The following is a 117,536-nucleotide window of genomic DNA, read 5'->3' on the forward strand; positions in this document are numbered from 1 at the left end:
CTTTGGTTCTTCAAAGACTGTGTATTTCATCCAGAATGACGTTTTGACTTGTATGAGGCAATAGCAACTCTTGGGCTAAATTTGCACAAGCAAGAAAAAAGAAGAATTTAGTTCCAGTTTGATTAAATTTCACGTGTGGGACCTCCCAGAAATACGTTCCACATTTCGAATCGCAAAAATCGGATATGACATTTCACTGAGACACAAGAAAGGATTTTTTCAGGAGGTTAACATTTGGAAACCTGTTATAAAAATATGGTGCAAAGAGAGTTGTGCACAGTGGTTTATTTACACAGGGCAGCAGTGCTGTTGCCTGTAGGGCCAATTGACCTGCGGTGCTCTGGGGCTGTGCAGGACTGACTCTTTGAACTTGTGTAGTGTTTTTCATACAGCTCTGCTCCAGCGGCTGGGTAAGGAAGTTCTGGGGGAAATTGGCTTTTACCCGTGGGGACTGTCTGAAGCCCCTGAGGTTCATGACACTACACAGCCAAAATCTGGTTTTAAAACACACACCATGGCACCAAATTAAGACAAGAGGTGATGGCTGGTCAACACATGAATGAAAGCACCATTATGACAAGCTTAAAGGTTGAACCTCTGATCGAACTACACAAAAAAACATGCAACACCACACCATTTTTCTTAACCTAACATCTGCATTTTTGCATTTGAACCCTATGGAATGTCTTTTGTTTAAATAATATTGTGCAAAGTACAATTCAAAACTAACAACCACACACCATCCAACTAACTATGCGCCAATAAAAAGCAACCTGTAGCCAATTTTAAATTAAATCTTTTTAATTCCATAACATGTACTGAGTGAACAAAATTTATTGACATTTCCACACATTAATTTAGGATAACAGCGCTGCCACTGGAACGCTGTATCTTGTACTGTCCAGTGGGGTCTGGTTCTGGCCAGAAGAATGGAGTTGATGGACATGATGATCTTTAGAGGACAGCAATTGGCCCATTTCACCAGTTCCAGAAAAACATACGGCTGCCGTGTTTGGATGGCTGAAGCTTGGCCTCAATAGGAGGGTTGGGCTCAGGTCTTGGTCTTGAATGGTAGGGGTTTTCAGGCAGAGGCCGAGATGTTGCCACCTTGGTCACCTGTGAGACAGAGGAACCGTGTGAGGTGCATGATGTGGATGGAAACCAAGAAATATGTGCTGCTCTTAAAATACTTCTTTTTACAAATATGATGTTGAATCGCAGATTTCACGTAACAGTGTGTGTAAACTGAAGACATATAGGCAACATCTTATATTAAAAAGCATGCTCTATATGTGCTCTGCTTGCATTTCTAACTCTTTAAGTGGATTCCACAGTAAACCTAGAGTAAAGGAACTTATTCTCTTTGCATTCAAACTGAACCTGGACATAAAAGTGGATTTTGGTTTCCTTAAGCTGAAATTTTTCCAATGCAGTCAGTTAAATATGTTATTGTGAAATTAATTTTTTTTATTGTATTATTTATTTTGATATTATTTCTATTACTTATGAGATATTTTTGATAAGAGACGCTTCAGGTGTGAGAAGCTCACAACAGTTATACATTTAGAATCTATCACCACCTCCTCTTCTGGGCCACAGTGTACGTTATTAAATTTGTATGACTTTAAAAGGGCCAAAATACAGTGAACATGGAACAATCTCTATTTACAAAATACTTATTATAAGTAGATGAACCATTCAAAAAACACTTTGAGCCAAACGCCTGCTCTGTGTGTGAATTGCCAAATACAGCTGCTGGATAAAATTAAGAGACCACTCCAGTTTTGCCACGAATTTGCATTTCTGCATGTATTTTGGCAATTCCAGTCAAGTGTTGAATGCAAAGAATCTTCCTTATTTCATCATATATTCATCTAAGAATGGATCCTACAATGTATGTAGAAACATTAGTATTTTTGATTTTAAATGAATACGAGCTTGTTTTCTTTGCCAGCCAATTCCTTTGATTTGATTGGATTTGAGCAGACCTAGTGGAAACAGAGATGATATGATAAATCTGTAGACTCACTTTGGACAGATCTCCTAATGCAGGCCTCTCCCAGCCCAGTTTATCCAGTACACAGCTATCAAACGCATTCTGCTGTTTACGACAGTGACGCAGCTCAGCCAGGTTTGAGTAATCCAGACAGGTCCAGTACTCTGTGAAAGACTCCGCACAGTTCCCCTTTATCTGCCTGTGGAAACAACAGCACGTTAGCTCAGTTAGAATTTTTTTTAGTCCAGGTTTGGAGAGAATTCTCATTTTTGGAGGAACTAGGAACTTTAATCTACTGCTTGTTCTAATTCATACTGACCCTTATATTTTGTCATTCTAGTTGTGAGAACATATATACATTGTAGGTTAAATACTTTTTCCCTATGAACAGTTTCTGATTTTTTTTTATAAAACTACAAACATTACATTTACGTTCATGCATTTGACAGACGCTTTTATCGAAAGTGACTTACATTGCATTATGTGAAACATTTGTATCAGAATATGTGCCCCTAAGATCGAACACATGACCTTGGCGTTGCTAGGCCATGCTCTAAACACTGAGCTACACTGAGCTGTCTAGTTTACCACAGACACTTGTCAAAGTTCAGACGAATGACAATATATAAAAAAAACATGGCACGGAATAGGTGCTCAAAATCAGCGAGTAGCAATAATTTATCCCCAACATTCATAATTTACTCTACCTCAGGCCATCCCACATGTATACTACTCTTATTCAGTCGTTTACAAACCATTGTTGTTGTTTGGATGCATGTGCTGTTTTAATTTTCTACAAGCTGGGACCTTCATATAAATACAGAGTGACAGATATGTAGTCTGATTTAGTCTGGGATGACATGAGGGTGAGTAAATTGTGAGAGAATATCATTTTTTTGCTTGAAACACGATGATAAAAAGTGTGATAAGTGTGTAAAGAGTAACACAAACAGCAAGACAAATACAATTTGGATACCTGAAGAAGTTTACTGCACATTCATTGACTTTCCTCCCTTCATTCAGACACTTTCTGGGGTCCTTCTCTTCCCAGCGACATAGCATGAACTCCTTATTAGGCTTGTCACACTGAGACCCATAGTGATGGGCAGCCGCCTTCAATACAGCTGATGACACATTAACCTGTGCAGAATAACAACACTGAATCAGCTTCTATATACTCTAATGTTAAAATATTTTTCTATGCTTTTACTGAGCGCATCCCCAAAAGGACTACATGTATGACTACATGTATGACATTTAAAAGCCCTCTTTACTTCATATGGAAATCCAAAACGTGTGATCTTTACATTTAGAAGACGTGACTTACATTGCTTTATCCTATACATTTTACATAGGTATTTGCGATCCCCTGGGACCGAACCCACAACCTTGCGTTGTTAACGCAATGCTCTTACCACTGAGCTAAATGAAGCTTTAGTTTATTCATTGTAATGGATACTGTCATGATGCCCAAAGAATATGGGTTACAAGGCATGCGATATAACCCTAATGTGTATCTTTAATATGTATGCTAAACAAACGGCATGGGGGTCAGTTTAATGTGTTACCCATTATATTGCATTTATGACTCAATGAAACACTTAAAAGATGTAACGTTACATGCCAAGTTCCACAAATAATATTGAAAAAGAACGCATCACGCCAATAAAAAGAACATTAGAAATATTTTCACATTCATGCTAAAGTCTTGCGTCCTATACATACAGTGCACAAGTTTATCACATTACTGGTTGACGTTAGCTATAGCACTCCAGCGGCAGTCAGCAGCTTCAGGCAACCATCTGCTTGCATTTTTCCATTATTCAGACTTACTTCTTCGACGTTAAGGTCCTGAAACGGCGGAATCTCAACCACACCAGACATGGTGTGACTTTTACCGCACCAAAACTAGCCTCAATTTATTTGACAGTTCACAACACACTTCAAGGTCCCCGTCTGCAGTGAGACGAGGCCGAACGAAGAAGGTCAGTTAACTGCGCATGCGGGAGGGGACACTTGCGGGCGCATGTCGATGGCGTCATCCGCGCAGAAACTGGGGAACCAAACCGCCATCTTGGCTCTAAACAAAAAGCAAAGTTATAAAACAAGCGTTCTCTGTAATTTATTCGGTAAAACTGTTGAATGTTATTTATAAGGATACTAACGAGTCCCACGTGAATGTATCGATCTTTGAGGATATTTCATAATAAATGTTTGTTTCCATGGTAACATTGTCACGCTGCTGTTCAACATGGAGTTTATGGGTAGCAGTTATAATGGAGATTACAAAAATGGAAGGTAAATCAAATGATCTCGATGTCCAAGCTTTTATATCTGAATTTGCAAATATGTAACGTTAGTATCTTATACATGTAATGTATTTTTGTTGGTAAAATCGGAATTTAATGTCCTTTGAATTGAGATACCTATAACAGGATCGGGAATAAATGGAAGAAGTAGGCTATCTTTAAATTAAATTAAATTACAAATCATATAAAATGAAGCAAAAAGTTATAACGTCTTCTGATGTAAACATCATTATTGGTGGAATTGGATTGTTGTTATTGTGGGGTCATAGCTCAGCAAATAATGTGATCTATATTAGATTGAAAAGTTAATCCAACATTTTATTAATTGATGTAGCTTTTAACACTGTATTAATTAATTATGTTGTGTGTTTATGCATTATTTATTTTGACTGTACATTTGTGGTGTGTGATTACATTAGTCCATGTGTTCACTGTCGAATCGAATACACAACCTTTGCATAATTGTAAGCTTCTTCTAGTTTATCTAGTAACATGTTGACACGTAATGATTAAGACTTCAAGCTTTTTTCCTTCGGATCACATTAACAATTGCAGCCTATGTTATATTGTGCAGACAGGACTATTTCTTAGAGTATGTATTGGGAAGCTAAGTGAGAAGCTAATGAAATCTCATCTCATGTTGTCCTTCACAGGATGGAGGGGATGGGGGAGTATACAATTCCCACACAGACTAGATATGTTGGAGAGATGAAAGACGGCATGTTTCATGGAAAAGGAGTGCTACATTTTCCCAATGGAAGCAAATATGAAGGAGTTTGGGAGAAAGGAATATCCAAACAGGTCTTTAACACCCTCTTAATACAGATCTAACTGATCTAACAGAAATGGTATAGCATACACATACAACAACGACAACTTCATATTGTACTTTTGCATACAAAATGAACATGAAATGTAAATTTAATGATTTTGCTGCTTCTAGGGAAAGTACACATTTTCAGATGGTCTGGAGTACGAAGAGAGCAACTGGGATTACTGTGTTGGCAAAGATAGACGGTTCTTCTCTGAGAGGTGTAAGGGCCTGAAACCAGCAGGTACGGTCTCTTACTAAAATTATTGGTTTGTGGCCAAGTATAGCTTGAATGAACAACAATGCAATGCTTTTTTTAAAGGCGAATCCCAGTGTACTGATCGGGACCCCCCGCGGGTCATCCCTGATGGTTGCTATGACAGCGGTGATGGCTTTTATGATCCTAACACCAGAGTTGTCAAGGACTACGACAGTAATTTTCTCAGGAACACAGGTAAGAGAATGCTTTACCCAACACAATGAGTTTTGCTGTACAACAAAAAAAAATTGTATTTTCTTTTTTTTTGTGATTTATGTATGTAAAGTAGTCTCACAGTGCTTAGCCTGAAACCTTTTGCTATATTTTTTAAACATGTTTTTTAATTTTTATGCTTGTCTAAAATGGCAAAATCTATTTCAGATAAGTCCACCCCTGAATAACACTGAAACATGGGGTTTCTTTCTATGATGTGTTATATAGTCTACAGTCTAAGTGTGCAGTTCTTGTCTAGAATATGCCACATTGTAAACCAGACACTATGACATTTAGTCAAAGGTTTGGCTAAGTAAGTCTAACAATAACCCACCTAACCCCAACTCATTTCTTACACCATCAATTTCCCACACAATAATTCCCATGAAATCACGATGTATTTCTTAATCCAGTCCTTCTTCCAGTCCATGATGTGCACTGCGTTTTCCCAACGATTTTGCCCTTAGTCCTGCCACCTGGAACATATAAGAACACAAGAGCATTAGAGTGGCATAAATGGATTAGCTAAATGCGTGTAGATAGTGTAGAGACTGAAGATTGAGCAGTGAGATCGTAAGATAACTATTCTGTAGGTCTTTTCTCTCAGCCAGACATGCCTCTACGCTGTAGTCACTTGAATTGTTTTCAAGGAAAATGTAAAACACATTTTCCAGTGCCCGATGTAGTATCTGTGATTTGAGGTGAATTCTGTGTGTCAGTCTGTATAGATGGGAATTCCAGTTCCCATGCCCGTTTCACCTATCATTAGAATACTGTCCAATGTCATTCATAAAAAAAGATTGTGGAATTAATACCTACTTTGTCAAAGTTCGAATTGGGATGTAAGGAAACCTTAATCCAGAGATGGTTTTGGTTTTATATGAGAAAACTACCAAAAACCCCTAATAGACACACACACAAAAACAGAAAGCAGTATAACCTTTGATAAACCACTATGTCAGTATATCACAAATAAACATTTTGGATCTTTGGATGCTGGATTTGATATAACAGGTGCACTGATAAAGCATTACTGTTGTGCTGTTTTTAATAACATGAATTAGTGCATTGAACATAGAAATAACATTATATTTATTGTAGTGCTGTCAAGTCATGATCAACCGATTCCAAAATAAATGTCTGTGTTTATGTAATATATCGGACCCTGGACCACAAAACCAGTTATAAATGGCACGGGTATATTTGTATTAATAGCCAAAAATACTTCGTAAATGATTGATTTTACTTTTATGGCAAAAACCATTAGAATATTAAGAAAAGATCATGTTCCATGAAGACATTTTGTAAATTGTAAATTATACTGTAAACATATCAAAACTATATTTTTGTGAGTGGATGCAGCAAAATCGTGAACAAAAATGTCCATAAACACGTCTACAAATATCACTCGCTTCTGCCCACTGTTTTGGAATAACCCACTCGAGTTTGGTATCCAAGCTTAGAATTTCTCCACAACGACTTTACAGCAGTAAGCCAATAGAGAGCATTAAAACAATTCCCATCACTTTAAGGATGATTTTCTCAATATTTCGATTTTTGGCACCCTCAGATTCCAGAGTTTCAAATATTTTGGCCAAATATTGTCCTATCATAACAAACCATACATCAATGAAAAGATTATTTATTCAGCTTTGTATTAATCTCAATTTCAAACAATTGACCCATCCGACTGGTTTTGTTACCAGGGTCACATTTGTGTGTGGTGTGTTTATTTATATTTATTTTTAACATATATACATATATGTATACATATATAACAAATATTTACATAAATATGTATACATTTATATTGAAATATAATTCAAAATATGAATAATATATGTATGTAGTATTTTACTCACATTTCTAATATACATGTAAACAAGTATGTTTGTGTATTTATACATTTATATAAAAAAATATAGATTTTATAAAGCAAACATTTATTTTGAAAACAATTAATCATAATTAATTATTATGACAGCACTATTTTGTAGCAGAAATATTTATCCATTGTGATTTAACTCCCGTGAAAAACTTTTTTATAATACCTTATATGATGTGACTGACTACAATAATCATGTAATATGTATACAAATACTATCAACAGGATTTCTTTATTTTACGGGCTTAGATATTCTCTCTCCGGTAGAAGAAATACATAAGGCTCAGTATACCTGCTCCTATTTGGAAAGTCACTTATGACTTGGCACCTTGCTGCATTTTCCAGTTTTGCAAGATGCATGATTCGCAACTACATGCAACACGATATGCAGGCCCATTTTCGTCACAGTCTGATTTCGAGCATGTACGTCACCCATACCATCATTCATCTATTTCATATCATTACATTCATCTATAGTCACTATAACAGAGGAAGACAGCTATATCCTGAACAGATGTCAGAAGACTGAGCCTGGGGTAAGAGTGTCTGCTGCCTTTCTTGTAGAGAAGCTGAATTGTATTGATATTATAAAGGAGCAGAGTTGTTGTCTGGTGAAGTACTAGTTGCAATATAAAACAATCTAATAACATTTGACATGTTATTTTTATGCTTCAGACCCACACAGAATCTCTGCTGGCAATCCTTTGCAAAAAAAGTAGAGTGTAACTTCCCTCGTCATCAAATATGTGTTTGTTTAGTAAAGAACTCTTGAATTAAGAATAAGAGTTTTTTTCTGTATCTTAGATGTCTCTAAATGACCATCTATTTGGGCAATATATACATTCGATAATATTGTGTCAGTCACTTCATGGCTCTACTACTCAAAGTCAACAAATGCGTCAGATCATTTCCAGCCTCGCACCACACTTGTACTACATGTGACTGGACCATTGAGGAAAACGTCAGACTGAGATTTATGCAAGAGCACAGACCTGTCAAATTAAACCGCATCCTCTACACAAATCCACATCCCAGACATCATTTGTTTTCATATTTCTCTTGATTTTTGGTGAACAATAGCAACTATTCAGCAGTCCAATGCAGAAAAAGACTGCATGCTACAGAGATGTCTCGCTCCCCAGCTTAACAATTGTTATTGAGCTCGCTTTACAACTTATATAGGAGACCACCTTGGACAACGCCCCATGGAGCAGGGAAAGTGAGATGTTGCTGTGGAAATACATCTGGCCTTCAAATCAGAAGCAACTTCAACATGGAGTTGTATTATAAAGGAATGTGGTGGATCCTATAGATTTATTTTTATCGCTCAGAGGTGACGGCACATTTGTCAAAATGGGTGTGAAGATAGAATTTATTGCCAGTAGCTTCCCTTCAGGATGGGGGATCACAGGGTGCACAGACGCTGAAGAAGCAAACGAAGAGGAACAACTTCCCTGCAGGAGGATGTTTTTGGGAGAAGAGGAAAGAGGGACAAGTCCAACTACAGCTGTGGGGCAGAGAAACAGTGGGATCCAGGAGACGGGGATGACAGGGGGTGGCAAACCCACGCGGCGGCAGCCCAGGCTGGACAGGAAGGCATGCGGAAATGCCCAGGCCGTGGGCCAACTATGAAGTTGGTTGGAGAGCACTAGAAAAGCAGATGGGAGGAAGCCCTGAGGAATCTCTTCACGTTGGTCATTTGAAAACAGGGAGGGTGGGGTATTACAAGAAGCAGTTGATGGCATGCCAAAGAATGGGATGGGCACAAGTGCTTCTTCACATACCCTCTTGCAGTACTACGATAGCTCCTGGTCTTTGTCGGCAAGCACACCATAGGCAGAGTATACTGTACACTCCAAGCATCAGAATCTCGCTACATTCATACATGATACTTCAAATTGCAGGACATGATGGCATACGCGGGCCGACAGCATGGTTTAAATTTATGTGAATGATTGGAAAATGGCACAATCTGAGCTGTGTTTTTGTTGTCTGTGTCAGGTTTCATGATAATGGAGATGGAATGTAGATGTAACCTCTAACATTAGCTTGCTATATGTTGATGTCTTGTAAAAATTGCCCATAGGGTTTTCTTCTCGTTCAGGCACTTGCATGGCTGATAGTTCCTATTATGCTGGGTTAGACCCTAATTTAAAAGGAGTTTCTGAAAAAACATAGTTTTCAGTTCCTGCATTCTTAAAAATAAAGGTGCATACAAGGTATTTCCCAGCAATGCCATAGAATACCAATTTTTGGTTCCACACAGAACCATTCAGTCAAAGGTTTTTCAAAGAACCATCTCTTTCTTACTTTTTTATAATCTGAAGAACCTTTTTTCGACACAAAGAACCTTTTGTGAAACAGAAAGGTTCTTCAGATTTTAATAGTTCTTTTTGGAACCAAAAGGTTTTTCTATGGCATCAAAGAACCTTTTGAAGCACCCCTTTTTGTATGAGTGTGGTGCGAACACACGCCCAAAGACAGGCACTTCCGTCAATAGCTTATAAAGGAACTAAGCGTTCCTCCAGTTCCCCTATCAGCTATTTGAAAGTGGGTCCTTTGACTTGGCAACCATTCACAACCATCTAAAATTATAGAAATTGTTCACACAGCAAGACATCACTCGGTTTCTTCCGAAATGTAAAACATGTCAAAATTATCCCGCCACAACGAGACATCTACTGCCACATCATTACACCAGTCTCCTTTAAAGTCATTCCTGGAGAGCAGGGGAGGACAATGTTTGCTTGATGCAAGAACATGGGATGATTCTCCTTGTGCCTTCCTGGAAACTGGAAATGCTTTGAAACGTGAGCGGAAGCATTTCCAAAGCATGTCATTACTCAGAGCATTTGTAATGAGCCCTGCAGAGATTGCTGGATTAGAGGCTTTTAGGGAATATAAAGTGTTCCTGTATGCTTTAGTAAACTACCTGGAGTCAAACAGGCAGTGGGATACTTGCATTCTTTTTTCAGTAAGACTGGAAATCCTGTTTACAAGCAGCTTCAATTATTGAAACACAGTTAAGAAATGAGCTAGGGAGGTTAGTTCTGTGCATTTGATGCTCTCCAACCAAAACTGACAAAACATGATGAACGGTGCATGAACGGTCAGGTTCATGCAAATGATAGCTGATTTTATACAGCTACCATCTTTATGAAAGGTTAATAAAGTTTATTTAAATTCACTAAAATGGGATTTTGCCTGTCTAAAGCACAAGGAGAAATGGTATAAGTTATGTGCAGAATAAAATTATGGTGTTGAAAACAAAACAAATAAAATTAAACAACAACAGTAAAATGTATTATATTTTTGATTCAAGTTTTTTTTATATTACACAATGTAAAAAAAAATTGTACGTTTCTTTATGAAGTTTAACATGATGAATAAAAGTTTTTACCATCAATGCTCACAAAAAAACGAAAAAATATTTTCATACATTTTGGTATTGTCACTCGTACACAGAAATTACAACTGGCATAACACTGAGCTCAAAATATCAGTTAAACGTAACAGTTACTAAAAATAAATCGTCCAAAATTTCATTTAATCACATAAATTTAATCTCTTTGTCTTTTATGACTAACACTGTCCTCAGGATCCAAGTTCCACCCATAATCGCTTCATCCCACTTTCCCTGTGCTACAGAATTTTCTGACAGTGACAATTGGAAAGTCATTTTTAAAATATGTGAAAAATTGTATAGCTTTGTTTATTTGCAATATACCAAGATATCATAATTTAAGATAGAAGCACAAAATTGGCTTGATCATATCTTACTTGATACAAAATTAGCACCACAGAATTGTACAAGAACTAACAAAAGGTAAAGCAAAGCAATTTGTTACACTCTGTTATTAAATCATACAACTAATGGTCTTTTTTTAAAATCCATTCCTTGGTAACATAATGCAAATACTGTCGATGGCGTTACTGCAGTGGTTTCCTTCTGTAAAAATGTCTCTGTGCCAATGAAAATAGCCCGGGCCTAAACACCGAGCTTCTATTTTGAGATAATGTCAGACCTTTTCAGGAGATGATCTACAACCTGTTGAGGACGCTCACGTCTCAATGGTACTTTCTGCGCCATTGAAATACATTCAAACAATAAGCAGAGATCCTGAAGACGTTAATGGAATGTGCAGCTCTGTTTGGAAGGAAACACTTCTCCATTTGATTGTGTTCGAGTGATTAAGATAAACGCAACCTGTTCTGATAAACACCTCGTAACTAGGTGCTATTACAACTGTTGGCTATTACGGTTTTCCTTGTGACTCCTAGACTTTGATGTGGTTGACAGTGTATTAGATTTATTACACCATCTGCATGAGGACTAGAAAATGGAAAAGGAAATAAATGGAAATAAAACAAGAGTCAACTAAAGGGTGGACGAAACAGAAAGCATTACTAGTAAAATGCACAATTGTTGCATGTAAGATACAGTACACTTTTACAAATAATGGTTCTTGAAAGGTTCTTTGTTGTGCTAAATGGTTCGATGGGGAACCCGTTTAAAATGGTTCTTTTACATGGGATTTCTGCAAAGAACCGTTTTACCACTTTTATTTGCAAAAGTGTACAGGCTTATGGAAGTGCTGAAAAAAAATCTGTAATTCTTGTACAGAATACTTTCTTGTGCATAGAAAATAAATCATACTATTCATATACAGACGAAAGAAAAAAGAAATATACAGATGTAATGCAATTAGTTATCTAAATGGACTTAAAGGGGATTTTACACTTTTTATGCCCACAATTTGTCTAAATATAATGTCTAACCCCATTCAATGAAATATTTAATAACCACATAAGCTAATTCCTCCTAATAGATAACATTTAGATATATTTTGCAGTCTACTTGTTTGACACCTTTCGTCACGTGTGGTGTTCTTTGTCTTTGTAATCTTCCTTTTACCGATTTGCAGACTTACCTAAATTATATTTAAGGCTGCATTGTCATGCAAAACGCATTTGTCAGACCTTTTAGCCCTCGATATCGAGTATCTATTTGCAGTAGACTTGACGTGAGTGACACGTGTGCTCTGAAATAGGATCGTATTAGCCTATGAATTTGGCAAGTGCATGAATGCCAAGGAAACAATAAGTATTGAGGTGGTAATTTCGCGCAAATATAAACGTGCGAATTCTCTCCATTTATCATAGCCGTTGACAGAAACGTAATTGTAGACCGACCCTGTCCATCAGCCATTGGTCGATGCGCCCACGGAGGTATTAATTGGTTTAAAATAGTGATGAAATGTCCCTCTCGAGTGTGACCTCCATGTGGAGAGCGTGAGGTGCGTGAAGCGGGATGAAGTGAGACTTTAGCATGCAGCTGTCGCAGAATGGACCGTCGCGTGCTGGAAAAGTCTCAATTGCCGCGCGCGGGAGCCAGGTAGAAGTGGCGGGAGGCGCGTGGAGAGGCCGTTTAGGGCCATCGCGTGCAATTACCGACAATCAGAGGAGAGCTTAAGACCTGTTCTCGACAATGGGCCCGGTTCGCCACGTTCATGGGGGTGAGCGCTCAAGTGCGTGCAGCTGCGTGCTCACATTCAGCACCAGCCGCAGAACTACCTCTCGCTCCGCAATTAGCAACTCCTTTCAGTTTTAACCGTTTAAAAAACAAGTATATTATCCACTGTTTTTAGTTGCGGAATCATCTCTGGGTAGCGAAAGAGAGAAAAAAAGGGAGCGATTGATTGTCGCGTGAAGTAGGGCGCTGAGAGCGAATTTTCATAATTGTTGTCTTAATCCCGCACGTAAAAAATGTAAATTGCCTTTAAGCGCATATGAATGAGTTTGACACATGCCGTTTGGAGCTCGATTTTTGACCGAACAATCACGAGAAGGAAAAATTCGACTTTTTGCGTTCATGAAGCGTTCTGGGCGCGAGGAGACCTGCTGCTTTAAATGCTACTTTAATGCAAATAAATACATAAGTGAAATGTGTATTATCTGAAACTTTACAGATGACCGAGAGCACGAGTGGATTGTGAGGACCTGCAGGAAGGGCTGGGATGAGTGCATTGGCCATTATCCAAGAAACAGCACACTGGAAGACAAGTGAGAATACTCGTACACAAGGAGGCCATTGTGAATGTGTGTGATCTGAATGAGATATCAGTGCAGCCTTGTCACACTATTTCGTTTTTTTATTCTTTTTAATTAAATGAAACGTTTATAAATACAAAATCAATTTAAATATATTACAAAAATCGATTCGGATGTTCATGTTAAATGTGTATTTCTATTATGCACTATACTGTATGTCATGCAAATACTGTTTTAACGAATCTTTTCAGGTGTTATTGTTTTAAATCATCTGTGATTCATTTGTGTTATTTAAATAAACCAGAAAAACTAACATACTGTAAACTACTAATGAATCAAATCAACAGATTAATTAATTTAGTTTTTACATTTTACACAAAATTATGTTCCTCACGTTTGTATTGGTGTTTGGGTAAACTCATACAACGGGAGTAAAAAGATTGTTACATCAATGCCTGTCTATGCAGATACTACATTAAACGACTGAAAACACCACACATTTCCATTGAAGTGAATGAGCCAGATTGTTGCTCAGTTCACAAAAATGACATGCAAAGACTTTCGCTTAAAAAAAACGTGTGTTTGTGAGACAGAAGAGTGTGGGATATAGGAAAAGATTATGTCCTATTGGGTCCTTTGAAACAGAACACGGGAGACAGGATAAATCCTGTGATGTGGCCTGACAGGGAATTCCTGATGCCGATGGAATCAGTGATGGAGTGATTACTGCACACATTGACCCGTGAAGGGTCTGCCAATTCCTCCATCAAGCCCGTGATTGCTTCCTGCTACACGTTTAGGGTGCAGACTCGTACACACACACACTCAGACCCAATACGGCCCATGCAGTAGGACTACATGCCTCTTTTAGACAGATACAGTATATACATTCGGCATGTATTGTAAAACCTTAAACAATTATAGAAAATATAATGTATAGTCTATTTTACTCGTTTAAAAGTGACCTTTTTTGCACAATGCATTTTGGAACATTTATAAATATTGTGCACATTCCATCTCAAGTGCAGGATGCTATTAGGGCAAATGTTGGACATATCAAACACAAAGAAATTATTGTAAAATAATTTAATCTAAAAAATAAATAATGAGAGAATGAAATGGGATTACATTTCAATAGCTCATATACGTATACTGTGTAGATATGATGTTTTTCAGACAAGGAAATATATTCCAAAGTATATAAAATGATTCACGATGCACAGCCAAAGAAATTGTTATTTGTTTTATTTCTCTTTTATTTTTAATATTTTTTCTTTTTTATATAAAACAGACAAGTAAGTGGGGAAAAGTGCTTACAGGTTACCTGTCTTAATAAATACAAGAATGTAAAGGCCTGATCCCCCATTCAGAACACAAGAGCGTATTTCTCAGATTTAAGTTACAATTTTAGACTTTTCCCCTGGTCTCAGACCTGTACACAGCTCTGATCTGTTAGTATACAACGTGTCTGCAGCAAGTATACAACACTCTCGCTTTCTGGTCACGGCTGAGGCATATACGGCACACATGTATTATTAAAACAATGAAACACGGACACGCGTAAAAAATACATGTACATTTTCTTTACATGTAGCTATCTTTTCATTTTTCTGAAGTGCTTTTTAACCTTATACTAGAAAACCGTTTTCTTTTTCAGAATTTCTTTTTTCCACAAAATGTAGTTTGTCATTGATAATCCCTTCTTGATCCTCATATGGTCAATATTGTCTTTCTCTGTTTTGTAAAAGCATTTGGAGCATGATTTGAAATAATCTCACCCTAACATCAGTGCTATTTGGTTTATTATTACTCTAAACCAAAGAATCGCTACGGCAACAGTAATTGTGATGGATTTTCGAAAATAATAATAATAATAGTTAAAGTTGCAATTTCTTTACGGAAGATTTTAAAGACTTTGATGCCTTCAGGGTCTTTGAAAACTCAAAGCTTTTCAGGTAAAACTAAATATATGAATCATCACTTATATTTTAACAACTTTACAAACATTAACATTTCAAAACAGAATGTCAATTTTAAATTTCCTTGTTAGGGTTATTTCCTAATCCCCTTTCTCAAAAATCAATGAAACATATTAAATCAATTAAATAACGGACATAAAGTTACATTATTATTTTGTACTCGGGTCTGTTTTGGATCAATAAAACTTGCCATCTTTTTACGCCTCAGACGCAAGCATAGCATTTCATGCCATACGAACTGTGGTAATTTGGGAAGTTAGGAAAAAGATTGTGAGAAAAAGCATGATCAATTTAATCCATTAGTCTGGGAACAACATGCATGTTCACTCATGTCACTTGCATGGGCAAGACATGTTTTGCATGTTTCAGAAAGGAAAAGGGATAAAATATGTCTTACCACCTTGTTTTTTTCCACATCCCAGTGCTCTTGTGCTTTTTCAACCTATTTCTTTAACACTGATGCAGGTAACTGTACATTCCTTTTGTTTGCTTTCAAAGTCATCTCCGAACAAGAGCTGAGATGAGAGAGGGATCAACCAAGAGCACTTCTGTTACAGTGTTTTTGTCCACAAGTCCAGAGTTTCGGCAACAAGTCTTAAATTCACAGGTCACAAATATGTATTTTCCGTAAATGAGCGTCATGCAGGAGTAAAATCCTGTCCAATGAAGCCAGAGAGGAAACAGTCTCTCTCCTTGGGAGTTCAAAGGTCAAGAGCAAGTGGGACTGTGACCCTCTCCTTGAGCCCGATCCGACCTCGAAGGTCCGTGGTGGAGTAGACGGAAGTTTGGAGCAGGAGGTCAGGGTGAGGGGCCAGGGGTCACACTGGGGTGGGGCGTTAGCGGCTGAGAGGGAGCTGGGGTAACGTCATGGCTTGATGAGGAAGGCTCTGGGCAGTAAGCATTGAAAACGGATGACCTGCAAAACCAAAAGGAACAATGTTAGTTTGTACTGCAGATGAATCATTTCTCAATCATTCAATGTTCTTTGTATCTCATCTTAAAGTGATAACCAAAATTTTACATTTGATAATCATTTATTCACCCTTTTGCCATTTCAAACCTGTTCAACTTTCTTCTGCATAACAGAAAAGAAGATATTTATGCCCCTATTGACTTCCATTATATGGATACATAACCACAAGTAATTTCTTACAATATCTTCTTTTGTGATCCATGGAATAAAGTCTAACAGATTTTGAAAGACATGAGATTGAATAAATGGTGACATCATTTTTTTTTTTGGGTGAACTCTCCCCTTAAAATGTGGAGACAAATCTAAGGCATTTGTAGGTGTATAACGTGTCAACAATGGCTTTGTGCATATCACTAAGTAAATGATAATAAAATCCATGACTCAAGTGGCCATGTTGGAAACACTCACTTTCGATGTAGCCGTGCAGAGCCACCATGCGCGCTCTCTCAGGACTGCCGAAAGGAGAATAATGCAGTTCATCTGGCAGTGAAGGGGGCATGCGGGCCTGCGGGTGACCTTGAGGTGGGCCGCTGTGCTGTGGAGTATGCTTTTTATGTCTCGCTCTGCAGTTTTGAAACCAAACCTATAAAAACAATCACAAAATGATGAAGCTCTCTCTCTTTACTGAATGCTATTCTATAAATAACCAACAGAGAGAGGAAGATAATGTTTCCTTGCCTGTATGACTCGTCTACTCAACCCGGTCATGTCTGCCAGCTTCTGAAGGGTCTGGGCATCAGGATTGTTGTCCTGGGCAAACTGTGCCTGCATTACCTGTACATGCAACATTATGTAAATGAAGGCATTTTTTATTTCATAGAATTTAGATATTAAAGCAAAAGCAAAAAAAAAAAGATATACTGGAAAAGCCTCCCAAAAATATGCATGTATCCGGGGAAATAAAACTAACAGCATAAAAATAAAATGTATGTTATGGAATATGACTTCAAAGCATTTGTGAATAATTTGAAATAACATTGACCACCATTGACACCAGCAGATTATGTTTCAGTGCAAAAATTTGTATATTAAGAATAGGTAATACATACGTGAGACTCTTATTTAGCAAATGTAAAGAAAGAAAAAAAAATATTTAACTACCTATTTGCCGCCCTAACAGTTTAATAATATTACCTGCAGTTGTTCCGCAGTAAATGATGTTCGTGCTCGTTTGGCCGGTTTTGGTTGACTGTCCTGTTCCGAGGGCACTGCCCCTTCAAGAGTAAGTCCACTTCCTGTGCAAAAAACAGGCAAAATACTTATATTAGACTTACTTAATCTAACGCAAAAGAGAGTAGTTCTTCACGTGTGACATATCTCCACACACGTACCAGTCTCAGCGGCCCGCTTCAGGTTCTCCACCATGGTGTCATAATGGATCCGACAGAGAACTTTCTCTTCCACCAGTCCAAACTCTTCGCCTGTAGAAAGCTGACGTTTGCAGGAGAAACATGCGAAGCAGGCCAGATGGTAGGCGTTGCCCCTGGCTCGCCGCACCCAGTCGCTGGCATAGATCTGGCGGCCACAGCGGGCACACTTTGTACCAAACCTACTGTGAGACAGAGAAAGGCTTGGGCATCAATATTACTATTACACTGTAGTGAACAATAAAACATTAATATAGGATCATTTTATACTTGCTGTTGTTACTAAAGCTTATGACCTAAAATGGCATTACAGAGCTCAGCAATAAGACGGCCCAGGGTCAAGGTATAGAGCTAATACTTTCTGTATTGGTCCAGTGTTGCATTGTAATGTAAACATATATAAATATATGCATTTGTATTACATTTCAATTTTATTTTTCACATGCTTGTGTGTGTGGTACAAATCGAAACTGCTTGTCCAGTAAAAGCTTTTAGTTGAGTTTTGTAATGCAAACAAGCTAAATTGTTTACCATCGAAACATATGCCTGTTGTTGACAAACAATCATTTTGGCTTTGAATGCATTATATATATGGCTATAGAAACAAACCTATTTAGCTGCATTAACTGAATCATTTCATCACAAAGAATGTAAAATAATGTTTTTTCTTTCTCCACAGAAAGAGCTCACTGGCAAAAGACAGAATACAGATAAACTGAACCCTGTCCAGTTAGATAACCACTAAACTTGTCCGACACGGTTGTAAAACATTTAGCACAAACAAACTACTAGTAATTCTATGAGCCGTAAGGTTTGGAGGAAAAAAACTGAGCTGATAGGATCCACAAACCTCGCCACGTACCTCTAGACGTTTTAAATCATCTGCAAATTTCAATTGTTATGTATTCGCAATACCAAATAAATAGTTACTTTTTGCCAAATGTCATTGAATATAGATAAAATGTATTTCAAAATGTTTGGAATTCAAATTATACACTCAGTATCGCGCAAGTTATGCACTCAATGTCACGTAATCTATCATATTTATATACATTAAAGTTAATGAAAAAGGACAAAATGTTTAAATGTGTACAAAGACAAAATATATACTGTGTAATTTGAATCATAACCATAATGTTAACCAATCGCATTGTTGTCAGTGTAATATTCGCATGAAGAATTGTCACATCACATTTTTACTACACAACAATCATGGTCAAAATAATTCACAATAACTATAATATTGTGATATTTATTGAAATCAATTGGAAGAGTTTGGTTCCAAAATGAGATAACTCTGCTTTTAAAACTGTTCAAAAATCATGTATTTTTTGTGCATTCCAATTAATATCAATCAAACTGCAGTTGGTTTATTTTGATAATAACTTAAAAAATACAGCTAATGGCTTGAATACACTCCAAGACTTTTAAAATCTGAACCGATTTTTTTTTAAACTAGACATCATTCACTTGCAGACGTTTTGAAAGTTTAGATATAAACTCACTAACTGATCAAATCTGCAAACTGTCACAGACTTTCTGCAACAAGTCCAGACTGAAAGTCTGAGCAAAAGTATTGTAGTGTATTTTAGCCTTAGCCTTAAGGAACGCAATAAAAACATGATAACATAAAATAATTTTTTGAAAAATTGTTTTGAACTAAGTTATCTCATTTTGGAACCAAACTCTTCATTTATTGCTTATTGAAATAAGTAATGCTATCAGTGAAATTCATCTTCATTTTGGTTTATGTTGACCAATGATTTCAATGTGAATTAAAATAATGCATCATAATATGAGTGTTGGGAGGCAGAGAGAGAACAAGCTTGTAACCATTGTTGCTCTTAAGGCAAACTTTAAACGAGGACTAAATTATTCAAAATATTTTCATATGTATAATTCTATTAACACAATATCAATCATTGTTGTATATATCATGTAGAGTTGGAAGGCTTGATTGGTTGTTATTATCTCCGAAAAACTGGGATTTGTACACAAGCCCTTTATTTTCAGGATCCTGATCACGTAGTACAGTAGTTTATAGCACCTCCTTTTTGTGCCCAAGATGACTTAATAAACAATACTGCGGTGAAACAAACCAACACAAGCATAAGCTGTTAATTTGTCTGGTCAGGGCTGGCCGTGCTGCTCTTTGACCCAGACATCACATTTAGGTGACCACAGAGGGTTCCTGCGCTCCACTGTGGAGCAGACCGACGTGCCTCTGATACAGACTCAGACTAATGCGCTGCAGATGGCCAGTCGTGGCCCCTTTTTTGCCCTCAATCTGAGCCCCCCATGCACCCCCCACCACCACGCCTCTGTCATTGGGAGCTCTTGTGTAAACAACGTGTCGTACACAACCCCCACCGACTGCAAAGAAACATGGGATATCAAGATATCAAGTCAGTTTGGCCATGTTTCACCCGTCTACACTACTGAAGAATGATGACACTGACCCAGAGTGCTGAAATCCCTGCAGCGGGGCCCCCGCGGCCATCCAATGAAAATGACATCATAGCCGCCAGGAAACACGATGGGGCTCAGGGAAAAAAATCAACATGATTCTTACATTTGCCTCTTTGATCAGGAAATGGGAGAAGGTTACATTTTAAAGTAACACTACATTATCAGTTTTCCAAAAATATGTCCGAATAGTAAGTGTTTTTGATTTAATTTAATTTAGTTTGTTACAAATACTGCAACATATACAGTACATGCCAACATAAGCTTTCATTTATTCACATTATTTTGAAGTTTTTAATAAAATTGCATAACCCAATTTATCTTTTGCAACATTTAGGTTTTATTGCATTTGTCAATAAATAATAACCATTAAAAGTAACATTACAGACATCACTCTATATAAAAGTAACAGATAACGCGTTTCTTAAAGTAATCTGATGTGAATCTCTATGTATGTTTGTAGAATTTGCCACCACTTAAAAGGGATAAGGCAGCCGAGAATCAAAACCAAACACGAATCGAGCACATTAAGAAATATTTACCTTCCTCTTATGCACAAAATATAAGTCACAAAGCACATCTCATGTGTCGATGCCTGCACCAAGTATTCAAAGGGCTTTCTGTGTACATTGCACACTATATTCTGACAGCATAATTCCAGACAAAGAATACAATGTTTGAGTAATGATGCATCTCAGACATGTGTTTAGAAGAGAAACATTGCGGAACTTCTCATGGCACTTCATCCAACGCGGTACATTTCAGAAAAGCCATAAAAATCTTAAGGGGGATTTTTGCTGTGTTGTTCAGATCCGCACCATGTCTGATGGTGCGTCATTCTGCTTATTCTGGATTTATTTTTTGTCCTGCACGTGTAACAGCCTTGTCCTCAGAATCAAGAAATTCACCATTTGCTTGTAGAGCAACCGTTTCTATAGAATAAATTTGATATACTCGTGGAGAATTAGAATCTGAGTAGCGCTTTCTCTCTTCGGGGGAGGGTTATTATGGAAAATGTGCTGAAACTTGACAATGTGTTGAACTGTTGAAAGTTTTAGTGTTGTAGGACACCTAAAGGATTTTGTCAAATCTATGTATCAAATTTGTCCTGCGCTGTTCTTGCTAAGGACACAAATTAAATTCTAAATCACATGATTTCTCAAAGGCACGTGTGCTACAATCAGACTGGGGAATGATCAATTAAAATTGGGCAGAACTCCTTAGTAACCACCCAGAGCACCCTAGCAACCACCTGAAAATTTACAGAGTTTTAATAAACAGCACCATATTCCTGAAATTTAACTGGATATCCAGTCCAGAAAAAATATTGCTGTCATATCATGCGCTCCCAAATTGAATTTCACATACTCCTCACACAAGGAGTCTTGTGTGTCCATATGGGACATTAGAGAGTCGCCTCCTCCAAATCTACCAGTCTCAGCTCCACACGAACCCACCGGGGTTACTGCTTTACTCCATCACCCTGTCTTTTGCTTCCTCTGATTAACAGCCTCTGCTGACATCCTGTGTGGCCTCATGCTCCTTTTTCGTGTGTAGGTACAGTCTCCGCTCTGACCCTTACCGCCAGATCTCCGGCCATTCCTCGCGCCCACCCCTCACACACAGGCTGAGCCCACTTTGATTTCCTGCAATTACACTCTATTAGAGAAGCTGTCACTCTTGCCTAGATGAGAAGCTAGCATAAATGAAACATATCTCCTCATGTTTTTTCTTTCGCGAGAAATGAATGGAAATCCTTTCCTGTCAGGCATATATGATGACTCGCAAGTAATGGCAGCAAAACAGTCCGGGAACAATCACATCAGTCTGTGCTATTGATACACAGACATACGCTCAACATATACCTGGATCTTTCCTGTAATCATGCCCCGTTACGTAAAATGATAAAATGTCATATGGAATATCATCTTTGTTTATTTTGATTGTTTGTTTTTCTTTGCATATTTCATTAACATAGGAATTAAATTAAGAAATGTGCAATCCTTTGGTTTAAGCATATGTCAACATTTTTATATGGCTTCAAAATAAAAAAAATATTTAAAAAATGTTGTAATGGATTTCTTTCCTTATCAGAATTTTTAAACAATTTAGTTAATTTCTTGTATCCTATTTCTGAACTCCAATAGAGATATTTCTGACAATCTGTATTAACGTTTTTTTAAACACTTTTAAATAAAACTACAACACAAACATAATCATTATATTTATAGTTTTAAAGTCACAAAGGTAAAAAACATGAATCCTCTGCTTATTATAATAATGGGCCACCTTAGTGGCTAGGCTAAGCCTCTAAGTGTCAGCCACAGTCAAAACCCATCTTCTCTATGAAAGTGAATACTAATAATTATTCTCAAGTGAAAAACTGAGCTCACAAAAATAGAAAGACAGGTCACAGCACTGTGCTAAACATCACCCTATCACCATAACTGCAGATCACTGTACAGTCCCTTTCAAAAACACTCATCGTCCTCTTTCTACCCTCATGGAAAGTTCATTCTTGGCTTCAGCTGTTTCAATGACACACTACACAGTATGCAGAGGACTTTACAAGAGAGATGTTTCAGTGCCTCCATAGAAGAAAACACACGTTCACATGATCATTCAACTTAACTCCACAAGCTTGGAGCTATTACTGCATGTTTTAAAGAGTCAACAGGCACATATCTTATAGTCAGTAACAATTCTGCTGCTGTTCTTGTGATTGCACTTAAATAAACGAAAATACAAAATAACTCAAAATAATGAGAAAATTATATCATAAATCCCTGTGGTTGCTTTTTGAAACACAAAGCATAAGAGGAACGTGAAATGAAACAAAATACTCCTTAAGGGCAAGGCTTTCGATTCTGTTTTCCCTAGATGTAAAATTAGGTTTTTATCTTTACTCTTTTAGAACTGAAACTCCAGTGAATAATTAAAAAAATAAACATACAAATCACTTTAAGGCAAACATCAGCATTAAGGTCAATTAAAATACAAATGAGCACTGTTAGTATAATAATGATAATAATAATAATACACGTTTGACCAAAATATTATACGTTCAACAGAAAAAAAAAACATTTAACTGGGACTAATAAAGGTTTCTCAGTGCAGCCGCATTAATTTCATCATTGCAGAATTAATGTACTTGATACAGAATCATATAGCAACCGACCATCTTGAGAATGTGTTCTCTCTGCAAATAGATATAAACTAACCAATAAATTAAACCCCCAATAATTGTTCAAGGCATTTTAGTTCAAAGTCGCCTGTTATAATTTCTCAGACATAAACAGCCATCAGCCACTGACAGATCTTAACCTAGGCAGTATTGCTCAGTGAAGATCAGGGTATTGATGTACCATCTTGTGGAGCATCTCTTCAGATTATTGGTCTTAACATAGAAAACAAATGCTCTCTTGCAACACAACATTGACTTTAAAGGGGCCAGTCATTCACATTGACAGGCAATAAGCAGGGAAGGCTGGCCAATATCATAGCATTCATTCACAGGCCCTGCTGAGTGCTCTGCAATCATGGCATATCTCAATCCTTGTACACTCAATACAATTTCACAGCTTTTCCTGGTTGGATCTCCCTCACTCAGTGCCTCCCTATGAGTATATTACAGGGCCTTTACCAGAGGTTAACACTTTGTAGATCGAATTAACTTGTTTTGTACTGTTAATGCGACAGCAAACGAGAGAAAAGTGGCTCAGTGCGTTAAACAATCAAACAATCAAAGCATTTATTTAGGCCTCATTAAAATCCTATTAGCAGTATCTTCATTTTTGGTATGGCCTAAAGGAATTTTTTATTAGATAAGTTATTTTAATGTGTTCCATTTAAATAAGCGACAATTTCGTTGGTTATTTTTTATTATTATTTTAAGCGCTGGAGCTCCATAAAACAGCCAAACTATGACATCTTAATTTTAAATTAACTTTTATCTTAATTTTGTAAAATATTGCAAACAAATATTGTAAATTCGCGTATGCTTTTAAATTGGACAAATATATTCAATATACAAATAATTATATTTCTGAAAATCACAATCGTTTAAACAAGCTGCGTCGTACAGTTTTACAGAAATGTATGGAAACTCAGACCCCTCACTTGTCCTCACACACCTCAATACGCATAACCACTCGTGAACAAAAAATGATGTAATATTTCGTTAATATACATAGATATTATTTCGGAGGACAGGAAGTGAAAAACTTACCCTACCTGAAATAATCCATTTTACAGAAGATTTCCTTGTTTTTAATATAGCAGCTGCTGTGTTGACGTAATGAGGTTCTGCAAACTGAACACTCCAGACATCTCACGTGCCAAATCAGATTATTAACCTGTAATAAACAGAACAGGGAATTTAATAATAATATCAACAACAAATAATAATAATTGTAAAAACTGTGTCGTTGCTTTTCATTATCTTAACCCTATTAAAATATAGGAACATTTCGTAAAATTAGTCGTTTTAAGGTTGACATATTGTAAAAAAAAAATTAACCGCAATATATTTTATTATAAAATATATTATAAAGTAATATTGAGAAATGCTCAGAACTTACATTTAAATTAAATTAGTGACACAGCCTATAAAGCGAAAATATTTTTTTTCAGGAAGTTAATTAATGAAAACATAAATCTAATAAATTGTGTCTAAAAAAGCACATTTTATGGTTTCTTCAATATAATAATAAATTAGCAAACGTTCATCATAGACCAGTAAATTTTATAAGTAAGCCTTTTGATATATGTTCATTTTTCAAATAATTTGCCTGAGCTAGTAATTCAAGGCGTTGCACGAGAGAAGGAAAATCTTCATTGTTGTTCCTGGCTGAATTTTTAAAAGGGTCTAAACTCACACGCATGGTTTTATTAGTTTCCGCAAAAAAGCAAAGACACGGATCGCGAGCTGCTGATCCTAACATGCACTTCCTGATAAACAAGCAGCACGCGAACACACGCGTGCACGAGGACAGTGTACTGTTTCAACAATTTTAGAAGAAACGAAATGTGGCCTAAAATGCATTATAATAGTTTTCGGCGAAAACTGAAAGAAAAACTGAAAAAATACATGACTTAATTTTAATTAGCAATTATTATCATGATTTGTTGGTAAGTAATGTTTTTTTATGTTTGAGGTTGGAACAAACCCATGATGTGGCCACGCATAAAATAACTAATAAACATCTTATGTCCCTTTAAATCGTTTTAATATGTCAGTTTAATCTAATAACATTATGCGTTAACTATTTAAATTCTTCAAAGCCATTTGATTCTTAAAAATAATGTAAAAAATACAACAACAAAACTACACCTGGCAGAAGTGTATTTTTACGTCAGTCAAAGAATTGTTTGTAGATATTTTATACCTGGTTTGAAAAAAACAAAAACAGGAAGTCCATTAAATTTTTAATGTCAGACAATTAAATGGGGTCATTCATTTAAAATTGTGTTTATACTTCGTTCTTATAAATGAGGAAACTTCTTCAATCTTAATGTCAATTAATAAGTCAAAATGTTCAGTATTTTCTCCAAGCTATAGCACTGAAATTGGAGTAGCTTCTGACCCCAAACAAAACCCGAGGTTTTTAATAAATCATATTAAACTACAAATGATAAAGAACAATACTTCGAATATTAAATCACTTAACAACATAATAAAAGCTTTTACAAAAGTCGGGCTCTTGGTCAAAACACCAATTTTATATAACACTTGTCAAAAGACTGGTCACATGAGACGAGATGACACAAACACACACACGCCTTCGTACCTTCAGTAGATATCTGTCCAATATCTCGAGGCCACAGCTCGCGCACACGTTCTTCCCGGTGGACGGCACGGAAGAGACGGTGGAGGTGGGCGAGCAGATGGACGGAGTTGAAGGCGGACTGGGCGAAGAGCGCGTATCGTCTTTCTCCATATTAGATCTGTGCGATTCTCCGTCAGAGTGTGACTACAACGATGACATTAAATAAATAACGCGAAAAATACGTTCAAATAACAGATTTTGTGCGCTGCGTACAGCATTTATAAAATGTCCTCCAAAATGTTGCTTCGTCCTAAAGGTTGTCAAATCTGTTCACTTAAATCTGTTTCTTTAATCTGTAGCACTATTACAAATCCAAGTTAATGTGTTCTAATGCAAAATATTAATGCATTATATAGCCTATGAGTACATGCTGCGTTTTGAAGGGCCTTTTTGGAAAGGCAAAACGCACCACTATATAGTAGAGACACAAAAATGAAGGCTTCACAAAGCTTCACACACTCACCATAGCGTGTCCGTGTTGGTTGTCCACGCAGCGTGATGCTCCCGGTGTGCTCTGTGAATCTGGCGAGATCACCTACAAAACAGAAGTCACAGTCAACCCACGGGGCTCCATCTCTGGCATCTCATCTCTCCGAGACATCGCTGCCTGCTCTATATATGTGCCCAAAAACAATAAAAAGCGCTTTTAACTGTGCATTGAGAGCCTCGAAACAAAAACACCCTGTTTTAATGAAGCGCTTTCAATTTGGATTGATTTTTCCCCACACTTAACCCGTGCCTCTTTCCATAATCGTATTTCCACGCAATCCAGGGAGCTGAAAAAAAGAAACTACCTGCAATTACAAATAGCTTGAAATGCTCGCGATAAGAGGACCCCAGAGTGTCAATTTCAACTGCCAATCAGAGAAAGCAACGGGCCACCCAAAGAATTGCAAATTTGATTTTTAATGGCAGTAATTAAAATCTAATTTTTCCTCTGCAGACTTGGCGCGTGAAGAGGATGGACCGCAAATCGCACTATTCATAATAGATCCTGATTCTCATGACATCACTTTAAGGTGAAGATGTTACAGGCTCTGGGGGATGATAAAGAGAGGACGTTGTCAACGAGATTTCACACTGAGCAACATGTTGGCATTGTCACAAAGGCATTGGAGGAAAATCATTTCATTTGTGTTACCAGCTTGATTTCTTTTCATAGAAGTAAATGCAATACACCGAACATGTGATGCACATTTGAAACAAACAAAGTCTTACCTGTTTTGCGGGAATTCCTTCGGATAGAAATTGATTTCCCTCTGATAGAGGAGCCAAAGTCTCATTTTTCCAATACATGAAAAAGTCCAAAAACCAAGACACCTTTTTAAGTTAACCTTCTCTTTACGTATCCTCAGGATGCAACAAAACTTTTGGTGTGTTTTTATCCCATGCGCCCTGGCCCCTGATGCGCGGTCGATTTTGGTCTAAGATCGACCACGTTCGCCTTTTCTTTTCAAATAGTCGATATTATCAATAACGTCAGCGCTTTTAAAAATCTCTGTGAATTTAAAAGCAACCCTTCACATTCGTAAAATGAGCAAACCGGATCAGAAGCGGTCGAGCTCAAGCAGCTCGTCAGGACGCCTTATTTAGAACTGTTTGCAGGATATTTCCTACGACTTTTCCCCTCTTTTGGGATGCATTTGTTTGAGTACAGGAAGTGGAGAAAATTAAGGGGCTGGCAGGATTTGCTCCTGCTCTCCTCATAGGCAGTCAGAGCACAGCCTACCTTCTGAAAGTTTGCAGATCAGAGGGGAGGGAATGAGATCTGCATAGGGGAGTTTGTGAGAATGCTGTGTGTATCGACATTGGGATCTTGTGTCATTCATTGTGCTTTTTAATTTGGCCGAAACAAAAAAAAGATTTGGCTAATATATTAAGTCACTATTAAATTAATTCACTGTTATACCGTATAGTGCAACCGTTTGTAGAAAACGTGGTAATGCGTTTTGTTGCCTTTCATAACATGATAACATTGAAATGTGACTTGCACAATACTTAAACATAAAATATGTTACAAAAAATATCCAAACATTATCTTCCACTTTAAAGGCCTTTGTTATGCTATCTATTATGATCAGTATCCTGTTTATTTCTCCCGCATACATTCACGATCCCCTCTTATATAATACGTTTATTTATGAATCGCTTCTAATCATCATAAAGATTTGCTACATTTCATCTTGGCTACATGATTCAGAAACAATAAGAACACCCTCTGTTTGCATTGTATATAATGAAAATGTATCCATTCAAAGATTGTAGTCTATGATTCATCAACGGGATCATGTCTCTTGCACGAGGCGCAATTTGCCTTTTTTTTTACCGCGTAATGCAAATGTTAAAAAGCAAATCATTTTTTTATTTATTTTATTTGCAAAGACGTGCAACTGGTCAAACTACATTTTAATGATGTTAATGTGCGTATGAACTATACACCATTTACAAGAGTATATATCATTTGTATATTTTTAAGCAAATAACTTAAATCTGTTACAAACTATAACTCTTCGACCCTAAAAAGGTTTAAAATGGCCATGAAAGAAAAAAACACTTCACAATTTATCAGCAAATCTGAATGTAGCATGCTATTATTGCGTATAGGAGAAACAGTGAGGAAGGAAAAGCTAAACTACTTAAAATATTCTGGTAAAGTAAGCGACGTTATGTTTATCCCTGTGAAACTGTTGCGTAAAGTCGGTTAAAATAATTGTGTGCTGGGCCTTTAATTTAATGCGTGCATAATTTAGTCTGAGAATAGATTAAAAGGACGTTATGTGTAAAGGAGATTATACAGGAAATGTTCAGATCTGTTAGGAAGAGCACTTATATAATGTGACTAGGCCCTACAATTCTTTTTTCTTATAAAAATCGTATGGAAGTGGATTGAAATTGACGGTCTGTTAGGATATAAATCATATTGACAAGCAGTATTTTCTTTATTTCTCTCATAATTGTATATGTTTAGTTCCATAATCAAACTGGTATACTCATATTAATAGGAATGATAACGCGTAAAAATAAATGAAAGGATTGGAAGTAAATATAACAGAATAAGCGGGTTCGTTGAGCGGGAAACTAAAATATCCGAATATATAGAAAGAGTTATATTTTACATTATTTAAAGCTTACACACTGGAATATTAAAATGCAGCCCAAAACGTACTAGTTAAAAATGCACAGTATTTTTATATGAAAATAATAAACTCACGAACCAACTGGACCAAACGAATAAAAAGTCAGGGTGGAGCCACTATTACAGCTCATTTGCGCGTTTATACTCCGTTCAATACAATGCACATATAACTGCAGACCGAGTTCAACTGTTTTAAATTCGCAGATATTAAATTCAAGACAAGATGCAGTTTGATCACTTTATATGAGGTACGTTTGATTTATTTCCTACTCGGCATGATGAGCAAAATCTATCAAAATACCTGAATATTTACACTTCTTCCAAACATACACTTTGTGTCGCCTTGTGCAGACCTGATAAGCCCTTTTCATTCAGACATAAAAAGGCAAATTAAAGTAAGATATTATTAGCTAAAGAACTGTAGCAAAATGTAACTATTGAATTAGAGGGTTTTTTTCTCACACACTACACACAACAACATTTCCACAAGCAGCACAGCATGAAACCACATGGGGCAGTTGAATACAAAAACAATCAACACAAACAACAGGAGCTGCGTTCTGGAGAATATCAAGAGAGTGTGTGTGAAACATGTTTGAAAATGCAAAAAGATCCAAAAGTTCGATGTTATTACCCCAGGAAAAACTGAAATGACTCACATCAATATTTATAAAAGATAACATGTCATCAGAATGTTTGTTGCTAGATCCTGCTTACACGAGTCAAATGTCAGTCACGGTAACAGCACCATTGTGGCCTGGAAACAGCACAACACTACAAACAGTGTTACACTTTTTCATAATACATAACAGTCTCACACTGCAAGAGATTGGACCAGCTCATCTCCATACATCTCTGTCCACAATGTGCACACCAGTGTTGGTCCATTCAGTGCGAGGACCACCGGTCAGTTTTGGAGAGATCATCTCCTGAATTTGCGGTGCTGTTTGTGGTACGGTTGAGACCTCTTGTCCCTCTTTTCAGGAGGTTTGTTGTAGATATATGCTGAGGGTCCAGAATAATCATCTGGGTTCTCTTCCATCATCTGCAGCTTGGCTTCAATGGCGCGTATCTTTGCGTTAACACTTAAATAGTGCAAAGAGATCAAAGAGAAAAGAATAAAGTACAAAACCACCTACTTTTGATCATGAGTATCATTGACAATTTTATAAGTTATAAATAAATCACATTTTACGGACACATTTATAAAAAAACTCAATAACTATTAGACAAGTAATGCACCCGTTTGTTAATGTGTTGCCCATCTCAAAACATGCATGACTGTATTCTGTCGAACGCAAGAGAAGATATTTTGAGAAATGTCACGGTGTAAATGTGTCGAAAGAATGACAGTCAATGGGGGCCAGTGTTGTTTGGTTACCAATGTTCTTTAGAAATATCTTCTTTTGTTTTCAGTACAAGAAAGTCATACAGGTTTGAAATATCATGAGAGGGAATAAATTATGAAAGAATTTTACATTTTTTGAGAGAACTAACCAATTTGTGTGCTTAAGGTTGTGAAACAAGGCTCTAATTAAATTAAGAATATAATGCTGACATTTTTACCCATTTCCACTTTTCAATTATAATTTGTTCTTTTGTATTATACAAACCATAACTGAAAAATGATTTAAAGGGTTGATTTAAACAAATCATGGCACAATGTGCTAAAATCACTTCTTAAAAAGGAATCTGATTTCATCTTTTTTAAATCACCTCTTTTAAAGAGAAACTAATTGTGTTTACACATAACCCTGAGACAAACGTCATTCTGCATGATTAAATAAATCAATAAAATAATATTCTATTTTAACAATACATTTCATAACAAAAAGTTAAAATTGACATCAGCTATTCATTGTTAGAAAACAAATGGCAACTGTTGTGTGAAAATGAGCCTTGTATTAGTAGACCGAAAAGAAAAGAGGGGAGAGGGAAATATTGAAACAATGAAAGAAAATCAAGATGATGAGTTGTAGCTCAGAGCTGTAATGTCCCAAACCTCAGTGTGGTTGGCAGATCCTCTGTTTCACTCGATGAAGGCTCTAAACTAGCAGGCAGATTCTTGTCTCCTTTAAAGGGTTCAAATCTCTGGAAGAGAGCAAACAAGCAGACCAAAATAGACAAAAGAAATACAAGTGAGTTACACATTTATAAAGAATTTTGTGGCTTTTTGTTTTTTGCACTACATTTTTCTGTCCGATCAAATGCTATTAGAATGAGAATGTCCCCCTTCCTAGAACTGCAAGTCTAGCAAGTAGCAATATGATAGGAATCTGTCATCACAACGCAGGTTTTAAGAGGTCACATGCAAAAACAATGTTTATGGATAATGAGCGGTCACTCTCCTCTCACAAAGCTGAAAACCTGAGGTCCGGTTGATCTTGTTTAGTCCAATCAAGTAGCACACAATAGCTGCTTATTAGGGATGAAATCTTTGTTCTGTGTGACAGTGCTGCAATAAAACATCTGTTGTGCACATAATACGACAGCAAAATTACGTTCTCTCTTTAAAGATAGGGCTCATGATCACGACAACACTGGTTGACTGCTTAATTTGATTTGTTTAAACTCAATCTGCCTTTTTGTCTTTTGCTGTGAAACTTCAAGGGAGACTTTGCTAGTTCCCACACCAACAATAAAATCACTTTTTGTGTCGCACTTACAAAAGAAAGAAATTATGTAAAATTCTGATTGACGTTTTGTGGGTCAATGGAGAACCGATTAAGAAAAGATCGCAATGCATAAATGAAACAAGGTTTCTTCCTCCGCTACTGCTCACATTCTCGCCCTAGAGCATTGTGGGAAAAGCTGGATTGAACAGTAATGGCATGCACATTCATTCCACTCAAAAGTGCCAATCAAACAATCCTTACGACCTTCAGCACAGTGACAGCCAAGTGTTTTATGAGATCCTGTGGGAAATAAAAACAAAAAATGATTAAAAAATGCTTTAAAATGAATGCACATACTTAGTACTTAAAAGGGTGGAAAAAGTAAATGAACAATAAAAAACAAAATATAGTATATATAGTAAAAGTATAAAACCGAATACTCGGCAGCGGAAATAAGACAAAGAGTATCTCTATCTATAAGGATTTGGGCGATAAACATGGGTTTGGAAAAAATCATAATTTAAGAGTTGGAACATCCCACAAAAAGAATAGGAATTAAAATTGTAATGAGAAAGAGAGGAATTTAAAAAAATGAAACTATACGGCAAAATAAAAAAAGTGCAAGATCAGATAGCTATCATTTTGTGTTTTTGCTACATCCTAACTCAAATTGTTCAATGTTTAGTTTAAATTGAATTACATTTAAATACAAACACATGGGGCATTACTTATTACATTTATATTACTTATTACTATAACATGTATGATTTTCAAACTTCCTTCCAATTCGGTTTCCGAATTCAACAGTTTAACAGCCATTAAAAGAACGTTTTAAATGAAATACATACTAATGTAAACCCCTAGTTATGACATTGTTGGTTAATATTATGGGAACATTAGCATTATTTTCTTCCAGTGAATGAATGTTTTTACATTTTGATGTCAAACATGAAAAACGCATTTCTTTAAAATCACAGGCACCAATGACTCAAACCCAATTACAAAAAAAACAGTTTTTAGAGAAGAAAATTGGATTTAGATTTTGTCAACTTTAGACTCTCTTGTGAAACCGTATCTGTTGTTTTCTTCCTTCGAATACAGAAAACCATTCCAACAACCCGTCACTCATCCTCTACATTACATTAGGCTACACCGAGTTCAACATATTCCTTGTGTTTATTTTCCTTTACATTGCTACACTCCACCCAAACAACTTTTCGGTAATGCAGAAAGTGCAAAGCATTTTTTTTAAATACACCATCAGACAGCTCCACTGAACAGCCTTCAAAGCAAACGACTGATATAAACATATCACTGAAGTATACACCGATCTGCAGGCTGTTGTTAAGGAGACGACCAAACCAACCCACATATTCTCACCAACATCACACACAATTGTGCACAATGTTGGGTGGAGGGTGGTCAAGCGGACCTGGAACCAGACCTGTGTGCTGCTACTTGTTGTCAACAACTCTGCACTGTTGACCGTGACCCCAGCCTGATGTCCCTTTCCCTTCAGACGAGGAGGGGCAGGGGGTGCACAGGAGGGGCCTGATTCTCAACCATACAGGATTTCCTCACTCTCAGCGGCAGCTGCCTATTGTTAAACACCAGGGCTCCCTGAAGGGTCCATTTCTGTATTTCAGTCGTACCAACTGCGATACTGAGCCATTACCACTGGTACAAGGGGTAAGCCGGTTGTTCAAAATTTTGTCTGGTAGTCGTATTTAATGGTATATCATAATCATTGATTCATTTCCAAAATGTCTGATATATTTAACAATATAATACATTTATAAATTATACCATTATAACACTGTTAAATCTATTTTTCAATTATCTGTCAACTATTACAGTGACTTCGTGCAAATGTATTTTATAAGCCTGTAGGATTCAACCTAAATAATACAGCATTCATTTATTATTAATACAGGTTTTGTTAACAATTAGTTAATGCATTAGCCAAGATGAATTAACAATATTTCTACAGAATTTATTAATAATTTAAAATCAAAAATTGGTTCTGTTAACATTAGTTAATCCATCGTGAACAAACAGGAACGATTTTATTGGCATTAACTAACATTAATAAATGCTGAAATATATTGTCCATGTTGGCTAATCTGTTTACTAATGTTAACAAATAAAACCTTATTGTAATTCTTTACCCATATTTCTTTATAACAAATCTATAAAATGTCTGGCATCGATACAAAAGCGTTACATCTACGTAACGTGTATCAGTGCAAATTTTGTTCAATCATACAAAAATGTTGCAAGCTGCATCTTTCCTTTGTGACATCAGAAGACCTTCAGTCACACTGTGCCTACACTGGACACATCAACTAAATCACTCCCATTTCCAACCTAACTGCATATGCTGAAAGCGACTGACTGCGTGGTTTCGCCAAACTCAGATATCTCATGAAGTTTCAACCAAAGCATTAAGGACATATGGTAAGACAGGCAGACATTATGCGATACCCACCTTTACCTGTGCATGAGCCCAGCGTACAACTAACTTCTTGGAAAGTGCCAGCTTTCCATTCAGACGTTGAATGGCCCGTTCAGCCTCCTGTGATGCACAATAAACAACACTTATTGCAAACATCAAAATTAGACTTTAGGATCTTACAATGTTACATAGTTACATGTGTCTATATACATTTCTCACTACCCTTTCCCCCAGAGAATTGGACACTAAAAGCAAATTCACTAAACAGTTCAGCTGTCAACCGTTTTTTTTTCAGTATTTCAGCATAAACCTTTGTCCTGCTGCTAAAACAACACCAACAGCAGCACATGGTGAACAAACACTCATCAAGTATCATTTCCATATCAGAAAGATAAGAGTTGATGTGGATGAGGAGAAAGCACAGAACCTCTTTTGTCTGGAAGTTGACAAAGCAGTATCCTCTTGGCTGACCTTCCAGAGGACCCGACTTGTGGAACAGAAAGTCAAACTGCTTCACTTTACCAAACTTCTCTAGGAGCTTCACTAGGTGGTACCTGCAGGAAGAAAAATTGAGATGTTATAATAGCTGACAAGTTGTGTATTTGCTTAAATGTCTATGGCTCAGGTGTCCTTTAATGTATGGTTAAGGGATTTTTTCACCTGCTTTAGTGCCTGACAGGTGAACCTTGTAAATGACATTTTTAAGAATGAGCATGTTATCATTCATGTGAGGATCACAAAGGATAGCGGCTTGCCGCTATAACAATGGTTCCCTTCGCAAGCATCACTAACATATATATGGAGCAAAAATGATTAACAACCGTTATTAAAGCCGCAAGGGAATAATGCATGACATGTAATCGTAATGCAAAAAGGGCTTGATCAGAATGACAGGCCTCTTTACACCTTTTTAGCTGTTGTAAATATTTTATTAACACAATACAAAGGATACAGCAGGGGGACAATGAGGATATAAAACAGCGGAAGCCTGAAGTCCCACAAGAGTTTAATTTAAGACAAACAATTACGACCGAACACTAGCCAATAGGAGACGAGGAATGCACTACGGACCACCTTTAGCATCTTCAAAAATCCAGTCTTCTTTCAATTTTATTTTCATAATGTGATGTATATCAGAATGAAAAACTAAATGATTTTATCCTGTTGGGAATTGATTGTATCATAAAAAGTTGACACTCTGTACAATAACAGAGAAGTTCAGCTAGCAGGCCCCCGTATGTTACGAGTGGATGAGTTGCAACATAAGAGGACTGACTACAAAAAAATCAAAAATCAAAACTATTGATCCATTGCTTGATACAACTAAGAGTGCAGGTAAAGAGCGGCCATATAAAAGAATCAATTATTTTGCTGATGTCCTTCTGAATCCTCATATCTCCATATTTCGTGATTTTTAGTATCATTATTATTAGTCACCCTTTATGTTTGTCACTGGGTTTTGCAAATATCTAACAAATTCAAAGTATTAAGAAGTGCTTGTCAATTTTAACAACACAGTATTTGATCATTAACAGTGTACAGTGTTTTGGACAAATTTGGACAGGCTTTGGAAGGACAGCAACGATTTGCTTTTCCAGAGAACAGGAGCACCTCACGATCACTCGGAATCTGTCCAGACAACCATAGTCTAAAGAGTTGTAAAAACAGGATTCTTCAAACAGCCGTGTCCACCTTATTCGAGGGCAGTCTAGCATGCAGTCAGTAGGTAAATGAGAGCATTTTCTCTCGATATGCCAAATATCCCTGCTTCTGCATGTTCACCTCTACATCATTCATGTCCTTTCATATGGCATAACTACAAAGAGTCTGTGAACCAAAGTTGCATTAATCATTCTGTTGTTCAGCAAACCACGCAGTTATACTCTTGCTAAAAACCTCCTAAAGCAGGATAGTTGCTTATGAAGGGCATTGGACTGTTCTTGTGTTACCATTATCCAATCACGTCATATCATTAGAAAGGGAATGTCATGACATCATTTTCCTGTCGCTATAGCATTGGCTCAAATGTCTTTGTGGTTCCATCAGCAAAATTTCTAGGTTTCAAAGCACATACGTTCAAAGGCGTTCTTTTCCATGGGAATGCTATGGTAAGCTTCCTATAGGTATTGTATACCTCCTTGTCAGGAAGGCATCTAAGTTTGCATTTCCTTTAGCTGGGAAATGGACCGTACAACAAAAATGTGTCAATACGTGATGATGACATCACAAGTTCGACAAATATCACCACACTTGTGGAAAAACGTTTGTTGCATAGCACGCAGGGAGATGAAATGAGGAGATGCCTGAAACGTCTATATTGTTTTGAACTGTTGGTTATTTTTAAAACTTGGAAAGGTAGTAGCACGGACAGAACTGGGGTCCTGGCTAATGTTTTCCCCTCCTCTCCCAAGAGCTTTGCTCCGAGCAGAGTTTCGCACTTTCCCAGGCTCCACCCTCTCAAACTCGAGCCTCGGCATCTTCCTGGCTTCCATGTTACGAGTGGATGAGTTGCAACATAAGAGGACTGACTACAAAAAAATCAAAAATCAAAACTATTGATCCATTGCTTGATACAACTAAGAGTGCAGGTAAAGAGCGGCCATATAAAAGAATCAATTATTTTGGTGATGTCCTTCTGAATCCTCATATCTCCATATTTCGTGATTTTTAGTATCATTATTATTAGTCACCCTTTATGTTTGTCACTGGGTTTTGCAAATATCTAACAAATTCAAAGTATTAAGAAGTGCTTGTCAATTTTAACAACATTTTTAAAACTTGGAAAGGTAGTAGCACGGACAGAACTGGGGTCCTGGCTAATGTTTTCCCCTCCTCTCCCAAGAGCTTTGCTCCGAGCAGAGTTTCGCACTTTCCCAGGCTCCACCCTCTCAAACTCGAGCCTCGGCATCTTCCTGGCTTGCTGCAGATTAAGGAATCGATAGTGGCCTGATTCGAATGGACAACCTGTAGACTTTTTCAGACCACAATGCAATGCCCCAGAGGGCCATAAAATGGGCCGTGGGGAGGAGAAGAGGGTCCGTCCAAGTAGCGAGCAAAGTCTTTGGCTAGGATTATACTGCGAAAGCGTAGTTGTGAGCCAAGCATGTCATGACAGTTTGGGCCAAGACTATTATCCATAACAAGACCTATGAAGAAACTAAAATGAACTAGTATGAAACCTTTAATGTGCACTGCTAAAAAAATAAAACAACTTTAATGAATTTAACTTTTCAGGATTGATTTCTGGAGTGTTTAAAAAAAGCCTAGGGGTTGTAACCAGGCAGGAGACCTAAGATCCGAACAGACGTCCTTCTGGGGTCTATTAAGTTAATGGAGGGGGTCTGTGGACTGATAAAGTATAACATAAATATTGTCGCTGTCCTTCTGATACCATGTATGCCCAAATTCACAGTTTTTCATGAAATTGACTTTTTTAATTATAACATACTGTGTTGTCAAAGTTGACAATGGCAAGACCTTTTTAATACTTTTTATTGGTTAGATATTTGCCAAACCCAGTGACGAGCATAAAAGGGTGACTAATAATAATGACTTGTGGCATGAAAATAAAAATCAGGAAATATGGAGATACAAGGTTTTAGAAGGACAGCAGCGATATACAAATCATATCTATTATCTACATGCATTTGTATCTTTAAAGTGCATTCAAGGTAAAAAGCAATGTATATACACAGTAACAATTTCTTTTTTTTGACCAATGAAACTGGTCTACCTCCCGCCTAACAGAATCTATTAATTCTATACTACTGGTGGATAAATTTCAATCATGGACTGAGTTTTATTTAGCAGAGCAGGACGACTCATTTATTATAATTTATCATAATTTATATAATTTCTTAAAATTAGGAGAAACTCATGGATTTGGGGTTCACCGAGAGATTTCAACAGACACGTGTCTATTTCAGAGCATGTGGCACTTTTTCCACCTTTGGCCGTCCAGTCGGATGCAGCTCTCTGTTCTCCACTGCCCACCGCATAACAGACAATACAAAGCAGAGCTCCAACAGCAGAAATCACAAACAACCTGCGGCACATGGTAGATCCATCACCGGCCCTAAATGGGCCCCAGCGGACCACGGACAGGTCAATATGTCATGTTATTACGACAGCAGCCCTTACTTTGTGTGAACAGTCCAGTCCGGCCACCTTTACTGTGGGAAACCAGCCCTGAAAAGGGTTGCGTGTTTGTGTCAAAGGAATCGTGCATCATGCCAGGAGGAGCTTTTGTATTACTGTAAATACTGTCTCTCTTTAACACCTGGCATCAGTGATGTCAGTCAAACAGCAGGACATGTGCAGGTCAGTTGTCCTCAAACCATTTCAGGTAAGGCCACTTCAAATAAAACAAAAACCATCATCACAAAGTAAACAATAAGTGAAAAGTAAAGTAAAGCGTAAATCAAGTCGAAACGTTTTTGTCATTTTTTGACAAAGCGCAGCTGACTGTAGAAGCGAGTGGTTATATTAAAGTTGCAGGGCAGGTGGAAAGTACAAGGTTTGTGCAATTTCAGCAACGTGACTTGTCATGGTGCCCAAGCACTGACCAGCACAAATCAATGGCATACATTTTCACCAGCACCCCAAGTAAAGTAATTGAGGTGACCGCACAAATGTGTCAAGAATGTGAGTTGCTTTTGGATCGGGCTGGCAGCATGTCATAAAGGTGAATATGGTGATGCTGAAACGACTGTCATTAAGGTGGATAAATGATTACTACAAAGAGGGTGTTTATTACAGGAAAAAATAATAAGTTAAGACTGATTATGTGCAAAAATGTATTAGTGACAGAACAGTTCTCCAATATCTTGCAATTATGTACTTATCCTAATGTTGTTTGATCATATGACTTGTTTTTTTGCAATACAATGAAAAAATCTGAAGAATTGCACTGCTCACTGTACAATTACTATGCAATAAGACTTAAGCATTAAATGTCCAACGTTTATTTTTTTAGAGGATCTTTTGACAGAAATACAATACACATAACTATGTCTTCAAAGGTGGACAAAGACATTACATAATGAAGCGTTATTTTTTATTACTTTAGATCAAGCGATTACTATCTACATAGATACACCGCGAGTGTTTTGTATTGCATGGAATTCGCCATGTTGTTTCTACAGTAACCCTAGACGGACAAACTGCTCTACAGACAGGTTTCGTAAATACGTTACTCCTTCTGCATCTTAGTTCTGTGACAGCCACCTTAGTGCTTTAAAAGGGAGGGGTGGGGTGTGATTCAAAATTCTCATCATTCATAGAAGACTGACAGTTGTTAGTACATAGATGCCAGGAAAATATCTTTAGAGAAACAAAGGGCTCACACTTTTTCTTAAAAAAACTAAATTCTGCCTAAAATTGCTAGTTTCAAAACCCTTAGATTTTGTTAAATTTATATATTTTTTATTTTCATGACTTCTAGGCACTTCAGCATTCTCAGCATATTTTAAAACGGACAGTGATAGTATATTTATATACACTGCTTTATAATCTATTTTTTAATGATGTATTATAAAGTTATAAAAACATTCACATTCCATACGGCTTTTTGTGATCAAGCTAATTATATTTGCGCAAAAAATCATGAATTATTGTTAAAATAAATGCTTAGATTTCTTTTTAACATGCTTTCATGAGGAATTAGGAAACACAATTAATAAAAACGACTAAAATGCAACATAATACACAGCATCTCTAACTAAAAAAAAAGAATGGCACAATAATGTGTATTATATTCTACTTTTTAAATGCACACGGACTTAACTAAGGATTCAATTCAGAGAAGGATGAGCATGTAAACATGGAGCAACTCCTGAGATCTCAAGTGTCAGTTACGTAGACCATGTGACTAATTCTAATCAAGTTTGAAATACTTAAACCTTCTACTTTATCTGTTCTAAAACTTTATAAATCTTTGATGATCCCCACACATCAACAGTGCAAACCTTGGAGCCCCACGTTACCTCCAAACTCAATTACTATTCTCAATTATACACTTCCTAAAAAAAAACTAAGAAAAAAATTGCCTTCGGGTGACTTTGACCTCACATAGCAGGACTGTGTGTGTGCAAGATCTGTAGTATCCTGAAGTGGAACTCGCTACTACAAACACTCCCAGCATGTGAACTAATTAATCTTCCCAATCAACAGCCTATGGGCATCGCGGCTGTTTTCATTCAAGCAGGTTATTTAAAGAAAAACAGAGGAGCGAGTGGGAAGGAAACGACTGTCTAGACGCCAGCCCAGGCAAGCCGTACATTTTCCAGGGGTGCTCTCGCAACGTGTGCTGTTTCTCTCTAGCTTCCCTTCTCTGTCACCCACCCGCCCCCCTCTCCACCTTGAGCAGCCGCTACAGGTTCACAGAGTAAACACGCCAGGTGAATGAGGAATGATGGCAGCCCTTCAGCAAAACAGGTCTCCATGGCCGAGTGGCTCTCTTTAACACGCCTTGTCGTCATCTGCTCATTCTCCAGCACAAAGACACATACAGCTAATCCATCATTCAGGCAGGTCCACAGGTCTGCCTGGAAGGCAGTGCAGTAAGAGCCCAGCCCAGGATTTCTACGGAGGAAAACACTCACTCTGTGATTTTGGGGTCAACGTTGCCAATCCAGAGTCGATGACCGTCCTGTGCCGATCCATCAGAGAGGATGGAGGCGTTCTCTACAGACTCTGCAGGCGACTGCATGAGGCTCCTGAGAGAATAAACAAACTATATCAGTGAATTCAAAACAGATGCTAGTGATGGAAAAACATGAATATTAAATTCAGTTTTATTCCTATATTGCTTTCACAGTTTTGCAAAACAGGTTTGGCAAAAATCCTTTTTAGCAGTAGAGAACTTGGTTAAAACCTTATAGATATAAATAAATTAAATCATTACAATGTGATGTTAACATTAGCACACAAAGATAACGTTTATATGAAGAGTTTGGTTCCAAAATGAGATAACTCATAAAATCATAAATCATGTTTTTTATTGTGCTTTCCAATTAATATCAATCAAACTGCAGTTAGTTTGTTTTGAAAAAATAAAGCTAACTTTAACAATGAAGCACAATAAAAACATGACAACATAATAAAAAAGATGATTTTTAGACAAATTTAAAAGCGGAGTTATCTCATTTTGGAACCAAACTCTGCATTTGGTTTTGACTAAAACTTTCTAGAAATATTTACAAAGAGTACTACTGACTGTAAACCTTAATCACAGAAAACATGAGCCGAAATGATCATTTTTCATACCATTTGCTGTTAGCAAGCGATGCTAATACAGTAATTTCAGTCACAGAACACTCACCCTTCTTTCGTAGACCTTTCCTTTGTTCTCAAAACCCAACTCGCGACACACAAAACAAAATAATCGGCAATGCCTCAGAATTTAAACTTCATCTCTTTTATTTGCCACACGAACGAACCTCGCAGACGAAACTCACAGTGAGTTAGCTTAGCATTCATAACATCAACAAAGGCGCCGAAGAGTGACGTTCCAAGTCTGTTCTGATGACGCAACACGCTACAACGTAATGACATGTGCCCTTGGATTGCGCGTGTGTCAAATGGAACTGAACTGCGACAAATGCTTAGTTAAACACATTTTTCTCCATGACTGAAGTAAGTGTGTGGTTGTTCATTTGTACTCTGTTATATTAGAGAGGGTTGTATTTATTTATGTTAACTGTATTGTCAGTGCGTTTGTATTGTTTCATGCTTATGTAACAGTTTAGCCTAGCAGCAGCATGAGACTGTACACATTCACTCTCTCTCACCTGACAGTCTCAGAATATATGTATAACAGTGGCGTTATGCACAAGTGTTTTATTTATAATGTCAGATATGCTATCCTTAATAATATTTAATTGTGTTGGCTATTTACATTTGTCTTTGGAATACTTGATGATGGATCCCATCCAACAACTTATTTTTAATCAATATAACGTTAGGCCTATTTAACATTATCTAGGGGTTCGGTGGCAGAATTAATAAATGATCTGGGTATTCATCTGAGGATTTAAAGTCGCCTAAATCTAAATATTTTGCAATAATTTTAAAAACGAATAATAAATTACCAAAGGTTTTCACTGGTAGCTCAGAGTTGTCGATATGTGTGGTTTAAATGTCCATGTGAGGTCTCTTATAAGCATTATCGTTGTTGACCATAGTCGCAGTAAGAGCAAGGGTTCTTTTAGGATTGTCACATAACCCTAACCCACATGAAAATTAAACTGTACCCATTTTGTTGGATGTTATTATTTCTGGTTTGTGCATTAAGTCTTACAAAGTATGCTTTCTCTCAAAAACACCATCATTTTTTGTCACACCCAAAACACATGTTTATCCCTCTTTGTAAAAATGAAAACTCCTGCATTTTTACTCTATCAAGGAGGGTTTAGGTAAATATTAAATGATGGTTCAATATATTGGTAATACATGCATTCGACTGAAAATGTCACATCTATAATACTGGAATTGTCCTGAAATAAAAGAACTTTGTAAAGATGGTTGCTAAGGGGTTGCTAGGACGTTCTTGCCTGTTGCTATACTTTAATTGCTCATTTCTGCAGCAATTGGCGCAGAAAGTGTTTTCATTTGGCTTATTGGTGTTTACACATTAAACTGAATAAATATAACGCACCATTTCACACTTAAAATTTAATATTGGAGGAATAATACAGGTGTTTCAGTATACATCAGCCTGACTGTTATATTGGTCAATCACTACCCGAAAAAAAACGGATAAAGTACTGGCAGAAAATTACTATTATATTTTCCCTTTATTTTATGGACATTTCTGTTAATGCTAAAATGTAATTTGATGCAGTGCAAAATGTAAAATATAATTAAAACAACTGTAAAAAATATTAATAAACATGTAAATACAGTATATTGCACCCTATTTTTAAGAAATGTTATCGTTTTTGTATGCGCTGGCATCGTGTGAAGCAGTGCCCTATGCGTCATATAATCTAACCAAAGGTTGGTTAACATTATACTACAAACAGTGCAGATATGTAACACTTTCTCAGTTTTTTCAGAAAGGACTTTTACGAGTTCTCACTGTAAACATATCTTTCACGAGGTGAGCTCACTCAATGGGGGTATGCCAACCTCTCTCATTCCTAACTGTATAAATCAAACCGCAGACCACCTGTGCAACGGTTTTTCTGCTTGACTTCCCCACAAAAACCTGCCTTCACCTCCCCTCCATCCAGAATCCATGGACAAAAACGCCTGTGTCAGACAGCTCCCGTCTCCCAAGAACAACAAGAAGAGTCACGCTTTATTTTTTATCTGTTTTTAACCGTAACGGCTGCGGCCTCCATTGAACCTGCAGCACACATCATCGAGGCCTGATAAAAATCGCAGCTTGTGTGTGTTTTGGGGAAAATCTGCAGCGGCTGCTGGCAGACCCGTGCCGTTCGGTTATCTCTATCACGGCAGAGAACAGCAACTGTAAAAACATAAAGGCCAAACTTGTTTCATGGGCTGTCGTTTGGGGAACAAAAAGCAGGTCTGTATTATGACTAGAGGGATACATTACACCTAGGCGTAACAAAGAAGCAATGACAGGGGAGCGAAACGCCTGTGAGCTACTGTAGGGTGTCTGAGAGCACCTGCAGTCAACTTCATGCTGCTAAACAACTGAATATACATGCTATGCTTAAGCCAATGCAAGCATCACTTTTAAGTATTGCTCATGAGCTATTGACGTAATTTTTCCTGCACCATTCGTTTACTCAAAATCTTTATTCTTAGATAATGATTATCAAAGTTTTATTTTAACCATCAATTTTGCTATGATTTTAAGTTTTGATGTGGTTTAACTCAGTCAATATTAAATGTATCAAGGTTATATTTACAGAATGTTCTTGAGGGTGTTGTATGATTTTATGTAGAAAACAGTACCTTTCTAAAAATAAGTTAAAGTCCCTGTGAAATATAAAATTACAATGGCAATTTTTTCCAGAAATATTGCAGCGTTTATTGTAAATAGTTTTTTAATGTGGGTCATTCTCTTTATTAAAACCGTGTGGACTCATTATATTTAGTTAAAATCTGAAAATGCACTTCCGTCCTGACGACGGCTTGGGCGGAGCATCCGTTAGCTCCTCCCTTTCAACGGTCAGTCTTCTGTTGCATTTCAAAATGCAACAGCTGTTTTAATACATCCAATCAAATCGCAGAGAAAAACAAAAGCCACGCCCACTACTTTTCTCATTCAATATTCCCTTTCACTCGGAAATGTGTCAAAATACGGAAGTAAAAGTAATCAAAACTTTCGGTTCAATTCGACTTAAAGCTGGGTTTTCACAGACTGCGAAAAAATTATACTTAATTTCAAATACCAGACTTATTTCTTAAACACTCATATTATTAATTAAAGTGAAACCCAATTGTAACATCAAATTAAAGTTTGGGTGGTCTGAATCCCTCTGAAAGGGATTCAGACCTCTGAATATATATACTCTGAAAGAGAACTTCATAAGTAGCACAACATTTAAAAGCACAAAACTAAAAAAATCTATACTTTACAATATAAAGTAATGCAGGACAGGTCACATGTTGGCAGCCAATAGGACACAACATTTTTTAATAAAGTGAACCCTCTCAAGGAAGGTATGCCAAATAGACATGGGCAGGTAACCGGTTTAAAGGTATACCACGGTTTGAACAGTCACGGTTTCATTACCGCAATGTTTTCTGTTTCCTTATGATAAGTCATGAACTGTTATATGTTTCCATGTTATATTTGAGGGTTTGCTCTTTTATAGCTTTAAATAAATGGAATTTGATAGGAATAGAGTTCATATCATAATTTTTGAAGATGGATTTCAGACTTTAGTGTCTTGGCATGTCTGAGCACATTTTTACATTCAAGAGATATCATAATTTTATAACTCTTAAGAAAGATGTGAAAAGCTATGGACTGTTTAATTTTTCTCCATTGACTCTCATTGCTGTCTATGTAATACAACAGATATTCAACAGATCCTTCCCCTCAGTCTGATTCTCAGTTCTAGATTTTAGAGTCACCCCCTAGTGGTAACATTGAGTTACAGCAGGTTATCCTGTGTCTGGTTATTTTCTTTTATTCATCCACTCATCCATTTTTCATCAAAACTTGCGTTAAATTATTCAATCTCTTTTTTTCAGAAAGCTACACAAACATGGCATTAAATCATCTAAGAATTCTGCGTCCAGTGTTGTGCAGACTTCTGCCCATCGCCACGAGAACCCCGCTGGTGGATGCCTCAGGAGTCCCCTCTCCGCCCACTCTGAACTGTGCCGTGGTTCCGCCGAATTATGTTCGCCATTATGCCACAAAGAAGAGTAAAGGCAAGCGCTTCAGCTACTTATCTCTCACAGAGCCACAACAAAGAACTTTTATCATAGGGGAGGGAGTAGATATTGTATTTGTTTTCTATTGCAGTGCTTGTTTAGGATCGCTCAAGTGAACTCTGAGCCCATATAAAGGGAAAGAAATTCCCATCTGACCTCCAAATCCTGCTTTCATTTGTAATTGCTAAGACAATCAGCCAGCATGCTGGTCACAGTCTTTCATTTCCATCTGCATCCCTCTCCTTTTGATGCGATGAAGACATTAATGTTTCTTCTTTCTTGTTACTTTTTTGATGTCAGCGAAGGCAAAAGCACAGACAGCCAAAGTGAACATCAATGCAACGTTGGTGGAGGACATTATCAGTCTGGATGAGGTGAAGGAAGACATGGCCGCCGTCTTGGCCACCCTGAAAGACGAGTTCAGCCGTAATCTTAGCATCCGCACCTCACCAGGTCAGGAACTTTTGACTGATACTAGCAGCTCTGTGACTTAAAGAAAAAGTTCACTCAAAAATGCAAATTCTGTCATCATTTACTCAGGCTCAAGTTGTTTCAAACCAGTTTAAATTTCTTTGTTTTGTTAAACACAAAAGAAGATATTTTAAAGAATGTGGCAAATGACATGGGGCACCATTGACTAACATAGTAGATTGATTACAAACTATTTTACAGATATCTTGGACACATTTTTTTTGTGTTCCGCAGAACAATGAAATTTATACAGGTGTTCAACATCAAATGATGACATGAATTAAGTTACCCTTAAACAGAAATTTGTCATCATTTACCCCCCTTTGTATTGTTCTAAATTTTACCTGGTCTCAATATTTTTCAGCCTTTTCATTATATTTAATAATATATTCATAAAATCATGTTCTTTCATACATTTAATTAATAACAGCGTTTAATCATTTAATATTATTGTTTTTAAAAATTAAAATCTAGGGTATTTATGTTTTTTAACAAAGGAACCATGATTTTGACAGGTGTTGTAACTTCTAACCAATTGGAACCAAATTGTTTAGTGCAAGAATAGAGTACAGTAAAAGTATGATTTAATATATTCAAGACATTTTTAGAAGTTTTCAAGAATATTTTCCAATAAATTGAACAACTTTGTGCCAACATTTCAATCAGATATCAAAACATCTGTATGGGTTTCATTTTATATTACCCATTGAACTGTTGAATACACAGCCATGGATACAATTAAGAGACCATTTCAAATTTTTTTCATATTTATAGGTATATTTTTAGGTAAAATTATATTTTTTGTTTCATTCTGCGAACAACTAACGATATTTCTCCCAAATTTCAAATAAGAGATATTGCTTCTATTTGCATTTCTTTGCAGAAGTTAAAAACTGGAGAAAGGGGTCAAATAACAGAAAACATGTTCTGTATTTCTCCTGAGGTTTGGTTGAAATTTACCAGACCCTGGATTGGAAGGGACAAAATACATCTAGAAGTGCTGATTAAATTACATTTGGAATGGACAAATTTTTTTCCACGGCTGTATGTTGTGAATTTTTTATATACTGTATATATTGTAGATATCTTGTGTTTGCTCTTTGTTTATTCACACTTGGCATGTTGCGAAACATCAAATATGGTTTAATACTTCTTTACGTGCCAGGTTATTTGTAGTTATTCAAGGGGAGATATATGATTAATGTCACTGATACTACGTGAGTCTTGAGGAGTATTGTGAAGCGTTTTCTTATCCTCCCATGAGGATTAACGGACTGGGATCCACCTTTGCACATGTTCTGCACATGACCATTGTTCCACAAGGTGGGGTCACCCTGTTTGTGATCCTGCTTCCTCAAGTACATCCAGGTCGACTCTGTTTACTGCAATTTAGTCTCTGAAGACATGGTGGTAGACCGTGTGGGTCTACACAAGGAGCTTGGTAATGTCTGATAAAAGTCAGATATCAAGACGGCTTTATTACACAATATACCGAAAGATGCCACATCAACACCATCTGAATCCAAAAGCATCTTTTTCCATAGATGGCCCCAAATCTAAATCCATGGGGTCTTTCACCAGCAAACAAACGTTGTCGTTTATATTATTGGAATACTTATGGATGCCTTTTCCTATTTATTATAAAGGAGGGTCTAGTTTGGATACGACTCAATCCATTAAACAACTCGGGTCAGTAAAATGGCGGAAGAAATGACGCAATTGATTAAATCATCTGGGTTTCATTAAGGGTCTATTATAAAGGACGGGAGATTCACCTTGGCCAAGAGAAAGAGGTTATAGAGGAAGGGATTAATGTGGTGACCCGGTGTCTGGGCACATCACATCGGGATTAAAACCTGTCCGTCTATCAGCTGCGGGATAACATATTTTTACTTGGATCTCGGCATACATACCTTCTCCTGTTGCAGATGAATCGGTCATCAAAGAAAATCTCTTCACAAGCCCGTTTGTATTTTTCCAAACACCTCATTTTAGGACAAGGCTTTGGCTTTTCTTAGATAATTCCACTAATGTGTTTCCAACAGAGGCTTCAAACTGCCGTCATCAGACTGTTCTTGTGCATGAAGATGATTTAAGCATCAGGCCGGTTTTACATCTGAATAGTGAGTAACCTTTTGGGTACTTGAATTGGAGAGGGCAACAGGTAGTACCATGACCAGGAAGAGCCCATTTGGCTAATAGCTTCCCTGTTGAAGGTTTTGTTAGTGGAGGAAACAGCAATATGTTTCATTGAAGCGTTAGCAGATGTGAACGCTTTCAGGTAACACATATGCGTGCACGGAAACAAGCTGAAATGGATTCCAGGGCCAAAGCTTTTCATATTCCTGCCGAACACTAAACTTTTCCTTATGACACAATGGTTCGGTTAGAAATTGTGTGTTGTGTTGTAATGTTACATCTTGAATACTTGGTTTGCCATGTTTATTGGAACAATGCACAAGTCAGCTTCTTTGAATATGTAACTTACTTGGCCAATACACTTGAATTCTGAATTCATTTTAAATGGATGCAAAACCACCATCTTCTATTTTGGAGAGTCGATACTGCCGCTGGAAATGCAATACTATCTTTTTGTGAAATGTTTTCCTTGAAAAGTGTCTGTTTTTCTTGCTTGCTTTGATATTTTGTTATCTATAGTAACCGTATTTGAGTGTCCAAATACATGTTGGTGCCACCATAAGTGAAGAATTTTTCTAAACAAAAGGCACATGTAGGTTCTCGTATCTCGAAAGATCAAAGTGCAGAAAAACAGATAGTGGCTTAGGGTGCGTTTTAGCTGCTCTTCACTCTTTCTGATGTGTGCTGTAATGTAAGGTAGGACCGGACAGAGGATGCGAGGGAGACAGGATCATTGCTATATGAGGCAGATGAGGGATAGAGACATGCTGGCGAAAGCTTTGTAGGGACGGAGGAAAAGCTGCTTATTCTTTGTAGCATGTCATGTTTAGAGACGGGTTACGAAAAATACAGATTGCATGCAAATGAGTCCAAAAGTACTTCTGTATTTTGTTTGTCAATGTGTGGACACAAAACCACTGAGACATTTCTCAATGTATCTCCTTTGTGTTCAACAGAAGAAAGAGTCAGGTTTGAATGACATGAGAGGGAATAAATGGTGATATGTTTTTGACAGAATTTTCCCAGAAACTGATTCATTGTATGCACATGCATGCTTGGTTAATAAAGACTTTTTTTTATTCTGTTCTACAATTTTTGGTTGTTGTTGCAGTTGTTGGTCAACTTGTGGTATCGATTACATTGTTGGTCAGCGTCCATATGCAATGTGTCAAACTTTGACTTCGGCATAAGGTTATTATTAGAGATGCACTCAAATATCGGCCAATATTCGTTATCAGTCGATATTATAAAAACAGCCAATGATGAGGACCGATATATCTTGTCAATCAATGGGACAGGGAAAATGCAATGAATTTATGCCCTGTTAAGAAACATCACCAGTTTGATGTTCAATATTATTAGTCATTAAATAAATTAATAACATTCAGAAATTAACGAAATATTACTTTAATCAACAAAATCGACAGATAAAACCCTGAATAGTATCGGTGGAGAAATTTGCTATTGGTGCATCTCTAGTTATTATTGTTTACTAAAACTCTTTCTAACATTTCTGTTACATAAAATAGAAAGTTGAGAAAAAAATTGAGGACAATCAATAGACTCATACACAACTATTACAATAGATAGAAACATTCAGTGATGCCCACAAAGTCAACACGATTCATTTAAAGTCACACTCACACAGGCATGCACACACACAGACAAGCACGCACACACATAGACAAGCACAAACAGACAAGCAAGCACACACACACAGACAAGCACACACACAGACAAGCACGCACAGTGAAAGCACACATTTAAGATAAAGGAGAGAGAAACACAGGTCAAATATAAATCAGACTAAAAATTCCTTTATGCAATATTAATTATGTAAAACTTTAAAATTCTAATCCTAAAGAACTACAAAGATAAAAACCTCAGGAGAACCCAGGCCAACTCTGGAAAATGCTGCTGCCTCTGCACAAGCTCAACAGTGCTTGCACAACAAGGCTAAATAAAAATAAATAAATTTACTAATAAGGTAAATTATAGATCTAAGATTATCATTAATAATCTAATAGCATTTGAAAATTTGTATTGAAGCGTGTCAAGTCGGCGCGTCCTTCTTTATCCAACACTATCATCTCAGCTCTTGTCAGATCGCCGCCACGCGCAGTGGTAATCTTGGAACAATGAGACAAGACTGGCTGAGAGTAGAGAACGGTTCTGCACTTTTTGATGCAACAACTACATCAGTTGTACTTAAGTAGTGAAACTAAATAAATAAATAAAAAACACAAATAAACATAATTTATACAGAAATAAAACAAATTATAATAATAATAAAAAGACAAAAGCATTATTAAAAATTCCTGTTTTATAACAAAAATTAGCATGAAAGCTAAATAGAAGCTAATTCTAAATAGTTTATTTGCACAAACAGATTAAACAGGTTCAAAAATCATGTTTTTTATTATGTTATCATGTCTTGTTGTTTAAGTACTACTTAATCAAAACAACCCAATTGCAGTTCGATTGATATTACTTTGAAAGCACAAAAAAAAGAGTTATCTGTTTTAGCAAATGAACTCTTCGAATATTAATTAACCACATCACATAATTAGAAAAGAATAATGTATCCTGTTTGACGGGCTTCTTGCTCATTCGGTCCTGCTTACTCTTGTGTGGTCTGTTACGGCACGCTGCCTGAAGTACCAGATGCGGCTACAGTAACATTTTACCCAGAAAAACAAAGTTGATAAATGACGACGGATGATGTATTGACAGAAGTGGTTGTGTTTACTGTTAATGTAGTCTCATGTACCCCGACCTACAGCTAAAAGTCTGGTGTTGCTAAAACTTGCCAAGATCCGCCCTGAAACCTGAAGAACCATCTCACTGACATGTAGTGATCAATGTAATGAGTTCTTTCTGTTTGAAGGTGATACTCAGATAAATAATGCCAGCACAACAAAAAAGCGGTTTAATTAAAAACTAATTGCACACCACTCTTCATAAGTTGTTTATTCTTTAAATTAATTTTGGTTTCATTTGTTGGACTATAGTGTTTCAGACCCAAAAATTCATTTCGCCGTAACCTCTGTGGTATTAACAAAGGATTGTGTTCCTATGTGTTCAGGTGCACTGGACCACATTACAGTCACCACGAAGGATGGCAAGTTTCCCCTTAACCAGCTGGGTCAGATATTCATGAAGTCTCCACAGCTCCTTGTGGTCAACGTGACCGGCTTCCCTGAGGTACGGACACCAAAGCTCACACTGAACCATCTCCATTGAAACCATTGCACGCAAAGTCAAGCGCACACACACATCAAAAACACTTTCTGCTGCTGAAACCCGAGTGTGATGGACTCTTTCCAGCCTGAGAATTTCAGAGAAATTGATGGATTGTAGGGGGAAGCCCTTTGTTCTTGGAGAACGATTGAAATGTAGGCCAAGAGTCTGTGGTTAGCTGTCAGAGGCCAGGAAGTGACCGCGGAGTGCCCCCTGGAACTCAGACCTGAGTTACCGTGTGATATCTCTCTCTCTCTTTCTTAACGTCTTTCTGTTTTTCCTCTCGTACCTCTACCATCACCACATTCACACTGCGATATATGGCCAGATAAACCTTATGAGATTAATGCACTGTCCTCCTGGCCTATATGCACTGAAACCCGAAGGCTCTGGTTTCCTTGAGGGTCTAAAACTCGGATATCTATTTTCTTCATCCATCCTTGGAGCCCCCATATCCAGCGTCATCATGTCATCATTTACTCACCCTCACGCCGTTTCAAACCCAAATGCTTTTTTTTCCTGTGGAAAAGTTGAAATGTACTGTCATATCTTTGCATTTTTGCACAAACTATTCCTTAACTTCCACTACTGGTTAATAGCGGTTGAGGTGACGTATTGAGTCAAGATTATTGATATTACAATTACCCAATTACAAATGGATTTTCCTCTCTATTCATCACCTCTGTATTAACTTCATACCAAAACAAGACCTTGTACTTGTATTAAAGGGTCGGTTTTCATACTCTGATGACCAGAATGCCAAACGCGTCTGTTTGGGGTGTCAGGAAAAACCGGCCATTACCTAACAGACCCGCAAAAGACAACACAGAGGTGACCAAGCAAGCCCGAAAGCAAACAGCTCGGTGATTATTCTAATCCATTACATGCTCTCAGAGAAGAGGCCGTTGTTTTTCAGTCATTCATTAAATGGCCAGAGAAGGTCCAGGCGGCTTGAGAAACCCCAGTGGCTGTTGTGTGTTGGGCGCAGACAGCAGTCATTAGCTCTCCCTCCCCGTGTGCCTGTGTGGGATCCGCCGTCATTATAAAAGTGTTTTTTTTAGCCCACTGGTTTTTTCAAGTCGACTTTGAACCTTAGCGTTTTAATCACAAGTGCATTTTTTGATGTACATATTAAGCAGAACAGAGTTTTACCGTTAAAACACTGAACCACCAGAAAGTAATGACGAATGAATTACAGAGTGGATCACACACACACAAAATGGGTGCGTGAGTTACTGACTGAGCTGCTTGAGGAAATGGAGCATGGACCTCCTGGACATGCATCATTTAAGAAGGTGCTTAAAGGAGTTTATAGATATGCAATGTTCTTGTCGTTCAGATGCTAGTGCATTGTGTTTGTGCCACAAAGACAAATGAATGCACCATTGGGTTCAAAATTTACAAAATGCATAAATGTAAAATGTGCATGCATCTCACAGACATCTTGAAAGGGTAGAAAAATCTTTCATTGTTTATTCATCCTTATGTAATTTCTAACCTGTATGACTGTCTTCTGAAGAACACATAAGATGTCTTGTAAGCAACCAAACAATATTGGGCCAAGTTGACTTTCATTGTATGGATACAGAACCCCAGAAACATTTCTCAAAGTATCTTTCACAGAAAGAGTCACGTACAGGAATGACGTGAAAAAAATTGTGGTAGAATTTGTATTCTTGGGTGTTCTTTTTCTTCCCAAAATTTGTCACATCATTATTTTTTTTTCATACCTGTTCAGTTTACACCATTTTGATTACCTTTGTTTTAATATCAAATAAATTTAGAGATATAAATATGAGTAATATGTTGAGTGTCTCTGTGTTTGTCTTAAACATCTTAGCAAACCTTCTACACTCTTAAAAAGAAAGGAGCTGGTTCTTCACATTAATGCCATATTAGAATCGTTTCTGGTTCCACATAGAACCATTCAGTCAAAGGTTCTTTAAAGAACCCTCTCTTTCTTACCTTTTTATGATCTAAAGCAATGGTTCTCAAACTGTGGTATGCGTACCACTAGTGGTACTTGGAGAGATCCTGGTGGTATGTGATACGACAAAAATAAAAAAACTATATAATACATATTTGAATTTACCTTACTTATTTTAAATACGATTTCAAACGTTTAATACATGATCGATAAATATGGAATAAATCTCAGCCCATGTGCAATTTGAATATAGTTGTATGAATTATTGTTTATTTATCATTGGTGGATGTAACTCAGGCGTGTGACGGGCAGCTCACACACTTAGCGGGAGCAGACAGGCACTTGTGAGTCACTTCCGATGAGCAAATTAAGTTTCTTATGTATTTCTGCACTTGAACCTCTGTTTTAAGCTGTTGTTAATGTTGTAAAGAGCTAATTCAACACGCGTCTGCATCTACTCGAGGTTAAATCAACCAAGCACTCGTGATTTAGTTTTGCATGCCGCATTGACAAGAGTCTCTGCAGTAAAGTGTACGTTTGTTATATACAGCTGTTCTCTTGATGTTTAAGTAAACTTATATTGATTTATCTTCTGTGTTATATTTCTTTCAACATTGTTTGTCTTTTAAAAAGTGTGTAATCTTTCTGCAAGTCCCCACGAAGTTAATAATTCCTTCATAAGGGTCATTTACAGAGCCCTGTTTACTGTGCACTACAGAAAAGTGTTTTGTGTCCATCACTGCTGACTAACTTGAAAAAACATGGAAAAAACCTGTTCTTTAGTTTGAAAACACCTAGTAAATAAAAAGTGTTTGCAGTATTAGTAATACATTAGAATTGGAGGACGAGGTGTAAAGATTAAGATTCATAGGTCTACTATTAATTTGAGGGTTTATTCATGTGATTTTCTATGGCAGTCAGCAGGTGATGCTTTGAACAACTCATTTTATTAAAGGTGGTATTTGATCTGAAAAGATTGAGAACCACTGGACTAAAGAACCTGACTAAATGGTTCTTTGTGGAACCAGAAATGGTTCTTCTATCGCATCGTTGTGAAGAACCTTTTAAGAGTGTAGAAGGTTTGCTAAGATGTTTAAGAGAAACATAAACACTCAACATTCAAAGAATTGTGAAGCAGAAAGGTTCTTCGGATTTTAAGTTTCTTTCAAGAACCGTTTAGACAAAAATGCTTCTACTATGGCATCGTGAAGGACCTTTATTGTATATAGTGTAGTAAAAGTCCCACTGCAGTTTATATTCATAATTTATAAATTAAAACTTATCTTTTAGCATCAGAATAGCAAATGCAAAAAACATCCTGTGAAATAAATTTCTTTATGCCTTAAAATGACTTGAATGTAACTCACCGTGTTCACATCGGATGCTGAAGCGGCACAACAAATTCCCTTTACCAAATGGGTTTGTCGGATGGTGTTGGACAAAATCCAGTTTGGACAAAATGTAAAATTATAATGTTTTGTCTTTTGTCACAACTATGACACCGGTGTCAGAGTCCAGGGAGGGAATTTCAAGGCGGGATGGAGCTCCACTTCAAAATGCAAAAATATTCGGTCTATTCACCGTATGGCCTCAACTCTATGAAACTTTCATTCATAATTACAGGAGGATTTTCTGTATTTATGTCTCCAACTTTAGACCCCCAGTCATACTACTGCCTGTATGATCGCAAATGCGTGCAAAAAAATATACCTGATCATTTTCCTATATCCGCTTGGAAAAGATCTAAAATCAACAGGATACATTGCACTGCAAATGATACTGTATCCCACAAAGCAATGCACGTTGAACTTCCATTTCCAGTATAACGAAGAAACCGCAAGTTATATCAGCCGCGAACATATTTTTCTGATCAGTTTGCACATATTAACCCAATTTAAAAACGCTTAATGTTTATGAGATGATGTCACATGCTTAATTAAACATGCAATATTATGTATCACACTATTTAAGGTACAAATAAAGCACACTGTTTACCATACTACAAAAGTATACAAGTAATAGGCAGTATACTTGGTCCACTAGTGTTTCATTCCTAACAACATCTTTATCCCTGAAATCTAAACCTCCATGATGTACACACAAGTTCAGAGTGTATTCTAAGGCTAATATGGCCACAGGAGTTGTAATCGGTTATGAGGTGAACAGGCAGGAACCCCCGACGCAGGGTCACGGTGGGTCAACGCCCCGCACTGCAACCTCTCAGCTCCATCCCCGGGGACCCAGTGCTGACAGTGGCCCGCGGCGCTTCCTACACCATGCACTTCACCCGCCTCACCGCCGTTCTCTCTGGAGCTCCATCATTGGGAGATACTGGCCAGCTCGTTCTGGATCAAAGGGTTTGGTGACGGGGTACTCCACTGATCTGGGAGGGGGTGGTCTGGTGAGATATGAGGGTTGTGGAGATGCGAAGGGTGTTCGAGGGGTTGCGGCAGGTACCACAAGCCCAGCTGGCTATCATTACTTTATATATGTGTGTGTTCATATGTGTCTCCTCAGGCCATGGCAGCCGTCACCCGCGCTATACAAGAGAGCAGCATGGGACTCAATCCGGAGGTTGAGGGCACCATCATCAGGGTGCCTATTCCCAAGTGAGTGTTTCACCGCCCAAGGCCTGAGTCCTCATGACCACTCTCACCTTTCCTTTTAACGTCACTTTTTACACTGCTCTGTTTATTTTCTCCCGGGTTTCTGTCTTTCCAGCTCACACCATGCCTGGCTGTTTCCCTTCCTGTTTGTCTGCGCAGTGCCGATGTCTGTTAAATGTCTGTGATGTGAATGTGTACCAAGACAAGCATCAATATTACTTATGCTAGCACTTAGAATTAGAGAGTTCGAGAAACCCTAAACCAAAGTATTAAAGTACATTCATACTTCCCAGACATTTCAGACACAAATGATATATTAAAACATGTAGGTTGTTGAGGAAAGGAATATTGTTTTATAAATTACTGGGCAATCAAAAAACCCCATACATGTCAAATACAGGAGGGACCAGAATGGTATAGAAACTTGTGGACTTCCTTGACTTAGTTATAGTTTAGGCAAAAAAAATTCATCATTTAAAACCGCCACGTCATTCCAAACCTGTATGACTTACTTTTTTCTGCAAAACACAAAAGAAGATATTTTGAAGAATGTTGATAACCACATAAAATTTGGCCCTGATTGACTTCCATAGAATGGACACAAAACTACGGAGACCTTTCTAAAAAAAAATCACAGAGAAAAAGAGTCATACATAGGTTTTCAAATGACATAAGGGTGAATAAATGATGATAAAAAAAAATATTATTGAGTGAACTACCCCTTTAAATTCTCCTTAAGTTGCTTTGCATGAAGGCGTTTGCTTAATTGCAAATTAAAAATCTGCTTTATTTGTTCTCTATTTTTTTCTGTCCGTCTGTTCTTTGTCCTGTTCTTTCGCAGCTGGACTGTTGTCAGATATGTTAAAGCTTCGTATCGCAATTTTGCGCAATCCATTCTATACTCGGTTGACTCTCATTCCACAGTGGTTTTGAATCTCTGACCGCCGCTCTCTTCTCCTGCCAAGCCAAATAGTCTTGCCGCGCAGCCTTCATTCTGCAACTCACAAACCTCTTTGATTATGAATCTGCGCGACAGCTCCAGCAGCAGGTGCTTGTCTGGCAGCTCGCGCGGAGAGGCCGCACGTCTCGCCCGTAATCAGCGCAGCCTCCTCGCATGCATTTGCATTTCTAAAGAGAGCAGGAGGCTTGATTGGCTTCGAATCAGTAATTATGAACATTGTTTGTAGTAAACAGACACTACTCTTGGACTGTTTGCAAATGGCTTGCAGTAAAATGCCAATTTCTAAGACAGGGAAACTTCTACACCTTTCTGAAATTAAAAGAGAACAACGTTTGTTGATTGTCAAACTTTTTTATTTTGTTTGTTTGAGCTCAGAGCTTTTAATGGCCGGGGCATAAACAGATCCGTCAGCTATATATTATCAACGTTTAAAGGGATAGTTCACCAAAAGATTTAAATTCTGTCTTTATTTTCTCACCCTCTGGTTTTCCAAACCTGTATACATAAACAAGAAGGGAGATATTTGGAAGAATGTCAGTAACTTCACAGATCTCCCCTATTGACTCCCATAGTATTTATTTTTCCTACTATGGAAATAAATGGGGGATGAAATCTGTTTGGTTACTCACATTCTTCCAAATATCTTTCTTTTGTGTTCATAAGAGCAAAGAAATGTTTAGAGGTTTGGAACAACCTGAGGGTGAGTAAAGGATGACAGAGTTTTCAGTAATACTTCAGTGTAGGGGGCAATTCTTACTATTAACTAGTTGTTATTAGCATGCCTATTATTGGCATATTGGCTGTTCATTAGCACTTCTAAAGCACACGTTCTACATGACCATACTCTACATCCCTGATCCTACCCAATCCCTAAACCTAAACCTTTGATTACCAAACTAACTATTAATTAGCCACAAATTAAGAGTTATTTGTGGGAAACAGGCATAGTTAATGGTTTGTTAATAGCGAGAATTGGCCCCCATACCGAAGTGTGACTGAATTTTCAATTTTGGATGAACCATCCCTTTAAATGGCGTAGTCTGGACATGTCAGGAGTCTGTTTTTAGTAGTTATAATGAACTGAAATGAGTCATGTAATAAGCTAGTCAAACCGTATATTTGACTTTCAGGGTGACTCGAGAACACCGGGAGAATCTGTCGAAACTGGCGAAGCAGTTCAGCAACAAGGCCAAGGACTCGCTGAGGAGAGTACGCTCCAATGCTGTCAATCAACTGAAGAAGTCCAAAGAGGGCGTCTCCGAAGACACTATTCGCTTGATAGAAAAACAGGTGATATAAATGAAGTGAAGACAGTTTTAAAGCCTTTGGTCCATGTCTATCTATATGCTAAATATAGTCATATGTCACTTGTTTAAACAGATTTGAAAGAATGGGTCGACAAAATAGAGTATTGTTCTTTAGCTTTTGCTAGTGGTTCTGGTCACTTCATTATGTTGGAGTATGTGTGACCAACATCAATGTACATATGTTCTGCTTTGTGTTTTCTCTTAGGTTCAACAAATGGCAGACAGTTACGTGACAGACATCGACAAACAGCTTGCAACTAAAACCAAGGAGTTACTTGGCTGACAACAACAAGGACATCGCCTATTTGTTTTCTGCCTCAAACAAAAGCTCTCGACTCCAAACAAAGAAGGAACATTTAATGACGGCAGTGATGGAAGCACAAGTGCCGAAAGTGGTGTTTGTGTGTTTTTCTCGTGCGTAAACAAATGTTAGCTTGGCACGTCAGGGGAATACGCCGCTCATTGCGTTCACATCTTCAAACAAACAAACGGAGGACAAATGAAGTTTTAATGTGATTTGGGTAACTCCTCCTAATCAAAGCGATGCCACAAACAGGGTGTTTATGTAAAAATCACTGCACTGAATGTAAACTGTGGTCTATACAGGATGGTGAAAGTCACAGGGTGAGGATTGAGTGCACACAATAACATTTCTTTTGTATTTGCTATAAATAAAATGCACCAGCTCACACAGTTGTCTATGTGTATTTTCTTTATGAAAGTTGATGATTGTGATTATTAAAAAAAATCATGTTGGAATTATCATAAAACAAGTGCAAGTTCGTACAAATGTTGGAAACTCTACATTTTATTAAAGCTCCAACTTCTAATAAACATAAAAATAACATAATAACCAAATATTTGCCATTGTATTATCATCTGCCATTTTATTATTGTAGGTGTTACTTGGTGTGGCTTGTTCTTAAAGGTACGTTTCATCCAAAAATGAAAATTTGCAATTACTTGTCCTCAGGCCATCTAAGATGTGGGTATCATTTTCCCTCGCATCTTAAGGAAGATTTTTTAGCTGAAGCTGTGGTGCTTCGAGATTCATAAAATGTAAGGCCACAGGTACAGAAGTACCTATATTTTGAAAGGCAAAAAGCAGAAAAAGGCGACACAATATGAATACCCGCGGCTCCTGATGATATCCTGAAGTCTTATGAAGCAAAATGATGGGTCTGTGCAAGAAACATAACATTATTTACCACATCCTTTCCTATAATCCATAGCCTCAGGGGGTTTACAAGAGTCCATAGCGTGACATTGCCACAGGGTCGGTCCAGTAAACGTCATTACCCGCATTATATCATAATTTAACTGTTCTTATGAAGAAAAGTCTCATGGTTGGCCTGAGGGTTAATAAGTTAACAGCAAATGTGTATTTACTTCCATCATAAACAAACATGCACATACAGTAGATACATTTCGATATCATATATCTTGCCATTGAAATTTCACAGTTCAAGGTTGTAAAAAGCTTTTTAAACAGAAAAATAGAGTTGCCATCTCGTTCCAACAAATGAAGGCAGTGTTTGGGTAATTCCAGCGTTATGGCAAAATAAGATCTCAGAATGTATTTGTTATCTTCCTATTGATGGGGTCTAAACAACAGAAAAAAATCTGTGCACGATTTTTCTGTTTTAAAAAGTCATGTTATCGATGTGACAAAAAAGATACGACATAGGCCTACTTGATTTCTGTGAATTAAGATACACAAACCAGATGCAATAATACCCAACAAATGGAGAAGGAATGGCTCTTAATAGAACATACATTTCATTTTATCTGTCCATTAATGAGGAATACGTACCATCGTGGATGTGACCATTCTCAAAGCGGCACTTACCTGACTATAGAAATTCAGGAAATCATGCTTTAAAACTAAAAAAATGTTGGGACCTCACATGGGTATTTAAACCCCTTAATGTTGGCATCAGTATGGTGAAAACCTTCGTTTCATTTTTTATGGTCAGGTTGACATTTGCATGGAATTGCCCTTTTGAAGTTTAGGATACATTGGGGTATTCTTGATTCTGAGTGGATGATTATACTTTTCACTAACTGCACAGCTATGAAGTAATTCCATGTTGACTGCATTGAAGTTTTAAATGACTTCCCCTACGTTCCTTCTAAATTACTAAAGCACTGAAAACTCACTTCAAAGAGCCATAAAGTCTTGCCACAGAAAAAAAAGATATTGAACAACTACTGGCTTGTAGTTGTAAACAAAAGAAAAAAACAAAGACCATTTCATTACCAAAAATGAATGCACACATTTTCCAATAACTAATTGTTCCGTTGTTATATAAGCTACTCTGATTCTGCTGCCGGCTCTGAAAAGCATTGTCTCTAATAGAGAAAAACACGGGGTCACTAAATAAAAAAAAGTTTAGAGGAGGTAGTTCGCAGGCAGAGGAAATGGGCAGGTTACCCCGGTCCATATGTCAGCAATTTGGGGGCATTGTGTACCTTGGCCTGTGAGAGAGGCGCATGATCGATGGAGGGGTGAAAATCCAGAGTCCCTGGCTCGGCGCACGGCCCCGAAAATTGCTTTCAGCTGATAGCTTCATTTCACTTGACATTTATCAAGTGGATTACCGTGTGTTTCTCTGTTTACCACTACCATGATGGAGAGGATTGGAACGGCGGCGGGGAGGCCAAATGTTTTTCCTTCTGTGTTGCTGAAAACATATACATGTAAATTGGCTCTGTAAACTCTTCACTTGACAGTAAACTTGCATTACAGGAACATATAGGCCTATACTGCATATGCACCTTAACCTTTTAACCCGTGTCAGATGCCGGGGTCACAACAATGAAGCCATTATGATTGTCCCATGTCATTTTGTCTTGCAATGATATTCGAACCCATTCCTTTCCTAGTTTACATGCAAATGATCTGAACTGCATTATTCATCCTCTTAGTCCTGTGACAATGCCAGAACACTGATATGCTGGTTAGGTGGAAATATAAGCACTTTACAGACAACGCGGGGTCTCTAGCGAGAGAGCAGAGCAGTGCTATTATACTTTCCCCGTCAGCGTGCGCTGATTACGGTCCGTGCACGCATCCGTGCGCGCAGATCGTTACCGGGGCCTCGAGAGCGCGTTTAATCACTTCAGTGGCACCGAATTGGCTCTCGCGCGCTCAACGCGTCCTCGCTTGAAGTGCGCGAGCCACCCCGACCGCCTCATCAAGAATCCAATCAGTTTAAGCGCGAGATGCACTTTGGCGGAGATGAAAAGAGATTTTCCGTCGGGATGTCGGTGGCATAAGGGCACGATCGCTGCATATGCAAAGTGGCAGGGAAATTAGCGCGGATTCTCTGTCCTGATAGTCACGCATACATCAAGGCAGTGCGGAACGAATTCATGTCTCGCGAATGCATTATTCATTCTTGATCTGAGGTCAATCTGAGCGATTTTTAAAGAATTACACAATTTAATGTGTGGAACGGTTAGACATGCAGACATGATGATAGCCTTCGTGAATGGCCCGGTTAGGTTTTCCCACCGCATGCTTATGTAACGAACTGAATTGGACTTCGAGCGTATTGTTGTTCTATTTAGCATCAAAATGACAACGTTTTATTATTTTTACATTTTTATTTGACAAAAAAACTGAAAATTAACCGTGATTTTACCGCGTTTTCTGTAGCTCAACTGGAAGCATTGGGCAGTTACGCAAATGCAATGAGTTCGAAACATATACTATAGAATTAAATTGGTTACAACACAGCAAAACCTCCAGTGTTACATTAACACTTGTAGTGTTTATATAATTATCTCTCAGAGTGTTAAAAAGGAACACTGCAGCCGAGTTAAAGTTAATGAGATAAGTTATGTGATTACTGAAGTGATGATTGATCATTAATGATGAACACCTGCTGATAACAAACACAATCAGTGAAGAAAACATCAACAATAAGAAATCACCCTAATAGTGTTCAGTGTTTCCTTTAGTTTGGCTCTTAAACTTGACATCTATTTTAATTAGCTGTAATAGTGTGTTTTAGAGGTGTTTTAAAAACCAAACATAAGTTATTTATCTTGGCTCAAAGCTACTGTATCATGTCATTTGTGATGAACATAGGAGACGTATCAAATTTAGACTTCTTCATTTAATTATGTGCCACAATTGTCTAGTAAAAGCTTTTATGAAAGCTATACATTTCCACAGAATTAAAAGACATATAATTTAAATCTTTCAGACATCAAGAATAAGCTTATGAATCTCAACAATGGTGACACAAGTTATATATTTTATTTTAGCTGCAATGCATGCTGGGAATGATGTATGATTTTTTTTCTACTGTTACCCAGCATGGATTCCAGCATTTAGCTTTCTTTTGTTAACCGTCACCATTGTTGAGATTCATACACCGATTCTTCATGTCTAATTGATTCAGACAGTTGGCTTTTTAATCTATTAAGAGTGTACTTTCATTATAAAATATATCACTATAGTGCTGTATCTCAGAGTCAGGAATGCAAAATGAAGTCTGAAAATGATAAAACACACCTACATTCAGCTTAAGAACGTCATAAATGTATCAAATACCATCAATAAGTGGACACGAATGTATAGCTTTGTTTTGCTGTTGTAAATGTGCATTATTAACACACTGTTACAGCTAACCAAAAATAAAGTAAAGAATTAACAATGATAAGAGCCAAACTAAAGGAAACACTAAACACTATCAGGTTGATTTCTTATTTTTCATGTTTTATTTAGTGATTGTGTTTGTTATCAGCAGGTGTTCATCATTAATGATCAATCATCACTTCATCAATCACATTATTTATCTCATTAACTTTAACTCGGCTTCAGTGTTACGCTTTAACACTCTGAGTGAGAATTTTATAAACACTAAAAGTGTTCATTTAACACTGGAGGTTTTGCTGTTATTTTTACCCATTGACGTAACATGAGTATTTAATATTTTTGGCTATAGTTTTCAGAAAAAGTTTATAGAGTATAAAGCATTTATGTTACTTTTGTCAACTTTTAGAAGTACACTAACCGTATATGTTGGAGTAGCCTATCTATGTCGGCTAGCCCAGTGTTTCCCAACCCAGTCCTACGTGGCAACCCTGACGTTTTAGATCTCTCCCAATATGAAACACCTGATTTAATGTAGGACTGGGTTGGGAAACACTGGGCTAGCCTATAGCCTAGCATATAAACTGACATTGATGCCCCAAAACTCTATTTTGATTTAATTGTGTCTTTGCGGCTGTTTTGCTCCCGGTGTTTCATTCTGGAAATGCAAATCTGTTTTTATGCTAAACTAAAACTTAATTTGAAGGGAATTTATGCTGTGGAAATCGTTTCCTTCCGGTTGCCCTCCATCCAACCTGAACGACCCGAACCTGCGCTGTATGTGCAATTACAGGCGCGCGCAGGGTGCGCTCATTAGATGAGTCCTATTGAACAGAACGTCTTTGAGTTTGAAGTGGTTAAACTGTCATTTCAAATCGTCTGGACCTTGTGATTACCGGCACGGGAGGAATTATATATTTAGCTTTAAGTCCGTAGCGATTTCCTGCTCCTGTCTTGATCCTAAGTGACTGGAGCGTCAGATACCCCCATCTCCCCAGATCGCGATATCCCCTCGGGAAGACCGTAATCAACGTCTCAAAGCGCGGACTCGGAGATACGCGTCATGAGCAGTGGCTGGAGCGGGTGGGGGTCACTGCATTTATGCGCACATTATTAATACGATTTTACTTCGCTATTTGAAAGGAGGCACCTGCCATCCAGGTTAGTTAGAAGGACACACGACTTGGGTAAGCGTGGTCTAGTAAGTCCATGATCAAAACTGACGGCAGCCTTTAAATTGGCAAATGAAAGTCGACACTATGGATTATGACCAGAACTAAAGATTGGGAATTTTTGAGAAGTCAAAATACTAGTAGATTAATAATAAAGAAAATAATCAGTAATAATACGACTACCGTAAGGCTTGCTCGCAAACTTTATCTGAAATAATAATAAGGGCTAATGCATATCTAACATAAAAACCTTGGTTTCACCTTGCACGGTTTTATGCATCACTAATGTGATCTCAAGACTATATTATATTATATTACAAGGTATTATAAAATAATAATAGTATAATGTAATAGTCTAATATAATAACTTTATTAGGCTATAGCAGAAGTCAGTGATCTTTTTTGGGAGATTGATTATTGTATTACTGCAGTTTACTTCATAGATAAACTATTGTAAGGTCATAGTGAATTTGTGGTTATGGTTGTAAGTAAACCCCAAAACTATGGTTACTATAGTTCAAATGCATTTTGATGTATGGAAAATCCATTTGCCAGTTAATAATGTATTAGCATCTACTATAGTCAATACTGTATATACTGTTCTTTGTCTGTTCTATACACAAGTCCATCTATATACAAGTTGGGGGGACAATTTTGAATCCTCATCAACCTAACCTGCATATTTGGCTATGGGAGGAAACGATAAAACAACGTTTCAATAAATTTGAGGATAGGTAAATGATGACAGAATTTTGTAGCAAATAATCTTTCGGCAACACTTTATAATAAAGTTGTAGGCTATTTGTTTACATTAATGCATTAACATTAATACATATTCATAGGCCTAAACATTACTTAATAAATCCAACCCAAACCTTACTGTAAGTTGTAACTATTCGTCCACAGGTGTAATTTGCTGGACATGTTTTTTAACACAACCCAGAACAAAACACTTGTCAGTCATAGTCAGACATGCAAAATGTGTAGCATATATGCTAAGGAGTTAAACATGCCCCCAGAGTTCAATGTCATAAGACAAACACCACGCCGGCTGGCCGTGATACGTTACAGGGCTCCTCTTGTCAAACATTAGGTCATGAAGAAAGAGAATTAATGCATTCTAGCCTAATACATGATAACCTTCATTAAAACGGATTGTCTTGTAGAGGGTAAATGCACCGAATGGACAGGAAGTCTACTAATCTGTAACCCGATGCGAAAGGAAGGAAAGAGTCAGGAACCAGCCTTCAGAGCTTTCACCAATCATATTCATCACAGAACCCAGTCCAGCCTCATTAGACCACAGCGCTGCACTTAACTAAACATCTTTTCCATAAAATAAATGCTTCCAGGTTACCCTCCGCGCAGGTCCCTCTCGCATCTGATCTCAATTACCGCCGCGCAACGCTGGAGGATTGCGCGCAACCAATAGCGTCGATACCGGACCGAATGCGCTGTTGACTGAGCGCTCCAGCACAGATATGTCCTCTAGGTTACGTTAAAGAATTGGGGGTTGGGTGGTCTTATTGAATAATTGGTTCCTGGTGCCTTCGTTCCCGGGGAATATTAATTGCATGATGATTAAAATACGTTTGCATGAGCATTGCGAAAGGATAGGCCTTGTGTCAGGGACCGTCTGTGTAGAGGTTGATGGGTTTAACTGTCCTTTTAGGACGAGAACGTTGGTTTCTAGTTCAGGAGGAGGCAACAAGACAGAGAATTTCATGTCGCTTGAGGCTTTGGCACCATTTTCTAAATGAATAGTCTCTCTGCATCTAATTTTTCTTACGGCCATATGCAGGAAATTGAGGAAAGAACCGAAGAATACATGTGAGGAGAGCTGGAGAGCATATGCTTTGTGTTTCACACCGAGACCTGAACATAATCCTTGTTTTCCTCTTAGACAAGATGCCAAAATAAAGACCAGTGGAAAGTGTTTGTTTGCCTGTTACTCCTGTGGTCCCTGGATCATTAAAGACACAAATCAATCTCGCATCGTCTAGTTTAGCTGTGGTTCAGTCTAGTTAAGGCTTAATGGATGCTGCAACAACATCTTTATTATTATACAGCGGGTAAAATAATGATTGAACACGTCACCATTTTTCTCACTCAATAGATTTCTCGAGGTGCTGTTACGTTTCACCAGATTGGACAAATTTTTCCATACAGGAGGCGTCTTGAAGCTGTCAATACCAGCAAAGGCTTGTGTGCGAAGTATTGAATAAGTCAATCAGTAAAAGTGTTCAATACTTTTTCCCTTTGTCATTCCATTCTTTACACAATTTCTGAACTTATTTGTTCTTGTTTTCTTTGTATGTATGGATTACTTTGATTGTTACCAAGATCTGGTGAAAATTTCATGTTAACAGCACCTTGTGAAACATGTTTACTGACAAAGTGGTGACATGTTCAATACTTATTTTACCCACTTTGTGTGTGTGTGTGTGTGTGTGTGTGTGTATGTGTATGTTTACCATCAATCCCATTTAGATAGGACGCCATCATGTGGTAACAGAAAGAACAACAAGTACAATCATATTCTCATGGGATCCGGTAATTCATTTTTTCCCTATGTAAGACATTGGTTTTCATTTTTTTATTAACTTTAATTAAATTTTTTGTTAGAATTTGATATTGAAATTGCATTTTCATCCCATCTTGAAACATGTATGAAACAGCTTTCAAGTCATAAAGCGAAGTAATATCCAGAGATATGTATGTGTGTGTGTGGCCGCGGCAACTTCCTTTCGGATTCTAAAAAAGTTACAAATTACAAAAAAATATACAACTTTTTCCAAGGTCACCTATTGTGAAATAGATCTGAAAGTAGACTATGTAATTTCCTTCATAACACAGCTGAGAGAAGATGTGTGACATCTGAAAAGTTAGACGCCATAAATTCCTGAAGTGCCAAAAAATATAAGCATCTTTTGTAACCATCTTTGTGGAGTAATAAAGATATTAGCTCAACATCTAAAAACAGGTTTCCCTAAAGTGTATTTCCTTTATATAGATAAAAAAATAATACAATAGAAAAAATGGACAAAGCAATCTAAAATTAAATTCTAACTGATGTGCTCCAGTAAAATAAGTTTAATCTTCTGTACCAGATTGATTTTTTTATCCCAAATGTTCCATTGTTCTCACTCATCCTCGGGGAGGATTTCAATATCACATTTCATACATGTAAGTAATTGACTCAAAAATCTGGGTCTAACTAGACATGTATCTAGCAGCTTTGCAACAATTTTCTCAGAGCCCATGATCTCATGGGCTCTCTGGTAAAGACTATCCCACAGTTCTGGCACAATCTGCACTCAAGAAGTTATTCCGGCCAGGATCAGCTGACAACTGACAATTTCCTCAAGGGTGCTGCAATGAAGATTAGAATATAGATAAAAGAGGACTAGTGTTTTACATACACTTAGATGAGTCGTCTTGAAATTGAAATATTAATGTATCCACACCAGTGGTGTGGAGAACAGGTGATTCAGTGACGTTGTAATACTCAACAGCCCTTGAAAAAGAAGAGCTGAATCAAAAAATCTAGTCTTTCATCAAGCTCTCTGGTTCTCATTCTTTTTCCATTCTTCAATCATAGAAATTTTCTTGATGATCGGGGTTTGAAAATGGAACCAATTTTGTAATTTGCTTAAATGACCAGCAGAGGGAGACAACGGAAAGCAACTATATTCGCAATTTGCAAGGGGCTCTAGTTGTCATTGAACAACTAAATTGAGTGGTTCCCAAACTTTTCAAGTTCCACGTTTGATAAAATCAGACACTCCAGATATAGTATTTTATTGTATAATTTTGATTGGTGTTTTATCTTGTGTACTACTATTATTACAGTTTTAGAACATTTTTAAATGTAAAATTTCTTTACATTGTTCTCGCTCTGCGTTTTACAAACACTTTTGAATTGAAAAAAAAAAAAAGGCAAAACATTTGCACACTGTCATAAGTCAAATTGTTATAATACTTTAAAGTACAAATACATTTTATTCTTGACTTCTCTTTCAAATATTCCTCTAATTCAGGGGAGTGCAATTAATCCCAAGGGGCCGCATAAGACATGGGACTGTTAATTCTTAATTCTGCTCAATATTGAGTATATGGCTTTTAAAATGCAGTAAACATCTGATCTGATCTAACTTTTATATTTAAAAAAGAAAAAACACCACCAATAATACTTTTCTGCACCTCTACCCTTTGTGCATATCACGGGTTATACATGTACATGCTAGAAATCAGATGTGTAATATTCAGTTTTAAAAATAAATGGACTAAATGCATCGAGGGGGGAAAACAAGAACGAAAAACTTTAACATAACAAAACTTGACTTTAGAGACCAGGGGCAACAGGACAAGACAAGAATAAGGAATCAAAGGGACGGGGCTAAGACAACAGACATGGGGATGTCATGATCCTGTCAGCCTGAACTAGAAAAAACACTATAAAGAGGACAGGATCATGACGGATATAAAATAGCAAAAGTCTGAGTATTTTTAAAAAAACAGCGAGATAAATGAATCAGATAATCACATTATTTACATGATCGCATAACTTTGCTAAACAAGACTTAGTATATTGTAGATCTACATGGCTTGTGACCTTTGTCCTGTTCTCTATTACATTTCTAAATCAATAAATGAATTTCTACAAATGGAATCATTTAAATGAACCTTTGATTGCTTTTTTTTTAAGTAAATTTAATGTTGAAAAAAAACAGTTTTCAAATAAATAAAAACTGAAAGCACTACTCGTATTATCCTCTCTGTGTTACTGTGTCTACGAATGTAAAGTATAATAAAGTATGATAAATATAAACATCTTCTCTTCAATGTTTTACAGTGTTGAGTCTCTACAGTGTCAATCATCTTTCCTACAAGAGCTACAAATGATGAAACAAACAGCAACCCTCGGTCATAAACTACAAGAGATGCTTACTTCCTCCTACTGGACAACCATCAGCAGTGAGATAGTGGAGTGTTAGTCACAGGATGTGACTAAGTATGTTTCTAAAATATCATATTGTGAGTTCAGATCAAGCACAAGGCAGATACAGAGATAAAGGGAAAGAACAGCAGGCAGGAGACAAATTGTGGAATAAAATGAGCTGAGTTTATGTATATTCTTAGTTGCGATTCCAGCGCCCCCTCGTGGTCGATTTTTCACTTTTCACAGCATCTGCTACTCATGCATCTATTTTACATCTATCTGATAGTGGGATGTATGTACATCTGATGTGATTTATTGGGCAATACTACAAGATCACTTCCCGTTACTTAAAGGTCTAAAACATAGGACCTGCAACTTTTTAATATCTGAATTAAGGAAGCAAAATGTTTACTCATATAGAAAGTAAAAGTCCTGCTCTGGGCGAGAGTCCAGGCAAGAATGTGATCCCCTTTGATCTCACATCCTGTGAGCAGTTAGTTTGGGCGTAGTCACTCCAATATCATGTGGCCCAATACTTTCGTGACCGCACTTCTAGGACCCTTGTTTGTGACAGCGTCCCCTACCGATGGGAGTTCAGAGAACAGCAGGCCCAAGGACCCCAGTTTTTGAGGACAAAAAAAGTACAAAAGACAGTATTTCCACCCAATTCGAACTACTTGAGAGTTCTTAAAAGTTTATTTCACACAAATACTACTTTTATTCTTGCAATCAAAACTTATTGCTAACAGCTTGATGTTCAGTAATTATTGTGACTTACTAGCATAATATAACAACACATCAAGTAAAATAAACAATAAATCATTGTATAAACGTTTCAGTCACTAAATAAATCACATTTCAAGTACAGAGTGCAGACAGAGGATGACTGGGGGAAAATTTAAGATGTATATTTAATAAACTATAAAAAATAAAAGTTGAACACACACAAAACAAATGTTTACACGAACCCCATTCATGCACCACTTCATATGATCAACTTAGTTAAATTCACCAACTTCACAGACGACGTTTTCATTAACTCCTAAGAGATAAAAGCATAAAGAGAAAGAGAGAGAAGTAAAATTAGTGAATGAAATAATGAACATGTTTAACTCTCTAATTTTAAATTGCATATTTAAAAGATAGTGATCACAAGGCCGAAGCTCAGTACTAAATTATTCATCTTTTGTCATGTCAATTGTTATGATGTCAAATGTATCAATATAAAATAAAAATATTGTCAAAATGAAACCGCTCATAACATGCATCGTGGGGTAACCCATGTTGACTGTGAGCACGTGACAATTAAAACAGTAAGATTAATAATTCACTTAATTTATTAATTTATTATTAACAAGGTTTCACAACGAAGTGATACAGTTTATTGTGCTGGCTTGGCCTAGGATTACAAATCCTCCCATAGTCACTAAATCAACATATATATATATTCGTTAAATGAATATACAACTCGTTTTAAAGCATTAGACGCTTATACTGTGGCTATAAAGTGCATTCAAGACTGTAAGCAACGAACTTCGGCTACATAATCTTCCCAATAAAAAATCACAATTGTTTTTAATGTTAAACGAAAAAAAAGAATAACATTTGATTCTCACACTCCTCGACTTCGTTGTCTTGTGGCTAAAAACTTGGGGTCCTAGAAATGCGGTCCTGAAAGTGCAGCCTCCGGCTTTGCAAGCTGATGCACACAGAGTTGTGAAAGGTGTGGCTTGCTCTGGACGAAGAGACGTTTTCTGAAGGTAAAGTTGTGCGATTTAAACGGTTTGTATTGTCAATCGTGCATTTATCAACGAATTGTTTGTCATAATGTGTTGCCGCAATGCTTTAATCGTGTTTAAATGTGTTGTTGCGTTAGCTTCATCCTACGGTGAAATGTGTAGCGGATCATGATTTGAACTTGTAACGTTGTATAAACATGCGATTGTCGGGGTAACGTAGAGACAATCTATTAATGGTTTCTTCAAACGTGTAAAGAATATAAAGAATATGTTTGTTATATTACAGAAATAAAACCCGCAAACATCTGTAATGTCGTCTGTTTGGGTAAGTGTGGGCTACGTGTAATCCTATACATCATCAATCTAATGTCTAAAAGAATAACATGTATTGATTATGTAGGCTAGGCATATGTTAAAGGAGTTCTTGTGAAATATGATCCAATATTTGATTAAAATAAATACGCTTTTAATCAAAGTATGTACTTTTTTGTAGGATGATTTGGATCTCCTCCTGGACTCCCCCTCCTCTCTTACTGTTACTGTAAGATTGCCAATATGTGTTCCTGTGTTATCACCCTTAAAGGGATAGTGCGCAAAAATACAATTCTTTCATCATTAATTCCTCCTCATGTCATTCCAAACCTGTATGACTTTCTTTCTTCTGCTGATCACAAAAGAACATATGTTGGGAAACGTTGGTAACCGAACACCGGACCCCATTGACATTTCTCCAAATATCTTCGTTTGTGTTCTGCTGAAGAAACGATTCATAAGCGAGTTTTAAACAACACGAGGATGAATAAGGGATTTTAAGTGCAGATATCTTCCTGATGTATTAGATCATGAAAATGTAGTTTGATGTTTACCCATAACCCATGTAGTCAACAGCACGTGGGACCGTTAAAGAAAAGCCGGGCTTTAACCCAAGCGAGGATGCCGCTGCTTTAAGGAAAGCTATTGAGGGCATTGGTAAGTCATTAAGTTAGCAAGCAAAGGTGTGGTTTTATACCCCTGAAGATATTACTGTGCACACAGGCCAGAGGTTTACTATTGGATGATCATTGTTTTGTAACAGTGAGTCAGTGTATGTGTGTGTAAATGTGTGTTTGCGTTTGTAATTCTTCAGGGACAACAGAGAAGACTATTATTGAAATTCTAACTCAAAGAAGCAATGCCCAGCGTCAGCTGATCTGTAAAGCGTACCAAGAGGCAACAGGAAGGGTAAAGGCTTAATGTGATCTGACACATACAGTATAGATTGTTTGCCTTTTGAATAAAAACTCTCATGTTTTTTTTATTTTAGACTCTTAGTGATGACTTGGAAGGGGACACTCAAGGAGCATTTGAAGATGTTTTGGTGGCTCTGTTACAGCCACCTGCTAAGTTCGACTGCCAAGAATTCATACGGGCGATAAAAGTAATCTCTTTTCTTAAGTTACAAAAATAATTATTTTGAAAAAATGTAGGTAGCTTAAATCACAAGTAGTACTTTGTTTGACTGTCGCTGATGCCATATATACTGGCAATAAACAAATCTCATTATTCAGACTTTTATTGATTTATTGTGTTGTCAACATAGGGAGCTGGTACAAACGAAAGCGTTTTGAAAGAACTGTTTGCATCCCGCTCCAACCCTCAGATCAAGGCTTTGTCTGAGGCATATTTGGCAGGTTCGTATTTCATAAGGGTGTTTTAACTTCACTTATTTTTTCAAGAAAGCAGAAGAAAAGGTTGTGTAAATGTTACGTTATTCGTTTTACAGAAACAGGAAGATCCCTAATTCACGACCTTCAATCTGAAGTGTCAGGGGACTTTGAAACCACCCTGGTGTTGCTCGCTGAGGTTCAGTCAAATCTATAGTCCTGCATCATATTTACATTCATTCAAATAATGTGCACTGCCTTATTATTTGTTTCCTGTCCGACCAAAAGGGAAAGAGAGACGAGAGTATAAATGTGGATGCAGCAAAAGCTAAAGAAGATGCCAAGGTGAGGTCAAGACCCTGCTGTTTGTGCAGGTGTTTACGTCAAGTCGCTGTATCTCGGCTAAAAGAGTTCATCTGTATTTACAGTCGCAGAAAAAAATTAAGAGAATATTCCAAATTGTTATCAATCAACATCTCAGGAGTGACATAAAGTCATCCAACAGCAATGTGAAAGACTGATAGGATGACAAAACTCAATTCGCAGTTATCACATAACAATATACATTTTTGAACTTTTCCTAAATAGGCCTACATGTACAAATATAAATGTTGTATTGCTTAAAAGTGAATATAAACTTGTTTTCTTTGCAGTATTTGAGGTCTGAAAAAATACGAACATGCTTCTCCACTTTTCATTTCCTGCAAAGAAACTCAAATAGAAATAATATTCGTATTTGAAATTTTGGAGCAACATTGTTAGTAGTCCACAGAATCAAAGGAACAGTTCCGGGTTGTGCAAAATACAAAATCATATACAAAACAATTTTTTCAGAGGTGTATAAAAGACGTCATAAAACTGTATGTTTCTAATACCTTAGAATAAAATGTTTATATCTACACATGCGGGCCTACATACATTGAAATCGCCGCCATGTTTTGTACAGCGGCTTTAAATGGACAAACAACTCTACAATGCGAGTTTCCCTTTTTCCTCTCCGCTGCGGTATAGTGATGAAACGGATTGCGGATGATCCGTGATCTGTACGGAAAGTACTCTACGTTTCCGAATGCATGTGACCCTTGCTTTCCTGTAGCTCAGTGGTAAGAGCATTGCAAGGTTGTGGTTTCGATCCCAGGGGATTGCACATACCTATGTCAACATGTATAGGGTAATGCACTGTAAGTCGCTTTGGATAAAAGCGTCTGCCAAATGCATAAATATAAATATGTGACCCACGGATTAAATGTCAATTTATTCATCATTAAATTAGAGTAAAACGTGCTCTCTCTCCAGTATATTGACGAGTACAATATTAAAGCCGTTCCAGATAAAACAGCTAATATTAGAACAAAAACATATCTTGGTTCTAAAATAAAGAGAAACCAATGTTACTCAGACACTTATCTGAATCAAAGCAACCTCCTCGGGGACAATCTTTTTCTCAAACGACTGTCTGCTGAAAAGTCTTTATAATATTTACATATGTCCTAGCTCCTGCCTTACTTTTATCCTTCTTTAATAAGGCATCGTTCTTTCTACAGTCTTTCTAATGCCCGCATGATCTCTTCCCTGCGTCAACATGACAACGACATCTTTTTGTACTATGGTGGCCACTGTCGTGTTTGGACTGAGCGATTCATTGCAAATCCATAATATAACGCTAGTGGCCGCTGTTAATCAAAAGCTGTGCCTTTAATCAAAAAACATTATTTTACCTAAACACATCCCTATAAAGAGTAAATTCAGAAAATTATTTTTGAAATGCTTCTTTGATTTTTTTTTTCCACGGCTAAATGTTTTTTTATGTATAAACATGAAGCCAGTTCTTAAAGTGCTGATCTTCCTGATAACATGTCAGCATTTAGTTTGGCAAAATGTCAGCTGTTCAATGAAAGTGAAAGGGGACCACGGTCTGTAAAGCCCATAAAAGCATTTAGCATATTAAAATGCTATTCTAAGTCGCCTGATGTATAGAGTTGTGATTTACTGTAAATCTGGCTGGACAACTGTGGTCACCATTCATTTTCATAGTTTGGAAAAGAGCAGCATTGACAGTATACTGGACATTTCTCATTTTGTGTTTCACAGAAGAAAAACATAGACTCAAAAACGAGGAACTGACAAAATTTTACTACTCTACAGATCTTATATGAAGCGGGGGAGAAGAAGTGGGGCACCGACGAGAGCAAGTTCATCGACATCCTCTGCCGCAGGAGCGTTCCTCAGCTCAGACAAAGTATGACCAACTACATTAGGTGTTTTTTCTCAATAACACACACTTTTGCAAATAATATTTGAATGTGATCAAATGAGTGCATACTATATTAAAAATCTCTTTTGTGCTGTATGTTAGCTTTGGTTGAATATAAGGCTTTGAGTGGAAAGACCCTTCAGGAAAGCATTGAGAAGGAGATGTCTGGAAGACTGGAGGATATTCTTGTGGCTATAGGTAACGTCTGAGTAACATTTTCCTAATGAAAGTATCAGTACTACTGCTCAGGGTTAGACATTTGAACAAACGCAATGTATCAATTTAATTTTTCACTTTTTTATTCTATAGTTAAGTGTGTGAAGAGTGTCCCAGCATACTTTGCAGAGCGGCTGTATAAAAGCATGAAGGTTGGATCTGTTTCTTTCTGTTATTTCTTTGCACGGTTTACAAATTGTTAAATTTTTAAGTTCATTTTTGTGTTTAATTCAGGGTGCTGGTACCACTGAATCCACCCTCACTAGGATCATAGTGAGCCGGTCTGAAATCGACCTGCAGGACATCAAGGCAGAATATAAGAAACTTTTCGGCTGCTCTTTATACTCTGCTATTGAGGTGAGAATCAATAAAAGTGAACATATAGCAGCAATAACAGTTCTTATGCTTTGTGTGTTTTTGTGCAATAAACCCTCTATGCAAGACCATCAAACACGCTTTGCACTGTGAAATGACATTCCCATTGAATTTACAAAACTGCTGTATTAATCATAGACCCGTTTTATTTTCCCTTGTCATGTCAGAATTCACATTAATCTTTTATGTGTCTTTTGATTTAGTCTGAAACATCAGGAGATTATCGGCAAACACTGCTGAAGATCTGTGGGGAAGATGGCAAAGCCTGAGCCAAACATACATATCCAAAACTATTCCAACTATGTGAAGGTGTCAGTGAATGTTTAAAAAAAATATAAGAATATATCAGAAGACCCTTATTAACATTATTCTTAATCTAACAGGATTTTTTTACAATCATAGTTTATATAGCTGGGTTTTATAACCTTTACCTCTAATGATATTTGTAGGCCGATTAATCATTTTTCTTTGTCAGAGCTAAACAATTGTATGCGCTTACATTGTGAAAATTAATTATTACAGTAATTCAATAATAAACATTGATCTTGATATGTATTAACTACGGTGTCTTCACTGTGTTGTATATTCTTGATCCAGCAGTTGGCAGTGAACTACAATTTAAGGGTTAAAAATCATTTAAATCTGTATAGGGATGCCAAAAGTTTTTATAATTTGATTATATCCTGTGTAATGGAAATTTTACTTATGTTCAGTAATGTTTTATTCAATCATTCTTTAGAAAGCCAGTTATGCATTTACATACATATATAAGTGGTCTCTTTTATTTTGACTATAATATATTTTTTCAGTAAAGTCAGTCATGGTAGAAATGTGCCTACGACTTGAAGATTAAAAAAATTATTTAAGAAATGTATCTCTATAGCACCTCAAGAGAAACAGTTAACACCTAAACCCCTAATAGATGTTAGGTGTCTGTATACAAAATCAAAAGTATTGAGAAGACAAAGAAAAGGCCATATAAGGGCAAGAATGTAAAAATGATGATGGTTGATTGGATGTTGAGAATTAGAATAAGGGTATAAAGAGGTATGTAAGACAAAGAAGAGGGCTCCACTCTCTTTGGACTGATAGCTGTTATTCTGTATTGAGTTGATCCTGCAAGTATTAATAAAAAACTTTAAAGACAAGCCTTGAACTCATTTCTCAGAAACACCTCTAACCGTGTTTCATGTCACAATGTATTACAATGGTCTTCATTATTCTAGAGATCGCTATGAAAATGTCCAAAATCTGGATCCAAGCGTCACAAAATCTTTGATAAACAACATTGAAACACAGCTCTCAATTGTTGATCTAAATTTCCTGTTGTTGTATGAAACACCATAAAGCATTTAATTCAATCATTCAGATTTTAATAATTTTATAGTAATCCAAAATATTAAAACCCCAAACACAGAAAACTCAAGTTTCTACAGTTCTGAATTCTTGTTTATAATTCAGTTCATGTCCACCATTATGGACCGTTATTCATAGTCAGCGTTACTTGCTTTCACATTATTAAAATCTTAAAACCAGTTTCTAATGCTTAATGTACTCAAAACAAACCTTTTTTTACTTAAAATAACAAATAACCATTTATCAACCACAAAACAATGATTCTGAATATCATTTAAATACGAAATACTCCAGCATATACAGTACAGTTTCAGATCCCCCAATAACACCACATGTAAAAAGCTCATTACAAAAAGTACACATAGTAACAGATAAGGGCACCGTATGTGCAGCAGAGAAAACTGATGTTTGTTCAGCAGAGAATTAACAAATGAAATAGATTTCACTTAACCTCGCGATATGGAGTTCCAAGGCAAATGAGAGGTAAAGTTTCACAGTGTGACTCAAGCATACCCACAATGCAAAATAATGCCCACAAAAAACAAATGCGTTTAATACATTTATATAATGCGTACACAAGGCTCGGATGATTTTAAGCATGATATCTGCAAGACCGTATGTGACTGCTGTATTAACCGCTGCTGTCTGTGCAGGGCTGATTGTGTCTGAAGTTCATGATGTAGATGGCAGTCTGGTGCCACCAATAGAACATGACCACCACCAGCACATGCCAGAACTGATGACTGGCGCCAAGATAGTTCAGCTGACCTGGAAGGATAGATAACAACAAAATATGTGAATTTTTGCTCTTAAATTCAAGCAGTTCTTTATTAAATGATGTAATGCATCATACAATATGAAAAAATACTATCTTTGATTATTTTGGTGTGATTCAAAAAAATATATATATAAAAATCCAACAACTACATTTTGGATATGAAATACAGTAATAATAAGGACTGATTAAATTATATAATCAATGTTCTGAATATGCCATAACAACAAAATGAGTGACATATTTCAGACGTGGTGAAAAAACAATAAATGGATAGTTAATTACACATTTATATTGTATAGTGCACTATATGTATAGTATTTAGAATGTATAGTGTAGTATGTACAGTAGATTGTATAAATTGTTAATAGAACAATACCTGGAAAGTAGCGTTCTGGGATTTTACTGATGTAGAACAGGAATGCTGAGGCAGCAATCAGATACATGATCAGGACTCGAGGAAAAAACGCCTGCACAAACACAAAGAAAGAGAAGTTAACGTGACCTGTACACATAATTAAACAGAATGTTCATGTATATTCACTGGTAGAACTATGCATTAATACATTTCATGAGCCAACGATGAAAAACATCACCTGTACGATATCTGCGCTAAATCCTCCATTAAGCCAGACCCAATGGCAGGCCGGGATTATCCCGTAACCGGCAACGGAGCAGAACATTGCAGATCGCAGTTTCTGCCACTGCTGCGTGAGGTAGTGCGGGTGAATTTGAGCAGCAAACACAGCCAGGATCAAAGCCAGCACTGTCAGCAGATACACCTGCCTCCAAAACTAAGAAATTAAATTAAAATGTGTTGCTAGTTTTGAAAACATGGAATATTCAAGGCATTTCATATGGAATTTAAAGAAATTCTTAAATCAAAATTTAGTTAAACCAAAGATCAATCAAAATAGATGTTGGGTTGATTCTTTGAGAGCCTTACAAGAATGAAATGCGTTTAAAGGGATAGTTCAACCAAAAATAAAAATTCTGTCATCCTTTTATTTACACTCATGTCATTCAAAACTTTTAAATGACTATTCTGTAGTGATGGTGAAATTAAGCTTTTTGAAGCGTCATGGCTTTCCCCTCAAGTGTATCATTAATGGTTTGTTACTTGAAGCTTTTCAAAAAAAGGGAAACTAGCGCCATCTTGTGGTCAAAGGGTGGAAAAGCTGTCTGTGTCCATTAATATTTTTTATGTTTCATGTAATAGAGCACTTTACATAAAAAAAAAAGAATTATATTTAAGTGTTTCTGTAGCATACAGGCCTAGGCTTTACATACATAATTTAAAAATAATCAATAAATAGAACAAAACAACATTTTCATAAACGTGCTTCGATCAGCATATGCAGTTATTCACAAAAGCTTTTGTCTTAGTCCTTTTAGTGTGTAAGCGAGGCTCATGTGACAAACATGACTAAATATTGTATAACTGTGCCTTGATTGTGAACTGGGGACTTAACATTTTCTTTTGTGGGTAATAGAAAAATCGAAAGATTTCTATTAAGGAACAGGACGTGTTCAATAGTGCGAGGCTATTCTTTATTATTTCCTACTTTTGCAGCATTTGGGATATTCTTTCACCTGTGACAGTTGAAGTCCCAATTCACTACTGAAGCGAAAAAGACAATCGAACAAGTGTTCGTGAAATTTGTGAAGCAGAATATGAAGCAGTCAAGTTATTGTGTCTAATATCAAAGCGTAAGACGTCACTGATCACGTGAAGAAGATATTTTGAGTAATGTCTCAGGAGTATTGTATACATTCTTCAAAATATCATCTTTAGTGTACTGCCGAAGAAAGTCATACAGGTTTGGAATGTAATGAGGGTGAATAAATGAAATGTTTATCTTTGGTTGAACTATCCTCTTAAGTGTAGAATAACAAGAACTCATTTAAATAATTTAAAAACAGAAACCCCCCTGCCCTGAATCCCATTTAATGGAGACAAATCATACACTGTTGCAGTAGAAGGCATAGAAGACTCCAGGCACATAACATCCCAAAATCCCCACAGATATTCCAGCATAATCCAGCGCAAGCCAGCGGCGACACGTTTTCTCTGAGCGGTGGCAACAAAACAAGTGGTAGCCCACAGAGCACAACATGCACACCTAATAACAAAAAATTAAATGTTAGTATATTGACACAGACAGATGAATTCCTTTTATAACAACACAATCTTAATAAATTCTATCTAGGAACTTTAAACCATGCATTTCCACATATATCCTTCCATTTATTTGTGTAAATTACCTGAAAACAAAAGAGTCCTATTGAATAAATCACATAATCCTCTCGTGATGCCCCTGCGGACGGAAGAACCGTTACCATGTCCTTCACGGCCAACAAGAAGAACAGGAGGAACCCGAGCAGATGACTCCAGATGTTTACGGTCTCATTGGACAGAACGAACATGCTGCGGGATGCATGCAAAAACAATCAGTGTGCTGGCTAGCTACAAACCTGCACAAACAAAAAAACATCAAAGAAAACTCACCTTTTAAGGCACAGCTTTGATGGCAGGTGTGCTCGGTATCCATCTGTGATGTATGGATTCTCCTTTAGAAACACTGGGATCTGCTCATAGGTGTACAGTCTGATCCCTCTTGGCACAAGCACGGGCCAGTACTGATAGCTGCCCAACTCAATGTAATGAGTGTTCTTGAGAATACTGTGAGGCATCTTGGTTTACCTGGCTGTAGAAACGTCAATTTGTTGAATTGAGTTTGTGTGTGCCAAATTACATTAACGTTAAGTAACTTATTGCTTCAGACTCACTGGATCTTGAGAAGTGAACTTTTTTTGGAGGATAATTTCCTAAAGTGTTTTATTAATAAATATGATAAATTCTCTATGTTATATTGAAGTTAAGAAAACACACAGTGACGTCTAAATGTTCATGCAAATGTTTTGTTTCTGTTATTGTGGGGAACTCGAATGTCGCTTTACTGCATTGATCAGATTAGCGTTTAAATCCATAATCACTATCTGTAAATACATCAAACATCTCACCTGAGGGTTAAGATTCGCCGTCTGTCCCATTCAGTAGTATAAGTTTGAACATTTCTGCTCAACAACAAAACACGGGTATCATGTTGATGGCTAGCAGTTAGCCGTGCAGCTAAAAGCTAAAGCAGCTGAATGAATGACTCGAAAATCCTGCGACAAAGCACGCGAGCGCCGATTGGTCCCGTTTCAATAACGTCATCTTTATTCATGTATTTAAGAGTTGATGAAAACATATATTGCATATGTAAATAAATATACATTACAATACATTTTATAACTGCTGAATGTAAACTTAGTTTTGTTTAACTAAAAAGAATTGTTTTTTATTTTAAGTAAAAATCTTCTTGTTGAGTTCCTTCCGGCAAAAAAAGCTTCCTTCCGGTGCTTGTATGGTCGCATTTACATAATAATAACCTTTTATATTTTAAAGTAACGTTCACTAAATCCTATAATAATGTAGGAAAGGTCATTTTGTGAACCTATAAAAGGACACTAAGCTCTGAAGAATGATAGAGGTAGAGAAAAGCCAGCTTTTCAAAAAACATTTATGTATATAATAAAACATTTTATTGATTAACAGTTATAAACTACATCATAAATCAAACTCTCACAGGTTTAATGCATTTCAGCGCTTTTGACTGACAGTTGTGTCGTTAACAATAAACTTACACAGGTGATCTACGGATTAAAACAATTTCAATAAATATAAAAATAAAAACAAATAATTAAATAGAAAATAGAAATAATCATAGAAAAATTAACATCTCTACAAAATTGACTGTCCTTCACTCTCATAATATGAACTCGTAATGAGTGCTTCATGTACTCATAATAAGGCACAATTTAAAAAATTGTAAAATCAGTGTTTTAAGAGCATGCAGACAAAGTTCAGCAGGATACATTTATGCATGTAACAAATAAAAGTGTAAACTCTTATTTTGAAAAACAAAACTTATGTTGACATTAAAATTATAGCTTTTGTACTGTGACCATAAATTCAGTAAAGTGTTTCTATACTTATGTCGATTCCTCAATCCATCTTTTCTGAAAAAAAAACAATACAGCCATTTATTACTAGTACGCACATATCTAAAAGTCCATCCAGTCCAAATTCAATTGGATATTAAAAACTGATCAGAACCTGTGAAGTGTGACTCATTAGATCGGTCAATCAGTTACTTTGAACCCGGGTGAATTTGATGCATCGCCCCTAAAACACAGAAAACACATGATGAGTACATAAAAGAGTACTGTGCCATCAAAAATGATAAATCTTAATAAAGTTTGAAAACTATATTTTTGACATTTCCTCCGAATATCTGAGCAGTGCTTGCCCAAGAGCAAAAACTTAATGCCAAATAAGGACACTCTAAAGATCTATATCTTATTTTTTAAAACCCAAATGGAAAAGCTGTATTTATTATTGCTTAGAACAGTTCAAGTCTCTTCATAACAAGCCACACGATTTGTCATTCATGTCTGATGCCCAAGCGGTGCAGGTCAAATTATATGTTAAATTAAACAGTGAAAGGATATTGAGAACAGAAATGACGAAGTCGTTTAGGAATCTCTGTATCATTAAATACAAATAGTTTAAAAGAAAGGTCATTTAAGCAGATATCTAACTACTGTCCACACAGTCAAGCACTGCAACAATAAGAACATTGTACCCAAGAAAAACATTGAGTTAAACTTAAACTATTGACATTGATACCAGTGAGAGTTTGCTCTCTGTAGTGAAATCGATGACAGAAAATGACCTATTTTGTTTGTGTTTCAAGTGATAGTTCAACCAAATAGTAAAATTCTGTCATCATTTACTCACCCTCTTATTGTTTCAAACCTATATGACTTTCTTCTGCAGAACACAAAAGAAGATATTTTGAAGGACGTTGTTAACCGAACAGCGACGCCACCCATTGACTTTGGTTTTGTGTCCATACAATAGAAGTGAATGGGTGCATTTGGTTACCAACTTTCTTTAAAATATCTTTTTATGATATCTATTCATATGCTTAACAGGACAGCCATACCTTATCATTTGCTGTAGGTCTCATTATAGCAACTCTGTGATATTGTCGACGCAGCAATGCCAATACAGCATCAAACTGGCCCTAAATAAACAACAAAACACAACTTTTCACAAATGTAAATGATTCAATAATTGTATATTAAATCAGCACACCAAATCTCCAAAAAGGTAAAAAATGTATTGATTAGAAGACTTTCGCATGGCGCGCATGTACATTTACAAATGTAAAAACACTCAGTATCAGCCAACAGAATAAGGACGATGTGTTAAAAAACACATACTTTAATAGGAGTGTACCACTTGTCCTGGGCCTGGGGTTGGTGTATGGGAGGTGGTCTGGGTGGAGGTCTTATTACAGTCTCCTCAAACTCCTCTTCTGGCATTTTGACCACAGCATTTTTCGCTTTCTGTAACCGCGACCCTTCTTCTGTAGAGCCCTTATCACCCCACCGAACCTGTGGAGATTGCAGGCTTCAGCATACAGAGTAATATCTTTCAGGCAACTCACAGAGTCACCGCTGTTACTGCTTTGGCAGGGACCACTGATCTCTATAAATGAATGAATTGCTCATGACATCATATTACTGAAGCTACCGCGCCACAATGTTGGTGTGCACAAACATTCTATTAAATTAATAGGGAGTTATCACATATTAATAAGAAAAAATATCAGAAGTAATCATTAATTTAAACACACAAGTGAACTAAAAACTTATCGTGTGCCTAATTAGATGAAAACCGGGGTTATTTTAGATCGTCATTTTGACTGTAAATCAATGGCGCGTTTGTCGGTTGGGCATTCCAAGATGCCGGTGCGACCGTTTCCGGTGGCTTCTTCTCCTGCCGTTGGTTTAGCGTTCTAGGCGCAATCCAGTCACTGACTGTATATAGATCAATGGCGGGAATGTTAGACATCATCGCCTATATAATTCTCACAAATAATGAAACATTGGCATTATTCTCTAAAATCGTTTTTGGGGATTCCTTCACAGAGCAATAATTTACAGGGGAACACGTTTTTCATAAAGTTTGAGAAAGTCGTCGGAGGTTTGATGGTGGTGACTTTGATATCGAGACACATTAGGTGTAGTCTGTTTATAGCATCGGGCTAACTTTTTACTTCTGCCGATTGTATTAAGGCTTCAAAAAGAGCAAATATTGTGTTAATCTATTAAAATTATCTTGGTACACAAAACGTATAAACATCATGAACATTTGTTAATCCCAGATCTTATTTTTTGCGATATTCCTAAAGTCTATGGGAAAAATGCATAGGCTTTCGGTCGAGGGAAACCGTGGGGCGCTAACTTCCGGGTTAGCCTACAAAAATATGTCATCTCTGAGGCACTCCATTATTCATATAATCATAATTTTCGTTACACGTTTATGTGTCAGCATCTTTAAAACAACATCACATTAAACATATTTAATTATGTGCTGTGACATTAAGTTTGTAAATATTCTCAGATGTACCTCCATGCGTGTAATACCCCCAGGGCCTCTGCCACCATAATAAGACGCATCTACTGTAGGCCATTTCTTCTTTGGCAGAGGATCCACCTCAGGTTCCTTTAAAACAAACATAGCAAGTGTTTCAAGAACTCATCATTATATCTGATTTATATATCATTTAAAACACCTACAGGTATTGGTCGTGGGGGTGGAGGGCGAGATGGGGGTGGATCCCTGATCACCTGTCATAGGTGAAACAAAACCGAATATTACTATTTTATGAAAACACCTTCATCCACATGTGTGTATCTCCAGCACTCACCACGGTACAACAGAGAGGCCAGAACCACCAGAGCGCAACTAGACCCACCAGCACCAGGAGTACCAGAATAACAATGGCCACCACCAGCCCATCAGACTGTGAACATTATAAACCATAACCTTGATTTTTTTTTCAATTTTTGCTTTATTTCTATTATGTGCGTGTTTAAAAAGAGAATAAACCAGAATATTAAGAGGGGGATTTACATAAGCCAAAATAAATATCCTGCTTGCTCAAAGGTTATTATTGTATACTTACACATGTGGTGGCATATATCGTGATTGGACTTGAAATGAAAGACTGTCCATTATTCAGACTAATGAGCACATCGATTGAGCTGTTGAGAGAAATAATATTTTCTTTAGAACAAGATAAACAGCGTTTAAAAGGTCTCTTTTATCTTGTTGTTCTAAGGCTTGGAAGCAAAGAAAAAGTAAACGAAAAAATGTTGGGTTGTTTTGTAAGACGCTGCACTATGGGAAACAAAACTGTTCTTTGTCTCCACGACACTGCCCTGTGACTGCGCCTTATCAGTTGACTATTAGCTGAGCTATAAACAGAAACCCAAATAGAAACCCCATGGAAAAAGATGGCGAACTCTCATTCTCTTTGCATGCCGGCTTATAGCAGCTGTAGCTCCGTGAATGGAGAGCTACTGTTCTCAGAAACAAGCTGGAGGAATGCCACTTACTGGCCAACCTCGGTCAATACTGGAGCTGGACACAGCACATAATCATCCCTCACTACAGTCGGCCTCTCATCTAGAAGGAAGAGAGAGTGGCGTGAGACTGTTGTAAAATGCCAAATGCAGACAAAAACACATTCAGCCATCATTGACTGACCTTTATGATGTTCAAAACCAAAATTACTTTTTTTTTAATTTTGTGAGATATTTTTAAGAATGTACTGGCTGCTCTTTTCCATATAGTGAAAGTGAATGGGGACTGGAACTGACAAGCTTTAAAATGCCTATAAAACACATTCAAAGTGACACATTCAACCTGTTCTCAATACTTCAAATCATCTTAAAATATATGATAGCTTTTGGTGGCTTTCATCTGAAAATATGTCTTTAATCAAATATTTCTCAACTGATGCGAAATATAAGAATTGGTTCTTATAATGTGACATTTATGTTATCTGTGCGACATTTGTTAGTAAATAACAAAGTCAATTTGTCTTTGTTTCTGACAAATAGCCCTTGCATGATTTAGAATATATCTCAGGATTCATGTAGACTACTGTTATCATATTTTTATGGTACTTTTTTATAAATTTGGAGCTTAACAGCTTCAGTCATCATTTACTTTTATTATATTGACAGTATATCCTTCAACATATTTTCTTTAAGGCTTCACAAAATAAAGTTATACAGGTTTGGAATGACTGTGCCTTTAAGAATGTGCCTGCATTGCCAACCTGACAACGGTCAATTACATGTCTTGTTTTGGGGTCCGTCTGTCTTGATGTGGTGTTTCTTTGTCACCATGTGTGCTAGAGGATTTAAATGGAATGTATGGACTGTCTTACTAAAGGGCTCCTGTTGATTGGCAGATATCGTACAGACCACGCCCTCTGAGGTTCTGCCCTGTGTGAAGCCCCTTCCTCTCAGAACAATGTTGAACGTTTCTAAAACACAATTTTAGACATACAGTAAGTTAGCCATGAACACGGTTTCGAAAGAAAGACATGAATATAACATGTTTTATGTTTTACCATTCACACAAATGCTGGAAGGCTCAAGGTTGAAAATCTCTATACATGATTTCTGTAGAATCTGTAAACATAAATTCAAGTCAGTTAGAAGACATGATTCTGCATGCTATAAGTGTCATTTTTGTTTACTTTTGGTTATTTTGTTTATGCCCAGCCTCACCGAATTTACGATGGTTTTGAGTGCTTTGAATCCATCCACGACTGGGAACACTTGGTCTTTGCTGTCTGCAATATCTACTAGCTGATCATAAAAATATGTAACACTTACAGAGAAAACTAATTCAGAATTATTAACAATCATAGAATAGCAAATATACTACAGCTGGTATGCAGTTGGTAGCTGGCTCATTGCTGATGGTCTTGCAACAACTGATGATCAGCTATCGTGTTCTTTTTGAGCAGCGTTTCTAGCCATTATATTTGCAGCTTCACTAACTGGCCAAAATTGATGCTTATGTAACATGAGCAGGATGTGAGCGCTGCAAAGTCCAATTACTTCATTATCCCGCTCAGACAAGCCCATCCACCAGAGTCAATATAAAGACCCTCTGTTCACTGTTACTAATGCACAGAAACATCATCATGAAAACAATATTCCCATGACAGCCATTATAAACTACACATTAACAGCCTGTCAAGATTTTCCAAGTGTCTTTTACTATGTTGCTATGTGGTTGCTAGGGTGGGTTGCTTTGGCATAGCTGAGAGGTTGTTAGATGGTTGCTACTGGTCTCAACATTTGGCTTGGGTCCCTGATTCAATATAGTGTATATGATTAAGTATTGTTTCTTTCAGATAAAAGTTCAATCCTTTGGTAAAGTAATAGCAAACCTCTTCTCAAGAACTCTTGAGATATCACTATCGTCTTTAACAACTTATATTTACATGAGGTTTTGTTCAAATCCCAATTGTAAGATAAATACTAGCAGGGATGCTAGTCTTAGTAAACACAACTTAAAAACGTCATTAACAAGTTAAGAATAGACAGTTTCAGCGGCAGCAACATAAACAAACGTTATGTGGCCCAAACTAAACTTCCAGACCTCTGCAAAGAATCTATAACTATTGAGAAGTTTTAATTAAAATGAACACAATTCATATAATATAATACTTATTTTTTAATTAATTCAAACATATCTTTAATATAAAATACCTTGTTATATTATAACCAAACACAAACCAGATGTTAACTTCAGGCCAGGCATGTGCATCCAATGAAATTGTCTATGGTGTAAACAAGAATCTAGAAATATCTTACCTGGTTTGCATCAAAGTCCTTCACGCCAACACAGTACACCCGTGCACCATAATGTCTGGCCTGGTCAGCCTGAGTGAGCATATTAATTTATTAAATACTTAATGCCCGGTTTCACAGAGATTAGTCCCAGACTTCAATTAATTTTGAGCTGTCTCAACTGAAAATAACATATCTTAAAGAGAACATAACTAGGGATTTTAAAGTCCAGCTTTGGTTTATGGAGTGTCCAACACCACGTTTATGTACCTAGAAGGTGTAAAAACATTAAATTCCTAGCAAAATGTAGGTAGGGACTCTATGAAATGAAGTTAATCCACCGCGGTTCGCGATTCGACTCCCATTTTCCCAAGCCAATAACTTTGTTATTCATTCACCTTCGGAGACTTCACAGACTGCTTACTTTCAAACATGGCCACATTACACACTGCATGAAATGTCATTTTCATGATCTCATGTTATATACTCTTTAAAATATGTCAGTGCCATTGATCTGTCAGTAATGTTTTTTTCTAAGTTACTTAAACAGCCTAAATTGAATAAGGCATAGTCCTGGCTTAGGCTAAGCCTTGTCCATGAAACCGGGCGAACAACTGATGACTGATCATTTTTAAATCCAAAAACAAATAAAAGATTTTGCGACTGCAATGTAAAGAAACTACAAGAAGAGGACAACTGATTGATTTTATGTTATCACAATAGTTGTGCTTGTGATAAACCTCTCCATGTGCTATGCTAAATGTCCCACGACTGAAACACATTGTTGATGTCAGACAAAACATAATTTCAGGAAACAAAAAAGCATATTCTTAATTATTAAATAAGTTTTACTGACTAAAAATAAAGGGCGACCATCAGTAGGGATTTGTGAAAGAAAAAGAAAAGAAAAAAAACACGAAATATGGAGATGACTTTCCACCCAACAATGATGATGTGTTGTTTTACCTCTTTCGCAGCGAGTTCATGAGGATACATTTCCAGCTTCCCATCAGTCAGTGCAATAATGATGCTGGATGATCTTGTGTGCTGAGCAACCATTTGTTCCAATGCCTAAAACAGTGTTCATTTACTAACCCTTTTGATATATACTGCATAGTCAAAATATGTGTAAAATAGATCAATATGTGGTTGTTGAGCATTTTATTTTAAAATCATGGCACAGGGAGCTAGTCCTTGCTGTCACGGAACGGGAAGCGAGAGAACCCAAATGCAGGCAGTGAAGGGGCAAATACTTTAATTAATGGACTCGAAAACACAAAACAAAAACTCACAATGGGGTAAAATACAGGGGATAACAGAGACAGCCAAACAGGAACAAAAAACTCACAAAGGGTAAACAAGCTATAACAAAAATCAAAAAGGATAATGAACAGGAGCAGAGTGCTGGAGCAGAAACGCTGGGACACAGGTGGACCAATCCTCAATAAAGCAGTTCCAACAAGTATGCGGACACAACAAGGAACAAGATACAAGAACAAACGAGCACAGGATAGAGAATACAAGGGCATTAAATAGGGAGACGAACAAAGGATAATAAACAATAGGCAGGTGCGGGTAATGAAACACTGAAGGGAAGCTAACGAGGAAACGAGAGGGCCGTGGCCATAGACGAGACACAAGAAAGCACATGCCATGTCAATATATAAACACAGCCATGTCTTTCTCACACTAAACACGTGATACTATCATGGTTCTACCAAGTCTGGAAAAGCCTGAACAGAAATGGCAGAACCATGACACTTGCTTAGTAACACCTTCCACTCCTCTGGGATGGCTTTCCATTAGATGCTACATGGCTTGATTTGCTACCATTTAGACACAGAAGCATTAGTGGGGTGAAGCAGAAAAAGCAGTCTAATTCATCCCAAAAGTGATAAAAGCTGAATACCAGCAGTCCAATACTACGCTGTTAATATAAAATACAAAAGTTGTTGGTATTACATTTACCTTTTTCAACCCCTCGTGCATGTAGGTCTCACCAGCAGGATTGATCTTGCTCAACCTTTGAAGACCATTATCTATAGCTGCCCTAAAAAGCCACAGCAGTCATTTTAACTGCTATGTATCTGTGGCACAGTAAACATGTCATAACAATGCTGGAGAAGTATTTACAATAGACAAAATGAAATCACACCTGTCTCCAGTGAGAGGCAGGATTACTTCTGCATTTGAAGAAAACACTATGAACGATACTCTCATCTTCGGGCTGAGCGAACAGAAACAATCAATATATTACGAGAAGCACAACAGCGTAGTAAAATCAAATTTACCCACTGCGTGGGTATGAAAAATGACATGTTTCTAATAGTGTATACACCGAAACGATTTAATAGGGCAGTATTTGGTGAAAATGACTACTGGGACACAATTTGTGGTTAAATATTTTGCCATCTCGCCCAAACTGGCATGAACTAGGTCACCGTACCACACACTAATCCAAACACACATCACACACAGACTGAAGTTAAACATAGTCATCTACAATTAAGTGTAAATTTAGTTCAACACATGTTCAAGAGGTTGGAAGTCAAGCAAGTGGTTTTTAGGAGGGAGGGTATGGCTGTGGTGGTGCGGAAGCTCTATAACCCATTCAATAACATTATATGCATTAGTTCTTCATAAAAAAGGACAATTGAACGTTTCTTACCTTACAAAGCGATTGGTCAATTGTTCCACAAATCCATATATCTCCAGCCAGTTATCAGACACACTGCCTGACCTAGAATGAGGAGGATGGTTTGGGGCTTTTAGAAGATAAACAGCGCCATATAAGGGATCTTTAGAACTATACAATAGCTAGGGGGAACGGCATCTAAATATACCAGAGCTGTATATATAATGTGGTCTCATTTGAGATATTCTTCATATTATTATTAATATTTGTAAATATACAGAAAAGGAGCATAGAGAGACAGGGTGATTGCGCGTGCGTATTTCATAATAAATAAACATCCTATATACAAAGAGGTATATAACTGATTTACATACTGTCAAACTCACCGATCCAATACAAAATATAAATCAAAGGTGCCATGGCAGTCTTCTCCTTTACCAAATAAAGTCAGAGAAGAAATGCAGAAAAGTTGAAGAGCCCATGCGGCTGTTGTCCATCTCGCTTTAACCGCATGACTGCTGTCTCCACTCATTACTGTCATTTATTCGCTTCTTTATAATAGAAACGCTTGAAATCGTACAAGTATCCAGATGACGCGCGTGAACGGTGCGCACCGTTGTTTATTCCCGCGTGACAACGCGCGCGCTGTCAACAAATCAATCCGGACACTCCTGCTACAGTGGCTTTGAAATGTACTTCTTGCTTTTCCAAAACAATAATCTCTTCCACTCGGCATTCATTTAATATCATTCCGTGAAAGTTTGTGATCGAAGCGTGTAGGTTTACATTGCACATGAACTATTGATTCAACGCGCATGCGCGGAACAGGCAGACGTGTAGAAGAGCTCAAGTGGTTGCGCTCAGATCTGAACGCAGAATAAACAAAGACTGGAAATACTTCTGCTGTGACTAAGGATATCGTTTTCTTTAGGATTTTATTAAAATGGATAGATATATTTAAATACTTTGCCTGCTATAATTGATCAAAATTTACTTTAGACTAATTATCATTATATACGAATAATTTAAGACTCCTTCCATACAGAGGCGTGTGGTCAGATTGCATGGGAATATTTGTCAAAATGGAAACCTGCGGTTTACTGTTGAAAAAATACAACTTTACATGTATTATTTAAAAGATATCTTGGTTGAGAAATTAAGTAAATGAATAATAATGTGTACAACAAATGCAAAATGTAATACACATCAGCCCAGGCATGACACAAGTTTATAAAAAATATTATTTTCCTGAGAACACTAGTACTTTTCAATATAAATTATCATAGTCAACCTTTGCCTTATTCCAGTGATTTTATTGTGTCCCAACTACAAAAATGCCGGAATTTGTATTTCAAATCTGTGATCCTTTTTCATTCAAGTGGACCCTACTGTTCCCAGCCATCGCCTGCAAATTATTCAATCAGCTAGGAGCAAAAAAGAAGAAATAGAAGCGAATGAGTAATGACCATATAATACTTTATACTTTTATGCATTGTTTATTGACAGGTACAAAATAAAAATAAAACATATTTTTTTTCAAAATTACTTTTTCATATTTGGAAATAATAGAAATTGATAATAAAATCACAACTATTATTATTATTATGAAAAGAAAATTTGAAATGTTTTTTCTCTACACATACTTTGTTAATACACATGTGGATGTAAGAAATACAATTACTTTGTTTTGTGTTTCAGATTTTAAATTCAAACAGAGCTTCCTCTTTGAATTCACTTTGCTGGCAAATTAGAGATTTCTCTCCACAGAAAAACCTACAAGCCCCTGCAACAGAATGCAGCTCATTAAGCTCACGCCCTGAAAAACAAATCTTACACACAATTCTGCAAGAGAGCTGCAGAACCGCAGGAAAAAGAAGCAAGTTCGAAAACTTAAGAACCAAAAGAAGACGCTCACATGAGGGATGGGACTTTTACCTTTTTATATCCATGGAGATGAATAGGTATCACTGAAAAGGTTTTGTATTAATGGAGTGAATAAACCTTCACAATCTTTCAATGGGGGCAGAAATTCTCAGTATGGGCTGACACAATGCCATGGGAACCGAACGGCAGATCCAGACAGCCAGGATTTGAAATACAATTGTGATTGAGTCTGTGTCAGCCACTAGAGGCTTGTGGGAAAAGTGTTCCCACACAACCTTGCATCCCACTTGTAACGTCAGATTTTTCAATAACCTCATACCAACTCAGACAACTACTCATCCTTTAAAACTAATAGCCCTCGAGTGCTCAACTTCCAGAGCTCTTCTTGCAGCCACTCATGCCCCCCACCACCCTTAAATGGACTGCCTTTGCAAAACTAGTGCACTAAATATAATATTTTTATTTGACCTTAGGCATGATGCGCCATTTGATGTCTCACCACAAGAGGGCGCTGTCAGACAGTGGGCTTTGGTACAAGAGGCCAGAAGTAATGTATACCAGTAAGATTTAATGGCATTCCATTGGTTTCAATCCTTCAACTAAAGCGCCACCACCAGAACCCAACACATTACAGTAGAGACCATTATATTTTACACACTCATACAAATTTTACCTTGTCGACCCTGTAACATCTCCGCGTCGTCCTCTTGCTTTATGTTCTCAGTTGACAAGTGGAGGTCCAACAAGTCCCGTGCACCTGCCTGCTGATTGTCCATGGACATCATCGTCTTCTTTTGTTACTCAAAATAACTTCTTAGTAGTCAACATTCTTAGTATACACTACATGTTTTAGGAGGGAATGAATCAATAGAGAATCTGACTACATACTGTATTGTCTAGGTCTAATTCAAAGAGTTTCCATACATTATATGTTGTCAGAATCCCAAGCTAGAATACTGATGACACTTATTAATACAATTATTTTAACTTGTCGACCATGTAACATCGCCGTGTCATCCTCTTGCTTTATGTTCTTATTTTTCCATTGGAGATCCAACAATGCTCGTGCACCCCTGGGTGCTGATTGTCGGGACATCATCTTCTTCTCTCGTTTACACGTTACTTCTGACACTGGCTTGCCTTTCTGATAACCGAGGTGAAGTGTAGGAGCCCAGTCAATAGACTCAACATCGTTTAAAGCACTAGGGTGGTCTAAAGAGAACAACACGTAGCAAAAAGTGTGCACCCTGGAAACTGCAGTGACGTCATGTGCAAACCGGAGTTGTGACTCACTTTAATCTTTATCTTTAATCTCTATCAAGCCTTACTTGTAATAAAAACTAGAATGATCCCATATGAACTGGATAAAGTGAAAAATCTCGCGTTACTCTATTAAACAGTTTAACGTGACGAAATGATGGCCACATATTAACAAAATTCTATTAAACATTAATTGTAAAATACACTAGCTACTTTTAAAAGAACACTGCAATCTTAGTTAATTGGAATCGAGTTATCATTTTAGCACTTCCTGTTCCATCCCCCCAAAGTCTAAGGTTTTGTTAAATGGGTTTCTGGTAAATCAGCTGAAACGAGGTCAATGGTTAACAAAACCTCTGAAAATTATCCATTTTAATCAATGACGAAACACACCAGGTATAACCTGCTTGTGATTTTTAAAGCTTCATTGCGTCTTAAAAATGGCGGTTGCTAACAAGTTGCTAAAAGCGACTACTTCCTTTGGTGGGGAAGTTAGACGTCATCGTGCATATAAATCTCGCAAATAATTCGAAATGGGCACAAATCTCAAAAAATGTAGATGCGGATTGAAAACTCTTTAAAAAGAAGTGCACTTTAAGTACCCGAATTATGCATTTTTTCAACCTAAAATATGAAGTGTGTAACTGTGGATACTTCTCGCACACGGTCGCAGTTTTGTTTAGATAGGGGAAGGGAGGTGAGTTATCAGACGCTGCTCGAGCAAAACTCTCCTGCAGAGTCTGATGATGGCTAAAGTAATCCTGGGCAAAACACATGAAATGTACAATGTACAAATAGATTTTCCATTCACACGCATTTTGGCCGACACTGTCTGCCAAATGACTGCCTGCAGTTCAGGGTCTTTCTTTGTAATTTCAATGACCTCGTCCAGACGTGAGCATGACATCGGCCAGGCAGCTTTTGTGGATTCTTCCAGGGCTTTAATGTCCTCAGCAAGCTCCAAGGAATAAAGTTGTGGTGTTGGGAATGGATTTCTAAAATGAGTGTCGACAAGAACATACCCTAGAACATATTCAGCTTTCGCGTTGAAGTTCATCAGCGGAATCAACAATCTCTGACACTTCAAAGGAACCATGTCAATCCCCTTACTCTTGATGAGCGGGACCAACGGCTTGTGATTTGTGTGGATAACGAAACTATCCAGACCGTTCAACATACTTGGAGAATCTTTCCCAAGCCCACACAACACCGAGGCATTCTTTCTCGATCTGAGCATATTTTGTTTCAGCATTGGTTATTGTACGAGAGCAGTAAGCTACAGGTCTCAGGCATCCATCACGCTGCTGCTGGAAGAGAACTCCTTCGAGTCCATAGCTGCTGGCATCAGCAATTACGATGGTAGGTTTTGTTCACATCGAAGTAGGAAAGAATTGGTGCTTCAGTCATGAGCTGCTTAACTCTTGTGAGTGCTTGTTCTTGTGCATGACTCCAGGTCCAGACCATATCAGTCTTCAGTAGATCATTTAGTGGACGGGTTATCTCATCCAGGTTTGGTAGGTATTGACCTAGAAAGCTAACCATTCCCAAAACTCTCTTCATCTCTGTCACATTCTGTGGGGGCAGAGTGTTCAATATGGCCTTGATCTTTTCCTCATCGGGTCTGACTCCATGAGCATAGATGACGTGACCAAGAAACCGATCTGCGTTTGCCTCAACAGACATTTGCTGTCATTGAGCTTCATTCCAGCATCAGAGAGTGATTTCAAGACTCTTTGTAGACGACGGTCATGAACCTCCAGTGTATCTCCGTAGACAATTATATCGTCCATGTATGCTGCCGTGCCTTCGTAAACTTTCAAGAGTTTGTTCATATTTGTTCATATTTCTGGGTCAGAGGAGATTGCAAAAGGGAGTCTGTGAAAAAGTACCTCAGCGTTATGAAGGTGGTGAGTTTGGCACTCTACGTGTCAGGTGGAATTTGCAAGAACCTACTTGCTGAGTCTACATTTTACATTTAAATTTACATTTAGCAGACGCTTTTATCCAAAGCGACTTACATTGCTTTTTCCTATACATTTTACATAGGTATTTGCAATCCCCTGGGATCGAACCCAGAACCTTGCAATTTTAACGCAATGCTCTTACCACTGAGCTACAGGAAAGCTGGCATCAGAAGTGAAAACATTGTTGATTCTGACAACTGAGGGAGTCTATCATCATGGATAGGCAAGATGTACCTCTCTCGTTCCACTGTTCGGTTTAGACCGTTTAGGTCCACACATTCTCACTTGACCATTTTTCTTGGTACTGGGACCATTGGCGCGCACCATTCAGTTGGTTACGTTATTTCCTCAATCACACAACTCTCCGCCATACGATCCAGTTCAGCTTTCACCTAAGGGAGTAGAGGAACATATACTCTACTGGCTACTGCAATTGCAAATGGAACTGCATCTTCTTTTGGCTTTATTTTCACAGGAGTAGTTTTCAAAAGTCCAACACTCTCACCAGGCAAACTCGTCAGATTATCAATATGCTGAACTAGTGTGATGTGTGCTGGTCTCAAATCTTCCTTCGCTTTTCAGTTTTCCACCTGAGCAATCCAGTTTTATATACACGCTGTGGCGAAGCGCAGATCCGGGATCAGCGTCGCCTGGGAAACACCCGGGCATAAAACCTGCGTGCTCCCAGCACTCTGGGTCCTGGTTCTGATCGCACCTACCGCTGTGCTTGTTTGACACCCAGCACGAGAAAGTGAGATGAGAGCAAGGGAGACACGGACTCAAAGACCCAACTGCACGAGCACGGACTGGCGGACCTTACTTCACGAGCACCCAGGGTGTCACCTTTTCAACATATTATTTTAAGATGTACAATAAATTCCACACTGGGTTTGCTTGCACCGCCATTCTGTGTGTGTCGTGTCTCTTACCCCGTCACAACACGCATCAATTCAGGTTTTGTGTTAAGAGCATTGTAGGTTTGTTCCGATATGAGACTAATGTCTGCTCCAGTGTCAATCTTAAACTCCACTGCTGTATCCCGAATTCTCAAAGGTTATAGACCAGCTACCAATGTCGGTACTGGAGGGCCACAGTCCTGCAGAGTTTAGTTCCAACTTGGCTCAACACACCTGTTTGGAAGATTCTAGTCTGCTTTGTGAGACCTTGATTAGCTATTTAGGTGTGTTTGTTAAGGGTTGAAGCTAAACTTTGCAGCACACAGGCCCTCCACGACTGACTTTGGACACCCCTGTTATAGACCAAGGGTCACTTGAGTCTTTTACTATAACTGCCCCAAGGAAAATTGAAGATTACTGCTCACTCTGCACTGCATTCACATCACTGACATGTAGAGTACGACACACAAAAGCATAATGGCCTCTCTTACCATACTTTCACCTGTCTGCTCGTCTTGCAGGGCAGTTGACGCTCTTTGAATGCTGTTTGCCACATCTCATGCGCTTCTTGTTGTTTGCATCTTTTGTTCGTGTGTACCTCTGGTTGTTTGGTCTCTGTGTCCCTTTTCTCTCTCTCCTTTCAGGCTTGAAAGCTTCTTTCGCTTGAAATGACATGCTGTACTTGCGCCGAACAACTTCATTCAATCCTGAAGAACCACTCTGTTCAGAAAAATGTGTTTTTATCTGTTCTGATTGCCGTGCGTGTCGACACGCTCTTTCCAGTGACAAATCCGGCATCATTTGTAGACTCTGGGACGAATCTTTGTCGAGTACACCGATCACAAGACTGTCTCGTATGTTTTCACTTTTGGCTTCCCCAAACGCACACGTTTCGGCCAGTTCATGCAAACTACGAATGAATTCCTCCACGGTTTCGCCATGTTTTTGAACACGCTGATGAAATCTGGCTCGCTCGTGCATCACGTTGACTTTAGGGATGAATTAATTATCCAGTTTCCCATAACAATGTCGTACCTGTTTTCGTCACCATCCTCGAAAGGGCTAACAATGTGCTCAGCCTCCTTTCCAAGAGAATACAGAAGCGTACAAACTTGAATCTCCCCCGACTCTTTATCCAGCTTGGTGGCTATACGAAATCTCTGGAAACGCTGTTTCAATTCCGGCCAGAGCTCAGGGTGACTGAGGTCGAAACCGTCGGGAGGAGAAAACTTTGCCATATCACCTCGTTGACTTGTGACACCATGTAATGTTAGGATGGCACTGGTTCCAAGAATAATACACATGGATGTATGTGTTAAACCATAGTTGTCTTTATTAGCATTCCGACATGCATTGGCGTTAGCAGGCGAACAACATGTGCCATAGTAACTACCTTGAACGGGCCATGCAGAACATGCAATGATTATTATTGTTTAGTATGTCATTTGGGACACAGCTATCATCTCTGAGGTGCTGGATAAAGCCCAACATGACACGAGTTACTTCCGCATACATTCATCCACCAGACGTCTATGGAAGTGTCGCAACTCTGTTTTTCTACAGCACTGGGGCAGTGGTGCACAACCTACGTATATTGGCCCTATATCTAACCCTAAGCAGATGCTAATGCAAGCTCGTCATAATCTAAAACCAGGCCCACTGGGAGGAAACAATCTAACCCTCTACTTTACATTTTGCAAAGATAACTTTACTGCAAAACTTTCTGCTTCATCCACATTCTAAAAAATGCTACAGTTTAGCTTACAGAAATATAACATAAAAATGATATTCGGATGTTTGAATCACCAGTGACAAAATGTTTACTGCAAGGCTGAAGGACAGGCTCCCAAAATTCTCCCATTCCTGGGGATGCTTCACGTCCAATGGAGTGGATATACTTTTCTCTCCTTACAGGCTGGCTTTGATGGTTCGGTATCTTATAAAAACCTTTAGTTTTTTTGGCTTGATGGTTGTACACCCTATCATACAGCAGCTTTTAGGCATTGTTCCGTTTATTGTTTTAAGTCAGAAAGGAGGCAGCTTCCGGCAACAGAAAGTCAATGGAGAGGGTTGGATTGTTTTCCCCGGTATGGGAGTGGCCTACATTTGCTATGTCTCTATGCGACACGCGTCATGATAACCACGCCCACCGTGGGGGAAACAACCCAACCCTTTCCATTGGCTTTGTATTGGGGGAAGCTGCCTCCTTGTCATCATAATGAAAAAGCACATTTACCTTAAAAAATAATGCAAAAATAACAATACACAGTTCAGGATTTTCACGCTCATATACATTTAAACCATGATCCACTTTTTACCAAATAAAAAATACTGAACACTCCAAGTCAACTTAATTCAGAGATTTCTTTATAGGAAAAACACGTACACTGACACAACATCCAACTATTATACACAAAAATATATTTTCATATTGTAACAAATATGTTCAGTACACAAAGACGTAATACCTTTTACCAAGAGCAAAAATAATTGCAAAAACGTGTAAAAGAACAGGTCAGCCAGCAACATGCTCTTAATGCTCTTAATTCAGATTTTCTAGCATTTCATTACGGTACTTGAGGTTCATGAGATGAATATGTTTTTTAGCATAGTTTTACTGTCACAATGAGAGTCCAGCCTCAAATTCAATAATAAACGCAAACATACAAACAAACAAACAAACACCTTGATTACGCCCTTCAGAGTCTTTAGTGCCAACAGGAACCCAATCCCAAGGTTGCCGTTTACATTCTGCTAAGAGATGACCTACAACAATAAAAAACAAATACTATATTGAACATTTCTATTCAGCAGTGCCAGATTAAAGCAGTTTCAAAATAGGACTTCAGGGCTCAGACCTGAGCGAACGGCGAGTGTCCCTCTCCAAGTTGTTTTCTGGACCTTCGCTTTCATATGAAGCGAGCTGGAGCTCTGAAACATATAATACAAGCAGTTTCATGGTTTGATATTGTATCGGGGTATGTAGTTCACTAAAGCTCAAGAAGAATAGGAGAGAGAACTCACCATCCTCGGTAAATACTGGCACGCTGATAAGATACTGTAGCAACTTCCTGTCTCTCTCGAAGGGACATGTCACCTGCCTCCATGACAGGAACTCACTCACCCGCTTGGCCAACTCCCAAAATTTCTGTAAGAGTTGGATGTAATTTATCATATAACCGTATTTGACCTTGCTCTTAAAATCTGAAAAAGCTGTGAAACTATTGTCACACTATAGAAAAATATGCTTATTTTAGTGTGATAACCATGTAAAAATGACAGAAACAAACATACCTCAAAATTGATGCGGCCATTAGGTAATCTATTGACACATCCTTCATTCAGGAAGTAGATGTCTTTGATGAACAAGCTGAAGAATGGGATAACAATCTGATGGAAAGACAGAAAACAGGTGAACATATGTTTACATTTAGTTTAAAATGATATATTTAAAAAACTGTGGCATTATATTACCATTTCCTGGCTTGTGTGTGCTGTGGTTGATCTCTGAGTCGCTCCACGTAGTGCAGTGCGGTAGCTATAGAAGTTGCTGGATGGGTCCATTTGGTGCTATGGTACAAAAACAATCAAATTAAATATGTACAAGCATGGAGTTTTGTTTTGTAAACACGTACTCCTATAGAGCTTGCATGGCTTACCACAAGGATGTCAAATTTGTCTGTGTTGACTTTGTTCCAGGTCTTCTTTAGCCGGGACACAGGGTTCATGTTCATCCCCGCTGCAAAGTACAAAATAAATCACTGAAATTTCTTTTTACGATTTTGGCGTACAGTCCAGATCTTACCATTCTGGCTGTCCTTACATAAAAAGGTTTGGATAGGTTTTACTGAAACACCTGAAATAATATATACTGAAAATAATACAGACTGAACCTCTCGACAAAAGAAAACCAGTATCTGGGGGAGTGGCTCTAGAAAACATAGCCGGGTAATTCTCACGAAACCACTGAAACATCATAACAGTAAAGATTGTAATTATAAAATATATACAATTCATAAAAAAATCATGAAGATAATTGTGTTCTCTACCTAGCACAAACCATCATTTTAATGTCATTTTAACACTAGGAATTAATAATGTATTTACTGCTTTTTCTGCTGAAATTCTCATTACCGTAACGAAATTAAAACATTTTGAAAAAAAGAATCGGGTGTTCTTCTAGATGTTCTCAAATGTTTGGTTTAAGTTTGCTTTTAATTGAAAAAACATCTACCTTAACAGGTTAATAGATTACTTCAGATTTTTTATATTTTACAGCTTAATATTCTCTTGTCACGTTGTGTACACAACTTATTTCATTCTCACTACCGATAAAGGTTTTCGGTTTTTAAAAACAAGATGTTACATGTCAAATTTTACTATTACAATATAATTTATTAATGTCTTATCATGTATGATTAAAAAAACTTGCTTAGTCATCATGGCTTCGCTTGCTATGAGATTGATAGTTTCAACTCGTCACAGCCTTTTTTGTAAAAGTTTTTAAATAATCTCCTTAAACATGTCATACATTGTTTTTATTTAATAAAAGGCAAAGTTGTAGATGCACGTTTTATTTTAAAAGAAAATCATGTTTGACATCTTGACACCAAGATTTCGTGAGATAACGTATTCAGAATCTCAGATTCTTACTCTCGGTTAATCATTTCAGGTCTGGTTTCATGTTTTGGGTTTGTTTTGGAGTCTGCAGTTAAAGGAATGAGGAAGATATGAACCAGAAGTTGACAAAATGACCGAAACTCTCAGAGCACTTTTAACTCTAAATTGTACGGCATAACCATAGGTTGACGAAGACCTTTTTAAAATAGTACTTTGTAATATAACCTTTTTTAAGAATTGATGCCTAATAACTCTGATTAACAAGTACTCACTAATAATGGCCATCAGGGAGTTGAAGTTGCCAATGTTGAAGCATTCCTGTGCCACATCAATGAAGAACTCCAAAACTCTTGCTCTGTGTTTCTTCTTCACAGGCTAAACACCAGCAGGGGGCAGTATAGTGTCAATAATAGCACAGTGGTAAAATTATTTAGCAAAATAACCTACAATAACATACTTTAGCAAAATCTACTTGTTGCCTATTACAGCTATTTTCTATAGATATACATAACATACAAACCACATACATAAATGCGAGGGCTGAAAGCCATTTTTCCTGAAATAGTTGTTTTCTTACCATGCAAATTTCTGTGGCTACAAGGTAGCTTAGTCTGTTGAACCATTCAACGTAAGCCTCCAAGTTAGTCGACTTTCTTTTGCTGAAGAAGCTCTAAAATAAAAGAAATGCTCTTTGTTAATCCATTGAAGCAGAGTTTAAATGCTTGTTGACAAATCTCACAAATATATTGTGTGATATAATTAAAAACCATTTTAAACCAAAATCAATGTTTCACAGTGTTGTACGTAAACTTTAGACAAAGCAGTTTGGCCTTGCTTACCTTCTGGTTGTCTGAGGGTCTCTTCTGAACAAACGATCGCACAAATTCTTCAGGGCCAATATAACTGAGCCTCTCCTAGAAAACAGGACATTTGATCAAATATACGTAGATGAATAAATGACTTTAAGGCACAGAACAGTGAACTCATTAACAGAATTTACTCAAATTCGTTGATTATTTGCTCATGTTATTCCAAATTTAAATAATTTTGAATGTTCACTGAACACAAAATGAGAAGATTTTTAATAATTTCAGTTTTTATGCTTTCCGAACAACGGAAGTCAATAATGTAAAATGTGATTGATGCGTCATCCCAAACACATATAGGTCTGTCATCACTCACCATCTCAATGTGTGTAAGTTGCTGGGCTACGACGAAAGGGTCGTCACAGAGATTCAAAACGCAGTCATCTCTGCGTACCAACTGCTGCTTGGACTTTAAGGCGACGGGTCTGTCCAAAGCGGCGGCTGCGCTGATTGTTGCCAGCGACTCTTCGTACTGCCCGAGGGTGGTCAGTTTGCGCAAGAGCCGCTGAATGAGTCTCTGCATGGCCCTCCGTGACAGCTACACAAAAACAGAGCATTAGAACATTGCCATTTGCGTATGTAGCCAATCAAAACATTTGGCAAAAAAATATTGACCGTAAGCAATCCTGTTGATATTACAGCTCGTTTAAAAAGGAAAAGCAACACTGAGGGCTTGGAGCCAACAGGGGCGTATGTGCAAATCTTTTATGACGCATGAACCCATTTGGCTGTTTTTGTGTTATTTTCCAATACATTGACATACTGTAACAAAACATGTTCAGATTTTACAATTATTCATACAAAGGCTGTTTACAATGTAGTCATAATTAGACATGTGATGCATCATGAACAGTACTCATGATGTTTGTATTGCATCATCAGTACTGTAAGAATGTCATCATCTGGTCCATCTGATTTCAAAGGCTGCTGACCTCGTCTCCAAAGGCAAGACGATGGGTCATCTCTTTCAGGCTGCGCATCATTCGCTCGTCCCTGAAGTCGTACGGAAAGGTCTCTGTCCATTCCGTGAGCAGCTGCACGATTTTCGGTGCTATTTCCCGTATTCGTTTCTGTAAAGTAGACATGGATAATTCAGCACTAAAGACCCATCGTTATGAATCAGTTACACTTAATATTTCATATTAAGTTGTAAATGAATAAGCATGTGTTTAAAGTCGGGCTGGGTGGTATGACACTATGCCTTAATACAATCTAAACATGGTTTAGCTGTGGATTGTTAGTTATCCAAGCATTCCAAGCAATTTGGAACATTAAGGTGATAGCTCACCCAAAAATGAAAGTTCTGTCATCATTTACTCACCCTCTTGTCATTTCAAACCTTTAGGACTTCCTTACTTTCACAGAACACAAACGAAGATATTTTGAAGAAAGTTGGTAACCGAACAGCACTGGCCCCCATTCACTTCTATTGTATGGACCGAAAACCAATGCAAGTGAATGGGGGCCAATTAAAAACATTCTTCTATTGTGTTATGCGAAACAACGAAGGTTTGAAATGACATAGAGGTTTGAAATGACAAGAGGGTGACTAACTGATGACCAAATGTTTATTTTAGTGTGATCACTTTAATATAAATTCCAACTGATTTGCATCACGTGTATAGTTAAAACACAATGGCTTGAAATCTGGCTCAATACATTAATAACCTCATGTATATCAATGTTAGGAGTCTCAAGATGTGTTATATAATGTGAGGCAGCTGTTTTTGCAAGCATTTGTTTTGGGTACACACCTGTGTAATCATAGCAGAAGTACATCAAGAGAAAAAGCTATAGTTCTTAACAAGACTGCACATATAAATATACCACAATGTAGCATTATGGTCAAACTGCTCACTACAGTATTACAACATGTACCTTATCTGTCTGTGGGTCACCAACTCTGTAATGGTCCACACAAAGGTAACAAACACGCGACATAAGTTCGAACGGATGCAGGAAGAGGCGGGAGCTTAGCAGGAAGGTGAAGATGTAAGATCTCTGGAAAATGACGAAGTTTGAAACATCAGACATTTGCTGTCAATAGTATCCACAGGTTTGTAAGACAGTATCCAGTCTTATGCAAGTATGGCATTATAAGAAGCATCTATAGGTTGAATACGTACATCAGGACAATAGTCCACAGTAGGGACGAGCAGTTGGACCAGGGCTTCTAGAGACCCTGACACAAGCTTATTATCCCGGTATTGTAAACCTCCATAGTTTTCCTCCACTGGCTGTCGATGATCATGACCGCTGTTGTAAGAACTAGGGCTGAATTTGCCTGAATATGGCGTTGTCTGTGGCATGTTTGTTCTGCGGACAGAAGCATCAGTAAGGAAAGTTGTATAGCATACAGGCAGCTCCAGCATACTATAATCTAAACTCTAACACCGTTATAGGATTAAGGTAATGTCCTGTGGTCAAGCAGGTTTTTTCTTGAACCACTTTCGTAGTTCAAGATCTACAACATCTTGTATGAAAGGTTGACTTTACTATTCGATTTCTTTATTAATAAGATCAACTATTAAACAAGTAGGTCGAATTTATTGATATTGAATGAACAAAAACACGAGTTAACAAAAAACAATGCTTATAAAACAATTATTAACCTCAGTTCATGTTGATTTCAATGTTTACTTATTATCTAAAAACACTTTTTTCATGTTAGTTAATGGAGACTGGAAATGGCATCACTGACGTAACTAAAAGGAAAAATTCGGAAAGAAAAGAAATTCTAGGAACAAACAGTTTAAAATTCGAAGGTTTTAAAAAAATTCAAAACCTTCCAAAAGCAACATCAGTCTGGTAACGATGCGTCCATGACAACAATGACTCGCACTGATTTGACGTTACGTGCGCACGTACTCTCGCGTTTTCCTCGTTCTTTATTCATCAATCATTAAACGTGACACTTCCCTAAAACTACAGTTAACAATTTAACTGCTAACTTTCCTTAACTGGAGAGATTAAGAAATTAAACAATTTAGGAAACAGATGAAAGGCCTTTCTCATCACAAATGAAAGACTCACGCATGGTGCAACAGGGGGAAACAAGCAGATCGTAACAAGAGGAAAAGATCTTAGTAGACATTAGGTGCAGACAGTCCTACCCTTTATAAACCAGTAACTACCACTGACTCATAAGATTGGAAATCACAAGTGCGATATCACTCTTACACATGTTTGAGCAACACAAGTGAAAAGAAAACATGTTTAGACAGTCAGATTATGTATATAAGAAGACGAAAAAACCCTTCCACCTGTTCGATTAGTGAAATAAACGCGCTGTCATGTGGAAAAACATTGTAACGTTACGCTATACAAAATATCACACATCATTTTAAGACTTTAAACAATAAAACGCATTGTTTGATGGCACAAAAACATAACAGTAACGTTATAGGTAAGACTTAATAAGCACCCATGGCAATCTGACACAGCCATTTAAAAAGTTATCTGAAAGACTGAATTGTGTAAACTTACCACAAAATGAAAAGAAAGTTGGTAATAAAACATCCAAGGGAGTCCAACAATAAGCCTTCAACCCAGCGCGTGCACACCCCAGATCAAGTTGCCTTTTTACAATGAAAGAACGCTGTAAACCTTCTTATCTTTGATTTCTGTTACGCGCTTGATAAATAATCAATTCCTATCTAGCGTAGTATTAACGGATGCTTTGTAAAGCTTGATACCATCCATTGTTTTGTTTGTAATCCAGGTCGTGAGCAACAGATACTAAAATCCACTCCGTACAACACTGAAGCATTAAGGAGGAAAACCGGAAAATGTGGTTTCGCCCAAACGGACGGGTTTGACCAATCAGAGACGGGAAACAATAAATTGAAATTTCCGAGTGATCTTATTGGGCAGGTCGATGTCCATCATGTCCCTAGACGAGCACAAACAACACCAACATAAGAAAACAAGAGTGGGTTGTTTATTTTCAACATGCAAGTTTGCCAGTACAGTCTGCACACACCCTTAGTATTTTCTTCTAAAATATTATAGCATGTTTACACAGAAAAAGAGTTACATCATATTATTTTTAAACACAGACAGACAGTTCCTGGACAGCACGGTATGGGAATGAATGACACTAAGACAACAAACGCACTAAGTCACTTTGAATAAACATGTAAATGTATAATGTAATCATCATACTTTCCTGTTTCACAGAAAACAAAACAACAGCTTGTATTTGGAACGGAACGACTGAGTAAATAATGAGAAAATGTACATTTTTAGCTGAGACTTTGAAGTATTCCCATGGTGGAGAACACTTCCCACTCTTTCTAAAACAGAATGTTTTTAATATGTACGTTGGTGTGGTTGATAAAAGTATTCTAACGTGGGTGTTTGCGTTACATAAATGTTGAATTACATCAATGCAGAGGGAGGCAAGTCTCTGTTAGTCAGTAGGTGGATTTTATTTCAAGCCCAAACCGCTCCAGCTCCACTCAACACAGCTTCTGCGAGAATAATTCACCCCTGCAAGGCCTTTACTGAACAACGTGCTTCGCCCACATCGATGAGGCACCTGGAAGCTGAGGGCTTCCAATTTGACTTGAGCTGAGTAATAGTGTTTTTATACTAAAACCTGTGTTGGATTCCACCCACGGTGCCAAAGCTTTAAACCCTGTGGCTCCTTTAATGCATGAGTGCCACAGAAGAGCTGCATTATCACATGTGCTAAACACATAACTTCAACTCACACCCACAAAAGCTCAACCATCAGAACAGAACCCTTTGGGAACTCCAATCTTTTATATCTCTAGCAAACTGCGATAGTGCAGTTGTTACATAACTGATTCTACGTCAACACACAATTCATTAGAAAGTTTCCTTTTGCAGTTTTCTTTCTGTAAGACATGCAACAGCAGTGACTTTTGGAGAATATCAAGTTTTCTGCCATTTTTACAGCTACATTTGGCTAAATGCTACAGTGGCTCCAAATCACGCAGAGTGTTTTATTAGAGACCCAATATTAAACCAAATGGCTGAACAAACTATACATCTGCAATAATTCTAATCAATCATTTTAGAATATGTTGTAGGCCTATTCACTGTAAGAATGCCATCACACGATCAAAACAATGAGCAAAAAATGCTACACATTCACAGAAGGGAAATTCCATGCGACAATGAGAATGAAATCTGTAAGCCATTAAGGAAGAGTGCAGTCACATCTGTTGGATCGACAAGCTTTAAAAAGGGGGTTGGGAGTGAGTCATTGCTTTCCAGTAAGAATGTGATTCAGCCCCCTGGTGTATTGACCTTCGAACACGGTGCCCTCTATGTGCGATTGAATACTTCCGTAACCCCTCTAGCTGCCCCCTTATCCACGAGGACGTCACAGCAGCAAGTGCTGAGACCCTCAGTGTCACATGCACACAGGGGTGCCGCCAGGAATTCTGGGCCCTATGGAAACCAAAATTTCTGGCCCCCCTACAAATAGGAAAATAAAAAGGGGGTCTGCTCTTCTGAGCCCTAAATCAGCCTGGGCCCTTAGAATCGTCCTAACCTTCCACCCCTTTACGGTGCCCATGCATGCACACACTCATGAAGGTGAGCTATTCATGTCTGGACCATTGAAATACTTTTCCAATGAGCACAATTCTAAAACTGTCCTTGTATTTTGGTAGTTTCCAGTGAAAGTCGGGGAATGTGAAGTGTGAGATAAATAATAAATGTTAGCTTTTCTGTGGCTCAGTGATTAGAGCACGGCGCTAGCAAGGCCAAGGTCATGGGTTTGAACCTAGGATTTGCACATATACTTAAAAACAAATGTATAGTACATTATAATATTAGTCACTTTGGTGTCTGTCAAATGTAATTGTAAATAATTAATACATCATGAGCTACCAGAATGATGACTTATAGCACACAATTCAGAATCAGGGAAAATCATTTGCATGTGAGACATATGTCACTTTGTTTAAAAACAGATTTTTTTAAATTTAAATCTAAATTTAAATCTCTCGTTGTCAAATGCGAAAAGCTGTAAAAACATACAAACAAATCTTAAAAACATTTGACCTTAAACGTAACTATGGTGTCCACATGTCTAAAAATCTTTCTCTGTAGAGAGGGTAGAAACAACTGAGCGTTGGACAGTATTAAGAAAATGGCATCATTTAATCACCCTCTTGTCATTTCAAACACTTATGACTTTCATCTGTAGAACACAAAGGAAGATATTTTGAAGAAAGCTGGTGACCGAACAGCACTGGACCCCATTCACTTCTATTGTATGCACACAAAACCAATGCAAGTGTATTGGGGCCAGTTAACAACGTTCTTCAAAATATCTTGTTCTGGGGAAAAAGAAAGTCACACGGTTTGAAATGAGGGTGAGAAAATGATTACAACATTTTTAATTTGGGTGAACTGATACTTTTATTGTTTTTTATTTCCTTATAAATCGTAGTTCATATTAGTTACACCATTCACAATTTTTTTAATCAAAAGTAATATCTGTTAACATGTATTAATGCACAAGGAACTAACATGAATAGAAAAGTGTTACCATAATATCTGGCATGATCTAACAGCACAGGGATTTTTTTAAACTCTACATCTACAATGAGGGTACAATCTACATGGGGGTAAGCAAATGATGGCAGAGCTTAAAGTTTTGGTTGAACCACCCTCATGTTGTGTCCCGGTCATTTTGACACCAATTATTTTTTTAACCCAAAAATAGTAGTTAATGTAATGTTGTGAATGGACTGAAATTTGGTGACTTTGTTCACAAAGACTATAACAACCTCACACTTTTTGTATGTACTTTTTTATTGCTTTTTTGTGATTTTTCCCCAACTTGTAACACTTGTGGTGTTCCCGGGTCAAACTGACCCGCCTACCAAAGAGACCTTATAAATCCCACGTAACGTTATGAAATTTTATCACGTAAATATTTGATTTAATCTTTTATTCAACTTGTTTTCTTTCATTTAGGACTGGTTTTGTGTTTCTTTTTCAAACGGATTAATTGTAGACCTAGTTAATCTAAGTTTAGGCACCTCAGTCTTTGACTGAAAACATTTTTTTTTTGTAAATAATTTTTGCAATATTTCATATGACAAAAATTTCCAATGATGTTCAAACTAGCCTACTTTAATCTAGACTAATTTGTTCAACCACAAAGTTTGTTCTGAAATGCTTTAATTGTTTAGAAAATAGCACAGAATCACACTTGTGGTGTTCCCGTGTCAAAATGACCCGCCTACCAAAGAGAGCTTAAGTCACCAAATTATCATCAAATATTGGATTCAATCTTTCTGTCAGCTTGTTTTCTCAGTTAATACTGGTTCTGTATTTCATTTTTGAGTAATCCCTAATGATCTCTTTTTTCAGACTCTTATTGCAGGTTGAGTCCTTGGAGGAGAAGATACAAATGATACAAACAGGATGAGCTCCAACATGGCTGCGTCCTTCATTTCATTGCTGCTGTGAACTTTCATCGCCATCATGATCCGAATTTGTTTACCACTTTAGAGAATTCATAGTGTGTAGTTAAATTCCAACAGTGTGCAGCCACGCAGACAGATATTTTCATCATGCGCGTTTGCGGTGTGTGTGTGCAAGCTCAAGGGAAAGGGAGTGGATGGGGTGCAACTTTTTAAACTCACATACATATGCACACACACACACACACACATACACACGCTGGGAACAGTAAGTGCAGCTGGCCAGGAAAAACAACAGGGGAGGAGAGGAGAGGGCGGGACTTTCAGGAAGAACCTCAACCAGACAGAACCTCAGTCCCACAGTTTTTCTCTCCCTCTCTCTGCATGTGTGTAAATATCTCTCTCTGCCTTTCTTTCCAAATCCAAAGTGATAAAAGAAAGAAAGCAGAGCACAATAGCTCCTATCACACCATGTCACAATAAGCAGACCACTGGGACGCTACTGTTTTGAAATTTGTTTACAGTCGAGTTATCTGTGTATTCTGTAGCCTAAACAAGTTTACAAATGTGCAAAAATGACTCACTAGCTATTTCTCTGTATTGTGGAACAAATTTTAGGAACATTTCAAGTGAATTTCTGTTTGGGACCATCCCTGTCTAGAATGTCTGGATCATATACTACTTTAAATATAAACAAACAAAATAAAAGAGAAACTAGACAGGAAAATTTGATTAATTTTTTATTTTATAACTTGTATGTGACTCTCTTCTGTAAATCACAAAAGCTATTTTGAGAAATGTCTCGGTGATTTTGTGTTCATACAATGGAAGTCAATATGAGGCAGCGTTTTTTGGTTACCAATGTTCTTCAAAATATCTTATTTTGTGTTCTGCACAAGTCAAGACAATTTTCACTACATCTTTAAGAAAGATTTGGATTGAATAAATTATTTTTGCATTGGGACACTTTCATCAAACCACTTCCCAAGTAAAACAACCTTTAGTTTACCCGCCATTGCTTGAATTTGTTCCATTTATATGCAAATAAAAAAAAGGTTTTAATTTCATCCCGTTAATTTCTACAACAAGCTTTTCAGCTGAAATCTCATTCTCTCATCAACACAAACAGTCTGGTAACCTCATGTGGGCCTCAGAAGCCAGGACGGTGTCTACAGTCATCGCTCCTACCAGCCAAGTGACCAGCAAAACAAACAATCTCACGACATGGCCTTCCACAGAAGGAAAACATCAGATGACCTCACATGGTGGAGAACGACCGAGTTTCCTTTTCGCTTATTCAGCGTCAGCACTGTCCACTGCTGGAAAGTCGCATAATGCAATACTAATGGCTTTGTTATGGGAATGCAGCACTTCATTATCAGTCGTTTGTGCTGATGGAAGTCTGTTAGCTTCCATGGTGAATGTCTCTTTGTGTGTTTGGGCTCTGTCTGTTTTTGAAAAGGCCTGTTAAAAGCAGCCCGCCTTGAAAGGTGGAAACGGGGCCAGAGTTGTAAACACAGCTGTGGCAGCATGCTATTGTTTTTGTCGGGCATACAAGGGTTCAGGAGAAGAACGGAAAAGACTACGAATGCAAAAAACACTGGACATGTGTAGGTTTTCTCCAGGTCAATAAAATATCATAATTATGGCCAACCACTTTATAATTTATGACAGATGATGTGATTTTATAGATTTTTATAATGCAAAACAATACAACAAATATATTGTATAAACAAATAATTGCATAAAAATACTGCATACAATACAAAAACAACATATTAAGTATGACACTATAGCATTTGGATGTTTTCGGGTCAGTTTGATAAATTCGTCCAAAACACCCTATTTTTAAACCTCTAAACCTAAATTGTGGTGTGTTAGGTCCCACAAAATTATTACATTGTAATATATTTTGGGATATAGTTGCTGTATGCCTTCAGATGGGTAACATTATGTGACAGTTTTACAGTTCTATTTGACATTGGCAAGTCTGATGTAAAGTATGGAGATTTGTATATAGCTGATAAAATAATTGCATCCTTTGGAACAACATGGATTTTTGCATAGATAAATCATGAATGTTAACATTTTACCCTTTTCCTACTCTGTAAAAGATGAAATAAACGTGGGAAAAAAAAGATTGTAAATATTTTAAAGTTTGACGTTTTTACAATGTACAGGAATTGAATGTAAGCAGTTTAGTCATGCTCAGCGTTACCAGAAGGATAGTAAAAAAGTTACAGACTTTTAAAAAAAGGGATGTTGAACATGTATCAGGAAGTGTGGTTTCCAGGTGATTATCACAACACTCCTTTCGTCCTCATATGATTTTTAAACACTACCTTCCTGTCCTCACTTTATGGTTTCCACCTCGCTGAAGTTTTCACTCCCTCAATCTTGGAGAATTGCGGCCATCAGACAGTGTATGACCTGATTTTGCATGACAAATGAGTCACAAACGTACACACACACACACACACACACACGCACACACACACACGCACGCACACACACACACACACACTCACACACTCACATACTAAGTGAGATAATGGTCTTGGATCATCTCTCGTCCAATGTTCCAGACAGAGTTTTGCTTTGTGTCCAAAATCAGCACGGCAGAGATAATGCTCACTAAATATCTCTCCACATCCTATCTGCCGGGCTTAACTGCTTAAAGTCTCTAAAAATCATTCATCCTCAATATTCTATAATATGTGGTTATTAAAAGAACCTAGTGTTAGTGACTCTATGAACATATTGTACATCACGTCTACAGTTCGGGCAAAGTTAATCATATTTTTACCGTAGTTGTGCACAGCGTTGTAGTAGCCATAAAAAAACAAAAGTTATTTTTTTATGTTATATATAAGTCTAAAATCACGAACCAATTGTAAAAACAAAATAGACTTCGCTATCTACCAACAGAGGATGGATACCTGTATATCTTTAAATTTGAGAAGTACTACATTACCCTTATTTTTATCAAACTCATCCACAGTTCATCCATTTTGCTTTTGGTGCATTGTGGTCATTCCAGTCCACTGTCTCCTGAATTTCAACAAAATCGAACCTAAGGAGTGAAAAAAAATCTTCCAATAGCATTGTGAAAGACTGTCAGCATGACAAGACACCAGAAAACTATGAGAGAAATCCAGGTTATAACATAAATTTTATTTTTACTTATTTCTAAATACACGTACAATTTTGAATTGCTTAAAAGTGAATATTAATCTTTGCTGTATTCGAGGTCTGAAAAAAATACAGGGCATCTTTTAAACTCCAGTTTTCATTTTCTGCAAATAAATGCAAAAGAGAGAAACCATGTTATTATCTGAAATTTGGGAGAAATGTCGTAAGTAGTTTACAGAATAACCAGTTTACCTAAACACATACTTATAAATAGAGTAAATTAAGAAAAACAGAAAAATTTCAGAGTAAATTTTAAATGCTGTCTTTTTTCCGCAGTTATATATGTACTCAAAAGCTTTGACTACTTGTTATACTTTGAGCTCTAGATATGGCTCACATTATTCCTTCAATGAACATATATTTAGCAGTTATACAGAAACATCCTATTGGCCCGATCTTGTCCAATTTCTTTTATTCTAAACAGCATAATTGTGTGTGTCCATGGGATTAAACCTTGTAAACCTGCCCTATAGCTTCTGATAAGAGGGTGGGTGGGGGAGGACTTACCTTGTTGCCGGACATGGAAATAGATACATAGGGGCTTTCATTAATCCTCTTCACTCCTGATCTGAGATCAGTTTATCCAATCTCAACTCACAGACACATGAAAAACATTTGATCTGTGAGAATTATGCCACAACAAAATATATAAATATCTTAAATCTTGTATTACCCTGCCTAAATAGGAACTGCCATTTTAAAAGATTCAAATCAAAATGAGATTTGTTATGCTTACACTTCAAATATAGAATCACTTTTGTCAAAATTTTGCGGTTTGCCTGTTGCCTCTCAGTAGCATGGTTTTCAAGTCACTAAAGATCCATAATGTTTTTCTTTCTGGCTTGAATACTCTGATCCTCATCCATCTTTGTGGGCCAGCAACTGGCTCTCTCCTCCACCTGATATAGCTGATGGAGAAGATCAGATGTCAAAAGAATTCTTTATAGCATTGAAGTCACTGAAGCTTCATCTAGAGTGTCTGTATTCAATCACATGCATTAATAGAATTTTGAATGCAATGATTAATTTCAGTCAAATTGGGTTGATATAAAAAAAATAACGCTTTAGAGTGGACATGATGGGTTAATAAATGCATGTCATTGCAATGTAAATAAAAAACTGAAGAATTTCAAATTTTGTACTTTGTTTCTAATTTTCCACTGTACAATATGTACCCTGAAGCAAAATCATGAGTGTATCACTGTTTTAAGATGCAAACCAACAACGTGTTTACAAATGATTACATTTCCTCTTTAAATCTACTTTAAAGAGACTGTAATGAGAAAAAGTTTGCTGGCTGGTTTCAATAGTTTTACTGTTACACAATTCCAGACTTGTATTCCAGAGACTTGCCTTGACAAAAAAAAGAATGGAAAAAAACGGCACTAAGGATTGAGACTGTCTCATGGCAAAAAAAGTGGATTGTTATGCAATCCGGTGTCAGCCTACACTATGATGAATGAATAAAGTATGCATGTAGCCCAGTTTTTCTGTCCAACACAGGCGTTTTCCATCGGCTACATATTGGAATAATTAAGGGTGTTAGGAGGGCCGCCACTGATCTGTCAGATCATGAGCTGTGGGTTTTAGACTATTTTCAGGGAAATGGATTTTTGGTTGGTTTTGTGGGAAAATGTTCCTGTGCAAAACTATTTCATTTACATTTATGCCTTTGCCAAATATTGTATTGAAACTACATTTAATCAGTTTGTGTGACATGGCTGGGATTGAACTCGTGAGTTTTGACATTGGTACTTGGTGTCATGCTGCACCCATACACATAACACACATAATCATTTTAATCAGAATATTTATTTGAAGGAACAAATATTAAAGTCAATATGTAATCAGATTTATTCCATTGACTTTCCTGCTTTAATTGTGAACACTTCATCTGTGCACATTATTTTTTTTTTGTTATTTCAGGCATAGTGTTCATGACTGGCTGAAATCTGTCAGATTATGTTAATATTAATGTTCCTGATCTGATAGTAAAGTACTATGCATTTTTTTTTGTTAAATAATCTGTTTCATTTTAATTCAACAGTAAAGTATAAATCATCGATAATGTCACCATGTACTCATCTCACTCTGTGTAAACATTTAGGCCCCATTTAGTTAACTAAGCATGCAGTTCATGGTAAATAAAAACATAGAAGCTCATGTACATCACATGTTTGATATAAATTGTATTTGTATTTGACCACACCATCCCCCTTGATGCTTTTGTTAAATTCAACCAATCAACAATCAACGCGACAAACTCAACACAGACAATCTTTTTGTATATATATATATTTAGATAACAATATAGTATCTAACCAAAATAAAAGCTAATTTTTTTGTCATTTGGACAGAACTCGTATTCTATCATGCAGCACAATTTTGCCATCTAGTGACAAAAACTGTGAACTGCAGGTCAGTAATAGAGGGCAGAGACTTGGATAGACTTTAGAATTCCACTTCACTTTTAGACAGGCCCTCCTTAACTCCCCCTCGGGTGAATCCGAGTCCACGAGGGTACATGCAGGGCCTGCCCAAGCCTTAATGGGGCCTTAAACTGAATTTTAATTGGGGTCACCCTGTGCCCCCAATACAATCTACTATTCAATTCTATTAGTTGTTGTAGTTCTGTTTGCGATGTTGGAATATCATAAAATCCAAAACACATAAACCTTGCAAAACAAGTGTATTGTGATCGGCATCAAATGTATATTTCAATAAAGAATACAATAACATTAGAAAATAAATTACAAGCGAAGCGGTTGAAAAAACAACAACAATAACAAAGCAAACAATAAAACACATATTATAAAATAAATACAAGAAACAATTATTCTGTAAAAATGTAATAATGTATTGCACAGTGACTTTTAACCAAATATATAAAAAATAGGCACAGGTCTAAAGTTTGATGGGCTTTAGGGTTTTTTAAATATGAAAGAGCCTGAATGTATTGTTGAGTTACATTTTTAATAGCAATAAATGTAGGCTTTTAATGAGAAAATGTGCATCTATGAATATGAAATTTAGCAAGTAAAAGTAGAAGAATGATTTATGCAAATTAAGGTTAATAAATGTACAAATATCAATCCAAAAAATGTGTGTACAAGGACAATCCCAAATGAGATGAAGTGCAGTCTCATTAGGAGCACCACATAAAGAACAACTTGTGTCTATATTTTCTAAAAAAAAAGTAGGCCTATGCTTTGACTGGGAAAAATCCGTGTAATAATTTAAATGACACTTATCTTATTAGTTATTATACATTTAGAAAGGAATGTCCAAACTTTCTTCCAATCAATACTGTCAACAAAGTTTCCCCAATATTACCACATATGGAACACTAACAAGTTATTTTGGAAAAAAAAATTGACGATACTTGTGATAAGAAACACAACTTTCCTTCTGGGGTCTCAAAAGGATCTAAGGGGGTTGTAGCAGTCTCCCTTAAAAGTATAACTGCACTTTTAAAATGGCATCCATAACAATTGAAAATTCACTGGGTGTAACTGGAACATTATATTTATCAAAATTATCTGTATAGTTTAAAATAAACCCTTTCAGAATTGAGTAGTTGAGAGACAGTTATAATCTTATTTTGAAACCAATTTTTCAAGAAGAAAGATTTATTTTTATATACAATATCGCAGTTGTTCCAAATAAAAAACTGGTGAGGGGAGAAGTTATGTTTAAAAGTTGAAGACCATGCGAGAAGTGCCTGTTTATAAAATTTTGATAAATTGTAAGGGATTCTGGCAATATAATTACAGATCAATAAGAAAGGTTGTCCACCCAACTTCAAGAAGGAATAGTTTGGGGTAAAATTCCATACTAAATAAGGAATTACATAAAAACTGTCTAATCCAATTATTGAAATTATTGTAAGTATATTGTTGAGATGAAATGAAAAGTCTAGAAAATTTAACCCCCTCATACTCATTTATATTCATTATTACTGATTTCTTGACAGAGTGAATCTTAAATTTCCATATAAAATTGAAGAGTATTTTGTCAACTGACCTACACGTTTCATCGTCTACATACAATAAGAGTGCATCATATATGTAAACCTTGAAACCCTGATTTGAAATTTCATATACACCTAATATTTAGATTTTTTGTGATCACAATTCCTAAGTATGTACTTCAGATTTAACTGGAATATTATAAATTCATGAGTTCTCACAATCTTGAAGCCATTAAACAGCATTTACATAGATTTAAATTGAGTCCTGAGGCTTCAGAAAATATCTTTATATGCTCAACTCCTAAAGCAATTTGAGAGGCGTCCCTTAAACACAAGGTGGTGTCATCTGCCAACTGACCAATTATAATTTGCCTGTCCACTATATTAATAATCTGAATTCCACTTTATGGATGATGACAGCAACTGCACAGAGAGAAGGAATAAGCACGGAGAAATAGGACATCCTTGCCTAACTCCTCTAGATAAATCAAATCTTAGTGAAGTGCCATTGTTTAATTGAGCAATTACAGTTATTGAAATGGGTTTTGGTTACTTTGCACAACATATCTCCAAATATCTTTTTATGATTTAAAATAAATTGGTGCTCTAGTAAATCGAAAGCCTTGTAGAAATCCGAAAAGAGAATAAAACTTAATTGAGTATTATATGTTAATTATGTTGATATTCAATTACGTAATACTTGAAGTTAGCTTAGCCTATGTTTATAGTCGCAGTTTATCGTTTTGATGTTTTGATTGTCTAATCTTATTTTTCTCAAACAGCCTGTCAACCATCCATATTTTTGATATTTCCTACGACAACGGATATATATTTAAGATAGTGCATAAAATATATTAATTTGTATGTAGATATTAATAAATAATTCATCTTCAAAGTTAATATCAGGGGATCAAGGGCATCAGGTTGCTGCTCCTTAAGGCGGGGGTTCTGTCATGATTCCGCCTCACCATGTCAGGTATTTCTTGGTCTTGAGGCGGAATCAGATAGGATCTCTTGTTTCATGTTGGATAGAGACTATTTTGGCACTCATTTGTTGCCATACTCTCTCCTCTCTCCGGTCTTGTCATTGTTCCTGCCCTCCTGTTTCCTGGTTAGTGTTAATTAGTTTATCCCCTGCACCTGTTCCCTCTTGATTTGGTTCCCTATGTATTGACCTCTGTCTCTTGTCTTGTGCTTGTTTCAATGTTTTGTTATGTTACCCCCTCGTGGGTGTTTGGTTTGTATATTATTATTATTTATTAAAGTCTTGTTAACCCCTTACCTCCCTGTCTGCACTTGGGTCCTCTGTCTCCATGTCCTCACCACCCTTAGTGTTTCATGACACTTTAACAGAGCAAACCCCTCCAGTGAGCCCAGAGATAGCAACATTCTGGATCACTGTTACACGACAACACGGGATGCATACCACTCTGTTCCCAGAGCAGCTCTGGATCTCTCTGATCATTGCCTGGTTCATCTGCTTCAGACCTACAGACAAAAGTTTAACAGAGCAGGCCTTACAAGGCTGTTTCGTCTGCACGGATTTGAGCGTCTTCGAAGGTGCATCCACTGATCTGGATGAGTTAACTGACACAGTGACATCCTACATCAGCTTCTGTGAGGACAT

The 117,536-nt window shown here is 37.2% G+C and overlaps 9 protein-coding genes across 12 annotated transcripts; 3 read left to right on the forward strand and 6 right to left on the reverse strand.

Moving 5' to 3' along the window:
* Positions 1-780: 780 nt before the first annotated feature.
* ndufa8 (NADH:ubiquinone oxidoreductase subunit A8) lies at positions 781-3,993 on the reverse strand. Its single transcript, XM_056736584.1, has 4 exons — positions 3,830-3,993; positions 2,973-3,136; positions 2,030-2,195; positions 781-1,116 (listed from the first exon to the last, which is right to left on the reverse strand). The coding sequence occupies exons 1-4, from the start codon at positions 3,878-3,880 to the stop codon at positions 979-981; spliced, it is 519 nt and encodes a 172-aa protein (XP_056592562.1). The 5' UTR covers positions 3,881-3,993; the 3' UTR covers positions 781-978.
* A 58-nt stretch (positions 3,994-4,051) lies between these two features.
* Positions 4,052-14,220, forward strand: morn5 (MORN repeat containing 5). Its single transcript, XM_056736582.1, has 6 exons — positions 4,052-4,294; positions 4,959-5,106; positions 5,249-5,360; positions 5,439-5,570; positions 13,443-13,536; positions 14,170-14,220. Exons 1-6 carry the CDS (start codon positions 4,248-4,250, stop codon positions 14,186-14,188), a joined length of 552 nt encoding a protein of 183 aa, XP_056592560.1. The 5' UTR covers positions 4,052-4,247; the 3' UTR covers positions 14,189-14,220.
* A 532-nt stretch (positions 14,221-14,752) lies between these two features.
* lhx6a (LIM homeobox 6a) lies at positions 14,753-27,693 on the reverse strand. Of its 2 annotated transcripts, none has more exons than XM_056736756.1 (9): positions 27,356-27,693; positions 26,601-26,672; positions 26,099-26,281; positions 24,543-24,664; positions 17,808-18,025; positions 17,611-17,711; positions 17,155-17,250; positions 16,885-17,059; positions 14,753-16,419 (listed from the first exon to the last, which is right to left on the reverse strand). In XM_056736756.1, exons 1-9 carry the CDS (start codon positions 27,431-27,433, stop codon positions 16,340-16,342), a joined length of 1,125 nt encoding a protein of 374 aa, XP_056592734.1. In that variant the 5' UTR covers positions 27,434-27,693; the 3' UTR covers positions 14,753-16,339. The 2 variants fall into 2 exon arrangements, with proteins under 2 accessions (XP_056592734.1, XP_056592733.1); XM_056736755.1 differs by having other exon boundaries at positions 17,808-18,028.
* Positions 27,694-29,499: 1,806 nt separating this feature from the next.
* Positions 29,500-41,829, reverse strand: rbm18 (RNA binding motif protein 18). Of its 2 annotated transcripts, none has more exons than XM_056736102.1 (6): positions 41,665-41,829; positions 40,946-41,059; positions 34,771-34,897; positions 34,377-34,463; positions 31,276-31,364; positions 29,500-30,358 (listed from the first exon to the last, which is right to left on the reverse strand). In XM_056736102.1, exons 2-6 carry the CDS (start codon positions 41,050-41,052, stop codon positions 30,196-30,198), a joined length of 573 nt encoding a protein of 190 aa, XP_056592080.1. In that variant the 5' UTR covers positions 41,053-41,059; positions 41,665-41,829; the 3' UTR covers positions 29,500-30,195. The 2 variants fall into 2 exon arrangements, with proteins under 2 accessions (XP_056592080.1, XP_056592081.1); XM_056736103.1 differs by having other exon boundaries at positions 34,383-34,463; positions 41,665-41,827.
* A 31-nt stretch (positions 41,830-41,860) lies between these two features.
* Positions 41,861-59,046, forward strand: mrrf (mitochondrial ribosome recycling factor). The gene is made up of 7 exons (XM_056736101.1): positions 41,861-41,978; positions 45,519-45,701; positions 46,005-46,157; positions 51,400-51,518; positions 55,999-56,090; positions 58,179-58,338; positions 58,561-59,046. Exons 2-7 carry the CDS (start codon positions 45,533-45,535, stop codon positions 58,636-58,638), a joined length of 771 nt encoding a protein of 256 aa, XP_056592079.1. The 5' UTR covers positions 41,861-41,978; positions 45,519-45,532; the 3' UTR covers positions 58,639-59,046.
* An 11,693-nt stretch (positions 59,047-70,739) lies between these two features.
* anxa3b (annexin A3b) lies at positions 70,740-75,861 on the forward strand. Of its 2 annotated transcripts, none has more exons than XM_056736718.1 (14): positions 70,740-70,835; positions 71,101-71,139; positions 71,308-71,355; positions 71,696-71,783; positions 71,941-72,035; positions 72,118-72,231; positions 72,394-72,484; positions 72,577-72,656; positions 72,746-72,802; positions 74,603-74,696; positions 74,814-74,909; positions 75,021-75,079; positions 75,162-75,284; positions 75,506-75,861. In XM_056736718.1, the coding sequence occupies exons 2-14, from the start codon at positions 71,125-71,127 to the stop codon at positions 75,569-75,571; spliced, it is 1,026 nt and encodes a 341-aa protein (XP_056592696.1). In that variant the 5' UTR covers positions 70,740-70,835; positions 71,101-71,124; the 3' UTR covers positions 75,572-75,861. The 2 variants fall into 2 exon arrangements, with proteins under 2 accessions (XP_056592696.1, XP_056592697.1); XM_056736719.1 differs by having other exon boundaries at positions 70,781-70,857.
* A 681-nt stretch (positions 75,862-76,542) lies between these two features.
* On the reverse strand, positions 76,543-80,596 carry paqr3b (progestin and adipoQ receptor family member IIIb). The gene is made up of 7 exons (XM_056736720.1): positions 80,458-80,596; positions 79,943-80,141; positions 79,699-79,861; positions 79,401-79,556; positions 78,030-78,227; positions 77,813-77,903; positions 76,543-77,426 (listed from the first exon to the last, which is right to left on the reverse strand). Exons 2-7 carry the CDS (start codon positions 80,125-80,127, stop codon positions 77,290-77,292), a joined length of 930 nt encoding a protein of 309 aa, XP_056592698.1. The 5' UTR covers positions 80,128-80,141; positions 80,458-80,596; the 3' UTR covers positions 76,543-77,289.
* A 385-nt stretch (positions 80,597-80,981) lies between these two features.
* On the reverse strand, positions 80,982-90,663 carry antxr2b (ANTXR cell adhesion molecule 2b). The gene is made up of 18 exons (XM_056736941.1): positions 90,232-90,663; positions 89,879-89,950; positions 89,366-89,437; positions 89,179-89,260; positions 88,177-88,281; positions 87,235-87,303; positions 86,137-86,217; positions 85,977-86,037; positions 85,791-85,889; positions 84,952-85,021; positions 84,519-84,597; positions 84,261-84,356; positions 84,130-84,180; positions 83,960-84,055; positions 82,768-82,941; positions 82,488-82,568; positions 81,596-81,664; positions 80,982-81,498 (listed from the first exon to the last, which is right to left on the reverse strand). Exons 1-17 carry the CDS (start codon positions 90,384-90,386, stop codon positions 81,626-81,628), a joined length of 1,482 nt encoding a protein of 493 aa, XP_056592919.1. The 5' UTR covers positions 90,387-90,663; the 3' UTR covers positions 80,982-81,498; positions 81,596-81,625.
* Positions 90,664-98,194: 7,531 nt separating this feature from the next.
* On the reverse strand, positions 98,195-105,095 carry rasgef1bb (RasGEF domain family, member 1Bb). Its single transcript, XM_056737522.1, has 14 exons — positions 104,822-105,095; positions 103,462-103,651; positions 103,214-103,336; positions 102,268-102,405; positions 101,652-101,873; positions 101,309-101,383; positions 101,047-101,139; positions 100,742-100,844; positions 99,509-99,588; positions 99,324-99,419; positions 99,144-99,239; positions 98,874-98,997; positions 98,708-98,780; positions 98,195-98,615 (listed from the first exon to the last, which is right to left on the reverse strand). The coding sequence occupies exons 2-14, from the start codon at positions 103,642-103,644 to the stop codon at positions 98,594-98,596; spliced, it is 1,428 nt and encodes a 475-aa protein (XP_056593500.1). The 5' UTR covers positions 103,645-103,651; positions 104,822-105,095; the 3' UTR covers positions 98,195-98,593.
* Between the last annotated feature and the right edge of the window lie 12,441 nt (positions 105,096-117,536).

The sequence above is a fragment of the Triplophysa dalaica genome, chromosome 22, assembly GCF_015846415.1.
Source record: "Triplophysa dalaica isolate WHDGS20190420 chromosome 22, ASM1584641v1, whole genome shotgun sequence".
NCBI lineage: Eukaryota > Metazoa > Chordata > Actinopteri > Cypriniformes > Nemacheilidae > Triplophysa > Triplophysa dalaica.

Excerpts from the sequence above, each read along its gene's own strand:
- lhx6a (XM_056736755.1), bottom strand. The coding sequence starts at position 27,433 with ATGTATTGGAAAAATGAGACTTTGGCTCCTCTATCAGAGGGAAATCAA. Across the intron at positions 26,673-27,355 it reads AAGGAATTCCCGCAAAACAG|GTGATCTCGCCAGATTCACA; the intron begins GTAAGACTTTGT and ends TCTGTTTTGTAG. Across the intron at positions 18,029-24,542 it reads TGTAAAATGGATTATTTCAG|TAGGTTTGGTACAAAGTGTG; the intron begins GTAGGGTAAGTT and ends TCTGTCTCACAG.
- paqr3b (XM_056736720.1), bottom strand. The coding sequence starts at position 80,127 with ATGCCTCACAGTATTCTCAAGAACACTCATTACATTGAGTTGGGCAGC. Across the intron at positions 79,862-79,942 it reads TCAAAGCTGTGCCTTAAAAG|CATGTTCGTTCTGTCCAATG; the intron begins GTGAGTTTTCTT and ends TGCATCCCGCAG. Across the intron at positions 78,228-79,400 it reads ATGCCTTCTACTGCAACAGT|TTTTGGAGGCAGGTGTATCT; the intron begins GTATGATTTGTC and ends TTAATTTCTTAG.
- ndufa8 (XM_056736584.1), bottom strand. The coding sequence starts at position 3,880 with ATGTCTGGTGTGGTTGAGATTCCGCCGTTTCAGGACCTTAACGTCGAA. Across the intron at positions 3,137-3,829 it reads AGGACCTTAACGTCGAAGAA|GTTAATGTGTCATCAGCTGT; the intron begins GTAAGTCTGAAT and ends TATTCTGCACAG. Across the intron at positions 2,196-2,972 it reads TGTGCAGTAAACTTCTTCAG|GCAGATAAAGGGGAACTGTG; the intron begins GTATCCAAATTG and ends TTGTTTCCACAG.
- anxa3b (XM_056736718.1), top strand. Across the intron at positions 72,036-72,117 it reads ACCAAGAGGCAACAGGAAGG|ACTCTTAGTGATGACTTGGA; the intron begins GTAAAGGCTTAA and ends TTTTTATTTTAG. Across the intron at positions 72,485-72,576 it reads GTCTGAGGCATATTTGGCAG|AAACAGGAAGATCCCTAATT; the intron begins GTTCGTATTTCA and ends TTCGTTTTACAG.
- mrrf (XM_056736101.1), top strand. The coding sequence starts at position 45,533 with ATGGCATTAAATCATCTAAGAATTCTGCGTCCAGTGTTGTGCAGACTT. Across the intron at positions 45,702-46,004 it reads TGCCACAAAGAAGAGTAAAG|CGAAGGCAAAAGCACAGACA; the intron begins GCAAGCGCTTCA and ends TTTTGATGTCAG. Across the intron at positions 46,158-51,399 it reads TAGCATCCGCACCTCACCAG|GTGCACTGGACCACATTACA; the intron begins GTCAGGAACTTT and ends CTATGTGTTCAG.
- morn5 (XM_056736582.1), top strand. The coding sequence starts at position 4,248 with ATGGAGTTTATGGGTAGCAGTTATAATGGAGATTACAAAAATGGAAG. Across the intron at positions 5,107-5,248 it reads AGAAAGGAATATCCAAACAG|GGAAAGTACACATTTTCAGA; the intron begins GTCTTTAACACC and ends TGCTGCTTCTAG. Across the intron at positions 5,361-5,438 it reads TAAGGGCCTGAAACCAGCAG|GCGAATCCCAGTGTACTGAT; the intron begins GTACGGTCTCTT and ends CTTTTTTTAAAG.
- rbm18 (XM_056736102.1), bottom strand. The coding sequence starts at position 41,052 with ATGCAGTCGCCTGCAGAGTCTGTAGAGAACGCCTCCATCCTCTCTGAT. Across the intron at positions 34,898-40,945 it reads GTTGACCCCAAAATCACAGA|GTACCACCTAGTGAAGCTCC; the intron begins GTGAGTGTTTTC and ends TTCTTCCTGCAG. Across the intron at positions 31,365-34,376 it reads GGGCTCATGCACAGGTAAAG|AGATTTGAACCCTTTAAAGG; the intron begins GTGGGTATCGCA and ends GCTCTCTTCCAG.
- rasgef1bb (XM_056737522.1), bottom strand. The coding sequence starts at position 103,644 with ATGCCACAGACAACGCCATATTCAGGCAAATTCAGCCCTAGTTCTTAC. Across the intron at positions 100,845-101,046 it reads TAGCCACAGAAATTTGCATG|CCTGTGAAGAAGAAACACAG; the intron begins GTAAGAAAACAA and ends GCTGGTGTTTAG. Across the intron at positions 99,420-99,508 it reads ACAAATTTGACATCCTTGTG|CACCAAATGGACCCATCCAG; the intron begins GTAAGCCATGCA and ends TTTGTACCATAG.
- antxr2b (XM_056736941.1), bottom strand. The coding sequence starts at position 90,386 with ATGACAGTAATGAGTGGAGACAGCAGTCATGCGGTTAAAGCGAGATGG. Across the intron at positions 89,438-89,878 it reads TTGACCAATCGCTTTGTAAG|CCCGAAGATGAGAGTATCGT; the intron begins GTAAGAAACGTT and ends CTGTTCGCTCAG. Across the intron at positions 82,942-83,959 it reads GGGGTATTACACGCATGGAG|GTTCGGTGGGGTGATAAGGG; the intron begins GTACATCTGAGA and ends CAATCTCCACAG.